A 144179-nucleotide genomic window follows, 5' to 3' on the forward strand; every position below is an offset into this window, starting at 1 on the left:
TTTCGGTTTTGTGAAGTACACAATTTTACATTTCTGAACAATTAAAACAAGCTGCCAATCTTTCCAGCACTTTGAAATCTTATCAAGGTCTGACTGAATATTTGAGCAACTTCGTTCAGACTGTACATCATTGTAATTAACTGCATTATCTGGAAAAATGTTTGTTTTACTATTAACAATGTCCGCAAGGTCACTAATGTATAATGTGAACAGCAAGGAACCTAAAGCACTGCCCAAGGGTGCGTCCGAAATTATTTCTACATGACTCTCCATCCAGGATAATATGCTGCGTCCTCCCTACCAAGGAATCCTCACTCCAATCACAGATTTCGCGTGATGCTCATACGATCGTACTTCTGATAATAAGGAACTACTGCTTCTACCTGACTCGCTCGATTCATAGTTACCAGGATCTGTGTGAAAAGTACGTAGTTACCAGGATGTCATGCGATAAAAGTGCGAGGTGGGTTTCCCATTATCTATGTTTTCGAAATCCATGATGGTTGGCACTGAGCAGGTCGTTCTGTTCAAGATAGTTCATTACGTTTGAGCTCAGAATGTGTTCTAAAATTATACAACAAGTGAATGTCAAGGATCCTCGGCGGTAGTTTTGTAGAACACTTCTAAAAATGGCTCTGAGCACTATCGGACTTAACTTCTGAGGTCATCAGTCCCCTACAACTTAGAACTACTTAAGCCTAACTAACCTAAGGACATCACACACATCTATGCTCGAGGCAAGATTCGAACCTGCGACCGTAGCGGTCGCGCGGTTGCAGACTGTAGCGCCTAGAACCGCTCGGCAGAACACTTCTGCTACCCCTCTTGTAGACATGTGTGACCTGAACTTTCTTTCAACTACTAGGCACGGTTTTTTCGGTTACCTTCGACAGACTATACATTTCCGAAAGACATTAGTAAACCTCGAAAGACGACCTTGATTTTGTTCCGATGACAACATATGCCACGTGGGGAATATTAGATGTACTGATAATGGTTTCAATGTCGTCCGCCAACAGATAGGGTAGTCACATAGCTACAAGAGCGCCATATTTATCTCAACATCGTCCGTCTAGTTGCATACTTACCAGAGCGCCATCTGTGTCTACCCCTTTAATACGGAATCCTCAGAGCCACAAGGCTCAGGGTGGTGCGAACGTGTGAAGTAAGCAGGAAAGCATGCCACAGAGACGCACTCGTGCTTCCTACAGCCAACTGTGCGAGTTTGTAAGTGGTCAAATTGTGGCCTACCGAGTGGCGGGATGGTCCTTCTGGAGAACTGCCACAAAAGTTGGACATGCTGCGTCAGTTGTGCAACGATGCAGATATTAGTGATCACGTGAACATTCTCATACCCGCAGACGCGGTTGTGGACGTGACACAGCACGGACGCACTTCAAGATCGTAGTATTGTAAGAGTGGCGGTGGCATATCGTAGAGATACCACTGCACAGATACAGGGCTTGTAAGCCCAGATGTGTAAACATGAACTGTTGCGAATCTGTTATTAACAATGGGACTAGGGGCACGCGCACCTCTAGCCCGTCTTCCACTTACGCCGCAGCATCGTCGTGCACGGCTCGACAGGTGTCATCGGAGGATCACCTATGAGGTGAAATGGTGTGCCGCGATCTTCGCAAGTGAAAGATTCCGCCTGCACGAGAATGATTGTCGTTTGGGCTACGACGTATACCTGGTGGGCGCTGTCTCCTAGAGTGCACACTGGCCCCATTTCAGGCCTTATCGTCTGCAAATCTAGTACACCTTTTGTATGTCTGATGGGGACCCTAAGCGGCGCTCGGTGCGTACAGAATGTTGTGAGACCCGTTCATTTGCTGTTCTTGCAACACGAAGGTGATGTATTGTTCCAATATGATAATGTTCGCCCAAATACTGACCGTGAAACTAAACATGCTCTGCAAGACGTCCAGCAACTTCCCTGGCCAACACGACCTTCGGACTTGTCTCCAATAGAGCACGTATGGGATATATAACAGGACGAGAGGTGACTCGTGTGACCCGCCTGCCATCGACTCGTACAGAACTTCGTGAATAGGTTGAGAACGCGTTGCATAACATATCCTAGAACAGCATTCGCAATCTGTATGATAGGTTCGATACCAGAGTCAGCGCCTGCATTGCCGCCTGTGGAGGCTACACCACGTACGTGTTGAAGCGTGGGTCGATATCTGGCACCTCAGAACCGCTTGTGCTATTGCTTTGTGACTGTAATCATGTTTTCCATATGGATTGTTGCAACAAGAAATCTTGAGTGAAATGGAAACTTCTACAGGGTGCACTAATTTTTTTCCGGCTATTGTTCAATTTTAACAATTTCAGCTATTTCTCAACGCGATTGATACTAATATCTATTTCACTCATTTGTTCAGTGGTGCGAGGATTAAGTTGCGACAATACTCCTGGGTTTTCCTTTGTAAAGGAATATCTGAAAACACAGGTAAGACCTTTGCTTGAAACTCTCAGTTTCAATTCCTGTTTGTCCGTAAGTGACTGGACACTAATTTTGGTGCCACTAACAAAAAGATATTTCGACGGTATTCTGCTACAGTAGTCACTGAAGATTTCACAAATTGCTCTCTTGACTGCCAAAAGTATTTCATTCAGCATCTCTCTATCGATAGACTATACATTGTTTTATGTGTATTATGCAGTAGTTTCTCTACAGTTACTCCACACCACAGAGGGTCCCTCTCCTTATGAATTGTTCTATTGGGAACATATCTACCCAGTGCATGGTAAACTATTCTTTTGAATTAGAGCCTTACTTCCTCTACATGCTTCCGTCCTGAGCTAAAATTTCAGGTTTCGCACTGAGATATGACACTACTGCTTCTTTGACTAGCCCGCTAAACACATTACGTTTGTACTTTGCTATTCCTTATTGCTGCAACTGCTCCATGGTCACTGACGTGAACATTGTCAAACGGGTCAGGTCTGCTTGTTGCCATTAGATCTAATATACTTCTATCATGAGTGCGGGTCAACTATCTGTTCTAGGTAGTTTTCAGAGAAGGCATTTAGCAATATTTCATCGGAAGTCTTCTCCCGCCCACCAATGACAAAACTGTAACTTTCCCAATTAAATGTAGGATGATTAAAGACGCCACCGATGATTACAGTATCATTGGACAACTTACGTACAAGTGAACTGAGGTTTTTCTAAAGTTTTCGGTTACATTCGGAGGTTCGGGAGATGCGTCTGATGGGTGATAGAAGGATCTAATTACCATTTTATGCCCACCTCTGGCACTGAGTCTTGCCCAGACATGCAGTTTCAATTTCTGTATCGTTGGATACGAGTTTCCCGTTGACAGATACACCACCCTAGTTTCCCTATCCTTTCGGTGCAAAGTTAAATTTTCCCCAAAGATATCTCTACAGTCCACTTCAAGTTTTAACCAGCTCTGTGTGTCTCGTATTATGTGAGCGTCAGTGATTTTTGAGACCGCTTCAAACTCTGGAATTTTATTGCGAATGTTCGCAAATTAATCACTAGGATTTTAATGCTCTCACTGTGGGAGGGGCCCACATTTTTTGGGTATTTTACTGATGCTTCTGACTTTCTTACAGCTGTCGTTATCTGGACTGGATAGAGAGTCGCCTAATCACTTAGAAAGTTTCACCATTTCTTGATTTCCGAAAAGTATTTGTCTCAGTATCGCGTCAACGCTCATTAAATGTGATACCAAACAACTTTCTCGGTAGGGACGACACGGCATGTTATCTTAGATGGTGCAGATGTAAATGTACACTCTAAGGCGAAAAAAAGTTATCCGAATAGGACGGAAATCGGTAGACGTGATGAACATGTACAGGCAAGCAAATGATTACAATTTCAGAAAGATGGGATTATTTATTCAAGAGAAAGAGCTTAACATACTGAGCAAGTAAAAAACACGTTGTCCCTGGCACTTATGCAGACGGTTTGAACGGTTATTCGACTCGACGCCGATTGAGAGTTTCAGACGTCAAAATCTCAAGCTGATTGGAGGGCCCAATCCATAATGCTCCGAACGTTCTCAACTGGTGACAGATCCTGGGACCCTACTTGCCAAGACGGGGTTTGACAAGCGCGAACACGAGCTGTAGAAACTCTCGTCGTGTACAGGCAGGTATTACTTTGCTGAAATGTTAGCCCAGGATGGTTTGCCAGGAAGAGTATCAAAACGGCGCCTAGATTATTGTCGACGTTTCGCTGCGCTGTAAGGGTCCCGCGAATGACAACCAAAGGGGTCCTGGTATGAAAGGAAATGGCACCCCAGATTGACTCCTGGTTGTCAGGCCGTATGGTGCGCGACAGTCAATTTGGTATCCCACCGCTGTCTGGGGCGTCTCCAGACGCGACTTCACTGGTAATCAGGACTCAAGTCTGAAGCGAGACTCATCACTGAAGACAATTCTATTCCAATTAATGAGATTCCACGTCGAAGTTACGTCTGGAGGCGCAAAGACCAAGACGGGATACCAACCTAAATGTCGCCCGCGCTACAGAATCGTTCTGCAATAACCTTAAAATGCCGGTTCTCTAAATTTCCCCAGTACTGTTCCTCGAAAAGACCATCGACTTCCCTCCAGTTATTTCTATCTGAGTTCCCAAAGTACCTTCGCAACACTTGCTTGTTGTTCGAACCTATCAGTAACAAATCTAGAAGCCCGCCTGTGAATTGCTTCGATGTCTTCCTATAATTTGACCTGGAACGGATCCCAAACACTCGAGCAGTACTCAAGAACAGGTCGCACTAGCGTCCTATATGCGGTCTCCTTCACAGATGAACCATACTTCCCGAAAATTCTCCCAATAAATCGAAGGCGACCCTTTGCCTTTCCTACCACAACTCTCATATGCTCCTTCCATTTCATGTCGCTTTGTGATGTTATGCACAGATATTTAAATAACATGACTGTGTCAAGCTAGACATTATGATGCTGCATCGGAATATTATTGCTTTGTTTTTCCTACGCATATACTTATGTTTTTCTACATTTAGAGCTAGCTGCCATCCAACACGTCAACTAGAAGTTTTGTCTAAGTCATCTTCTATACTCTACAGTCACTCTACTTCGACACCTTACCATATATCACAGCATCATCATCAAACAACCGCAGATTGCTGCCCACCCTGTACGTCAAATAATTTGTGTATATAGAGAATAATGGCGGTCCTATCACACTTCCCTGGGCACTCCTGATGATACCATGGTCTCTGATAACCTGGCCTTTGATTTACAGTAGCCGTCGAGGACAATATACGGGGTATAAATGAAGGAGTCTTCGAAACACTCACATATCTGTGAACCTATTGCATATGCTCATACCTTCTTTAACAATCTAACCGCGTCAAATGCTTTCGGGAAGGCTAGAAATATGGAATCTGCTAATCATGTGACAAAACGGCAAGCTGAGTTTAGCACGAGCTATGCTTTCTAAAACCGTGCTGATTTGTGGACATAAGCTTCTCTGTCTCGATAAAATTAATTACATTCGATCTGAGAATATGTTCAAGGATTCTGTAGCAAACTGATGTTAGGGATATTGGAGCATTATAGGCAGCGCCCTCCGACCATCTCGGGGTTTGACGATCTAATGCATCAGTTGGACCTAATTTATCACGATATCCCTCAGGAGGACACACAATAACTCTTCAATCTTTCTGTGCGAGCGCTAATTTCTGTTATTTTATTACGATAATCATTCCTCCCTATGTTGGTGGGAACCAACAAAATATTTTTCACTCTGGGGAGAAAGTTGGTGACTGAAATTTCATGAGAAGATCCTGCTGCAACCAAAAACGCCTTTCTTTTAATGACTGCCACCCCAGTTCACGTATCATATCCGTGGCGCTCTCTCTTCTGCTTCGCGATAATACAAAACGAGCTGCCTTTCTTTGAACTTTTTCGATGTCCTCCGTCGATCCTATCTGCTGTGGATCCCATACCGCACAGCAGTACTCCAGAAGAGGACGTACAAGCATAGTGTAGACCTATTGCATTTCCTTAGTGTTCTGCCAATAAATCGTAGCCTTTGGTTTTCTTCACCCATAATACTATCTATGTGGTCGTTGTGCCTTACGTTATTCATAATTGTAATCCCTAAGTATTTAGTTGGATTTACAGCCTTTATATTTGTGTGATTTATCGTTAATCGAAATTTAGCGTATTCCTTTTGGTACTCACAACGATAAATTCACATTTTTCATTATTTAGATTCAACTGCCACTTTTCGCACCAAACAGATATCTTGACTAAATCGTTTTTCAGATTGTTTTGATCAACTGATGACTTCAACAGACGGTAAATGACAGAATCATCTGCAAACAATCTAAAATTGCTACTCAGATTGACTCCTAGATCGTTTGTGTAGATCATGAACAGCAGAGGGCCTATAACACTTCCTTGGCCAACGCCAGATATTACTTCTGTTTTATTCGATGACCTTCCGTCAATTACTACGAACTGTGACCTTCCTCACAGCAATCACGAATCCAGTCTTACAATTGAGATGATAGTCCATGGGCACGCAATTTGATTAAAAGTCGCTTGTGGGATACAGTGTCAAAAGCCTTCCACAAATCTCAAAATATAGAATCAATTTTACATCCCTGTCAATAGCACTCATTACTTCGTGAGAATAAAGAACTAGTTGTGTTTCACAAGAACGATGTTTTCTGAATCCGTGTTGGATGTTTATCAATAAATCGTTTTCTTCGAGATAACTTTTAATGTTCGCACACAGTATACTTTCCAAAATTCCACTGCAAATCGACATTAGCGATACGAGTCTGTAATTCGGCGGATTACTCCTGTTCCAGGTGCTGAGTGTTGGTGTGACTTTTGCAACTTTGCAGTATTTAGATACGAACGTTTCAACGACAATCGGTTGTATATGATTGCTAAATAAGGAGCTATTGTAATATCAGGCCACACTGAAACGAACCTGACTGGTATACAATCAGGACCGGAGTTCCTGCCTTTATTAAATGATTTAAGCTTTTTGCTACGCCGCTGATATCTACTTCCAAGTTACTCATGTTGGCAGTTGTTCTTGGTTCGAATCCTGGAATCTTTACTTCGTCTTCTTTGATAAAGGAACTTCGCAAAACTGCATTTAGTAATTGTGCTTTAGTTGCACTGCCATCAGTAACATCACCACTGTTATCGCACTATAAAGGTACTGATTGTGTCTTTCCGCTAGTGTACTTTACATACGACCAGAATCTCTTTGGATTTTCTGCCAGATTTCGAAACTGTGTTTCGTTGTGGAAAGCATTAAAAGCATCTTGCATTGAAGTTTGCGCTACATTTGAAAGTCTTCCAAATTTCGCCAGTCTTGTGCGTTTTGCCTTCTTTTAAATTTGGAATGCTTTTTTCGTTGCTTCTGCAACAGCGTTCTGACCTATTTAGTGTACCAAAGCGGATCAATATAATCTCTTACTAATTTATTTGGTATGTCTCTCAATAGCCGGCGATAGAATTTCTTTGAATTTTACTACATCTAGTCTACACTTACATATTCAAATTGGAAGGAGTGGAGACTGTCTCTTAGGAAGGCATCAAGCGCATTTTTATCTGTGATGTATTCTGCGTTTATTTTTGGTGGGTTTGGATGTTATGGTATTCACTCTCGCTACAACAACCTTCTGGTCACGAATCCCTGAATACGTCATGATGTTCCTTATTTTTTCAGGATTATTTATTGCTGAGATGTCAAGTATATTTTCTCAACCATTTACACTTCGAGCGGGCTCCTGACCAATTATTCAACATAATTTTCGGGAAACGCATTCAGAACAACTTCGGACGACATTTTATGCTTACCTCCGACTTCAAATTTGTATTTTCGCCAACACAACGAGGGCAGATTGAAATCACAACCAACTATTACTGTGTGAGATAGGCGAAAACTATCCCGAGAAAGCCTATTTATAAAGTGCAAAAATTGGCTTTAAATGATGACTGTAGGAAGGTGTTATAGCCCCCTAAGTATCACTCACTTACGGATTGTGAGGAGAGATTAGATTAACTACATCACGCACAGATTCATTCAAAGTACCATTATTCTCGCATTCCAAACACTAATAACTGGCACAACGGGACGTACCCTCTGACATGCGCGTCACAGTGGTTTGCAGAATGTAGATGTTTGAAGAATCAAAGGAATAAACAGCAGGCGAGAAACCAAAACAATTTTAGTAAAGATGATGATTATTACGGCAACATAACGCTTGTATAAAATATGCGAATGTTGTCGTGAAAGACTGTACAACACTGGATGATTCAGATTTTGTAACTGCAACCTCATTTGAAATGCTATCACTAATTTAAAACAATATGCGCTGGTAAAATGTTCAGGGATTGAGTCAACGTAATTACAGAAAAAATGTATGATAGGTAAACAGTGTTCCCCAGCGAGTAATGAGCTTGGTGTTGAAGGGACAACAGGAAATCATTGTGGACAGCACAGGGTGTGAGGCACAGAAAATGGAATTTATAGGGAAGTGACCTGAAGAACTATGCTATTAGCAGGGATAATCGAAAAACAAATACACAGAGAAAATATGAAATGAACAGTTGTTAATTACAAGACTTGACGAAAAAAGTTCGTTAAAATTTTATTGGAGAGAGCGAATCGGTGATAGAAATCTTAAAGGTGCATAACACAGCGGAAGCATATAATGGAAGGAGAAGACAAAGAATGGAATATACAAGACTGATTACTCACGTTTGAAGTAAGTATACAGAACTGAAAATGCTAGTGCAAGGCAAGTCTGCGAGACGCTACAATGAAAGGAGGCTTTCCTTAACATGGAAGTTTTCTGCATATGGTACCTCGTGAGATTATAAAAAACTACCGAGTGGATCCAGAAGGCCACTGTAACCGTGGTTTCATCAGTGATAGAATTATTATAGTATGACGCGGCACAACTGATAATTTCCACAATGAGATATTCACTCTGCAGCGGAGTGTGCGCTGATATGAAACTTTCTGGCAGATTAAAACTGTGTGCCGGACCGAGACTCGAACCTTTTTTTGTAACAATTATATATATTTAAATATGTTAACAACGATACATTAAAAAGAAAAGACATTTTATTCTATTAATCTATTATATTCCTAGTGTTGGTTAATATTACTGTCATTTTATCGCATTTGCCCGCGAAAGGCAAAGGTCCCGAGTTCGAGTCTCTATCCGGCACACAGTTTTAATCTGCCAGGTAGTTTGATAATTTCAATGTTAACAGTTAACAGACTCTGGCCGCGGAAGTCTATGCAATTAAGGTTTCCCGTTCCGGTATTCAAGCAATTTTTCTTTCCTGTGGGGTATAGCAGAAAGCGTAGGAAAAGAATTCGTCTAGGCAACATAAGTTTGTAACATCCGTAAATGTGCCCTTTCCTTACGGTCTACTACCAAAACAAAACTGAGCAGTGTGTAGACATCGTACTAAGTTGAAACTGGTTATAGAATCAGGAGTTGCAAGCGGCATCTGCGACTGAGCTGGAATTGTTGTCACTGTGTACCTTACATTAAACTACCACCATGGAACTACTATATATGGTGCTTTGATTTTATTGAGAGTGATTGATTGCTTATAGATGGATAGTACTTGTGTCCAATATGGGATACACGGAATGACAGATTTACGAAATATTATTTGCGATTATTCAGTCGCTTTAGAAGTCCAGTGATTCGCGATTCGATTCCCAGTTATTCATAAGCTCTCTTCCTTGGTACTTCAAGCAATGCTTTGTGTATTCGAAAAACGTGGACACGTAGGATCCAACATTACACTTCTGGGCCATTTCTTATCTGACTACATGAGCTGATACACAGATCGTACGCCGGCCGGAGTGGCCGTGGGGTTCTAGGCGCTACAGTCTGGAGCCGAGCGACCGCTACGGTCGCAGGTTCGAAGCCTGCCTCGGGCATAGATGTATGTGATGTCCTTAGGTTAGTTAGGTTTAATTAGTTCTAAGTTCTAGGCGACTGATGACCTCAGAAGTTAAGTCGCATAGTGCTCAGAGCCATTTGAACAGATCGTACGAAAACAGGGGACATATAATCGCCTATTATGCATAAAGAACGTTTCGGTGTTCAACCTAATCTTCTGGGCGAAGACAGCTTCACTCACACAACAGGGCGCCTCTATAACTGTATCATACAACTTCGTAGGCTTCTGCGGCAAGTCATTTGACATAAAAGTTGTCGGAGTATGGTACCACGCCATAAATGCAAAAAGACTATACTGGAGAAACCGTGGCCAAAACGTTTGTTTCTCCAGAATAACTTTTTATATCATGACTCAGTAACATGCACAGAAAAAAAAATGTGGACTGACAATGACACGAATAATTGATGATGATGTTTCGTTTGTGGGGGAGCGAATTATTATCAAAGTGTTCTGTTTACTAACAAGGAGGTACCTAATGAAGCCTTAGCGAAACGTATTTGGCTTCTGATGCAAACAAGTAGTTAGAATAAATGAAAAAAATAAAACAGATTGAGTATATTCTTTATCAGGAAGAATGCATTCTTAAACGCGCCTGTATAGTAGTAGCATAATGGATTCACAAATGGGAGACTGTGTTTAGAAATCCATGCTACCAACTTTATTTAACTACCGCGTGATTTCTGTAAACTTTTCAATGAAAATGTAAGTTGTTTTTGTTCAAAGTCAATATAATGACTGCCCTGATTCTTATTAAACTGTCTTTGACAACACGTCTCCAAGATAAACGACCTACTTTAAGCTTATGAGCGCTTTGTAGCAGGCCTGTTGTTATGAGATACTGCCATTTAAACTACGTCCGTACCGTCGTTTTAGGAGCGCCTCCGTCGATGATTGCTATATTCACAATATTATTCGATAATCTACATTTACTGTTTTCTAGTAACTAAGTAAACTTGGTTGAAATGGTTCTGAGCACTATGCGACTTAACTTCTGAGGTCATCAGTCGCCTAGTACTAATTAAACCTAACTAACCTAAGGACATCACACACATCCATGCCCGAGGCAGGATTCGAATCTGCGACCGTTGCGGTCGCTCGGTTCCAGACTGTAGCGCCTAGAACCGCACGACCATCCGGCTGGCTTAAGTAAACTATCACGTTTGTTGATCACATGTGAAATATCTGCCAGTCCTCCCGAAGGATACGGATGACTAATTTTGGTTATAACATCGATCATACAAAAACGTGAATTTCATCGGCTTGTGCCATTTTCACAGGTATTCGGGGAGGGAGGGGGGGGGGGGGGGGGGGGAAGGAGGAGGTATGAATCGCAGCGCTTCCCCGAAAGTAACACAAATGTTTGTGTATACCATTTTTGTCCTATTCTGAAAAGAGCATAAGCAAATATGATAACATGCGGAAGGAGTGATATAGTGTCTTATTTATGAATCCAGTACATCAACGATTTTAAGGAACTAGAATGGATAGCAAGAGATTTCGGGATCGTATCTTTCTGAAACTGGAAGTGTTATTTCATGCCTGTACCACACAACTTGTACGATGAACAGCTTTTGGCTCCCCCTTTTTACAATAAATCAATGTGCAATATAACGCACTAACTATTCATTTCCTGAGCATGAAGTTTAAACAAAAGTACTGAATCAATGTTAATTTTTGTTGAATAGAACCAAAGGTATTTGACGTTTTGCGACGTTTCCCATACATTTTATGTACCAACTTTATCAATGATGACCTGGCAATCAGAAAGAGCAGTTTATTAATTACCATGAATGATTCTCGGATGAGTGCTGAACAGAAAGGAGCAAGAGTCGAGTAGTGCGCGAGACTATCAGCATGTAAGCGACATATGAAATAACTCCTATACACATACGGTTTACAATTTGAACCAGCTTTTGTATCCTTCTTTAAGTTCTATCGTATGGGGTTCTGAGTGATGAAGTTAAAGCACAACGTTGTCACATTTCTGGGGTAACTAATGTCATCCTCTTGTTCTCTGCGGATAGAACGACGCTAAAACCTCATTCCGCTTCTGATTGTAACTGTAACAAAGTATTCAGAACCGTTAGCAGATTTGCGTTACTTCGCTCTGTTTCTGATATTGTTACAGAAAATGTTCTCAACGTGTGCTTCCCCCGTCCCGCCTTCAGTAATACAAACGTAGATTGGTTGTTCGTAATTCAACGTCTTCCACTAAAAGCCTGAGTAGTGTTCCCTTCCGTTATGCGCTTCGCATATTTCAAACAACTGAATGTTATGTGTCCCAAACGTTTATGTAGCTTTCTATTACACCTTTACAAAACAATGAGGGTGAATTTTTTATGTAACACTTCCCACAAACTACAGTTGTGTCTGAAGGGATGGTGCAGTTTAATAATTGATGCTACATATTTAATACATCAAATAGTCGTAGTTCTTTGTAGTGTTACTTAAATTGTCCTGTTCCGCATACCTATTTTACAAAACTTTCAAGATGTTGCTGACTAAACACGTAAATATAACTTATCTACAGCAAACACGTATGACAGTATATGAAAAAAAAAAGTTATTTCCTTACAAATAATTGTTGTTACTCAGGCGAAACCACACGCGCACTGAATTCCTCTAGATCCTAAAGGGGCAAATCAGAATTCATTTCGACAGAAAATATTCATTAAACTACAATACTGCAATGCTGTGAGCAGGAATTATGTACGAACTATAAGGACCTGACGCGAAATATTACAGTTCCAGGTTTCCTTCTGCGCGTTTGTCTTCACTACACAATAGTAAGGACAATGGCGGTACCAGATTGGCTCTTACGTTGTCTGCAAAAGCACTTAAAATAACAAAACGAGTAGGTTCTGAAAATGAATAACAATACTTGTTTTTTTTTTTTCCTCTTACACAGTTAAAAATTTCGTGGGCAATGTGAACGCAGTCAACGATTCGTTACATATGTTGGTAAGTCTCGAGGGAAAAAAATTACTTCATTCATACCTTTTAACTACAATCTTCGCACATTAAATAATATACTGTTATTAATTCTCACATTACAGACAAGGTGTTCTCACACATTTACAAAACAGAAACACAAATGAAAACCTTGGATGCGCCTGTTGACAGGTTATGTTTTACGACACTAATGTAGGACTTAGTGGAGAAATGTGTAGCTTCGTATCTATATCAATATTGCTAGCAGTTAACTAACCATTCATTCTAAATGCTCGTGACACAACCACTAATATCGAAACGAAAAGTCTTTGAGAAATACACCGTACCATCATGGAAGGGATAGCTACGCTACTTGCCCAATCACGGGTTAGATTTAAATAGTTATGTTGGCGCTGTTGCCCCTATCGACGGAAATTATTCCGATTCACATTGCTGCCAAGTCTCTGCTATGGCAAAACAGAGATGCTCTGCGACACTTGGTGATTTGTATACAATTTTTCACTATAAGTCGTCCATTGTATTGTTTGAGATAAGCAATAGTTTTAAATTACAAAAAACTGGCACACCCTTTCCACATTACAACTGAATATAAACGTGAAATATAGGGTTAAAAGTTCCACGCATAGTTCCTGCATCCACCGTTCGAGCGCTGCAGATCAACGTCGTAGTGGGCAGAAGTGTTCGTGGTGGAGTGTTTTTGTTATGTTTACTCTGGCGTAGATTAAAATGTTTGTATGAGCTGATGGTGGGTTATTGAATGTGTATCGTACCGCTGTTTTAATCGTGAATTTGTGCTGTTTTGAAATTATTCAGTGGGAAACGTAAGTATTATGCTACAGGCTTAAAATTGTTGTTTCTACTAGAAGTAAGCTGATTTTGTCACTCGTTTCGATAAAGTAACGTCTCGCTATCATTTGTGGGTATACATTCTGCCAGATGAAGCTTCAGCTGTTAACATTACGTGCCAAAACATATGTTTCCTCGGTATTATTGAAGTCATCATATGTATTACTGCAAGATGCAACAGCATTTGCTATCGCCGTCATGGTAAAGAAAGTTTCTGTAAATGGCCTCATTTAAAGAGACAGAAAATCTGTTTGCGAAAATAATGTTTTTTTCCGGTGAGTAAACGTTTTTCATTTTCAAATCTGGAAGCCCGACAGACGGAATTAAATTGCGAGAATTTTCACGCGTATCGCGTATATGTCCCGCAACTGACGTGCCAGATTTAGTTTTTTTACACTGGCAAATAAACCAATTATGTTTGATTGCTTGATAGTATAGACTGCGTCTTATTTAGATATAAGATATTTAGGTGTGTAAAACGAGGTACAAGTAAAAACGACAAAATAGTTACGCCCTATATCCGCTCGCGTTCGTTACAGAAAATTTACTTAAAGTACATTTCCGTATCTGGCTTTTGTTGCACATGAATTGTCTGATTGTTCTAAGCTTACAGCTTCTTAGAGAGTGAGAAAATACTGTAGATGTTCTAATACCTACTGCAGGGAACAAAGTGGCTTGCCTCTAAAGTGGTCACTTCATAAGTTTGTGCCTAAGATGAAGCTTGTAATTCGAGAAGTTATTGTGATTCATTGTCAACAGCATTGTGCCACGGCATGGATGGGAGCGCAGTAGCAAATTGCAATCCAGCCGATCATCTTGACAGCCAAGAGAAAATAACCAGGCACAGATTAAAGTAATGTAAGTAGTCATTTCGAGCAGTCTCACATTTGCAAAGTATTTTGCATAGCCTACCTATATTAATGGAAATATTTAGCGGGAATGTATGCTACTGTGACGAAAAGTGCGAACACGTTCCATAGAGCGACTATAAATATCAGAAACTGCTCAGAAATTTACCACAATAAAAGTTAAACCGTTTTGAAGAGTAGTCAGACCAATTGCCGATGTTGAGTTATTAATAGCTGTTGCTTGTTAATTATTAATGCCAGTGTTGGGAAAAAATAGTAAGTCTTTAACATCCCCAATTTTGACTTAATTATCTGCTGTATGCTTATGAAGTGGGATACCATGGAAATAATTTCCAGTCAGTGTTTTAGTTGTATAAATGGGGAAGAGGGGTAATAATTAAGCTGCTTTCAAGTGATTTGATATGTCAAGTTTGCAAGATGTTGTACATCAGAATAGTTTTGCTGCAAAGATAAAGGAATATCCTGATTTCTGGCAGTAAAATTTATCATACTAGGTTCAATAAAAGTTGAATGTTTGTTTTATTACTTTGTGGACAGGGACAAAAACTGTGGTTCCTGATTACACCTGTGCAACCTTCTGTTCAAATCTGGTTGACAATGCCTATCATCACATGAATTTTAACTGATATTCTTCACACCTTAGTTAAATTTTCATACAGTTTGCCCAAAGAGATCATTTTGGATCATACTTCATATTATTACAACAATAGAAAACATGCCTTTAGTCATGGATGTAGATTACACTGTGATTACATTGTGAAAAATGTAGTTTTCTGAACATTATATTAACCTTGCTGCTAATCCTAATACTGTCTATTAAAAAACTATGCTTTATTTATTGGCATTTATGTTCTACATTTCTGCAAGAGATACACACAGCGAAACAAACTATTTTCTTATGTAAATTTTTTCCCTGCACAGAACATACAGCCTAACTTGTATTGTTCTTAATGTGGTCAACCCAATGCTGAGATAGGTGACTTGTAAGTCGTGGATTAAGGAAGATGAAAGTGAATGAAGTATTTAAAAGTTTAAGTAAACTATAATGTATAAAATTATTATAATATTTTTTTCTGTATTTCTCAGTTGATAGGGCCTATTTTAGTTTATATAATGGAGCAAGTTGTTCTGCCATATTTATGAATAAGAGAGAAAAATCGCTGTTTCTTATTAGACCTTTAAATTTAAACTCAGATTGTAGTTTATAAAGAGTGAAAGTGGGGTGGGGTTGGGACAGAAAGGTTAATAATTTATTTATTGAAAGCAGCTCCTTCAAAGATCCTAACTGCATGAAGATTGTTAAAATGATTCATACATTGTATTGACATTGAATTAATTATGGCTGTTTTTTCCTTTTTTAATTAAACTATATTGGTACATGAGCAAAAGCCATTAAGAATTGCTCCATACATTCTATGGTTAAACATTATTGAAATCACGAACTCTGGATATCATGTATTACATAGGGAACACTAAGAGGCCACCACTCCCTGCACTCGAAATGGAAAATGACTGTGACATACTTAAAATTTGATTTTCGTGTTGTACATTAAACGCTTTAAGGATCGCCATTATAAATTACCGATCCAACTTTAATATTATAATTGAAATTGCACTGCCAACTTAAAGATTGCCATTTATTGATTTCTGCTTTAACTTAACCCACCGAAGTGTGAAATTCTTCGGTTGGGGGGGGGGGGGGGGGGCGGATTAGATTCTTTAGCACACGCTTTTCCCACAATGAAGCAGGGAGAGATGGAGAGCGCAGAGAAGAATTGCAATAGCACCACATGAAAGCATTCGCCGTGATACTATTCCCTAATTTGTTGGGGCAATAATTGTAACATATTTGTAGAGAATTGCGACGGCTCCGCCATTAACCTATACGTACGTGGCATGTAGGACGACTTTATAGTTGAAATGCTGTCCTCGTAGGTTGCTACTAATGCACTTAAAGAGTTCAGCAGTTATAAAAATCAAACATCGCATTTAAATTAATTTCGGTGTTTAATTGTTAACGTTAAAATGTAAAATTTTTTCGCGGTCACAGTTGGTTACGTACTGTCAGCCATCTTGCCGTTCTCCTCTGCTTCACTGAGATGTTCGGAGAAATCCTTTAAAAGCGGGAATATAGTTAGAATACTGTCTAGAAGCCAAATAAGTAGAATTCACTACTGATGATGATTGAACAATGTTACTGATTACACCTATGAGAAGTTCTTGTGAATCACTTGCTACGCACTGTTTCGTCGACTTAAAGGTGCAACATGACCTGGAACGTTGTTCCTTCGCCGATAAAAATTACGTAGCACTAGTATCTCTAACGTTAGTACTGTTTACCAAAAAGCTGGTTACCAGCGTCAGTTCACCGTGATTTGCTATTAAATTCAATAACCGCTCTGCTTAACTAAACCCAACCTGGTGTAGCCAGTAAGATACGACGTAATTTAATACCGCTGCCCCAATTCCCGTCACCGTTCGAATAATTGCTGTTCACCATGATGCATGTTTACTGACCAACGACATAGGTTTATTGCCGGTGATTGTTAGACAAGAGAAAATAACGTATCAGACATCTTTTTGTCTTTAAAACAACAAAATTTGGAAAAAAAACCGAAGCTGTTACGCTTTGTGCACTTAAGCCTTCAACCGCATCTTGTCATGTGTACAGGGAGGGACTACTTTTTTCGCGTAATGTTGGAGGGAGAAAATATTTTTTGTGGAAAAACTAAATTTATAAACGATTATATCTATAACTATAACAACTGTTCCTAGTGACGATTGCGCGTAGAATACCGTGGAAGTAAAAAACAAAAAAAATCCTTTCCGGTCTCAATAAATTGCTGGTATAGAGTAATTCAGTAAAATGTAAATGTTTTCCCATATCTCTGCTTCTATCAAAACAAGAAATTGCAGATTTCATTGATACTGGAAATAAATTTAGTCTTGGACTTATACTCGAGCGGATTGATAAAAGATTAATATTCTAAACAAAGCGCTTTGCGGTTTTTTTTTTTTTTTTTTCAGCTGTACGAGGTTAAGACCCATACCAGACCCGTTGAGCTCATGATTGCATGTCAAACACCGTAAAGTGACATTTCAGTCAGAACAGTGTGCAGACTGAAGCGTCAAAATACTCTTGAAAGAAATATAATTCTCATTGAAATGTAGTAAAATTACGAAAATAAACAGTAAATCACCCGTTCAATTAGTAATGGGGTTTAGAAATGCATATGAAGTAATCACAAACCAGTTGAGCTGTAGTCTGGACATTTAAGAGTTTGAGGTCTCTGGGGACACAGTAGGTGTTGTATTTTCACTTACCTTTGGAACATTATTTCCATCTTATGTACAACAAAGGGTTAAACGGAAAACGCGGGAAACAAGAAATAATTTATATAAGATGCAAATAATATTGTACACAGATTTAATGAGAAATTTATGTAGGAAATTTAGCAAAATATTCATGCCCCCTGTTTTTGTATGAATTTTCAATGTAAGTCAAATAGAAGAACATGAAAGAGTTGTTTACAGTATGTTAGATTATTATTAGGGATGGTTACATTTAATTAGGCCGTCTCTAACATAGTTGGTTCCCTCCTCTCATCGTAGTGCACCCCTGTCCTAAGAATTTTTCAATGTGAGGTGTAGTAGAGATCCAAAAACACGTGTAATCTTCAACAATTGTTTGTATAGAAGTGAACAACCATCTGAAGATGAACCTCTTGGTCCCAGACTTGCAGTGTTGCTATTTGTGGAAATAAATAGCATTATCAATACTGGTTTCTTGCGGTTTTCTTCTTTGCAAGAAATTGACCTGTATTTTGCACACAGCAACAATTCTGATATATCAGTTTTTGACAAAATGGTATGAATATTTTTCTTGCATTTGCAGCCTATAAATTATGCAGTGGGATACTAGAGGCACCAATTATCTTCCCTATTGCGCATAATGTTCATGACTTTATCCAAATTCTCACTCTGAAACAATTTTCTTTATGCTCAACCTCTTTGCTCATTATGGATATGACTCGTTTTAGTTGTTGTATTTCCTGCCATGTTTCTTCTGTTCAAAACTCCTTCCATTATACATACTATATGAATAGTGTAGGCCTTTGTGTTAATCACTACCACTTTGTTTTCATTCTCATTCATTTGACATCCGTTGCAGGATAAAAAGCTTCTAGAACTTTCACGAGGCATTATGTTCAACAGCTATATTCAGCTATGTTTTTCCTGCATGTCTGCTAATGTCATCTACACATTTATTGTTGTCTTCCCATATGAAAGAATCAGGTAAAGAATTGTCTTTGTGTATCTACTCTCTGAACCCAGGTTACATGCCCCACGTATCTAAATTTGATTTTCAGTGTGGCCGTTATTACGTCCTCCATTCTATTCCCTGGTTCATTTATTTCCGAAATTCCTACCATAGATATCACTGTTGCTCCTAAACTACCCTTAGTTTTTGTATGGTTTTTACATTGAAAATAATTCTCACTTTTATGAATCCGACCCCTATCTCTGGACCTTTTTAGAAATGCCAGAAGCTTAGTTTTGAAAGCTCTATCTGATTTGTTCACGGCACTCATTTGTGTTTACCTTTCTGTTTCTTTCTCTTTCTATTCATCCAGTTGCGCTAAATATATGAAATACAAAAATAAGTGAACCTGTTTTTGTGAATTAATTGTTAATTTGTACTGTTTTCAGTGTTTTGATTATTTGTCATTTTTGGAATCTATTTTCATTCCTGTTTTCAAACTCCCCCCCCCCCCCCTCTCTCTCTCTCTCTCTCTCTCTCTCTCTCTCTCTCTCTCTCTCTCTCTCTCTCTCTCTCTCTCTCTCTCTCTCCCCCCATCCCTCTCCCCCCCCACCCCCTCCCCTCCATTCCCCTCAGATTATTCCCTTTTGCATTAGAACCTCATTCTGCAAAATGAGTGTTTAAGACGTGTTGTTCCAATACATAGCCTTCGTCTTTTCCCCAGTTCATGGATCTGGAAACTTCCTACCAGTTTTCTGAGAATACTTGTGATGTGTAAGTTCCATAATTCTTTGCTTTACTACTATTTAGGTTTTCAATTTCCCATTATCCTGATCAAGTCTGTTAGCTGTATCATTTATTTATATGTCTCCTTCAGTATACTGACATGAATTGAATCAGTGCGATGTTTTCAAGGCTGTGTAGATCTCGATGAAACCGGGTCAGAAGTTTCCAAAATCAGTGAGGCCCCAGACAAATTGTTTCTCGTACACAGTGCTCTATTCTGTAATTTTGTTTGCTTGTAATGGTAACTTGTTTCTTTATTTGTAAATTTCAGAAAAGTCACTGATTGGGCCACTTTTTTTTAAACTTCCTTGTCCCCGTTCTTGTGAAGTAGAATAATTCCAGCACTTTTCCAGTCAGTTAACTTACCTATATCAGACATTGGCTTTGACCCATGACATAATGATGAGCCATATCTTTTCATAAGATAGGGGGGAACAGAACTCAAACAGTATTTTGTATTTGTAGAATGAAGGTTGTGGTGTGACAGACTGATCTGTAGATTGCTTCAAAGTCTAGATTAGTTTTGGAGGTGGCAGGTTGTGAATAGTGCACCAGTGAATATGTCAGGAGGGTAACTATAATTTTTGTTACAGTGCATGTTTTACACGTGTTAGAATTTGATGGGTTGTGTAAGTTGTTTTTCTATCATTTTCCTCCAGCTTAAACTATTTGTGTTACATCACTATCTTCAGGCTTATTGTCATTTTTCTTTCCTCAAGTAGCTTTATACAGGTCATCTGATGTTAATTCTGGAATGTTATTTCCATAATTGTCTGCCAATTTTTGTGGTTCAAAGAAATGTTGTTAATTGCCTCGCCATCTTGAATGATGTAATATCTACTGAACAAGCTTTTTTCCATTCCATACTGAAACTTTTTTGTTTCTCTCAACAAATTCTCATTGTTTCCTTGCAGATGTTCTTGGTTTACAAATAGTTTTGATTTGGTATATTCTTTTGTGTTTCTAGTATGGTTCCCCCGAACCCTAAGCCTCCCTTTAATGAATGGTGTCTTCCATTTGATATTTACTTCTGATTTGCTTTCTTTGCATATGCATAACTGTTTGCAAGTTTACTTTGTAAGCTAAATGCCTCTTCATTCTGTACTTGAATAACCTTCATTTTCTAAGAGATTAACATAGTTGCTTCATGTATTGCTGCATACCTATCTATTTTTTATAAGATGTATTTCTGACCTACTGTCTGTTAAGCCTGAATCTGTCTAGTGTTTTGCATATTGTGCTCTGTGCATGTTGTGAAAATTCATTCATTCATTCATTGTGTTGCATATTCCCATCAAGAAAGTCAACCTCTGGGGATGTGGAATGAGTATAAGTATGCCATAATAAAGGAAAACAAAGTAAAGAATCTTAATCTGTACTTTTGTTTACAACTAATGAACCTATCAGTGTTTCACAATTGCTAAATGTGTATCGTAATTGGGTACATGTTGTAATCTCCTCCTGCTGCTGTTGCTGCTCACACTTGCTGTCCATCTCCTCCTCTTCCCTCCTCCTCTCTGTCCATCTTATCTTGTTCCCTCTGTGTCTGACCTTGAGGCTTGTTTATTGTTACTAGCAAAAAATGTTGTTTGGGAATTGAAATCACTTAAAGTAAATTGGTAAATCAGCTGGGATAAAGAGACATCCCCTGCAGCTGGATCTTTGAGGATAGTAGCTTGAATTACAGTATATCACATAGTTTTAATCTGTAAACAGGTAGGATTACCAAGTATAGGATGTAGTAGTGTTGTAATTGTAATCTGATAAGCCATAAATATAACTTCCCTGTTTTGTATGAAAACTGACTGAGGAAGAAACACCACTTAGTTGTGTGTACAGTATTTGTTTAAAACTATTTGTAACAAGAAAGAATGTATACCAGAAAAACAACTTAGCTTATTATTTCCAGTTCCCAGCTGGTGTAGTTAAAATTGACTGTGGGAAAGAAAATGAAACTGCGGCTCTGTCAAGAAGCACAGTGTTTGGCATGCAATGTTTAGTATTCCTTAGGTTGCTGTTAAATTCAACAGATGACACTCCAGTACGTGTATAAAAACACACAGATGTTTGAATGCAATGTTAACAAAAGTTCAAAGCAGTCATTGATTAACTTTAGGTGAGTTAAGATTTCGAGCAAGTGAAGGATTGCGTTTTTATTTATATAATCCATCTCTAAACTGCTTGGTGCTGTCCATGCTTATGCTGCTTTAATGTTCACTAAGTAAATTAAAGAACGCCGCTACACTGAGAAAACCTACTGCCTCCTCAGTTATCGTTAACTGCAGATGATGTGTTGGTTACAAGACAATTTTTCAGATACAGCATTTACCAATGTTTGTAAGTGTTGAGGCTTTTTTACAGTAGCTGCCTATTTAACATACAACTGTACACCTAAGTTCCACATAAGTAACAGAAATTTTCAGTTTTTGGATCTGGATACTCAGATAATTTGTAGGTAGAGTGGGTAGTGAAGTAGGTTTTCAATTTTCTTTTGAATTCCCAATTTATTGCTTTGTTAGATGGGGAGAGATGAAATGGAGGCAACAAAGAAAATAAGAGCTAATGAGTGGCTTCTGATTATAATGGATTTTCCGAGAGAAGTGTGGGTAGTCTTGTGAAATGGACGTACTAGATAAGGAAAGAAATAAATGACAAGAGGATGAAGGTTAAAGTATCAGTGGAAAGGAGTTTTGAGATACTGCAGCTCAACAAGTAGATTGCCGCCAACTGTAGAAAAAAAGAGGAATTTGAATTGGAACTGCAGTCACAGCTATATGGTCCACATCGGTACAGCAACAAGTGGATATGAAGAGATTATGAAAAGGCTAGGGACGTGGAAATGAAAGAAATTGATTGACTGGAAATATCTTGCACAACAAAGAAGAAAGAAGTAATGCAACATGGAATGACTGTAATTAGGAAAGGAAATCTGTTGTGTATTCTACTGTCTTTAACAGGGAACCAAATAATGACTCACTGATTTAAAGATAAGAATTCAGAATCTTAAGTGACCACTCACTGCTAGTAATGATTCTTAGAACCAGGGGAGAATGAAGGACCACATAAAGAGAGGAAAAACAAAGCAACTGGAAACAGAAAGAGGAAAAAAATTGAGCAAATTATCAAAAATTATAGGGAATGAGATACCTATTGGTGCATCCATAACAGTGGAAGAGTAATGGAAGTTAGACAACTATTGTTGAAGCTACAGTATCAGAGGTTAAAGAACCAGCGACATTTAAATATGAAAGCAGATACCTTGAGTCAGCAAAGGATGAGATGAGCAGAAGAGTGAAGGAAATGGGGTGGGGGGAGGAGGGAGGGAAGAAGTTGTGGAGGAAAAGAGAAAAAGGAATGAAAAAAAGTACTGTATAGCTTGTTGAAGGGAAAGAGGAAAGGTGTGAGTGAAAACCCTACTGTAGTGGATGTCAGTGGAACAGAATAAATAATAAGAAATTGAAAGTGATGTGTAAAGACCTTTTACCTTGAAATGGGATAGTTGATAGCTGAGGAAAAAGAGGTGTAATGAAAAGATGCATAACAACCAAAGAAAATAAACTGAAAAGGAACTGACATGGGTGGATTTGACTCAGCAGTGGGCAGTATCCAAGAAAGAAGTGTATTGGGTGTAGATCAGATGTCAGCAGTAGAAGTAATATAAAACAAAATGAATTTTAACCCTTAGTTTTCACAGTTGTCATGGATAACATAACCCACAAGCTGACAAAGTGTTGCAGATCAAAATAAGTTAATGATCTTTGATGACAACCTGATTATCTGGGGAACAGGGAATGATGACCCTGTTGTTGTGTTCCTTTATGTCCCAAACCAACCAATCTGGGGGAATAGAAAGATTAATTTCAGCCATACTTAAAGGCTTGGGCAGAGACGGTAGGACTATATGATGTGGAGCTTAGTATGAGGGAAAATGAGTTCATGCTTGTGATCAGTAAGATGATGAAGACTGTCCCGGTATTTGTGACAGAAAGAAAATGGCTGAACTCAGTAACTTCAGTTATTTTGGATGTGTACTGGAAAAAAGTGGAAGAGGAAATAATAAGTCATTGAAGAATAGTAGTGCGCAGTAGTAATAGTAGGGGGGGGGGAGGGGGAGAGGAAGGGGGGTTGTCAGGAGATGGTTGTAGAACCAAGGTGTTCCACAGAGGACCAAGTGAATAGTATACAAGCATAGTAGCTTCAACAATGTTTGAAAGAATAATAAATGAAGAAATCAAGGAGATAGTAAGGGATGTAACCTTGAAAGAGTGGGTAGGATCAACAAGGCTAATGTGGGAAGGACAGAAGAGAATCATGTAATAGAATATGAAGGAAGATGCATAACTCGCTGCTCCAAGGCAAAAGACCAAGGGACAGATGGTTGAAATGAGTGGAGGACAGTATTTGGAGTACTGGAACACTGTGGTAGCTGAGCAGTTGTAGGAGATAGGGGAAATGAAGCAGCTTGTGTGGACGTTGTACCTAACCAGTGGTTGTAAATTGTTGTGCTCCTGCTGCTGCTGATCGTGATTCAGCTGAAACAAATTCTTATTGCCAATAACATAAACCATTAAGGAGTAAATGTATTCGGAAATTTGTCAGAATTAAAAGATCTTTAAAAAGGATTCTCCAAGCTGTGCACTTACATGCTTTTTGTAGTGCTCTTACTGTTGACTTGAGTTAAACATTTCAAAAATGTCCTAAATAAACAAATACTCAAGGCATTTGTCAACATAATTTATACCAAAAAGTATAACAAAGTGGATTTCTACTGTCGAATTCAGCATAATTTGTTTATTGTGTGGTAAAAGGTAGTCAGTATATGTTTTAGTTCCATTCACCTCTTAAAATCCCACATTTTTTTAATGTGTTGCTGAAAGTCTGTGTTTGTTAAGAACAAAAATTTTCATTTTTGGTAAATTGTATTAAAATGGTATCATACCCAAAGTTTGTCCACTGAAGAATTGTTATTTATATTTTATCATGATATTACATTAAGTGATGATTGTCATCAGGTAGTGGGAGTTACTTTCATATATCAATTATTGTAATTTTTAACAGAGGCCTTCTGTGCCACTATCAGAATGTGAGCAGCTTGAACGTAGATCTGATTTGTCTCCCTTTTACTTTTAAAACTGATGTTGTTGATACCGAGATTTTTCAGTCTCTGTTAAATGTTTTTTTTATATTAATGTTTACAATAAATGCTATGCCTAAGTTTCCTCCAGGTTATGTTCCTTGGTGGCAATACCACCACTCCAGTGCAACAGAGTAATGAAATTTCGTTCATAATGGTTGAAATCGTATTTCACTGTGAAACTTGGGTTTGCCGTAACATCAGTGTTTTAGTATTTTGCACAAAAAACTAAATGTTGTTAAGTCAAAATAAAAGGGGGTGTTATGGGGAATGGATTGTGTAAAATGTACATTCTGAACAAAAAGAAAGGATTTTCGTTTTAAAAATGTAGAGAAATCATTTTGTCACTTATTCTCAGTATATGCTTCATGTTTAAAACAGTAAGGCCTGGCTGCTGCCCCTCCCCCTTCCCCCTCCTCCCATTTTAATACGAAAATATTTTTTTATGTAAGTTGTTAATTGATAATTCAAAAAGTATGTTAATCACAATTTTTTTATGTGATAAGTACTTTCATATTCCCATAATCCTGAAAGTTTATTTGTAACTTGAAACTTACATTAAACGTGCATCCATTTGAAATGGATTTTGTATGCATTATACGATTTTTAATTTTCTGATTTCTGTTCTTTCTGTGAATTAATGGTTTGTCTGTTTCCCACTGGTTTGCACTGCTAACTGTGTTATGGCATTTTCTGGACTTGTCTTATCAACAAAGTCTTTTCCTCTTCTTTTTTTCCCCTAGTGTATTGCATTGCTGATTTTGATCTCTGAACTGTTCTATTTTTAATCTTTCACTTCAAATTTCTTTCAAAGCAATTTGTTTCTGAATGTGTAGCAGTCACAGGTTTTTCTTATTAAGTATAATAAAATTAGTTCATGTCCTTACCTCTGTCATCCACAAACCATGTAAGGTACTTTCACTTACATGTAACTACAGTCATACTCTGCAAACCACCTTGAATTGTATATCAGAGGGTACTTACTGTTAAACCACACATTAGGTTCCTTCATTTTCCATTTGAGTATGGAGTGCAGAAAGAATGATGGCTTAATTGGTGGAATTACACTAATCTTGTCTTCACTGCCCCTTTGGGAGCAATTTAGAAGGGGCTAGTATATTCCTAAGTGCCCCATTTAAAGTTGGTTCTTGAAATTTTGTAGGTAGCCTTTGAGGAGAGTTGACACCTTATTTTCAATCATCTGCCAGTTGAGCTTTACAGCATTTGTGTAATGCTTTCTTGTGAGGAAGTGGAGCTTGTGACCATTCATTCTGCCCTTTGTATCTTTTCTGCTTTTCTGTATTCTCTGTTAGTTCCATTTGGCTGGAGTTTTATTTATGTCAGGAAGAATGAATGTCGTTTGCTTTTCAGGTTCTTAGTCTGCAGTTTGCTTTTATATTATTATTATTATTATTATTATTATTATTATTTTACACTCCCCTCCCTTACCCTCTGCCCTAAGTAGTTGTGATGATTTGCATGTACTGTTTTCTGTCAAATTCCTATTTCAGCAATGCGTAAGTCTCTGTAAGAGTCAATTGGCTAAATGTTGCAACCAAGTGGTGTATGAAAGTTCTAATAGAAATGTTTTGTTGCATTGTAACACACTGTAACATGCTCGAAAGTTAGATTGGAAGTTCTCGCTGCTACATGTGTTCATGGGAATTTAGATAATTGATTTATATATAGTAATTTGTTTCCAATTTTCTTGAGACCTACTGAGTAATTTCTATAACTTCCTTGAACTGACTAAAGCTCTGCCTATTTTTTCAATAAAATAGTTCAATAAAACAGGTTATGTTAGAACATCATTTGCTACTTTTGCTTTCCTTAGTCTGTGGAATTGTATGTTTTTCTCCAAGTGGAATCTGATCTGTTGCATTCACAAGTTGGGTATTAACCATTTGTTTCCCAGTAAATATTGTTGTATCCTTCATGACTCTGGAGCTGTTTCAGTTTCTTAAAATTTGATCCTCTAATAATTTTGCAGACTAGACTTGATGTAGGGTAATTACTGAGTTTTAAAAAATTGTTTAGGTGAAATATGTGAGATTTTAATGACGGTGTGCACTCTTAACATCATAGTGTCATATTAATCTTTCCTGCTGTTTTAGTTGTAACCTGATCTTGTTATAAAGCTTAATTATAATTGCATAGTAAGAGTACTTTTGTGTTTGTATGTGTTATACATAGGCTTGTCTTCCTCTATGCAGGATGTAAATCATAACAGTACTAAGTTCTCTTAATGGACTTGCTCTCAAAACCAGTGATGAAGTCAATGGAAACGGTGAGGGCGAACCCAACTGTGAGTACAATCTGTTTAAGCCATTACCAATGAAAATATTTTCTGTTGAATATTATCAAATAAAAAAAAGTAGTATTTTGTGAAGCACATTATAATTCAGAAGTGTAATCTTATAATTTTCTATAGTCTCAGACGACTGGCCAGCTCCGTACTATTACTTCAGCTGTTGGTCATGCCCAGACGAGGGTTCTGACTTCTGGAACCTCTATAGCACATTCAGCAAATTCATCACTAATTGGTCAGGCAACACAGGGGACCTTAAAACAAGGTGAAAATTTTTTGTATTTGCACTAAAATGTGATTGATTGTAATTTTTGCTAATTTAAGTATGTACCAAAATTAGCAAAATTCCTGAGTTTGTTCACAATTTGTTACAATAATAAAACATTGTGTATGCATCCTTTGTTCTATACCTTATTCTTTCTCTGATTCTCTGTAAACTGATTTCAGTGAGTGTACCTCGGACTAACGTGGTGACAACATGTTCGGCCAATAATACTATCACACTCACGCAAAGTGCATCCTCCATGATGAGTCCTCGTCCCCATGTAACAGTGGCTTCTGCTCTGGCTGTAAATGCTACAACAGCATCGTATCATGTCCCCCGAGGTAATACGTTATTTCTTGTTCAGGTATTTCTGAGTCAGTATCTTCGTGGGAAGTGTTTAAGATTGTCTGTTTAATTAGTGATCCATGCAAATACAGTGTACATATATGTTTAAAGAAGAATCATGGGTCGATGGCTGTTCAGGCATTGTTCAGTGTCTCTTCACAGTAGGACTAAAATCTTGAATACTGATCTCAGAATATTGTTCTGAAAGTACACTATGCTGAATCAGTGTAAAAGAAAATACTGTTTTGTTTTTAGGAGCTGCAGCTGTGGCTAACATTGCAGCACCTCGTTCTGCAGTTGCTACGCCAATAGTAAGAGCTACTACACTGCAGACAGCTGGTTCAACCCATTCAACAAGGTATATCCAAAGTATATAGCTTGGTAAAACTCTCAAGTTCTTTTATTTTCTACAGAGAATTTTTGTATAAAATACCGCGAAAATTAAAAAAAATCAGTTTTCTGAAAGCAGTGACATGGGGATTATATTGTTGCACTAGAGCTGAATAGGACAAGAAAACCTATTTTATTAGTATGCAACAGAATACCACAATGAAAAGGAGAAAAGGTGTGTGGGGGGCGTGTCACATGTGCAAAATTTTTGCTGCAGGTAGCTGCTGTGTGCAGTAAAAATATTGAAAAATGAATTTTTTCTGTTATGAATTGTTCAGAAGTAACAAATAATTGGTTTCGTGTTTTTGAAGCAGTACTGGCTCTAAGTACCATGACTGCATGTGAGTTGCGATTTTTCTCTGAAACATGATATAGGTATTTTTGCCATACAACTTCTCACACATTATTTGTTCATTTAGAACCCAGCATTTCAATAATTGTTATTCTCGTACCAGGACTTTTCTCCATTTTTCCTTTTTTAACTCAGAAATTGTCACAGTCAGTGACAGCAAGTATCTTCACTAGAAAAGTATCAGAATTTTCTTGTTATAACTATATGGCAGTTAGTAAAGATAGATATTTTGGTGATTTCAGAGTTCAAAAGATACAAGGTGCAAAGGAAAGCTACCACCAAATCCCAAAAGCTGATTGGTTTGAATCTGGTTGGTAACATGCAATTTTGTTTATGTTGGGTTTGTCTTGAAGGTGCTTGACTTGTTAAACGGTGGTCTCTCTATGTGGAATGTTCTATTTGCAGTTGTGTGAATTTCATATTTCTTCTTTCTCATTGCTGTGCTGTGATATTGGGTTGGATGGGTATATTGGTGAAATACCAGAAATTTATTAGAGCAGAGATTATGCTAGTTTATTATTTCATAACTTTCCTAATCACTTTGTAGATGAATTACAGTATGGTTTCTTCATCAAACAGCAGCTTGATTTCTTCTTCCATTTTGTTGTTGGTCCTGAAAAAATGCTCTTATGTTCGGAACACGCCTGTGAAAAGAGGCCGTTAATTCCTTTAACAGCAAGAAACAAATTAACTGTTTTGTGCGTTACTCGCTATTGTTAATATAAAGGACATAACACTTAACAGGGAACATCACGCAAGAATATATTGGCAATTACTACCATCACATTGTGGAATTTTCTGACACCATTTCTTTGCAGTTTTGTTTCAGGAATCAGAGCAATGAACCCTGGCTCATTAGTTACAAGAGCTTGTAGTCCTGCAGCTTCAGTGGTGACTGGTACAATGTGGCTTGGTGGCACTACTGTTCAGACAACTACCATAACAACGCCGAAATCAGTGTCACCTCGACCACTGCTAACAACCACGAGGGCATCTTCAATTACAACTATACCTACCTACACACAAGGTCGTCAGACATCTGTTACAGGTAACACAAACACACCAACTTGGAAACATTATTGTGTCTAATATCTACTTTTGAAACAACTTAAATTATTTTTGTTTACAGTTACTACCAGACCTGTTGCACCTCCAAGTAATAGGACACAGGCAGAATCACCACGCCCGCAGATCTTGCAGACAGCGGGTCAGAAACCATTAACTGTATCTCAGGCAGGAACCCAGGTAAGGTCTGGAAATGTTTGTTTGGTAGTCGTGATAGTACAAATGGGTTTATTCATTGTATAGCAGCATAAAAAGTGCATGTGGTTTTTTCTTTCAGCAAGTAAGTGCTACAAAACTTTCTTCTCAGAGTTGAAATGTGGGTAGATTTAGGCGTTACTGCAAGAATTAAAGCAGTTGTTTGGACAGTGATTTCCCATTCAAGTGGTGTTGGATTCAGATCCTGACATCACCATCTGGATATGTTTATCAAATCAGTTAAGACAAATGGCAGGATCCTTTCTTCAAAAAATGACAACTAATTTCCTCTTCTATCCATTTTGCATCAGACTTGAGCTCAGTCTCATACGATAAAATTTGCAGTGGGACACTGATTCCTAATCCTCTTTCCTTTTCTCAATTGACATTAACACATGCAATCAAAATAACATCTAGTTTACACTGTAAAAGTGTGACAATCTGACTGGAAAATCTAATTGTCTTAGAAAATACTATCAACCATGTCTTAATACTAAGTCTTACTTAAGGCTTTCATGACAGATTACATTGCTTGTCAGAAAAAGGGAAGCACCCAGAAGACTGGGTCAGATGTCAGTTTAGCTTCGTACATTTACGTACAGCGGGCAAGAATGTAGATGATTGGAATTGCGATTCTCTGTGACACGTAGAACAGCCGTCAGTGTGTATTAGTGATGTTTTTGTGTTTTCCCAAGCCTGGTAGGTTACCTAAGGGGCATAGTGTCAGTTGTATGATTTCTTTTAAGGACACAAAGGTGCCACATAGTTCTGAGAGGTAGCATTATGAGCACCTGACAGAGATTGAAAGGGATCTCACTGGGTCTGCGTTTGCCCAGCTGGTCGAATCGTGCACTATCCAGACATCAGATGTGACTGTGGTGTGATATTGGACTGCACAGGAACATGAGTGCAGGTGAACTCATCAGGGTTCTGGTTGGCCCTGTCTCACCACTAGAAGGGAGAATTGCAGTATTGTGCACTAAGCATATTCTAACCTCTTCACATTTGTGTCTGCCATCTGAGAACAAGTAATGGAGTCCCTGTAACAGTATGTCAACCTGCACCTGTGGAGAATAGTGTCAGCCAATCTAGGGAATAACTGAAACTTCCTGGCCGATTAAAACTGTGTTACCAACCGAGACCCGAACTCGGGACCTTTGCCTTCCACGGGCAAGTGCTCTACCATCTGAGCTACCAAAGCACGACTCACGCCCGGTACTCACAGCTTTACTTTTGCCAGTCTGTGAGAACCGGGCGTGAGTCGTGCTTCGGTAGCTCAGATGGTAGAGCTCTTGCCCGCAGAAGGCAAAGGTCCCGAGTTCGGGTCTCGGTTGGGAACACAGTTTTAATCTGCCAGGAAGTTTCATATCAGTGTACATTCCGCTGCAGAGTGAAAATCTCATTCTTAGGGAATAACTGTCCACTGTTTTGGGTGCCATTAATGCCACAACACAGAGTAATTCATTTGGACTGGTACCATGGCTGGGAAGCATGGGCTGCTGATGAATGGCATCTCTTTATGTTCAGTGACAAATCATACTTCTGGACTACTCTCGATGAGTGTGGAGGTGTCGTTTGGGGAGATCTCGTTCTTCCAGTATTGTGAAAAGGAACAGTGATATTACTTCTAAGGTTGCGGTATGGTGAACCATTAGATGTGCCTTCAGATAATACCTGGCAGTAGTTGAAGGAAATCCTGGCAGCACAGCAGTGCGTCATGGAGATTCTGTCTCTTCATGTATTCTCTCTCTTGTGACAGTGTTGTGGGGCCATTTTTAATAAGATGGTGCCTGTTCCCACAAGCACTTGCCTATGAACTCCCTTTGTGATGTTGTCACATGCTTGTGGCGAATGAGATCCCCAGATCTGTCCCCAAAAGAGCGTGAGAGACGAGCTCGGATGTCGACTCCGTCCCAGTGCAGGTCCAGGCTATCGAAGATCGGTTACAACAGTTATGAGCAAACAAGTTGTGGGCGAGCTTTCCTCAGAAGAGGATACAATGGCTTTTGATATCCATCTCAACTGAATCGGTGCGTGCATTAAATTTGACTCAGTTTTGTAATCACCGACATAGCATTACATACCCTCTCAATTTGCTGTGCCTTGCACCTAGTGCATGTCAGACAATGTGCTGGGTGCTACAGCAAAGTGAATAACAGAGAGGAGTGGGCGTCTTACTGTCATATGTCAGCAGTGCATCTTTGAAAATGTGGGGTGGGTGGGGGGGAGTACTGAAGAAATAAGACTTGAATGCATTTTCTATCTGCCAAAGAAACTTGGAGCTCTACTAGGCACTGCTAAAGATAATTTTGGTTTGAGAATTTCTGTGACTGATAAATTCCCTGTAGCTATAACAAGTCATACAACGGGCAGAATTGTTGTACTGTGGAAGACAGATGAGTTGAACATAGATGATGTATGCTGTGGCTGTGAATTGTCTCAGTACAGAGCACAGAGTGACCTACAAAGGTAATAACATTTTCTCGTTGATTTCTTCATACTGAAACAATGTAATAAAAGAAGCTGTTGAAATATGTGGCTCTGTAAATATCTTGAACAGATCTTCATTTTACCTACTTAGCACAGCGTGGACTCCAGCACTGTAAATGTTAGTCATGGTTACCACAGCAGTGGTGACTTACATATTCGAACAGCTGTGGTGAGGAGGTTGCCTCATCATCAATGACATGTATTCAGACCTGTAGTTTAGCAGAGGCAGCTGGGATGGATTGGCGGCAATGCATGACAGGAATGACAACCTTGTGTGCGTGCGTGCGTGCGTGCGTGCGTGTGTGTGCGTGCGTGCGCACACTCTCCAAAGCAGCGTCATCCAGCAGGTAGTGTGGTAGCTCAGTCCTTAACAAACCAGGAATATTTCAGTACTGGCCGCTGAATTTGGTGCCTTCTCACTTGGGCATTTCCCACTCAGACTGGTGTGCGTGTGTGTGTATATATAGGATGCTGTGTTGGTACCTTAGTTTTGTCTACATCACGTGATAATGTCAATTAATTGCACCAATGTAATATTTTGGAGATTACACAACAATATCAGAAGTTAACCCGAGAACCATTTCTATGTATCTTAATAGGCTTTAAGAGTAATAGTGATTGAAACATTTCCATATATGAAAACTATGGCTTAGTGGAAACATTCCTGAATATTTGGAAAGATTTGTGCTATGTAGCTATCAACTTTTTTATTAAGTTTTTGGGAAACGGGAGAATGTATTCTTGTTTGTAAGTGCAAAATTTATGCTATTTCCAGGCAAATTTTTAATAGCAGTTGCACAGTTTTGTGTAATATGCATGAGTTTTCTTACTGTCAGTAACAGGTAATGTAGCAGTGTGTTAATTTAATTTAATTTAATTTAATGTTTATATTGCAAGCTGAAAAAACAAACACAAGAAGTGCATATGGGAGAGGATTAACTGTGGTTGCCGCTGACCTCTATGTTGCTAGCAACGTGAAATCGTGTATTATTTTGTTAGAATGTCTTCAGTTGAGATGGTATATTATTACTATGTAGTTAGTAACATTGTGAATGACAGAATTACGTGTCACTAAGGTTAAGATCCTGGATTTGCATTAAGTGGGAGTCTAGTTTACACAGTTCCCTTCAGTCATGTCGCGATTGGTACTTTTGAAAGGTAACGGTCGTTTTCCTTCTCCATTCTCATCCTCCATCACTCATCTCAGTCTCAATGACCTTGTTGTTGATGGACATTAAACTCGTATTTGTCTCCCTTCCTTTTCATTTAAGAAATTGTGGTAGAGTGACTTAAATTGCAAATGTTATGTGATTGTATTTATCTTTGGTTCCAGAAACCACTCTACACATTGCGTGTAATTGTTAGAATTTTTGCAGAAATGGCCACTCCAGTAGTTATATTTGAGAAAAGAAAGATACTTTTTTTACGGAGACAGTGGTTGGTTTATTGTAAGGAACAATTTTTCATTTTTGACACAATCATCAGTTTCAGCCTTCAAAGGCCATCTCCAGATGCTACAATAGAGAACAGAAAAGATTAAATTAAAATCTGCAGCAAGTGCAATTATTTTCATTAGGTCTACTTGTGGGCTTAATAAAGTCTATTGACATGCATATGGTTCATATCTGTGGTACATTTGACGAACAAATGTTCCTGAATTGTCAACTAAACATAAAATCAGAAATTAGGAAATTACATATTTAAAAACAGATGTACCTTTCCTTCCCTACTCCAGATATGTTTAGAATCAGTGTGTTATGTTACAGCATAAAAAATAATTTGTTAATTCATTCCTCAGGGAAGAAAGAGATGTACGTTGGAGAAAGTTGGAAAGGAGGTGCAGGAGTTCTTCAGACTCCAGTTCAAGATTGACCCTCTTGCACCTGCTGCAAGGATGAGGAAAGACAACTATTGTGATTTTGAAATTAAAAAGCACATTCATTTAGGAACTTTCGTATTTGAATAATAGTTAAGTTTCAGTTTGCACTGTTGTACTCAGGAACACATTTTCTTGCAGTCTGTAACAGCAGTTTTATTGTCCAAATTCTAAGTAAAATTGTATCATGTAATCAAAAATGTAAGGAATCCACACACTATAACTTTTTCCCCATAATATTTTTGTAGATTTACCAATTACCTATGAATGTTGTAGCTTTTGGCCACTTTCCAAATCTTACCTTTACTTTCTATTTCATCATCTTAAAAATGACTTATTTGTGTTGACCAGTTTATTGCTTTGTTATATCATCATCATTTAAAAAAGTACAAATGTGAATTTTTGGCAAGTCTGGCTCACAACACAGCGTTTGTAATCATGACATTTCCATATAGCTATTGATAGCATCACACCATGCTGTTTGGGTGTGGTCTTGGAAGGTCAGTTAACTTAATCTAAAGATTATCAGCTATTCATGATACTCTGAGCAGTCTCTCCTATGATTGTTGGAAAGCGTGTTACTACTGGCTTAGTTAAACATTATTTCATGCAAAATAACACTGAAATATTTAGAAGAGTCTAGTATACTCCCACTTCTTTGTTTAATTAACTCTATTTTCGGTATGTCTAATACTTTAATGACTTTTCTTGTACCCCGCAGTTGATTGTATAAATCAGTGTCTGCTATTCAGTTCAAACCCCCCACCCTGCTCCCTCCCTTCCAAAAAACACTTCACCCTGTTCTTAACTGAGGCTGTTGTTTTCCAGTGTTGTCGTAAGCTAAGGGATTGTTGATTATTTAAATTTCTTTTATTCACTACATTTCATGAGATTGTCTAATGTGAAACTAATAATCTTGAATGCTTACCCTTCCCATCTGTCAGCTGTCTAGTTTTCTAATTTCTTTGCTGGGTCAGATTCAAGAGTGTAATGTAAATAGTGTTCAAATTATACAAAACAGCATTAAATGAAAACGATAATGGCTTTGATTGTACCTGAGAAGACATTTATTTTGTGAGTAACGCAGTTGATTAATATTAGTAATTTATTCATCTAGTGATCATTTTACAGTTATAAAGTATTTGTCAGCTTAAAACAAGGAAAGACATAAGTCATGTACTGGCATTGGAATATTCACACATTCTTGATGAGTAAGGTACAGTTGGTCTGCTGTGGTTTTGCCGAAGGAACTGCCCTGACATTTGCCTAAAGTGAAGTGGGAACACTATGTAAAACCTGAGTTAGGATGGCTGGACAGACTCTGCTGTCCTCTCAAGTCTGAGGCCAGTGTCTTAACAAATGCGCTTCATCATTTCGTTATGTCTCCATTACCATTCTTTTATTTTTGTATGTACTGGGACAAGCTAGCCATTTATTATGAAAAATAATTGGACACTGTGAATTTAATCTCCTGTGTATATACCTAATTTATGTGATGACTCTGCAGCTTTAAGGTATAAAAAGAGAGACTGCTGTCTAAGCTTGTAGCCATTCTGGTGCAGCCTACTATATCTGTTTCTTGTACTTGAAGAACTGAATAACCATACAGGGCAAGGTCTGCCAAAACCAGTAGCTTTTGCAGCTCCATGTAGCCTACTGTGGCTGATTAACTGCTATGAAATTAAAAGGCCTTTCACATAGCTCCAAAGTTGGATGTTCTGTGAATGTGAAAATCATTTTGTAAATTTGCACATGGTGCACTAAGTATAAAGCTGCTCGTCAGGAGAGAGGCTGCGCTTACTTTTTTGAAACCTTAAACTCCTAATTAATTTGTTTAGTTCAGTGATGTCTTCCATATCCAAATGACTTTGTTGCTAATGCCATATTAACTATTATTTATTTATTCATTATTAATTCCTTTAGCTCCTTATGTGAAGCAAAGGGCTGCAACAAAGGATCATCATCTTGTTCTATCTCTTACTAGTATTTTCACTTCTTCCCATCCTATTCCTTGCTGTTGACCTTCAGCTTCAACTGATCGTCTCCACATGATTTTGGGCCTGCCTTGTCTCCGTCGTCCCTGTGGGATCCAATAGTGTTTCCTATGCAATACGTTCATTTGGTCTGCTAAGTGTATGTTCTAACTATCTTCACTTCCTGCTTCTTATTTGCAGCTCAATTGGCTCCTGGCTGGTTCTTTGCCAGTGTGTTTCATTAGAGATGACATTTGGCCACCGTAACCCCAGGATATTCCTAAGACATTTGTTGTTGAATGTCTGCAGCCTATGGATTAGCTTCTGTCACTTTCCATGTTTCACATCCGTATAGAAGCACAGATTTTACATTACTTTCAAATATCTGCAGTTTGGTCCTCAGTGTTATTTCCTTCGCTCTCCAGATAGAACTGAGAGCTGTAAAAGTGGCTTTGTTTTTGTTGATGCAGCTGTTAATGTCCTCTGTTGCACCACCATGTAGTGTAATTATGCTTCCAAGGTAGAAAAACTTATGCACCTTTACTATTCCCTGGCTCCCAATCTTAAGCTCTGCAGTGTTGTTGTCATTTGCCTGCATGTCTTTAGTTTTTTGGGTATCAGTTTAAAGGTCATCTGCAGAGTCTAGGTCTTTTAGATGTGTTCCATTGATCTTTTTTATTCCTGACACTTTATCCATTGCTTGTGTCATTACAAGATTCTCTACTACGTTAAATACTATCGGTGAGAGCATGCAGCCTGCTTATCTCCTGTTTTCACTGATATTGGATCTGAAATCAGACCTTGGTGTTGAACATGGCATGTGTAGTTCTCATACATGTCCTTGACAATTATTTTCTGTGGAATTCCAAAAGTTTGCAGTGAGCTCCGTATTTTATACTGTCAAAAGGACTTTTCAGTCCACAAACAGCGTATAAAGCAGTGACTGGTATCCATATGAACGTTCAGCTATTATTCTCGAGGTTTTTTTCTAGTCAACACAAGAGCGACCTCCCCTGAATTTCACTTGTTCTCTTCTTATTTTCTTGTCTACAAATGCTTTTATCTTGTTTAGGATTATTCATGAGAGGATTTTGCTTGGTATTGACAGGAGGGCGATTTCTCTCGAATTATCACAAATTGATAGGTCACCTTTCTTGAGCTTGATGAGCAAACATTTGTTCTAATCATTCAGTACTTTTTCATTCAGCCATATTGTTGACAGGAGTATATGTAAAATTTCTGCTGTTAACAGAGCAGTCTACTTTAAGTTAGTATAGACCGATGTTGTCAAGGTACAGAGCTTCTTTTCCATTTTTTATTTATTGGACTGCTCTAGCGATTTATTCTTTTGATGGCGGTTCTACCTTAATTGGCATATCTTGCGGGAATCCCTCTCTGCCCACATTCATCGATTTACAGTGTCATCTGTAATGTCGCGGTTCTGCACTTTGTCTTCTCGATTTGCGATCCTTACTTGTTATTGATTGGCACTACACCCCCAAATTTCTTATTTGACAATTTCCTTGTTATTGCCTTTATTAGCCACTGCCTCTACATTAGCTGCAAGATTATTGATGAAGATTCTCGTATCTTTTCTGAAACTCCTCTTTACCATTCTATTTAATATGCAGAGACCCTATTGGATTTCTTCTTTCACTTCTTTTGTCTGTGCACAATGTAGTTAGTTTTTGGCTTCCTCCTCTGCTGTATTACATATTAACTAGCTTTAGTTTATTTCAGAAGATATTAAAAATTATTGAAACTGTAATGCTTAAATATAACACAACATTTTCAAGTGCAGGATAAATTTGTTCTGATTTTTTATTAATTTGTTTCAATTCACAGCTTCATATTGCTGATGGGAGCTATTTCAAGGCTGCTGCTGTCACAGTTCCATCTTCTGTGCCATCTTCAGTGCCAGGAACAACAAGTACAACACAAGTGCTAACTACACGGACACAAACACAGGCTGCTTATAGCAATAGTACTGTCGTGGCATCTGCAGTGCAGTTTTCCACATCTGCAGCTTCTCACGGAACAACAGTGTGTGGAACAACTGTTAGGGTACCAAATCAGGTTCCACATTCCTCACAGAGGGTAACATCCACTGTGCTTTCTCCTCCTTCACAGAGGACAAGTGGCCCTGTGACACCCAGTCAGGTTTCCAGTGGACAGCAGGCAACTTCACGTGTAAATAGTGTTGCAACACGACCGGTAACTCTACCACAACAAACTGTTTCACAGCCTGTGGTTGCCTCGTCACACTCCGGTACTGTAGGTAATCGATCGTCAGCAGGAGTAGGTGTTACCAGTCAGCAAATTGTCAGCACTCAGATCCAGCCACAGCAACAGTCGCAACAGTCATCACAACAGCTACAGTCTCAGCACTCACAGCTGCAGCAGCCGCAACAATCACAGCAGCAGGCCTCGCAACAGCAACAGTCACAGCAGGTGGGACGTACATCAGTAGCATCAGGTTCTGTCGGCACCCACACGAGACTTGCGGTTGCTCCGGCTCCATCGCCATCACGCACAGTAACTGCCCAGCCTTCACAGAGCAGGGCTGTAGCACCAGCTGCTGCAGTCATAGCAGCGTCTAGTGTGGCACGACTTGGGCAGGCAGTTGCACCATCTAGTGTGGTTTCGCTACATCCGGTGGTTGTCTCCGGTACAACGGGTGCTACAGGAACAGTACCACTAAAACCTGTTACACATGCACAGATCGCTGCAACAACGGGAAGAACGGGGACACCACATCAGAGTGTCAGTCATAAGGTGAGCTCTGATTGTATGATAGTTATTGTGTGTATATTTCTTACATGTATGACAAGGAGATTTATGGCCTGGACCCATTGATTTTCTTCACACTTAGAAGATTTGAAGGTGTGTGCCCGGACATCAGGTTTCTGAAGCAATATGATGTAATAAAAACAAATTCTTAAAGAGTTGCCTTGGAAGAACAGATTTCAGAGCACTGTGAAGTACAGAACATTATGTGCTTCAACGAGTTTGTTGGTAGCTTAGCACATAGAATAATTTGATTGTAATCATTAATTGCCAGCCCAGATTTTGGTAGTAGCTGTATTAATTAACAAATTGAAATGTTAATTAAGAAATATGGAATCATCATTTTTAAATAAAAATCTTTTTATATTTAATTACTTATTGCATGAAGATTAATTACAATTTGATACAGACGTGCAAAATGCTTTCGAAATCCAGCAACTTGAAAAAGTGCTGAGAAAACCAGGCATTTATACTGTTGACTTACTGGCGTGCGTGCGTGCGTGCGTGCGCGCGTGCGTGCGTGCGTGCGCGCGTGCGTGCGTGCGTGCGCGCGTGCGTGCGTGCGTGCGTGCGTGCGTGCGTGTGTGTGTGTGTGTGTGTGTGTGTACACGTACATACGTACACCACACACTAAAGAAGAATAAGCTTCAAGGTTTACTTTTTTATTTTAGTTCCTTGTAAGATTAGAAATTTTATAATGATGGTGAAGGAAAGTATAAGTATCCTACAAAATAGTGAGGGAGGGGTTCGTGAGCAATTTTACTCACTATTGGCTTGCATATAAAAAAAAGTATTGTGGCATACAGAGTGGTATGCTGCAAGCAGGAAAGTATCAATTTTTCTTTCGTGCCTGATTTTTCAGTAAATTGTCTTGTTTTCTCCAAAGAAATCGAAACTTGGGTTGGGTGCTGCTTTTTCATGAGATTCATCTGTGAAAAAGATGAGATACAGAGATATAAATCAGAACTAAATTGTTAATACAGAAAGAGTATTTGTAGCAACAATATTAATGACGAAAAATTGTAGTAGACTGCAGCTTACCTGAATATGAATCATCTTCAGAGTTTTCCCACCCAGATACTTTTTCTGATCCAGGCTCATTGAATTCTTTCTGACTCAAAAATTTCATGCTCATTCAACGTACATGACATATTTGTACCAGAATTAGAGCAAACTGCAAAACGTAATGAAAGCACACATGAAACTCAAGACAACTCAAGTGTAAAATGGCTTAGTCAGCTGAGGCAGCAACTATTACATTCACTACAGTTTTTTTTCAAACTATTTCTAGAAATTGACAAAAGAACACAGCACCTGTCAAGGGACAGGTAGCGAGACAATCGTACATTGTTCTCGTACTAAATAAGTACAGTTTTTGAGCATAAGCTGGCTTATACATTGAGAAAATCGTGGCCTGATATAAACACGGGTGTGATCTTTTGAACACTGAGTTATGGTGAGAGTTTTGCAAGGGTCAGTCAATGAAAAAAAATTGTATACATCGACACCGTCCAGTCTCTAGAAATAAAAAAAAAAAAATTGATTTTGTGTTTGATATTTTGCATTCCTGTACTTTATTGCTTTTTAAGGCGAGTAGTGATTATAAATAAAGACATTATTTCTATAAAAATCTCGATATTGTATTTGTTAATTAAAATTCCAGTTTATTAATAAACATGGAATTAAAAAAGTATAAAAAGAAGTATGCTACTTGTGAGATTCAAAGTAGGAATACAATCACATTGTGCAATGCACCAAGCTACTAACTAACTTGTTGCAGGTCATAATGTTCTGTGTTTAACAGCACTCTGAAATCTTGGGTCTTCCAAAGCTTTTTTTTTCAATTTGTTTTCAGAATTGTACCATACTACTTCAGAAAGTTGATGTCGGGACACTGCGCCTCGAGTCCTGTATGTGTGTGAGGAGAGCCACTCTCTAATATCCAGTTATAAGTAAAGACTGCCTACTGAAGGTGTTAATGCAGATTTGTCATTGCATCTTGAAATGGTTTGCTGCAGAACTGTGTTCAAATTTAGAGTTTTAGCATAGCATATAGAATGTAGAAAGTGTGACCACTAGTTTGTTGTACCCCTTTTGCTCTTAAGAACTACTCTCCCATGTAGTTGAATTATGCTTCCACATTCATACCTCTATTGTACATCTTATAAAGTCATGATTCTCATATATGCTGTGGGAACATAATTAAACTAGATTATTTAAGCCCAAACTCAATACTGATCCCTGATTTTTTGAATTGTTTGGGCATGGAAACAGAAGAAAAAGGCACTGCATAACCTGCACAACTTTCTGGATTGTCAATGATAAAAGTTGCAAGAAAAGGAAATAAAAGGAATCGTTGAGTAAATGTTATTCAGCAACACTGATATTTATTCTTATCATTTCACTTCGTATTTCTATTAGTAATGCCGTGAATAAACTAGTTATAATAATATGTCATTTGTTGTGAAAAGTTTTCAGTTCTGTAATATGTATTGCAGAACATTATTGATCTTTAATCCTCTCCTAATGTTGTGTTTTTGACTATTACTTTCTTGCCTTTTTTCCTTGGCCAATAGTCAACCAAAGAATGCATCAGCACCTATATTTCACAAGACACAACTACTGTAATCTTCAAATAAATGGTGCTTGCCCAAAAGTGACTGTAATGGAGCGTGTCTACAGCTGAAAAGAAGAAAATTCTCATAGGTCTAAAAGTCTCTAAAGCAAAACTAGACTATGAATAAAAATTACTGCACACTGAAATAAAAAATTAGAAATATTTTCTATGTATTTTCTCACCTTTTAACTGCTGGACACTGTGGAAAGTTTCCTCATTGATTTACTAATTTTTACGGACTTAAGTTCCTTCTTGAGTTCTTCATTTTGAAATAGAATTGATATTTCATGTAGTAAAGTATTATTTTGGGTGAAGTCTCCATGGTATGTCCTGCACTAAAAGTTAAACTGGATGTCTTCATTTATATATTTCCAGTCATAGAGCAAGTCATGCCAGAAAGCAGATGGAGAACAACAATTAGTACTTAAGATTTCTTTTGCCTATAGTAAGAGATTTCACCTTGCTTCTGAAGGGTAACATAAATAACTTTGTCCTTCACGAGAATATAATCCTTAAAGTTAGTGAAAAGTGAAAAAGGACAGTATTCTACTGACGAATTCTTTAGTGAGTCTAGTCACAACATTTAGTAATTTTTGAGGCCTAGTGTACAATATGAGCTACTTTGTTGTGATGTTGTGTACAATACTTTTTTTTGGGGGGGCGGGGGCGGCAGTATCAAGCACTCTTTTGTTAGGCTCGTTGGCTTTCCACTCAGGATGATTTTCACTGCCATTTGTGGCAATCAGTTTTTCTTCTATGGTCACTAGTTCAGATTTTTTGCCAAGATTCTTATCTGATTGACATAGGATGTAAGAGTGGGTTCCATCCCTGATTCACAATTCCCTCCCTTTGATAAACCATTTTTGACAGGCACATTTATCAACTGAAGCTTATGTAAATGTAGAAAGTCCACTGATGAAGGGTAGTCACCACAGGTCAATGATATAATACCAAAATGTAGCTCCTGTGGATCCTGATGGAATATGGAAGTAAGTACATATTTGAACACTTTATTCCACAAGTGTTCAGCTATTTCTGATGTGCTCTGTACTGTTACCCTGAGTGATTCCAATTTTCTGTTTGGAGCAAAGTACTGTCTGAAGTGGTCAGACTATGAGAAATATGCTGCAGAATTTTCTGGTGATCTGAATCCTTTCTCATACCACACAATGGTGTTTTTTAATTCAGAGCATCGAAAACATCATTTATATACAGAGTAAATTTTTCAGTTGGCTCACTATCTTGAAATCCCACGATGCTACTTTCTCTAAAACAATGTATAACTTTCGCCATGCTATTACTAAAGAACTGGAAAGCAAGGCGACCATTCATTCGCTGATGGGAAGTGGGGTGTAGGAGTGCATATGTCAACTTACTACATGCCTCTACTCAAGCAAACCCTAGTAAATTGTCAACTTCATAAACACGTTCATAAAGTCCTTAGCTCATGATATCAATACCAAACAGCAAAATACATTTATCATGAAAATGGTTGCTTATGCATTTCAATATACATACTGCAACTGATGAACCCCAAACTTTTCTATTCTCATTAACAGGATTTTGAAAATAGCATTTGGTATTTTGCTTCTTTCCTGATATTTGCAAAAGTTTCCAGGCTTGTTTGTTAAATTGGCTGTTACCACATGTAAACTCTACAATTTACAATCTGCGTGCTCCAGTTGTGTTATAGTCTGAATTAAAATTTTTGCTAACAGTTCTCCAGAAGTTGCATTTTTACTGGCATAAACTGCAAGTACTTGTACTCAACTGTGTAGCAGAGGTATGAACATGGAAACGAGAACATGATCAGCAGAGACTTTATTTTGGTCTGAAGGTGTCATACTGCCAAAGTCTACAAAATCCATCTATAAATAGGATGCATTGTACTGAATATTCTCTCAATTTAACCTCATCAAACATAATTACCCCAGTTCTTCTGTTTTCATCAGTCACTTCTCCAAAATTCTCTTTAATAGCATCTATGGCGACCTTGTTAATACCATATGTGCAATTAAAATCTTTCAAGAGCCACCTCAAATGCATATCTGAAAGAGTAAGTAACAGATTGTTTCAAGCACCATCTATAACTCTTAGGAGATTTAATATGCAATAAAATAATAGAAGCAGCTCACTATTGTATCTCATTCCTTTTGGATCCTTTTTATGGCACTCCTGTAACATAGTATCTGCAATTAACTTTTTGCTTACTGGATGAACTTCGTGCATTTACAAGTGAGTTTCTTTAGTCTACCTACTCCTGGCAGCAGTACAATTACTCTAGCCTTCTGACTTGAGTTTATTGCTTGTCCTGGCCAAGCTACTTCTTGAATTTTTTATTTGTATTTTAAATACAGTAACTTCATAAAGTGTCCAGAAATTATTGTAGACCTATCAAACAACTGAGTTCTGCTTAAATCAGAAGTCCTAAATATTTAGTGGGTATTTTATTCATAATTTTGCAAGCATGTTTCCTTTTTGTGGGAGGTTTTCTTTTCTTTAGTGGGGTTGACAAATACTTCGGCAAATTCAGGGAAATTGTGAGGAACTGAATTTGGTTTAAAGTGCCAATTTATTCTGAGCAATTCCACTTCCTTTCCATCAGTAATGAATTTGTCTGTTTTTAATAGTAAATTTTCAGCAAAGTGAGTATCACAGATGTAAGTGTTTGTTAGCTCCTTGTGTTCTCTGGGGGATAACTTTGTTCAGTTTGTTAAAAATGTCCTGTTTCATTTGGGGGCTTGAAAATCCATCTTAACTGTTTGCAACTTCTATAACCTGACTTGTAACCAGGCAGAAAAAAGAAAGATATTGTCATTTGAGTTTAGGAGAATGCAGAGTCAACTATTATTTTGAATCGAAATGTTCGCTTGGCAACCACATATTTTGGTTTAGTTTATAGTAGAGCATCACTAATAATCCGTAGTGCTGCAGAATCGCAATATATCACTCAAAATATCAGCAAATGTTGCACATGATATAGAGTTCATAAACATGGACAACACAGCCCGCAAAATGATGGCAGTGCCACACAGTGCGAGATTACCACACTAACCCTATTGAGCCCATGTTATTGGAGACAAAGAGATCACACTTTCTGCAGCTGTATAACATGGTTTTAATTGAAGCCCTAGGTGGGAATAGCTGTGAATATAATTTCTGGTGAAAAAAGAGGAGAAGAATAATTGCAGTATGTATCTGAACTTGTAGGATATAAGGAGAGACCAGTGAAGTGGAAATGGTTGAGAAAAAGAGCAGAAATGACTTGTATATTAGAGATTTTATTATAGCAAAAGTTGGAAGTTCAGGTTGGAATAACAATTATTTGAAAAGGGTGGTGTTGAATTACAGACAGGCACAATGAAGAAACTGTTACACATATAAGCACTTGGACAGAAAATTTCAGCTTCTGAAATAACACGCACGCACGCGCGCGCACACCTCTTGAATGTTGTCTCTGGCCTCTGGGGCCTGACTGCAGACTGTGCCTGTGTCTGACATGTGCTACAACCTGGGATGACCACCCACCCGAGATTGCTGCATATGTCAGGTGCAGGCACAGTCTGCAGTCGGGCCTCAGGCTCTGTAGACTGTGCGTGCATGTGTTTATTTTGGAAGGAGGACTTTCCTGTCCAAAAGCTTAAATGTTTAGCAGTCTTTTTCACTTTGCCTGTCTGCAACTCAGTACCTTCTCTATGTGAGTAACAATCTATCCATTTCAGATTTTAAGTTGTTTCTAACTCCTTCGTCTGTTATGAAGCGTAACTAGGGATGCTGTATAGGCCTAGCATTTAACCCACTTTACATCTTCTCTACTGCTCTTGACACCTGCAATCTTTTTTCCATTACAGGTGGTACAAACTAAGTGGGATAAGTATTGTGTTTATCCTAAATATGAGTACATGGTGTATATACTCATACACCCCATATGAGGATAAATATTTCTCTAACTAAACTAATATTTGTTTGTTGTAAATTTGATATTTCCGTTTGTCTGACTTTTATCTGCTCCTTTGTATTAAGTATTGTTCATAATTATATATATATATATATATATATATATTTTTTTTTTGCGGAGGTCAAGGTTTTGAATTTTTTTATTTATTTTTTATTATGGATGACAGCATCAATTTCATTACTGGAGAGCAGTTAACTTTAATGACTGAGCATGATAAATTGTAGTTGTGCCAATAATCTCAAATAGAGATTGTGCAAGGTGTAGCTAATGTAGAAGTCTAATTTAGAAACACAGTGGTGTATTTTGTTCAACCCATATGTGTCCATATGAATACATATATATTGCAAATATACTACTCGTGAATATAATTCTGAGGTGATGTGACCTGTCAGTAGATGTTTATCTTTTTGTTTCCAGATACCATTCTATTGCTTTCCAAATCTCTCATTCATTGATACGTCTACTTTGAGTACAAAATTACTTATGAAAAACACAATGCTCGGAACAACTACAGAGAACCTATTAAAATTGATTCCTTCTTTTTCTGAAGTGGAAAGAGTGAAAAGACTTTATTATATACATCTACTTCTTAATTTAGTTTGAAAGGTTTTGTTTAGTGTCTGAGATTGGATGTTAGTGTTGTATGTATTCTTCCAAACATCTGATATTAAATTGATACCATATGTAAAAAAGTGGCATTTCTCGGCATGTTTGCTGCTAAGAGCCTTTGCTCTAACTTTGACATAAGTGGCACTTTTGATCTGAGGTAATGTTGGTGGTGGAAAATTTTGAGGACTAAAGAATGTGAACAGATATTGTCAGTTTGGGTGTGCAAAGTAGCAGACGACATGCCAAGGCAAGCAGTAATGGATGGCCTGTTACTGGAATAGTTGAATTCAATACTAATTGTGCTAATTGTTTTGTATGCTTGTAGTGTGTGTAATGTTTTTAGATCATGTGATAAACTGCCTTTCATGATCTGGGCTTCATGGTAGATTCCTCAGTTATTGTGGAAATGAAAATGAGATGTCTGGAAGCGCACATGTGTTAGTTTCCTAACACATCATTAGCTAGTGGGCTACTGAGTATTGGCAAATACTTTTGCATACAACATACTTTGGTGTATGTGGTTGTATAGCTGTCATACTTGTTATTCTAATTTTGTTTGATAATACAATTTGTCATTTTAATTGTTGCAGTTAAAGAATAATCTGTATCCTAAATAATCCTTTAGTATTTATATGCAGATTTTTTGAAGGCCACACTTTGTTTCTAGGTCATCACACAGCCAGTTCATGGACAGTCAATTCAGATAACGCAGGTGCCTGTCAGTTCTGTTTCCGGGAAACTCCCTCAGACCCTGCACACTGTTACACCATTACAACAGGCAGCTTTGACCATTACAACTGGAACACCAAGAACAGGTTCATATTCTTTTGTGTGTTTAGACCATTTTATCTGTGTAGAATGTTGTAACTCTTTTTGTCTGATCGTTGTTGCAAACATAATGACCGTTGTTGTTAGATTGGTTTTCGATAGAAGTGAATTATGCAACTGCATTTTATGGAATTTTGCAGTAGCTCATTTGCAGAGACCATCAAATTTGTCATCAAATAAAAAAATTAAAAGAAAACTACATTTGATAGTGGGATGTACGTACTGAAACTTAAAAATGAGTCCAAGGTGTTACTTTAGTTTGTCATTTTGTATCGTATTCTTTTACGATGTATGTATTGCCTTGGTCAGTTATTGAAGTTTTAAATATTTTTGAAAGTATTGTGTAAACATCATTTACGTATGTGTGCGTCATATCTATTTAGCATTACGTTTTCTGCAGTATTGGAGTGATAGATTTTAATTCTGTGCAAAATAATTTTTCAGTTGAAAGTGTGCCTGTTTTTGTAGTTATCATGTAGGGTTTCTCAAAGATTGCTTAAGTTTGCAAGAAATACTTTTTAGTTTTTAAGTTCTTTCAACAAGCTAGTCCTCTGTATTCCTGCTGATACTAAACTGGAGGCAGTCAGAGCTAAAGGCATTGGTAAATAAAAGTAGTAAAAATTTAGTGCTAATCGACATGGACAACAATGTGAAATGCAAAGCTAACTTTTTAAACATGGGAAGTGAAAAATTTGACTCTGTAGGTGTGGACTGTGTGGTACTAGAATTTACGAACACTAGATAAACTGTAAGTGTTCTTACACATTGTTACGACTTCGATTTTTATGGTTCTGTGTGTCAGTTGATGAAAATGGAATGCTTATTGGATTATTTTGTTGACTGTCTGCCCCATTGTTAATAACCTTTTTCTGAGGAATGGGTTGACATATCCAGTTGAAATTTTCACCACATACTAAAGCATACATTCCCTTTGAGGTGTAAAAAATCTGAGCTTCAAAATCAACACAGTCAAAAGATATGGCCATTTGTCACATATTGTGATGCTTGCAAACTCTCATCAAAATCCGTACAGTACTTCCCTTTGACCTAGAACAATGAAATTGGCAAAAAGCAAGGACTCACAGTACAACCAAAGGAAAAAATAGAAAACTATAAATTTGTAATTATATCACATGAAAAAATATTTCTTTTGTCATTTGCCATCCAATGTCAAACTTGAAAATTACTGTCCATAGTTCTGTGTTCGAGTTGACTGGGTCGCAATGGTAAAAGTTAAGTCTGCAAATATTTGTTTTGCACATATCTTGAAATGCCATATCTAAATGCAGCAGTTGCTCCTGGATATCTGCTAATGGATAAATTCTGAAATGCATCGGATGAGCAATAATGTCATTCATTGTGTGATGATTGACTTCTACCATTGCAGTCCAGCCTGAGTGCAGAACTACTGATAATGATAATGCTTGCCTGCCTGCCTTTTTCTCATTTGTATTACTGAAGTTAAAACAGTCTCAAAACTTTTGGAATCTCCAAAACTGCTAGTGTAAATGTCAATAAGAGGCAAAAATTGTAGAGATTCCTGGATTGAATGAACTGTCCATATAAATAAAGAACTTTATATATAGAACCCTCAGTGTGTCCTCCACACACGTGGCCAATTTTATATTTTTATATTGTTACACTCAGCTGTGCAATTTTCAGTCTCGTTAAATTTTAGACACAGTTTTGTGACCATGTCCTTTGACTTTTATCTACTAAGAATTTTTTTTTCAGTTACATATGCAACAACAACAACACTGGCTGGAAGTGCTGTATCAACTCTGCGACCTGTTACGGTTTCGACAACCCCTGCAATACCTGTGGCGAAGGTCCTGCCACAGGCTGTTAGTGTTGGCCGTGCAGCAAATATTGAACTGGCTTCGACGCCTGTATCAGAAGTTGCTCTTCATCCAATGCCAGCACCAACAGCTCAACAACCAACTGTTGTGGCTGCACAGCAAACTATATCACAGGCAACCAGTGTCTATATTCAGACATCTCACAGAGCTTCTCCAGGTAAGTAAATTTGTAGTGTGTGTTTTTATTTTTGGAGGAGGAGGGGGGGGGGGGGTGGTTGGGGTGATCTCTCTCCTTTGTGATGAAGATTATATACCGTATTTCTTACTTTCACCTGCAGACACAAGTTATTGTGTATTTGTAGAGGAATATAGTTGTGCATGCAAGTCTTTTTTTTTTTTTTTTTTTTTTTTATTAAGACAATTCTTTACTTCCTTCATTAAATTTATCAACTGTTGTCAGATTTTCTTATGAACTTAGTGAACTGAGGCAGTTACGCAACTAAAGGGAACACAGCTTCTAGTGTTTCTCTACTACGGATCAAGGCAGCTCAGTGGTAAGGCTCAGTTTATTTTCAGGTTAATTCTCCTGTCCAGCCCTCCAGATCAAGGTTTCTTATGATTTCTTTAACTCATTCCAACTGTTGGGCAGTTCTTGAGAAAAGAAAATGGTTGTTTTCTTTCTTATACTTCCCAGTATGAATTTGTGAACAGTCTCTAACAACCCTGTCATTAAAAGGACACCAAACCCCAATCTCTCTTTATTGCCTCAGCTGTCACCATTGTGGGAATGTCACATCGCTGCTGTACCAGGGTTTACATGCCACAGGACAACCAGCAAAAATGTCTGATTTTGTCTGGGAAGAACACAGGAATTTGTCAGAATTCTGGGAATTTTTCATTGTTCTAGTTTTTAGTTACATTTTCATAATTTTGATGGGTAAGAACTGATACTCTGTCAATTTAATTTTACTTTAGCCCATTACTGCAGAATAATACTGCAGCCATGAAACATAAACAATAGAATATCGACTTTAGTCATAAAGAAAATGTGCCATTTACAATGTCAAAACACTGAGCACACAATTTTCCACCAACAGCAAAATGTGCCAACGTCAAGACTAAACAGTACAGTAGAGCCCTGGTAATTTGAGCCCTGGTATTTTTAGAGTTTCCATGTAATTCTAGGTGGTCCTAAAAAAATTAAAATTTTATGTAAAACTAGAGTAAAGACCTGTTTTCATACATTACCTGCACATATGTTTTACGCATTTTCAGATGTTTTACATTTTGAACTTTCTTTCAGTTTTCCATGTACAATACAGGCAAAACTGTTCCACTTAGAATTTTTGTTCATAATGCACAAAATAACCTTGGCCTCAGACTGCAAATGCATTTCTATTAAAGATGGACAGGTACCATTAAGTTTTGAGCAGTACACTTGCTCTTCCTTTGTCAACTGTTCATTAATTGGGATGGCCTAACAATCAGTTGTAGAGTGTATACCATCCTTACAGTTATCCTAATATTGTACCTACTTAGCATCAGTGATCATTAAAATACAGTATGCCTAAGTAACAATACAGTACACATTTTACAAAATTGGCTGATGATTATTGTGTGTAATGGAGTTGTTTGTGTAGTAACATGTACAGTGTACTGTACACAAGTAACTGTATGTTTCTTAATGTTGTAATAAACACATTACACATTACAATGAATGGTAGGAGTGATAGAAAATGTGTGCCATTGAATGTGATACAGGAGGCTTTGAAAGGACTAGGCAAAGGAGGGGGGGGGGGGGAGGAAGGAAAAAAACTCTTGCTGCAGAGTACGAATTAGCAGAAGTGACAGTTGGAGATTGGTGTAGAAACAGAGACAAAGTAGAGAAATTTACTTCAAACAAGTGTTTTATTTCATCAAACTTCAAGGCTAGTTTTTCATATTTATTTTAGGTGTTTCATAGGTTGAAAATTATGCAGTGATGATGACTAAAAGTATAATTATCCTTCAAGAAAAAGTGTGCGGTAAGTTCTTGAGCAATTTCTTATGTCATTGGTTTTTCTATGGAAAAGTCAAAGTGCTAGATGGAACTTGGATCAGCCAGGTAACCCACAAAAAGTCCAGTGCACAGCAGTGAAATTTATAATCAAGCTTCTCGGAAATATGCAGCTGCAGTTTAAGCTGTGCCCTTAGCATTGTGTCTAACCAACCCTTGGAAAAAACAGCAAAAATTATTTTGTGACCAGTATTATATGTGAAAGCTTAGCTTTTCTCATAGCTTTACTGTGTGTAACTTAAACCATTAATTTCTCCTGTTTGTGTGTTCACGCAACGTAAGTGGTGATGCTGTTGGCTGATAGCTACATTAGGTGTCCATTGCTCTGAATATCTGCTGTCATTGAGTGGTGAGATGATGTGACATGAACTATGTTCGGCTGACAAAAATGCATCATGAGGCGCAATCTTGATTTCAGAAACTACCATGTTGTATTTGGTGAAATTCGTAATTGTATTTTCGTAATACTAAACATGCAGCATACATGTTGCTGCACATTAAGTCTTCCCAAAATGAGGTGTTGTGTTTTTTTTCCCTTCCGAAAGTGTTGGGAAGCACTACGCTATTGAATAAAACCTTTACCGGTCAAAGGTTTTACAGTTGTAAGGGAAAGTATATTGTCACTGAATGTGGAGAAAGTACTTTTACCTGGTAAAAAGTATTTTAGCTGGGAAATCTGATATGTGTTTATTTATTTTTCTTGCGTATACTTTCTGTGTACATATGATTCTGCCAGTAAAAGGCTGAAGAGAAAGCTTCTACTATTACCATCCTCTTCGATGTGCAGATTTAGTCTTTAGTATTTGTAGCAAAGCTCCACTTAATAACTGCTAGGTAAAATTTCATTTTTAATTAATGTTGTAGGAGACTGCATTGACATTGCTGTGATTTTTTTTTTTCCTGTTATCAATTTGTTAGTAAGAAATGCCACTTACTTGTTGTAACACGAAAAGACTTAATTTGTGCAAAATGTTCTCACAAAAATACAGTAGACATTGGCAGAACTGTCATCATTCTGCAAATTGTTGTCCAGCCTTCTATTGTATTCCTATAGAATATAAAGTCATATGTTGCTTTGTCATCAATTGGTACAGTGTCTTTCAGTAACTTCTCATTCTGAAAAATCTGAAGACATCCCTTTAGCAATCTGAAGAGGTAAAATCTCTTGAGTCTGGACTTCTGGTGTGTATTTTAAAACCAGCTGACACAGTTTGTGTCATGTCACAGAGAAACTATATCCAATTTCATAATTACATTAATGTGGTTATTGTAGGTCATCTGAAAAACTCTTCAAAATTGAAAATTGTTACTCTGTTTATTTTGTTATGCAGAACTATCTGTCCAAGTACAGAAGAAAAGTGCTAAGATATTCCTCATAGTGACTTGTTTTACGGATATGTTCTTTGTGGATGGGTCTGACTGGCAGCTCTTCTACAGGTAGTCTGAAATTAAAAAGTTACACACCTGGTCTCATCATCTGTAAAACTTCTCCATCATGTAATTGTCACATCAGTAGCTGTTGTTCTGTGCCAAATTTTTGTAGAATTATGTTATCTTTCCAGATGAAAATTTGGTATCTTTGGTAAGTGTCTGCCAATAAAAAGTGTTTGGAAATAAGTTATAAGCTATCAACCTGATTTTTTTCTCTTTGTCACTCATTGGTTACTTAACCATTTCTTTGCATCCCACATAAACAGCTTCAAACATTGTATATTAATAAGAACACACAAATTTCTTGAGGAAAATGCTTAGGGTATGCAGAAATCGCCAACATTTTCTTACTGAAAACAGTGCATATAAACTTTCAGGTGAAGACTGTGATATTCATTTGTGTTACTTTGAAGGTATTGTTAGTCATTGTTCGGCACATACATGAAGTCATAAAGTTTGACATACACTGTCAAATTTACTGTAATGCGTCATCCAGTCTTACAAAGATTTAAAATTCAGCCAGCCTTATTGCCCGACAAAGAAATTGCTTGCAATGAAACTTAAAATTTGTGATACAATTTTGACATATTTTCAAGTAGGTGTTTGCTTAAAAAATATGACCAATGACTTTCATGCCTCTTGGAAATAACTGAGAATCCTTAATTGTATTACAGTAAAGTTCAATCTTTGTACTAGATTCCAGTGTTCCTGAATGACTGAAGTAGAACAGAAGGCTGAAATTTTTAATAATAGTGTTTGTGCATGCGTTTTATTTCTTTGACAATGTTTTTCTTTATTTTTGTTCTGTTAGTTTTCCATGGTTGTGGAAGACCTCGATAAAAGGAAAAATGCAGCCCAAATGAGTAGTTAGCGTTTTGGGTGAATTATATTGTATGCCTGTTATTGTTTCGTGGATAAATGTTACCAGTGAACCTGTGGATTATAATTACGCTTTTGGTGAAGGGGGAAAAAAAACTGGTGCTAAGCTTAAAAATTATTCTTTTTATTAGCATGTAAAATGTCATATACTGCTGAAGTAGTCTAGCGCGCGCGCTTGCGCGTTTGTGTGTGTGTGTGTGTGTGTGTGTGTGTGTGTGTGTGTGTGTTTGTTTTTATCTGCTTGCCCACAACTTGTGTAAAACTGTGATGTTATTCCTTGTCCTCCTGGTGTTAAGTTTTAGCTATTAAAGTGAAAGTATATGTTCGCCATCGATTGAGGAGACACTAGGTTAAGAGACATACAGATTATTCACATAATTATGTCACTGATGGATATGTACAGTATGAAAGTATATTAATCACTTTCTTACCATAGCTGTTATTCTTGAAAGTTCAGTTGGACAATTTGGGTGATTTTAGCAACAAAACTAAATAAGATAATCAAGAAGTGTTCAGGACTTAAATAGAATTTGGTAAACTTAATCGCCACAATGTAATTTGGTAAACTTAATCGCCACAATGTAATATTGTAGCCCCACATTGAATGGATAATTGCTTCTATAAGCAATACTGAATAGCATCAGTACGCATTGAGATAGTGTAAAACTTTCTGTTAAGGGGAAAAAAGAAAACTCCAAGTTTCTGATTGTAATATTTTTACAAATTGGTCATCAGGGCTGGAATTCAAAATGGTCTTCTGTTTAAGACCAAGTGCTGTATGTATAGGTCACATACAGAAAACCTACCTCTTGAACTCATTCACTAAAAACTTGGCAGCTAGTGTTGGAGCTAGCATGTGATGTCTGATGTTTGCAGCGTTACCCATTAGCAGTTTTAATACTTTTTAAAATTCTATATTTGAGTGTGACAAGGATTAAATAATGCTAGGCTTACTGTACATCTGGGATTAACCCGGACAGCCTTGTTTTTTTTTTTAGTGCTGTCTAGAGCAGTGTTGGGGACCTGAGAATTTTATGACTAGGGAGATTTTTAAAATTTTAGACGTATATGTTAAACATTTCTTTAAATATTCTCTTATGGCTGTGCCTCTCTATCGGCCTTGGAAGATGTGCTGACAGTGATGTGGAAGTGTGGCTAATGGTTTTACAGCAACTTTACACTGTAATTTTGTTTTCAACTATTTTAGTCACTTTGTGACACAAGTGTTTTGTGTTTTCGTGTGTGAAGTAAATCATCTACATATTTTTGACCAATTTATCTCTGTTCGTTTTTTGTCTGATCCTTAAGGAATGGAAAAAGTGTGTATTTACTGTTAACCAGCAACAGAAATACAAACTTTTGAAATGGTTTAATAACAGTAAAAATGAACATGTTGCACACTAAGTACTAGTGAATTCTTTATTGCACACAAAGGAAAGGGCGATATTAAAGACCATGCTTCACCGAACATAGGAGACTTTTTCAGAGTGAAAGATGGCAATAACAGTGATCTGCAGTTTGCTGCAGAAGAGGCTATGCGTTGATATCACACTGTTAGACACCGTCTCAGTTTCAGAACATCAGAGTACACATCTGAACTTGTTAAGAAGGTATATTCTACAAAGTTTTCTTCTGTTACAACCAAATCTGAGGCAGATCATCATCGTCGTCGTCTTCGTGTCCTCTCTATCCAACATCTGGTTGGGTTGGGGAATCAATGGTACTTCGCCACTTTACTGTCTTTCCACCATTCTTCTTCCACGTGCCCTCTAGCCCACAATCTTGAACTCCATCATTCTTCTTGGTATTCTTCCCTCTCCCATCTACATCACATGCTCAAACCATTTTAATTCTTTTCAATTTTCTCAGTCAACTACTCCACTCCAATCTCCTTCCTAACATCTTCATTTTTCACTCCTGCCTCTCCTCATCTTCCCTAGCATACTTCTCGGAAACTTCATTTTTCTGGATTGTATCCTACTCTCCTCTCTTCTAGTCATAGTCCAAGTCTCTGAACTGTTGTCACAAATTTTCCTGTCACCTTTCTTGAGAACTAGGATTATTATTCCCTTTCCCCATTTTTCAGGTACAAATTTTTGGGTCCAAATGCATTGTATTGGTCTATATACCCACTGTAGCCCAACTGGTCCAGCAGCCTTTATCATTTCCACAGTAATTTCATCTACCCCAGGTGCCTGTCCTGGTATCATTTTTCTCAGAGGCAGTTCCACTTCTAACATCGTTATATCCTCCTCCTTCTTCTCCTCTTCTTCTTCTTCTTCTTCTTCTTCTTCTTCTTCTTCCAGACCTGTCCCCTGTCATACTTCTATTCCCTCTCCATTGCCGTTCTTCTCATTTAGTAATTTATCAAAGTACTCTTGCCATCTGTTCCTTATCTCCTCTGGTTGCACTAATAGTTCTCCGGTTTCACCTTTTACTAGCTTTGTGTATGTTTTTTCTTTCCTCATACTCTTTGTAATTCCATATATCACCCACTTACCACTAGTAACATCTTTTTCCAATTCTTGGGTGAATTTCTCCCAGCATTTCCTCTTTTCTTTTGCTACCATTTTCTTGCACTTATTTTTACTATCCTGGTATTTCCTTTTACTTTCAGCTGTTCGGTCCCTGTTCCATTCATGCCAGACTTTCTTCTTTTCTTTTACTGCCTCCTTCACCCTCTCATTCCACCATGGTGTCTGCTTTTCCTTTACCCTTCCGGACACTCTGCCACAGGTCTTCTCAGCAGAGCTAACAAACGCTTCTTTGAACTTACCCCATTCCTCTTCCACATTGCCATACTCAGTGTTAGGGATTCTACGATTAAGTAACTCCTTAAACTTTTCTTGTACCATGCCATCCTTAGTTTCCACACTTTTATTTTTTTCCCCTTTCTTCCTTTGTCTTTCAATTCATCGAATCTCATCTTTGCCACCACTGCTCGATGGTCTCCATCAAAAGCCTCTTGTAGTAGTGCAGTTACATCTGTCAACTGTCTCCGATTTTTCTTTTCCACCAGAAAGTAATCAGTGACTGTCTTCATGCATCACCCCATCCATATCTCGTTATCTTTTGGCTATTCTTTTTAAAGAATCGTGTGTTGCCCAGAATCAGCCCAGTTTCTTTTGCAGAAATCAACAAGTTTCTCTCCTTCCTCATTTTTCCTCCCATATCGGTATGTGCCAATTATCTCCTCCTTCCCTAACCTTTCTTTGCCTACCTACGCATTTAGGTCACCCATTACTATTGCTTCCACATCTGTAATTATACTCTCTAATACCTTTAGAAAATCCTCCCATGTTCTCTTCTTTATTTCCTGTTTGTGATGCATATACTTGGATGAGGTCCTTCACTACATTCCCTGTATTCTACTACTTCCACATATTCCTCTAGGTTTGGTTTTACTATCATACCTACTCCATTTTTGGCTTCTTATATCCACCACTCCAGTAGTGTGTGTATCCTTTTCTCATTTTTCTCCTTCGTCTTCCCTTCCATCTAATTTCACTAAGTCCCATCAGTTTATGTTCTCCTTTTCCAAGAGGTCTATCAACTATTCAGCCTTCCCAGTAAGAGTCATCACATTAATGATACCCATCTTCATTGTATTGGTGCCTACTCACCCATTTTTCACAGTTCCCCCAGCACCCTAAGAACTGCGTGTCGCCTGCAGGGAATGCCCTAACCTTTTCTGAGGCTGGTTTTGAATTACCATTTCATATATAGGCTATTATTATGATGGGGTCGCCACTCCCAAAGACATTTTAGAGCTGCTGCCTGCATGTGTTTAGGCCATTCCTAACATGGAGAACAGCTGCCATTTGTAGTTGCCCCTCTGGAGTGCAGACACTACGGGAAGTAAGATACAAAGACAGTTCTTCTGCTTTTCCACTGTTGGGACTTGCAAAATACTCTTCAGATTTCCAACCATTGTCTGTCTTAATTTGTTACCCTGGTAAGGGGCCCTTACAGGGTACTACCATCCAGAGCCATATGGACTTCCCCCCCCCCCTCACCACTTGCAACGTGAGGCCCCGGACTTGGGACCGGCACTGGCGGAGTTAAGAGGTTGTTCTTGTTAACATTCTTTTGCCATTTATGTTCGTAATACATCTTGTTCTTTGGAAAACGCTAATAATGTAACAGTCTTGAAATAAAACTTTCTCACATTGTTGTAAAATATTTCAGTCTGAAGGAGGAAATTCAAGATAAACTTTTAAATTTTGATGAAGTTGCAAATGAAACTGCTCATTATCTTGTGCTGTGTGTGAAACAATACAGAATATAAGAAAAGTTGGTTTATTATACTGTTGATAACACTAACAGTAATTTTGGTGATGTGATGTGAAGAGAAAAGAAAAGGGAAAGAAAAAAAGGGCCAGGTGAAAAATATAACTGAATGAAGTAAATTTAATGTTTCAGTAAACTGTTGAAACTCAAGTAATTACAAAAGTGTGTCCTGAGTTGGACACAGAGAAATATGGTAAGCCTACCTGCTGCCCTTCTTTAATTCGGCACATTTTGACTGTTGGTATGTAGACCTCTGTCTCTGGTATAATGATAGTTGTATGAGAATTGAATAACAGCTATATTGTAATGATTATCTGCTGCTCTAAGTTTAACATTTCAAAAATTGGTGTAGGGTCTGTTAATGTCTAATGTAAAGATTAGACAACTTCCCTAACGAAAAGAACATTATTTAAGTATAAAAGTTCACAGTTGATATAAACAGTGTAAGGAAAGGATAGATTGCTGCTTCCCGTAAATATCACACATCAAGTTGCAGACAGGTACAGTTAGAAGACACTTGCACATTAGCATTTGGCCACGGCATTCATAAAAAAAAAAGAGATATACACGTGGTGGTCATACAAAAAAAAATTTACACACACCATTCATTTGCGCAAGCAAGCACATGTCACACACATGGCAGCCAATTCCAGCACCTCGGACCAGATTGCAACTCACAAGGAATGGAAGCAGTAGTCTGAAGGGGGTTGGAAAGGGAAAGGGGAAGGGATAGTAGTGCATAGGTGGGAGGAGAGAGAAATGCTGACTGGCAGAGTGTGCAGATAGTTAACTGCCAAGAGGCCCAGTGTCGGGGGGGCTGTGGGGTGGGGAGATGGGAAAAATCGAGCAAAAAAGGAGCAGGGAAATACAGGCAAGTATGTTGCAAAGGGAGGCACACACAGAGGGTGGGATGTGGAATAGGGGGGAGGTGACAGGACAGAGGGGGATGGGCACTGTTGGATGGAGGGTGTGGGCACATAAGCTACTATAGGTTGGGGCCCGGATAATTTCAGGAGTGGAGAGTGTGTTGTAAGGATAACTCCCATCTGTACAGTTCAGAAAAGCTGGTGGTGGAGGGGAGGACCCTGATGGCTTGGGTAGAGAAGCAGACGTTGAACTCGAGCATGTTGTGCCACAGGGTGATCTACTTTACTCTTAGACACATTAGGCAGTGGCCGTTTATCCTGGTGGACAGCCACCACCAGACTACGGCCAAGAGCAAACAAGATTACTCTGTGGCACAACATACAGCTGAAAAATAACAATATATTTCAATGGCTTCTTCACTGCCTGAGCCATCTATATCCTTCCTTCCACTGCCAGCTATACTGCTCAGATGGGAGTTATTCTTACAAAACATTCTGCACTCCTGTAATTATACTGGCCCCAACCTAAGGTTACATACTGCCCCCACACCCTCCAGCCAATAGTTCCCATCCCCTCTGTCCTGTCACCTCCTCCCTGTTCTGCCTCCCAACCTCTTTGTGGTGTCCTCTGGCAGTGCACCCACAGATCTTTCCCCTCTCCTTTTTTTTTGCTCCATCCCCCCCCCCCCCCCCCCACCTCTCTGTTCTATAGCCTCCTGATGCTGCTCCTGTTGGCAGTCTAGACTCTACATACTCTGCCAGACAGTGCCCCCCCCCTCCACCCTTACACTGCTGTCCCTTCCCCGTTCCCCACCCTCTAAAGACTGCTGCTTCCATTCCATGTGTATTATGGTCCGAGCTGCTGGAGTTGGCTATCGTGTGTGTGAGGTGTGCTTGCGTGTGTAAATGAACAGTATGTCTCTCTCTTTCTTGTTACGACGAAGGCTTTGTAAGTGTATTGTAATTGTGCCTGTCTGTAACTTGATGTGTTATCTTTAAGATAAGTGGCAATTTATCCTTTCCTTCCAATATTGGTGTTCCAACCTGGAGTTTACAATGAATATAAAGGTTTCTGAATTTTGATTCTGATTGAAAGAAAAAATATGACATTTTTGTCCCCTCCTCCTTAGTATGCAGCATTTGCAATGACTCAGCCCAGGTTTCTTAAGCTATACAGAGTACTGTGGAATTCTTTTGTTTTAGTGGTTTGAAATGCTCTCTCTTTTTTTGACTGAATTTATTAAATGGCTATTTGTGCATCTATATGCATTAGATTTCATGTTAAGCATGAATTACTGAAACTGAGTGAGAAAGATACAAAGAAACCCCACCTTCTTGTTTTTTAATACTTTATTTTGTCCCTAATAAGGTATTACCTATATCCATTTACTAATAAGTTCCACTCTGAAGAAGTGTTTTAACAGTTAGCAGTGTAAATGTTTCAACTCTGTTTTGTTGTTTCAGATAATGTGTGGAATAGGTGTGATCATTCTAATTTATTTAGGGTATCAGATGTTGACATTAAATTTGTCAATTTGTAATTACAGAGCAACTTCCAGCTTTTATCTTGGCTGCCGAGAGGAAATTGGTGAATCAGCAAATACTAGTTTTTGGAAATGTAACTGCAATTCATTACTTCCTATTGTAAGTGGCTGCAGTACCTTATTTTAAATGATGGGAGGAGTGCAGTCAGCATCCATGGAAGACATCAGGTTTTATCAGGTCTCAGTTTGCAGCAGGCAGAAAGCAGACATGTTGCTTGTCTATATAATTTTTGACGTAGTCTCAGTACAGTAATCTTATAAACACATTATTAGAGACATAGCTCTAAAATAGTCTCTATTTATGTAAAGTAAATTAGTGATCATCCAGCTGTTGTACAGTTTGCAGAGAAATAAGATTGAGGTACAGTGTTCTTCAGAACAGCGTCTGCTATTGTTGGTAATCAGTGTATGCAAGTATTTCCTTTATTGTTCTTTGGTATCCCTGTCTGTGTACATTCTTGCAGTAAATGCAGAAAATACCAATCTTTATTTCTTTCTTTCAAATTCTGATGCTTGGAAAGGCCCTAATGAAACTTCTTTGCTTCTTGCCCAAAATTTGTTAGACTGATACTGCCATCTCTAAGCACTTAATTACTGCAGCAGAATTTTTATCAGAACTCACTCAGTGCTGCTCTTAAAACTAGCTCATGATGTATTTACATTTTTAGGAAATGTAAATTCACTTTGATTGTATGCAGTGAAGTTATTCACAGCTGTTACTCATTTTATGACTTCCATTTCCTGACACAGTTTAAACTTTATCTTCTTTATTCTAGGGTTTGTAAACAGCATACGTTGCGTTATGTGACCTTCAAGCTGTGCTACAGTTGGGTGATTACATTCTGAGGAATATGTACTGCTTTCTTCACGTTCTTCTGATATGTGCATAATTAATGCAATTATAAATACTTTCAAGACTTAAGAGATACTTAAGCCACATTATGAAATTTAACGTATTTGCAGGAATACCTGAGTACTTAGTTATTTCAAAATATCTTTGTATTGATGCTGCACAGTCGTAGTCCAGTCCACAACAATATATGGTATTGATAGAATATAAAAATATAAAACCATTTGTTTCTTTCCAAAATTCATTGGAACATATTGGTTTGAGTTTACCTGCCAGTTTACATTTCATTAATAAATATATGCAAAAAGCATATAACATTGACCTGCAGTGGCTTGTGTTAATGATGCTGTGAATCTTATCACATTTTATTCGTTATTCCACACTTTGGTTACAAACAGTGTGTTGTTTTAGTGCTGTGCTTCTTAATACTTTCAAAAATTGAATATGGACATAAGTGCAATAGCCTTATTACACATGCCAATTTATAATGATGCTATGGGTGTAGGTGCCCCTAGTTGTGCATAGAAAATGCTGCAAGCAAATAAAGATCGATGCCTTTCATGACACTGGCTTAGCCCAATAGGTTTTGGAAGGAAACAACTACTATTGATGAAATTTGTTTGTTTGTTTGTTTATAACAATAGTTGTCAAACTTGACTGTCCTGTTATTAATTACAGTTGAAGCCAAATTTGATGCTTTGATCATAGTTCTGTTTTTTACTGTTTGAAAATGAGTTCCACAGTTTATCTTAACTAAAATAGCCAGTCTCCCATGTGCTCACAGATATCATGTTTTTCATGGAGTCTTTCACACTGCACACGCATTTTAAATTTTCAGGAAATAATTGTAACTCCTGGGGTGTTGTAGTGTATATGGTTAGTTCTGATGCAACCTCTTTGAACCTGCACATTCATATATTAAGCCATCAGCAAAAAGTAAGAAATGGCAAGATATCTAAATTGGTAATGGGCGGAGGTAATAGGTGCTATTTTTTCTTTTCTTGCATCTGAATTTTTCTTTCAATATGTAGAAAATTATACCCGATTGTAAATAAGGGGGTGTCACAGTATTGTTTTAAAGCCTGAATTTTATTTACAAACTTTCAAAATTTTATTATTAGCAGTTAATGCAATAGAGCACATTGCTTGGGTACAGCATTTCACTTGAGTTCCTATTATGAGCAAATTATCTTAAACTCTTACAGTTACAGTGACATGAATTTAGCATACATTAATAGAACCATGTTGCTGACAGGCATGTCTTTGTAGTTTCTGCAATCACTAATAGGAATTTTTGTTTGCAGTTCAAAGTGCCACATACATTGACCATTTTCATTAGTTCCACATACTTTGTCCACTTCGTTTTTGATCGTCTGCTTACCAGGTTTTAGATAATTCTAGTTAAATGATCTACCAACAGGTATGCCTATAACTAGAAGAGAACATTTCCATTTTGGACATCAGTTATTTTTTAAATTTTTGTGTTTATTCTAGTTATTCTCAGTTATACAGGGCATTTAGGATTTTTGAAATTGTAGAAGTTGTTGTTTTTGAAAAATTATGTCAGTTTTTTTAGAAATTTGTTTGTAGTAATAAACTAGAGATATGGGTTAGTCTGGAATTTACCTACAATTCATTTTTCGTGGAGGTATGCAATTTGGGTTGTAGCTTCCTTTCACAAACAGTAAATGAGATTCTCTGGAGTGGTTTCTGGATACTGGCATGAGATTTTACGTTTTCAACTACTCACATATGGCTGCAGTATTTGTTACTGGTAGATACAGTGATTTGCAATAGCGCTTTTTTTCACGTTTTCCTTTTCTCCCATTACTAAAAATGCAGCTACGATTATGCCCCGTCTTTCGACACTGAATGTTTGTTCATGAGCCTCATTGATTAAATCTAATTTAAAGATGCTGTTGACTTTTTTGAAAGGAAAAAAATATGGCATCTGTTGTATTCCAGTGATGTAATTTTTGTGGCTTAACTGTTAGTAGAACATCTTATTAGTTATATTTGCAGATTTTTGTAAGAAAAATATGTGGATTTGATATCTGCGGACTTCCAGCTTGGGAATGAAGAAAATAAGAGTTTCTGTGTGCTGTGTTGCTGAAAAGGATTTGAAAGAGCCCTTCAGAGGACTTGGCTACTGTTGGTTTACTAGATAGTCACCTTATTTAATACTTTGTGTCCATATTTGAGAGATATTCAGATTTTTGTGTGTAATGTATAAATGTATGAAGTCACATATCTGCGTTTGTCTTATGGTGTGTCTATTTACACAGACTGCCGAAATGGTTAGCCACCAATCTTCAGTTGAACCAGGGAAGCTAAATGCCGATTACTTCTCTTGGTGCATGGTGCCTGCAGATTGTACATGGTTCGTGGCTTTGTGAAACTGTCATTAATTAATGGCTCATTTGTTGCTTATTGATGATGGAATCTGTAAGAAAAACAAATTTCGCTGGTGATGGTTATTTGTGTGATTAAGCTGCACAACCCAAGATTTCGTGCAGCTGTTTAAACATTTCATTGTTGCTGACAATGAATGCTGCAGATGTCCTGAAATACATTGCCAGAATGAGTCACTTCTAGTATAAAACAGTTTATTTATCAATTTCCCAAAATAAAATCATATTCTTGTAGACTTGGTAGTAACAGTAATTACAGATTAATGTAATGTTGTGTAGTATTGTACGTTATACACAACATTATAAGGCTGAGATGCGTTGCAGCTTTGCTCGGTATACGTTACAATAACTAAAACTTTGGCTGACTGTTTTATAATGGTACTAGTTAAGTGTGACTAGCTTCAGGTAAGATATTTTGATGTAGCTAATTTCCAGGCACCCTTGAAGAGTATAAAATTTATTGTGACATACCATACATATTGTTGCATAGTTAAAGAAGATAATATATCAGTTCCTTAGTAAGCCAGGTAAACAATATCCTCAGATACGCTTTTTTATGCAGTTAACTGTTACCCGCATCTCAAAAAGTTGTTTAAAAACCTGGTAAGATATCTTTCTCTTAATAACTATTTGCACCTTGTTGCAGTCATCTTATTGGAATATTGCCTTTCAGCAGGTAAAATTACAGGGAAGGATAGGGCAAATCTTGCAGTGATGACAAGAGTATCATTACTTCCCTTTTGGTTTTTGAAAACTGTTTGGTTCAGTTATTAAAATGGCAGTGTTTCAAATGCCCATCTGAAAGCTGTTAGTGACCAGTTGAATGGTGTTAGAGTTAGGGTTGATTATTTATTTGTGACCACATGTTAATGGCTGAGGTACTAAATAACGGTATTGCAGTATGTTAAAAGCAATTGTGTGTGTGTGTGTGTGTGTGTGTGTGTGTGTGTGTGTGTGTGTGTGTGTGTGTGTGTGAGAGAGAGAGAGAGAGTGTGAGTGATGAAAAAACTGTCAGAGATCATTTACTGTGTGGATTATTGAAGCCAATATCTGTGGCATGTGAACAAATAGAGCTGTTTGATACTTTGGTAGGTGCGGCTGAGATTCTTTCTATATAAAAAAAAAGTCTTAAGTTCTGTAAGCACTGGATGTCAGATTTCATTAACCATTTAACTGATGGGGAATTGCTTGCCACAGACCTCGTCAAGGGCTGTGCCATTTTTGCCTAAGCTGACTACCTGCGCCATGATCCTTCCATACGGGACCGCTTCTTATAAGCTGAATCACCTGACACAAGAGTTCTTGTGCTATCCTGCATATTTTGAGTGTACCCTGCGATCTAAGCAGTAGTCTGTACATCCATACTTTTCAATTTGCCTGTGCTCTGGATGCATGATAGCACTAAATTCATTCACACACAATTCACAAGGGAAATGAAATCCGACTAGAACAATTTTGATGTATCTGAATACATTTCAAGTACTTAAATAAAATTAATTGTTCTCAGGGGAACTTAAAGGCCATAAATCAAATTTGACTGGTGTAAGGGATAAGTTTCCCAATACAAACATGAAATAATTTGATCATATTGTACAGAAATGAATCTATATAATTTTTTTATTACCTGACACTATATGTGCTGTACATTAACTTCATGGGCGATATGCGGAATAGATATTACTGCTTATGAAGAATTGGGTCTACCTGTTACCAGCATACTACTTCACCTGGTGAGACCCCTAAATTCAGAATTTTTAACCATTGGAATATAAGGTTATTATAAGTGATTGAAGTGATTCCACTGATTTGCTGCAGCTATGGTGGTTTGTCATATAATGTTGCTTCGCACACATATATTACCCTCAAAGGTTTTTTGACATATTACAAGTGCTCCATATGTACCCTCTTCTGATTCTGCAGATGTTAAATCAATAATAAAGATCTTCCCACATTTGGCGCAACATGTCCCTGTCAATCCATTTAAAGCCACTGTTGATGTGGGCTCAGAGGTGTAGTGGGTTTTCTGGTAGAGGAGGCATGAGCACTGAATCTTTCACACAATCCCACACAAAAAATCGCATGGGGCTATGCCAGGAGAGTGTGGAGGTCATGACGTGAATTGGCAATTCATGTCATGACCTCCACACTCCTGCAAAGGGACAGGAAAAAATTATTTTATTTTTACCGTATTTGGTACTATTTTTTATCATATTTGATATTTTTTGCCACATGTGGCATTATGTTTTTCACATTTGATTTTTTTTACTAATTTTGATGTTATCTTTATGGAAAATTCAATGTCATCTTTACATCAAATTCAGTGTTATCTTATGGTAAATTCAGTGTCATATTTGCACCAAATTCGGTGTAATTTTTTGCCATGTTCTGTAATTTTCGATCAGTTTCTGTGCTGCTGTTTGCTAAATCTGGTATGTGTTGCCATTTTTTTCCTTCCAAAATTGGTATTATATCTTCTCCTTTCTGGTGTTTGTTTTTTCCAGTTTTGGAGCTATTTATTATCAGTTTCCATGCTCTATTGGGTGTTACTTTTGCCCTATTGGGTGTTTTTTGACAGATTCACAATTACTATTTTGCCAGATTTGGTCTTTATTTTTTCAGGTTCAACATTTCTTCATTTCTTTTACCAAATTTGCTATAACTTTTTGCCCAATCCAGTCTTTTTTGCCACATTTAGTACAATTTGCTTGTTATTAGATTTTTGACAATTTTGGTGCTATTTTTGATGATATTCCACATTGGGTAACATGGGAAATGAATTGTAATTCTGAGATTGTACTAGTACCTGAAGCCTGATGGAATAATAAAAAAGAAAAGGAATTTAAACATTCATAACTATCAGTTACGAATATTGGTAAACTGTCAGTCAGCTTTATTACATTTTTTATGCAGGAAAAGACAAGTTTCATAGTGTTTAAAAAATTGCCAATTTCACTAAAACAAAAATTTTTGTGTTATCTTTCATGTTATTGTTTTTGTGAAATTTTCCTGTCCCTGTGAATTGCTGATCATCCACCCCACCACAGCTGATCCATTGGTTTCTAAATCTCCTGTTTAATCATCATAATGAAAGTGGAGTGGAACACTACCCTGTTGGTAGGTGAAGTCCACAATGTTGATCTCCAGCTGTACCATGAGTCAGTTTTCCACCATGTCCAGATACATATGTCCTGTAATAGTCTTTTCCCAGAAGGAAAAGAACTGAGAGACAGTGAAGAACACATTAACTTTTGTTGAATCTCAAATGTGCTGCTTGATAGTGAGGATTCTGTCTCCTGGATTCTCACATTGTGCGTGTCACCATGCCATTCAGAAAAAAAGTTGCTTCATCACTGTTGACGAGTTTCTCACAAAACCCATTTTCTTTCATAAGCTGTTGCAAATGTGCCAAAAATTCAAAGCGTCTGACTTTATCATGGGAGTCAGGGCTTGTAGCAGTTGCAAGCAGTAGAGGTTCAGCTTCAGTCATTTCCTTTATATCTTCCAAATGGTCAGTTGTGCTTTGTTCAACTCTGTGCTTGCTCTGTTCGTCGACTTCTGTGGGCTAGATGCGAAGCTCAGACGCAGACATTCAACTGTCTCTTCACTCACTGCAAGCCAACCCTTTGGTTTCTCCTTGTAGAGGCATGCTGAAACTTTAAATTGCACATACCATCACCAAATGGGTTGGCAGTTGGTTGATCTTCATTGAAATTCGTTCTGAATTGTCTTTGCACTGGTATGGCAGAGTGGTGTGAAAACTTTCGAGCACAACATATGCCTAGTTGGTGTTTGTCGCCATCTTGTCTAACTGCTCACTGCTGCACTTTTGTGATGGAAATCTGATGTGTGGCTGCAACAGTACAAAACTTTCTGAATTGGTCAATATGAGTGTTAAGTTTTGTGACAATATAATGTAGCTACAGTGAGTTTGTGAAATTGTGTCAATCATTTTTTTCTTCCACTCACATAATGTATGCTATGCAATTACATTATGTACAGAATGAATAATGTAGCATCTGAAATACCAAGTTCATTCATCTGCCAGCAACTACTTCATTTGTGAAGTCAGGAACAATTTAAATACTTTTTACACCCATTGCGTCTGTTTTTCATACTTTTTAATCTGGGCCTTCGACTGTCACTAGTGAACTTAAAAAGCAGTAACATTCTCTTTCTTACATTTTTATGGTTTTTGTTTGCTTTAAATTTATTTTGAAGTGTAAATTTCAGCTATCTGTTTTACTTCCCAATGATTGTTAATGCTTGTTTGTGTGGTAAGTCTGGGAACAGGGTAACAAACACAATGGTATGTTGCAAGTTTTGTATTGGTATGTTTTCTGTTGCATTGGTATCTGGTTTTCTATTTGTGTAAACCTAACTTCTTTGCATTTGACACTTTACTTCGAATGTTCACTCACAATAATATGGAAAATGCCTATCTGTAAATTTTAAAGGATTCTTGTCAATAGAGTGCCTTCTTCTGCCAGCTTTTCTCAGTTCTGTGGAATATTTTTCTACATTTTATGTTGCGAGAGAGATGTGAAACTTTGCGAGTACCATTTTTCGTCCTGTAACTGACCTGTGAAAATTATGAACATTTAAAGCGCGCTAATTCAGAATGTGAAAAGAAATTTCTAATGCGATTTCACAATCTTATGCAGTAATCCTACTGAAGTCAGTCACACGTCAAATCAGTGAACTGTACCCATACTCATGTTACAATCTACAATACATTAGGGTCTCTTGATTTTCTTCACCTGTATTTCTATCAGTCTTCTCTGTTTCAACCACAGAGAACATGTAGTCAACATCCACACTCCTTTTATCACTCTAATTGGTACAAGAATCTTGTCAGTTGACTTTAATTCAGATTTTCCTCATTTAGATTTCCTCTGCATGTGGTGCCGTTCATACAAACAGTGCCACATGTGATTTTTTTGTCGTTGCCAAGCCAGAAGAGTATGTCTGGCCTGGAATACCATTGTTGGCATACAGTGTCTGTCCCCGTTCAAAATACGTAACTTTTATGTTGCTACTTTCTCCTAAATTGTGGAACCCAATTTCTGTTGTTGCACCTATATATTCAGTGATATCCAAAATGTACCCAGTCTGCCAATCACTCGGCATGAATATTGTTATTGCAAATCTACTTCGCCTGAGAGGAGTAAATTACCTGAAAAATAACCAACATTTGAACAGTGAGAGACTTTTGTCAATGAAAAGCTTCTGATGTGGACTAAATGTACTGCAAAACATCAAACGAACTTTGACAGTATTCCCACTTTTAAACAGTCATCTTCGGTAAGCACGGAGTTGTCACTAAAGTGTAGCATTCTCAAAAAGTAACATTAAATTGTCTTGGAACATAATTTCATTGAAAACTCGAGTGTTTAAAAGTATATCTCTTTACCAATAACACTTTCCAACAAAAAGACAGTTTTTGAATGTTTCCTGCACTTCGAGTCAATTCTACTAATCTTGGGTCGAGGAAATTGAATATCACAGTGAAAAATTTTCCTTAGCTCTAGTTTCTGTGATATACACTAGGTGGAAGTATTTCATATCAATGGATTGAGAGAAAAAGATACATTTTAATTACATATGCTAACAATATTGAAAGTGTATTTGAATTGTAGAATGATATTTTTACTCTGCAGCAGTGTGTGCACTGATATGAAACTTCCTGGCAGATTTAAACTGTGTGCCAGCCGACACTCACTCGGGACCTCAAGTTCGAGCCCCGGTCCGGCACAAAGTTTTAATCTGCCATGAAGTTTTGTATTTGAATTTTTTAAAATGGTAGTTACATTTTAAGAGTTCTAAATTGCTGGAAGAATACCTTGCAGATGGTTGTGTTTGAAGAGAATCGTGTGGTGGCTGCTTGAGATTGTTTTTTAGCTTGCCTCTTCTAATGGGAGTTCCGGAGCATACCTGCGCAAAGACGAACAATAATCTGCAAGCATTACTCCATTCCAATGGTCCTTATGTCTTTGTTCCATAACATAAATGTGTTGATGGAATGTTTCTCCATGTTCATCACCAACAACTCCACAACTAGGATGGAAACAGTCTAAGTGGGAATGGAGAAAATGGATTTTAAGGGACATGTTGCATCCAAGGTTATGGTATTTTTGCAGGAGCACTGTCACCTTCTGAGCGTAATTTACGAACTCCTCCTTTGAAGGCTTCCCAAGCTTACTTTTCTTTCTCCTCCAAAACTTGTTCAAATGCAGGATCCTTCACAAGTTGTAGAATTTGTGGCTCTGTGAAAATGCCTTCCTTAACTCTTGTATCACTTAATTTTGGAAATTTCTCTTTTAGGTACTTAAAAGACACATCCTTCTTGGTACACAATTTTGTCACAATTTTTCATCAAACCCAGCTTGCTATGCAGGGCTGGAAGACATCATCTTTTGGGTCCAACAGAGGCTCGGCAATGACATTTTTCTCACTAGTGTTAAGATTTCTTGCAGGTCAGTCTGCTTCAGTCTAATGCGATTTCCTATCTCTACTGTCCCACATACATAAGAAGCAGCAATGTTTTGTGTACGATGACTTAGAGCACAACAGATTTTCCATTTGTGTTCATGGTATTTGATTGACTCCAAGAGGGCTGTCATATTTGCACATGTCTCCTTCATTTGAACTGCATGACCAACAGGAACAAAGGAAGATGGTTGCCAATGTTAAGTAATACAGCTGTCAAACTGAGCTTGGAGGGGTCGCTAGCCTCCATTCAGTTGGATCATGGTTCATATACAAAAATTTCATCAAGCCATTAATATCACAGCAAACAAGATTGTTGCTCTTCTCCAAAAAGGGCGGCACTTCCACGTGACAGTTTTCTGTACTGTGAGACTGTGACATCATTTTCGAGAAGATTCCATTGCTGTAGTTGAGACCCAAGAATTTCCACCTTCTCCTTTGAAAGGTCAAGGTCTCTAATGTGATCACTCAATTCCGCAAAACTCAGTCTGTGAGGATTATCATCTTTTTCTTCAAAATCGGGGTCATTGGATGTGGAAGGCTTCTTGGGTTCTTCTTCCTCTTCTTGTTTCACACTGTCTTCATTTTCTTTTTCAAACATACAATTTTCAAGCAGAGTAGGAACTGGTAAACTATCTGAATGCGGAATGGGTAGATTAGCTGATCGGAGATTTGAGTATGGAACTGTTCTTCATTTCTTCATAGACTATCTTGCCTTAATAGGTGGGTTCAAGCAGAAATAGCAGGCATCTTTGTGGTTTGTAGGCTCCCACCGAGCCATAGGCACAGCAAAAGCCATAGATCGTTTATTTTTCAGTTTTTCTCGCATTGTAACTGACCATTGTTGCAATGTATATGTGGAGCCCTAAACCTATATTGGTCCTCTACTTTAATACCCAGTAAGGCTGATAGGCAGTCTTCAAAAGAGGTGTCAGATTGTGTTTCTGTGAGGAAAATGTTATTTCACCACAAATGTAACAAAAATTTTTTAGTGTAAAATTTACATGTCTTCATGGCAGTTTTACAAATGTTGCACAACAAAAGGATTCTCATTCTGGAAATTTTGTTTTAATTGCAGCAGAAACTATATGAAACTGTCACAGCAACAGTATCTATGTTTATGACGTACAAACATTTGCGTTTGGTTATTTGACAGGTGTGCCAACTCTGAAAACAAAATTTCTCCCAAACTGAAAATGTTGGCAATAAAAATGAAATGTCACTGTATTTCCAAAGCTAGAGCTAATCTGTCATTTTTATGGTGATTTTTTTAGTTCAGTAGATGGAAATATGTAGGTATTAACTATTATATATAGGAATTAACTATTTTTAGCCCAAAGCTTTATCATTGTTGGCCAGTGTAAATAGTTATTTTCAGCTTTATAACTTCAGCCATTAGAAACCAAATAGCAGCAAAACAATGAAGTCCCTCAAATCTGGTATCTTTCCGCAATAGAGAATGCACAGACTCCGAAGTATTTTCCCAGGTGTATTCATAAAATGTATTTGTTTTATGTACTATAAACTGCAACAGGTATAATTGGAAAATGACAATGCTTGAGTCATTGACATTTGTGTCCTGAAGTGGAGTCGTGCATGTTTTAATAACTGGAAAATGGTTTGTTTACAATAAAAAGTGCCACGAAGGTGTGCTCTTTTCTATTTCTTTTTGGATTCTGAAAAACAGCTGACTGACCCTCTTGTAGAACCATCAAACCAATGTTCTATGGCACCTGTTTACAGGGTTGAGGACAACTACTTAGAGATTCCATTGAAGACTCATCACTGCTACTGAAATTTTGGAATTCATAATCACTGTTACCTCTAGTGAGTATCTCCAGGATCTCGGTATCTGGGTGACCACACTGATGTGACATTTTTCTTGTAGAACAGAACAGGAAGTTCTGATGAAAAGATGCAAAGGGAAGCTGAAATGTGCAACAAGTCACCACAGCAGCAAACTTAGATGCACACTCAAACTATGCAGCTGGAACTATGAACAACTAATGAAAGAACAGTGTGGAAATACAGCTCTGCATGTTCCTGCGTATAGGGGACCTGTGACTCCACACTTAAATAGTCTGCAGCATGAAAGGGCCAGCAGAACAGGGTGCATAATTAGCATTGGCCAAAAATGACAGCTGCGTGGTATGACATGTCCAGAGCAGCTGGAGAAGGTTACAGCACTGCTTATATACTTGTCCATAATATTCAAAGGGTTAAGATGAATTCGTTTTAGCATCCCTTACCAAAAAAAAGGGCAAACTGGCGTAGAGGTCACGGTCTCGTGCGATCCCACAATGTGATGTATGCTGAGATGGTGATATCTGCTGCATAGTCTCTGGGCAGTTCAGGCCAACTGATCTCTCTTGTGAAGGAAGAAAATTGTATTGTTGAATAGGAATCTTGACATTTTCAGCAAGATATTTTGTGTAAGGAGAGACAGTAGTGACTACCATTTTGTCATACTGCCCACATTATTGCAGCACGTGAAACTGGGGAAACTATTGTTTGGAGTTTTTATTGTGTTAGCATTCATCATCTAGATATACCAACACCCAAATATACCCAGAAGGTAACAAATGCTCTTGTGGGCAACCTCTCATCCGTACCTGCCATTTCCTTACTGAAATTAGGATTTTGTAGCATACAGAAAGCTGTATGTTTTGTCTGTCACGTGATTTGGTTAATTACATGTGTGACTGCTAGAAATTGTAGTGATGAGAACTTCGTCAATATCCAAACTTTCACAGTGGAAAATATATGTACGATGTTGTTTGCATCACTTGCTTGGAAAAATCTGAAAGGTGAGAGAACTGGTCTCCCTAATGTCACACAGACTGATTAAAATGTGGAAAATATTAATAGTTTTTTGCGGAATAACAGCAAAATCAGAGTATTTTGGAAAGGTGTGGCAGGCAAAAACCACAAAGATGTTATAAGATGGAAAAAATCTGCAAAAATTAACAACTGAAAATCAACTTTTTTCTATACAAAATTATTACAGATGATTTTTTTTAGCAATGTAATTTTGCAGTGGAGAGGAAATCCCTTAAATTGATGGGTTATTTGAAAGGCAAAATGATAGAATTTTTATTTTTGTTGAGTTTGGGTGACATGTATACAAAGGAAACATGCTGAAATCTTGAAAAATATCATAGGGAAATGTTATGATGATCGAAATAGTGCCATAGATGGGACCCCATATCTCAAATTCAAAGGGTAGAAAGACTAGAGCTGTATTACATAACAAACATTTTGTGGACTAATTTCTTTGCACTGTCAGACCTAAACAACTTGGAAAGCTAACTATAAATAACACAGCTGGCACTGTCAAAGAATCTATAACAAAGTGCTCCATTTCAAAAGGTTAAATGTCCCATGAAAACATGTGGCCTGAACAAATCACTGTTACACCCAAAATTTCTTAGGCGAAAGGTGGAAAGCAAAGGTGTCGCATGCTCCGTGTTACATACAGTTCTCAGTTCTTTCTTCCACCCCCCCTCCCCCCCTCCCTCCGCTCCCCCCCCCCCCCCCCCCCCCCCATCCTTGAACATTGCAGGGTTTTGTAGATAGACAAGAAGTTGGTTGTTGTTATTCAATGTCTGTTACACTCTTTGTTTGTTCTTATTTCTTTCAGATTTTATTAGTGGTGTTGTGTGGCTGTATCAAAGACACCATGAGTCTTTTCCTCCTTTAATCTGAGAGCATTTCTTCTCTTGACAAGAACATGTTTGTATCTTTCCTTCCTTCCTTCCTTGCTTGCTTGCTTGCTTGCTTGCATCTACTCGTGAGATTTCAGAATTTGTGTGGTTCTTATTTTTTACTTTTTTGTGTGGTGAATGGCAACACACACACACACACACACACACACACACACACACACACACACACACACACACACACACACACACACACACAGAGAGAGAGAGAGAGAGAGAGAGAGAGAGAGAGAGAGAGAGAGAGAGAGAGAGATATGCTCTTTGTTATCCAGGCCATTTCACAGTATTTCTCTGGGAAACTATCAAACATTGAAGCTGTGCACAATACTCATATTTTCATGCTTACAAGATTACCATTATGGCTGTTTGTTGATTCTTTGCCACTTTCTGCAAAATTACTGGTTCTATATTTCAGTTTAACCGTACATACTCACAGAAATCATCAGCACCAGCAACTTTCGAGGCTGTTTTTCATGTTACTTTGCTATACTTTGTATTTCAGATATTTTGATACTTTGAAGTGTAAGTGCCTCTATGAAGTAGTAAATTTAATTTTTGGACTACTTTAATTTGTTGTTTTTCTGTTTCAGCTCCAAGTTCGACACAAGTGACCGTGGAAAGGGCAGCTACTTCACTGCCAACATACAGCATACCAACTGCTACATATTATTACGAGCCATCTACTATTGGTTACCAAGTAGCTGGTGTAAGTGGGTCACTGGTTGCTCGCACATACAATGCTGGGACACCATATTCCGTGCAGGCGAACACGACACCAACAGTACGACCTGGGGTCACTACACAAGTTCACGGTAAGCATTGTGCCGTGTCAGGAGACTGCTTCAGCTGGGTATCCATGGTCCTTTCTTTTATTGCTGTGTTCTGATCTGTTCAGGCATTGTAACAAGTGGTCAGCCTGTGAGATTCAACCCAGTGGTGGTGGTCGATCCATCGAGGTCATCAGTGCCTGTACATTCCTCTTTTGTGACTGAAGGTATATGCGGGGCTCTTGTTTCTCTCTCATTTCAGATTTTAGAGCTATTCTGATGCCTTCATATGTTATGCATGGTGTTTTGTTTTTCATATTTTTGTTCCAGTACAGCTCTTTGTTACATAGTTTGTTGGTAGCTCTCCACATTTTGATGATCCACTTTCAGCATTTGCAGTACATTGCCTGAACATGGAACACAGTTGAATTCTTGTTCCGCTAATTGATGTAGTAATGGCTTACTTCTATTATGCACCATTTTATGACTACTATATAAAATAATGCTGCTGATAGATATCACTGAACGGTTGTGCATGTAATACTGCATGGTTAACTTGCTTCTTAAACATATTTTAACCTTATGCTTCTCACTTTTAGTAAAAGTTATGGCTAGAAAGACAGAAGGAATATTTTTCACTCTAAATGTGTATTTGTTTCAGGCGTTATTCTATAAAAGAAAATGAATTATTTCTGCAGATTTTGATTTAAATGGTTATTCACCAGTTAATACTGAGTTAGTCCTTTTCAGTAGAGTTACATAGAGCTGTCTAGCTGTGCTTCCATTATTTTCCTTGGTATTGTTGTTGTTATAGTATTGACATCAATTTAGAATTGACTAGAATGGGTGTTTTACAATATTAGTCATTAATACTCCAATCATTTTGTGTGTGTGTGTGTGTGTGTGTGTGTGTGTGTGTGTGTGTGTGTGTGTGTGTGTGTGTGTGGGGGTGGGGGGGGGTGGGGGGGGGGGGGTTGGGTCACCTGCTGTTTGGATACAAAATGGAATTCCTTTAATAATCAAAAGAAATAGCAAAAAAAAAAATTAAGATTGTTTTACAGTAGTACAATAATTTTAAAAATTGAAATGAACTGCTCGCATGGTAGTGGCTAGATCATAATCTCATCTATACATGGTGAGGACTTAACTTTTCATTTTAACACATTAAAAATAACTTCAAGACCCTTGTAATGTCAACAAGGTATATGGTGACTGGGGGCTTGTGATACGAGACTTAATATGTTTTTGCAACTAGACTAATCACCATGCAACCAAGTTTTAACCCTTTTTTAAAAATATGTGCAGCAATTTTTTCACACTAGAATAGGAGATGATTAAGAGAAAAATTCATCCACACTACCCAGAAGTTAATGCCTCTCCCCAGGGAAGCTTGTGCTGCTAGGTTTAGATGAAATGTCACACTTGCGTAGCGGACTTGAATGATTGTAATATTTTGGGCCAAAGAGAATGCTATAAAGCCATCCAGCAAACCTAAGAGTGGGGCTATTTACATCTTGGAACACTCAGATGAGAGTTTCACGCAGATATGTGATTCTCAGAGTGAAATATTTTAATGAGATAATTAGAATTTCCAGGTATGTTATTTTACTCTTAATATTTACAGTATGCTGTGTCACTTGCACACAGGCAAAAATTAGTGAGTGTTTTAAAGGATATGTTCGAAGAGAGAACCATTTGCAAAATGACGCTTTCATACTGGCTGAAACACAGCAGTCAACATATCTGGAGTAAACACTTTATAGACATAACACACTCCCATATCCTCTAGTATTTGGAACATCATTCTAGGAAAGCAGTCTAACATAAAGTCTGGCTTGAAACTGCCACCTCACACTCACTAATGTGGTGTAGCTCTTGCTACTGAAGAATTACAGGCAGGGTATGCATCATGTTGAATCCGTTACAGATATTACTGTCTCATTGTAGAACCAATAGACAGTACACAGTAAACAATGTTGAAAAGACTGCTGTGTTGCATTTGATGAAGAGAAATGGAGCATGTGATATTTATGCCTAGGAAGAATTAAGTGAATGCTTCTTTGGCAGAGCTCAATCTCTTTGCTTTGACGAGGAGTAGTGTGTGGATTTACATCAGCAGCTGCCAGAATTGGTGCTTCTTCTGTTTTGTGAGTAAGTTTTCCTTTGAATATATTTTCTTGAAGCAAAAATTCCAGTTTGTCAAAGTATTTTTATTGATGTAAAGTGAAGTGCATCAGAGGGCATCTAAAAGATATCCATTCTGCACTCTGTTCTGTTGTTCTTGAAGGATTTTTGGTGACCTCCTTCATAAATCAAGAACATAGTGACCAATTCTTCATTAATAAATAATTTGGTACTACTGAAATAGATTCACGTATTGCTAACAAGTAGCACACGTGGCCGTTACACAAGCAACATACTGCAAATGGATTAGAGCATTCCTTATAGCAGACCTGATCTACACTGGCAGAGGATCCAGTGCGCTACATTAAAATTCTCCAAATGGCAACATACAACTAAGGTATCGTTTATTTAGATGTGGATGTGTGTGTAGCATGATGTAAACATTGTATATAGCTTGTCTTGATTGCACTAGTTTCCATGGAGATAGGAGTCATCATCTGGGTAGTACACCATTCAAAACAGCTGCGACAACAGCATGAAAATCTTTGTATTCAGTTTATTTTTACTTGTTTATGTTTGTCTGCTCCCCCATTCTTGCCTGTCATGTTATCTGATACTATTTAGTCTCAAATTATAGCAACATTAGACTGAAAGCACAAAATATTTAATTTCATTGAAGGAAATAGGGGTGAAGAGGGTAACTGAAACACTAGTTTTGCTTTATAAATTTCAAGTAATTAACACTTTTTAACTGAAATATATGAGACTGTAGTATGCCTGACACCCAGTTCTAGAGAAATAAGACTCCAGAACTGATGTGACATCCATGCCTAACTAAATCTTTTTGTTTCTCTTGTATGTTAATACAAGGGGTGTTCAGTAATTAATGCAAAACACTTTTCTGAAAGCAAGTCGGTTTTATTCAGGATTCCAATACATCACATATATTATTTACCACTTTTCGGCTACAAAACCATATTTTTCAACATAAACTCACTTCAAACGGCAGGCTTATGCCACCTTACTGGGAGGGCCTGTATGCCCACATGGTACCACCCTACTGGTCAGTGTTGGTGCCAATGTCTTGATGCATCAGTAACTTCTGCGCCATCCACATACTGCTTCCAGCGGAATGCATCCTTCATTGGGCCAGAAGGTGAGAGATCCGGACTGTGAGGTGGATGAGGAAGAACAATCCAATGATGTTTTCTGAGCTCTCAGGCGCACAGACTTATTTGAGGCTCTGCGATGTCGTGGAGAAGGAGAAGTTCATTTACATTTTTGTGGCGACAAAAATGCTGAAGTTGTTTCGTCAATTTTCTGAGGAGTCAGTCACAGAAGACCATCCATCACCTTGACTTTACTGGATGAGGGTGTGGCTTTGAACTTCTTTTTCAGAGAAGTGGTGGTGTGGCACCACTTCGTGGATTGCCGTTTTATTTTCAGTCCAAAGTAATGAACCCATGTTATATCTACTGTGTTAATTTTGGGTAAAAATTTACCACATTCAGCCTATAATATGCAAGCAGTTCTACAAAGATGGTCCTTTGCTCTTCACGGTCTTCACTTGGGTGACGAGGAACCCTAAGGCCACATGCCTTTGAGTATCCCAACTGGTATTTGTGTTTGTGTGTGTCAGCACTACCAACAGAGGTGTCCAGTTAGCAGTGAGGTATTTGATTGTGCCATCGATCACCTCAAATGAGTGTCCGCACATTCAGACATTCCTGAAGTTGCAGCTGTTTGTTGCCAGCCGGCATGCTGCAGATCACAAAAGTTTGCATGACCTTGTTGCAAAGATGACTTACCATGCTTTTGTTGACTGCCAAGTCTCCTAGACATTTTGCAAATGCCTATGAATCTCTGCAATGCTCTGGTTTTCTCACTGAAGAAACTCTGTGACATATCTCTGCTTGGAATGCACTACCATTACAGACATCATTTTGAAGGCTATGAATACTGCCACCATCTATCAGAACTTCATGAAACTATAGGTGCTGAAGTGGAAATATTTCCCAGTGTCCCACAATAGATTCCGCATATTTTTGTCTGAAGTTGGCCAAGGAAAAAAAAATGCATTATTTATTGAACACCCCTCATACAGGCATGTCAGTTTACATATTATGTAAATCAGTTAGGCTAATTTCATTGATACGACACAAGCATATTATTTCCTGTTACTTCAGATTGGTTTTTGGTATTTAAGAGACAATTAAAATTTTATAAAATAGAAGTAAATATTTATATTGTATACTCATACAGGATGTTGCCATAATTACACTATTGATATTCATCTCAGAATTAAAATATTTATATGTATAGGTACACTTGTCCCAGCTGAAAATTCTGTAGTGGTTGGCCAAACTAGCCAGGTTCAGCCAGTAACAAAGCAAAACGCATCACCAAGACCAAGTATTTTACGCAAGAGGGATAATGAAGGGTGAGTAGTTGGGTGATTTAATGTGTTTGTTATTTACTCCTTTTTACTGTCAAACATGATGTAACTGTTTTGCAAATTTTCCATGGTAAGTGCCAGTTGTAATGTAATAACAAGTTTCTTTCCAACATTATCAAATAAAGACAGGTTTTAGAATCTCTGTCATAAATACAACAGAGTTCAAAGATCATTGTCAAATGCTCATATTTAAATGGTGATGCAAAGTAACAGCTATTACAAATTTCTTGCCTATTTGTAGCACTCTTGAGGATGAAATTTAATTTGTGCACATGTGCTTTGATGAACCCTCCCTAGCACAGGCAGGGGAAGTTGCTTGTAGAACATGAATTTGATATGGGTTGGCTAAGGGAGAAGATAGGGAGACTACAGAGGGAACAGTGTGGTTGGAAAGTTGTGGAGTGAAGCCTGAGGCATGAGGGCAAGGTGGAGGTGACTGTTGGGCAAGGGTTAGCAGAGATTGAGGCCAGGAGGATTCCAGAATTGAGAGATGTTCAGTTATATCTTTTTGTTTGTAAAGTGGTTTGTGGAGTAGGATCCAGTCAGTTTGAACTGCAGTGAAGCAGCCATTGAAGTCAGACATGTTATGCTCAGCAGCATTTGCTACTGCTGAGTGGTCAACTTTCTTGTGGCCACAGTTGACCATCATTCAGGAAGATCGATGGCAGGTGATTGTATCCACATAAAACATCAAAAATTACAACAAAGAGGTTGACTGTTTTCACAGGTGGACAGGTATATGATTGCTTATGTTGTGCTTGTGGTGGAAGAGGATAACCTGAGCGGGTGCATAGGACAGTTTTGTACCTGTATCTGCCACTGATATGACCCATGTGATAAGGATTGGGAGTAAACATGGCATAAGGATGACATCCCTTGCTAGTCCATTGTTTGTGTAATGTTATGTGTTACAAGAGATGTGTAAAAGTATGAAATATTTTGCACATTTAGACTTTCTTTAATTTTTACTTCGATTTTTTTTAACATCCAGCTTAGCAACAAACAGGTTTGTAGAACAGTCCAATTAGCTGCCGAGCTTTTGGGCAAATTCCTCTGTAATAGGACCAGGGCTGAACATTGTATGCTTTGAAATGACATGCCCTCCCCACTCCTAAGTGACATTTTGCCCCCATTCAATTTTGTTTGCTGCTCAGTCAATCTGGATACGTCCTCTGCTCCATGATCATATTTCTGTGGAAGAACCGGTGTGAAACCTGTCCCATACATGCTTACCAACTCTTCTTGCGGCCCTATCAGAGATGTTTCCTACCCATCGTTAATGAACTTTCTGAAACCTAGACTTCCTGTACCTGACTGTGCACCGGACATGAACTATAACCTGGAATGTGGCCTTTTGCAGACAGTGCTCTTACTGACCAAGCTATCCAGACATGGCTTTACATTCACCGCCACGTCTGTATTTTCATCAGTGACACACTCCCATTTTCCAAACACATAACATGTTGCACTAGTATTTGTGGAAGAAAGAATATTGTAGAGAAATGTCTTAGGCACAGCTTCTATGTAACTTGCTCAGTAGTCTGCATGAAACAATTACTCACCTTGACGAATGGCTGGACTAAATGTTTGCCAAGGATGGAAGGTGGTACTCAGCAGTAGTAAGGTTCTGAACCCCTGACCGACAAATACCAACTTTTTATGAGTTGAGAGCAGGTTGCAATTGTGCCTGATGCAGTCATGCTTCAATCATACATACTTTCTCAACTTCACTGGCCTTTCTGTTCCAGTCGATGTCAACCATTTGGATTTTGTCCCACTTGTCTTTGTCTCATATTCTACTGTGCAATCGACCCCTCCTCCCCCCCCCCCCCCCCCCCCAACTCGTGTCCCCTTTCTTACATCTTTCTTCTGATCTCAGTAGTTCACCCATGTCTTTTATTTCTTTCTTTCTCTTTTGTTTACCTGTATTCTCACTCTTGATCGCTAGACTTCATTCCAACCACTGTCACGATGGTGATTGGTGAGTAACAAAGTTATGAGTTAGGTTGTGGAGGTCAGCTCATTTAGATAGTGCATGAGAAGTTACTAAGCAAAGAAAAGATCAGGAGTTGGAGGAAGAAATCAGATAACAACTTCATGTTTAGATTGAGATTTAGATGTTAAGTACTGGTCTCAAAAACATAATGATGCACATATTTAATTTATAACCAAAGAGTGAACAGCGTGCTTAAATTTAAAGGAGTCAAGAAACATAGAGAACTTTAAAAAAAAAGCAGGCTACTGTTAAATTTAGATAAAACAGTAAAAACATAATATGTGAATGTAGGCTTTTCTGATATGTACTGCTGATGAAATCTACTTGGGCTTCTATCTGTGATATATTTTAACTAAAGTTAAGTGTTGATCACAGCACTTATGTCTCAATAACATAGGTGACTGGTTTCGGTTATATTTATATAACCATCTTCAGACCCATGGCTGGCTTGGAGGATGGTAGACAGAGCTCTCCTCAGCTGCTACGAAGTCAACTGATGCAGCTGAGGAGAGCTCTGCCTACCATCCTCCAAGGAAGCCATGGGTCTGAAGACTGTGTTATTGAGACATAAGTGTTGCGATAAAGACTGAACTTTAGTTAAAATATAATACTCTATTGATCACAGTTGCCAAAAATGTTTACCAAAATTTCCATCTGTGTGTTCAAATTCTGTGACATTTTGATGAGTGTCATTCTCATCATCTTATGGTGAAATGCAGATGGTATGCCCATGCATCATGAACACTTTGCTAGAAGATGATAGCACTCATTGAAACATTGCGGAATTTGAACGTGGCTACCTGGATGGAAGCCAGAGGAGATTTCATCTCTAAATACATTTATATGTATATGTATATGAAAGGATGAAGTAGGAAGACAACAGTTAATGTACAAATGAGCAAATCAAATCAGAGTGATAGAGTACGAATATGCAAAATGATGGACATAGCACAAGTGATTCAAAGATATGGTCAGTCTGGCAAATTATTGACAGGAATTTATGAAATAATGAACTTAATAACATCATTGGGACAAACTCTTCTGCATGACACATTTAATATTATATTCAAAATTATTGAAACAAGGAAATTACCATCAGCCAGAAAAATGTAATGGTACCATCACCAAAGGCACAAATTGATACTTGTGTGACAACAAAATTATTTTTCATATTCATAAACGGTTGACTAGAATTAAGCAGAGAGCAAGAGAAACCCATTAACAGAGACTAGACAGTGCTCTAGTTAGCATCAGAAAGTATAAACATATAAGTATTATTCCGATTTTTCACTAAAATAGAAGGGTGCAGGAAAAGAGGTACTGTCATGACATTTCTGGAACTAGGGAATGCCTACACCTACACGAGGTAGAATAATATGTTTTAAGAGGATGGACTTAAAATCAAATTCAGATGCACTCAAAAATAATCTGCAGTATCTATTCTAGAAGTAGATATTCAATCAAGAGGCAAAAACTGGTTTTAATAAGGGTACTACTTTCTATTGCGCATTTCAAATTGTAATACACGGTACGGTACCAGTACCTCACAGCTTATAGTAAGTCGTGGTTCTTTAAATAACCAGGTAATCTTCTCCCTTGTCTTTTCTGTCTCTCTATGGTGTCTGCATTGTTATAAGGGCTTTGGCAGTGTTGATGAGAGTTGGTGGCCTGATGTCCTGCCTGACACCTTAAATAATTACCTAATATTAGTGATTATTAGACCTGCTTGGGTAATCGCACACATTGAAGTGCTGTTTCTGGGATTCAAGATGATCAGTCTGTTTATGATCTAATCTGCCTTGCGGATTAATGACAAGGGCTACTGAGCGAACAGCCTGAATGTGTTTTTAGGTGGTTTCCCGCATACACATAGGTAAAACTAATCTGGTACCCGTATCCCACCTCAAATATGTTCTACACTAGGAGTCAGGAATCATTCTCACACTAGAACATGGAATTTACTCCAGACGCCTACAGATGGAGCACACAGATTCCATGCCCTGGCAGTGGTGGCTTCAGGAAGGGCTTACGGCCACATTCTGTTACCAACATTGCCAAACAATACCGATCTTGTAAAGACACAGTAAAAGGCAATGAAGGGGGGCAGGGGCAGGGGCAGGGGGGGGGGGGGGAGGAGGAGGATGAGGAGGAGGAGGAGGAGGAGAAGAGACTGGTGATCATTTGGCTTTACATTTTCCAGTTTGATAAACTCTCGTAACACAGGCTAGTTTTGGAAACTGCAACAGGATTGATTTTTCTGATAAGGGATCATAGTAGATTAAAACTTTTAAAAAGATGTTACTGTTGCTGAAGACTATTGAAAGTGTGGTTGTAAAGTTTTGATTACTGATACCTCAAAAAGTAAAGTTATATAATTGTTTTATTTGTTTGCTAGTAAAAGTTCCCAGTCCTGGTAGACACTAAAGTCTCCCCACTGAGGTGTGCTACTATGGAAGCCAGCATGAAGGCTCGCCTAACAGTAAGCGACAGTACTTTGGTGCGGGGATTTCAGAATGTACCAGGACTGCAGACTTTTATTTGGAAACAAACAAAAAAAGTACTATGAAATGCTTTTTGGTTTAAAACCAAATAACTACCCTCGTATTCATTTTTAAAATCTGCTATTGCAGTTTTGTCATCTAGCCATTTTCATGTGGAATGCAGTGAAATTGCGGAAACAAAGTTTACATAGTTTCACTGTGTTCTACTTGAAAACTGATAAAAATCAGATTTGCAGTTGTGGCTTTTAAGAATAAAAACTTTTTAACTGTCAGATGCTATCAAGATGTCTTTTAAAAATATTTAAAAAGTAAGTCTTCCTCCCAGATACTGTATCAAAAAACAAGTATTGGAAATTTTGAAGTCTTGCACTGTTAAGACATCACCTCGTGCAGCAGATGTGAAGTATAGGAAATTTCAGTGTTGGAAATTTCAAAATTTTGCCCTGTTGAGACATCACCTCATGCAGTAAATGTAAAGTACAGTTGAATAAGTGAATGTTTCACCAAGACTCTTTGTAGTCAAAATACTAACAACCACCTCAAAAAATGTCACTGATTGGTCTTCTTTTGGTGCCTGTCCAGTTACGATGTTGGCGATCATAATGGCTATTCTTCTCTTGGTGGGAGCAACACACACTATTTCTGTTGAAGGCATATTGAACCAGCATCTAAGGTTGTTAAATAAAGATATTCATCTTCTTCCAGGACCCCTCTTGCTGTTGATTTTCTCGTGAAGTATTTTTTGTGGCAAATCATACATATTTTTATTGAGCATGCAATGTCCTAGATATTGCAACTTTCAGCATTTCATTACTTTGATTAATTTAGGTGTTGTGTTCATTTTTCTCAAAACTTCCATGTTTGTCACTGGATCAAAGGTATTCTTAGGATCTGCCTATGAATTGACAGTTCAAAGGCCTCCAGCTTCTTCTTCCTCCTCTTCTTTTTATCAAGGTTCATGCCTCTACCCCATATAGGACACAATGTTTATAACAGTGCAAAAGTCTGAGTTTTGTTCTTAGAGCTAGGTTATGGCTGTTAAAGACAGCACTCATTTTCTGAAACACTTTTTTCTTTCCTGATGTGAATCTTGATTTCTTGCAAGTTACCCCAATTTTCATATAAAATGGTTCCAAGGTGTGTGTATTGTTACACCCTTTCTATAGACCTCTGGTTTATGACCAAGTTCACCACCCCCCCGCCCCCATTCTCTGTGGACCTGGGGGTTAGAATAGGCCCGAGGTATTCTTGCCTGTCGCAAGAGGCAACTAAAGGGAGACTCATACCTTTCAGCCTTTATGATGGCCCCTGTGGGGTTTGACCTCCATTTTTCAAAATTTTCCCGAATAGCAACCCAACTGTTCTCGTAGCAGTGGCATAAGAGGTGGTCATAGCCACAGGATGTAAGCGCTCAAATTTCCTCTTTGCCTCAGTGTAGGTCAGTCGGTCCTGGGTCTAGTATTCCATGATTTTCCTTTCTCACTGTAAAATCCTGCAGTCTGGTGAGCAAGGGGAATGATGCTCTCCACAGTTGACACAGATGGGAGGTGGGGCACATGGAGTATTGGGATGGGACGGACATCCACAATCCGGACATGTGATGATGTACAGTGGGAAGACATATGGCCGAACTTCCAGCACTTAAGCACCGTATTGGGGGAGGGATATATGGCTTGACATCACAGTGGTAGACAATCACCTTGACCTTCTCGGGTAATGTCACCCTCGAAGACCAAGACGAAGGTGCCAGTGGCAACCTGATTATCCTTCGTACCTAGATGGACACACCGAATGAAATGAACTTCTTGTAGCTCTAAGTTGGCACACAGCTCATCATCAGACTGCAAAAGAAGGTCCCTGTGGAATACAATACCATGGACCATATTTAAGCTCTTGTGAGGCATGATGATGATGGAAACATCCCCAGCTCATCACAAATGAGTAATGCCCGTGACTGGCCAGAGGATGCCGTTTTTATCATGACTGACCCTGACCACATTTGGACAAGCCCTCCACCTCCCGAAACTTATCCTCTAAATTTCCTACAAAGAACTGAGGCTTCGAGACAAAGGAGTCCCCACTAGTTCTCACACATACGAGCTACCAGGGCGAATAAGGTTTGCTGCCATCCTTAGCCTGGCTTTCCTCCTCATGCAGATTTAAGTTTCTGATGGTCACCTTAAATTGATTCAGGGTAATGCTGGAGGGCCAGTTTCCTTCACCATTGCTCTCCAACCCGCTTGTACCCTGTCTCTAACGACACTGACCATTAAACCCCAATATTCCCTCTTTTTCTTTGGCATTTGTTAAGCTAATGTTACTCAGTTTTGGGGGCAGTGGTATTGTCCTTATTTTCAGGAAGACTTCTCAGATTTAAGGTTTTTGGGATTTTTTAAATTTCTCTAAATCACTTTCGGTGAATCCTAGGATGGTTATTTTCAAAAGGTCATGGCAAAAGCCAATGCTCTGCTCCAGACTTATTCAAATGAAGCTTGCAATCAGTGTCTAATGATTCCATCAATTACACGACTTGAAACTCGAAATCTTCCTTTGTTGAGCTGATACCAAAGTGACATCTTGCATTTTAAAATGCAAATATGAATGTACATACTTTTCAAATACTTAAAACTTGTCTAACAAATTAAAGGTATTGTTCTCATTGTTACATTGTTGCATGTTTACATGCTGGAACACAAAGTACTTAGTATTTTATACTAGCAAATGCTCTTAAGTTGAATAATTACTTTGTGTTGGTAAGATCAAACTGTTCTCTTAATGAGAAATGTTAGAAAGTAGGCCCAACAATACTGTTTTTAAAACCATTAATTAAAAATTGTGCAGTTTCTCTATACCAGAATTGAAATATTGGGCTTCTTGCTGATGTCTTGTAGGTCACCATTGAAAGCACAAAAAAATCTGGCCCCAGTTCTGGCAGCATTAAGTACACCTCCATCACCTCCATCTCCGAGGAGACCAGATTCTAGAGGAAATGGAGGGATCTCTTCGGGGGGCTCAACAACAATCTCTGCTACCTCTTCACCAGGACTCGGAGAAGGTGGTGATGATTCACTACCTCCCATAAAGCAAGAGCCTCATGAAGATGGAGATAAACCACCTGTTGAGATGAGTCCACGGAAGAAGCCTCGGAAGCAACAGCTGTAAGTCCACCTTGCTTGACCCGTATTACTTTAATTATAATTATTTAATTTTAATGTGTGATACTTTTTGGATGGAAGAAATATCTCCTACAGAGAGGTTTATTTGTAAATATACTCTCTTCAGGTACCATTATCTTTGAGAACAGATGCAGTTCTTAGCAGAAGCAATGTGTAGTGTGTCTGAATGTTTCCAACAGAAAGTTCTCCCATTCTTGTACCAAAACATCCACAATTTCCTTAAATGATGTTGGAACTAACTGGAAATCTGCTACTCACTGTCTGCTCTTAACCTCACCACAATGGCTGAACAATGTTTAGGTCTGGCAGTTGTACTAGCCAGGGAAGATGTTTGATGATATTCTGATGCTCCGCAAACCACACCTGAACCTTTTGGGTGCAATATCATCTTGGAATATGGCAGTGTTAGGCAGCAGTATGCTAGTCATAGTAAGCACTTCATTGCTCAGATGTTGGGTCACAGTAATCTGGGCAGTGAGGGTCATTATAGGGACAGCTGAATACCATGACATAACCTCCCAAATCGTAACTGAATCTTCCCCATGCTTGACTCTAGGAAGCAAGCAGGTCACATTGTAGACTTCGTTTGGTGTTCTCTGTACATAAACCCAGCTATTTGTAGGAAACAGTGTAAATCGTAATTCATTGGACCGTACCACATTCTTTCTGTTATAAACTGTTAAGGTTTTATGATCATGGTACCACTTCTTTTGCAACTTTGTGTTGGCTTCTGTAATTAAAGTTTTCACAATTGCTCCCCTCCATTGAATGTTAGCCTTCTAAAGCACCCGTCAGTGCTTTTATCAACACAGTATTACTATAATGAATGTTGAATTCTGCAGTCACTGGTACTATGGTAGTTTTGTTGTCTGGCCACAGTCGTTTTTAATGCTCATTCTACTCTGTTAGCTAACTTCCTCTTTTACCCAATATTCCTCTTCGCTGATAGTGTTTTACCGTGTTACGTGTATGCCTTCATTACCATGAATACTGTCGCTTGTGAAACATTAAACAGTTCAGCTGTTATTATCACAGACGCTCCCACTAACCATAAACCAAGAAGTTGCATTCTTTTTAAGTCTGAGAGATCATACATTTCATTGAGCGCTTGTGTTAACCGTTGCAGAACAAAGCATTCAATACGCTGACTGACAACCTCCAAGACTTGGCACATCAGCTGTGCACAGCAGCTACGTCTCAGTAGTTGCAGTGTGCCATGGTGCTAGCTTTCTACAAGACATAGTATACTGTGTGGTTTACATGTTGTTTTGTCCACCCCCAGTGATTAATATATTTTGTGCATCAGAAGATCCTGTAGCTTATTTTCTTATAATAAAATTAAAATTCACTACAAAGAATTTTGTTTTCCATTGTACTCAGCACTTTTTAACAAATGGTGATAATCTTATGATTTAGGATGTTGCATCATAAACAGTGTCATAATAGTCTTGTTTCAAGCATAGACATTAAAACATACGAGTGAGACATTTGTGGCCCAGCGTCATTACTGTATTTTGCTCCTTTCATACTGTTAAGAATTTAATCAAACATTCGTTCTAAGTAGTTAAATTTCGGCTATATATATTAAATGGAGTTGTCCGTATTTTTGTTGTTGTTAATACCCAGTTTTCTGAGTTCATTCAGTAATTATTAGTGGTGCAATAGACTAATGAATGTATTAGTGAAATGCTTCTGATGATCAACTATGGTATCTTACACCCCTCTTTCCCCCTCTTGTTTTAATTGTGTTGTGTAAAAAGTAAGCCACATTTCTTAATGGAATTAGCATTGAATATGAAAATTGAATGGTGTATGTGTCACTCTAGTTTTGTCATAATAATTCATGTATTTTAATATTATGTATTTATATTTATTATGTATTTATATTTATTGTAGACAGTATTATTCTGTTTGATTCTGAGTCGTCCACACTCAGTATCATTTTAGGCCAAGAGTTTATTGCATTGTACCAAGCATGTAATACATATTGTAGGTAATTTGAAATTTTTTTTACAGGAATAATGAAACTGTTTTCTGTCACTTTTCAGAACTAGAAATGAGCTGCATGAACCAAAATTTAGTGAAGATGAAATGGAATTTATTTCTGAGGAAAAAGTTAAGAAAGAAGTGAAAGAAGGTAAGTCCTGTGCACTATGAGAATAGACAAAACTGTCAGCAGGAATTAACATAAAGTTGTCTCTCTCTCTCTCTCTCTCTCTCTCTCTCTCTCTCTCTCTCTCTCTCTCTCTGTGTGTGTGTGTGTGTGTGTGTGTGTGTGTGTGTGTGTGTGTGTGTGTGTGTGTGTGTTCATTCCAACAAAATGTCAAAATGTTGTATATGGGAAAGCACAGTGCAACAATTTAAAGTGAACAGTACATTTGAGTTATAAATAAAAGAAAGTACTGATGATACTCCTGTTGGATACAGTAGTGAAATGTAGACATAGAAATCATAAAGGACTGTTATATTCCATATTAAATAGTGAAAACATTTTTACTTACTTTTGAAACGCCACAGAAATTTCAGTGAAACCAGTATTTGATAAATCCTTTATCCAAAGCATATCATATAACTGAACACTATGTAGATGACTTTTTGGAGACTATTGCTTTGAATGATTTTTAAGTGTTTCTACATTCATCCAAGTCAAAAACTGACATTGGCTTTGTGTGACAATTTGAAAGGGGCAACTACACACTATGTATGATGTCGTGATAGAATGTACATTCTAGCACCTATATTTGTTTTGTAGAACATTATTTTTCTAGTGTTAGAAATGGTAGTATCTGGCATTTTGTTTTGTTACTACTACTACTACTACTACTACTATTGCTATTGTTATTATTACTATTTCGAGAAACATCCGGGACTAAGTGTTTGATTGTAATTTTGTGACAGTTAAAACTTCTTGGCTCAGTTAAAGATAATTTGGGCTTGAGGAGGCCCGGGGTTTATGAAATTCTGTGTCACTGTGGAAAGAAGTAGATTGGTCAGACTATTCGAACTATTCAGGACCGGTGTGTGGAACATCATCGGCACACTCGGTTGTTCCAGCCTGAGAAGTCGGCAGTGACGGAACATTGCCGTAATGAAGGACACAGGATGATGTATGATGACACAATTGATCTCTCCTGGTTCTCGCTATTGGGAATGTGTTCTTAAAGCATCCATTGAAATTATATTATCCAGTAATATTATTAACAGGGTAAAGGTTTTCCTTTAAGTAAGATATGGAATCCGATTTTGTCCAACATTAAACAACAACGGTCTTCTTTGCGATCACTGGATTCTTCCACATAGTGCTCTTGCGATATATCATTTCTGCAGTCTTCTCCCACGAGCACGCTGCTTGTCTACTTGCCGCCAGGAGGCACTGCCCATAATCTCACGCATGTGCGGTGCGGTGTTCATGGTGTATAAAGGTTTACGTTGTTGTAGCTGGAATTCAGTTCCGGCGACTCAGTCCACTAGCATTAACTCACCTGTAGATGGTGGCCAGCTGGCCCGCCGAAATATTGTCTGGACTACGACATGATCCGGCTGCAAACCTGTGAAGAATATCAGAAGTTATTACGCTGGGAAAGTCTACGAAATCAGATAAAACTTAATATTGTGTTAAGAATGACCCGTGTTTGTACCCAAATCTAGCAAAATATAAAGTGCCCTTAAAAGTTTTCTGACACAATTGAATGCTACTTCACAGAGAATTGGAGAAACCACTGTTCCTTTTAACTGAAATGACAGCGTGTTCCTCTGTTCCTCCGTATGGATCTTTGAACAGATAATATTGTAGTTGTTGACAAAATTGCCACGCAGTGACAGTCAGTCATTACTGACAGTGCCTGCAAATATATTTAGGAGTTAATGTGACTCCATTATATTATGTAAATTTTGCTGAAGATCTTGCTGAATGTTTGTGTTTAAAACTATTTGTAAAACATTTGATTCCATGAAGTATGTCAAATTTTGCAAATTTTTTTGTTCGTGTAATAACTGTGTGTAGAACCTGGTACAAACTGGTATGTAAAATTTGGTCTTCATAAAAACACTATTATTGACTAAACATAGAAGTATAATTGTGAATTTCTATGTTAAATTTGTTTGCTTAGTGAACAATGACTTGCAAGACTGATATTTGGCACAGTTTGCCAATGCAATCAGATTCTTCCCGTTTCATGTGTAAGGATGAAATTAGGAACATCATATTTATCCGACATAAGCTTTAATGCAGTTTTCTATACATTATAAGATTTGTTCATCTACGATGTCGTTTCAAATTGTTTGTGTGCTTCTAAAAAGCAAAAAATCAAGGGAATGGTTGGCACTCAGTTCGAATTGTTATGCTGCATAATCCTTACAATTGAACTTTTGTTCATCAGACGAGCATTGAGAACTGTATTGATTCATTATAATGTATAAAACACGAGTTAAGAACAGAAAGCCAATTGCATTACATGTGGTAGAAGTAGGGAGTGGGAACAAATAGAAAACCCAGGAAGTAAGTTACAGAAAACTGAAAGAGAATGAAGAAAGGAATAGTTACTGAGAAGAAATGCTGGGACCAAGGAAATTACAGAAAACGATTAACGCTTATTAAGACTAAGTGGTTGGCGAGAACCAAGGACATGTTGTAATGCCAATTCCCACATGTGGAATTCTGTGAAAGTAGTAGTAGGTGGGAGGGGGGAGGGAATCCAGGTGATGTGTGTGGTGAAACAGGCACCAAAGATTTTGACTGCCATGTTGTAGACAATGCTCTACAGTGTGACACTTCTGACCTCAATGCCTGTTTCACAATACATACCATCTTTATGGACTTTCTTGGAACTCCACAGATGGGGACTGGTGTTACATGCCCTTGGTGTTCACCACTCAGCTTGATTAAATTATCATTCATTATTTTCTCTAATTTCTTTGGCATCAGCAGTTTGTTTCAGAAACTACTCCTTTCTTCATTCCATTTTAGTTTTCTGTATCTCCTTTTCCCCACTCTTCCTCTACCACATATAATGCCTCTAGCTCTCTGCTCTTATTAACTCTTGCACATTTTTTTTCCGGTAATCTGTTTTGCTTATTACCATACCTTGCACCTTTAAGCTTTCAGATTTTTAAATGTCTTCTGGTGCAGTCCCCAACTATCTATCTTTCCTTCTCATTCCATCTTGTAAGTCCCCCCTGACCCAGGATCTTAGGTGACTTTTCCTTGACTCTCCCATTTTGTAAACCTTGCCAGCCCTTTTCTTTCATCCTCCTTTGCTTTCCCTTCAACACTTCTGCTAGAAGAAGAAGAAGAAGAAGAAGAAGAAGCCACTGACTCTGAAAGCCTGAACATTTCTTTAATCTTTGTGTGTTTTCTTGTACTCTGCTAGATGAACAGATCTTTTTTATGCATCCAATTATGGTATCAAGCACTGAACAATGGAAAGTCTAGAATGGATTAATAATAATAATAATAATAATAATAATAATAATAATAATAATAATATCATGAAAAGGGTAGATTGCTGATTGCTACTCACCATGTAGAGGAGATGTCGAGTAGCAGACAGGCACAACAAGAAGGAGGCTATAGTCTATAGTTTTTGCCCACAGGCAACCTTCTGAAGTGGAAAGTACACGCGCATTCACTCACAAACTGTCTGGCTGCAGCAGCCAGAGAAAGCGGTCTCTCTCTCTCTCTCTCTCTCTCTCTCTCTCTCTCTCTCTCTCTCTCTCGTGTGTGTGTGTGTGTGTGTGTGTGTGTGTGTGTGTGTGTGTGTGTGTGTGTGTGTCGGGGGGGGGGGGGGGGGGTGCAAGCTTTATGCTTCAGAAGAAGACAATTTGGCCAAAAGCTCTAACATATGATAGTCTTTTTGTTGTGCCTGTCTGCGACTCAATGTCTCCTCGATATGGTGGGTAACAGTTAACCTTTTCATATTATTATTGCTGTTGTTTTCAAAAATTGATCATTTTTATTCAACCGAAAACTTAGGAATTAAAATTTGTTCAGCTGCCATTGGAATGCTCACAAAAATAATGTTGTGGGAAAGGAAAACCAAACACTGCATTTTATTGGCAGAACACTTAGAATATGCAACAGGTCTAGTAAAGAAACTGTCTTCTGCTAGAGTACTGCTGTCCCATAGGATTTATGGAGGACATTGAAAAAGTTGAGGAGGAGGCAAGCCGTTTTGTATTTATTGTGAAAAAGGGGGGGAGAGAGTAACAGATATGATACGCAAGCTAGAGGCAGTATTAAAACAAAGGCAGTTTTAGTTGCAGTGATATCTTTTCACAATAATTCGATCACCGACTTCCTCCTCTGAATGTGAAAGCATTTCATTACCACCAACTAACATAGGGCACTTAAGTGTGAATTGCAAGTAATTGTGTAAATGTAGAAAATGGCATAAACTGTGGTGCACACTTCTTATTTCATTGGCAGCATGGAAGCAGTTCTGTGCTGACATTGTAGGATGTGTGGTGTGTCACTGTTTTCTTCGATTAAGTAGTAATTCGAAACACAAGAAACCAACCAACTTATTAAAATTAGAAAACAACGGGAATAGTCAGCGTACAGCAAGAAATGTAAAATTGTATGTTCAACATTGCAATTTTAGCAGGTGTAAAAATGAAAAAGAAAGTACTGTATGTAATTTAATGAAGTTTTTTTAATGAAAAATGTACTTTATGCAAGAAGCTTAAAAGATTGAAAAAGTGATAATATTAATGTAATACCATTATGCTTTGCAGCCTTGTTAGTCTAGCAGTCATCTGGAATTGAATGTTGTATGCCAATAAAATATTGATGAAAACTGCTCTAAGCCTGAAGTTGTTACATAATCCAGATGTTATGATCATTTAATTGTCCCTATGTATTACGTAGAAAATGAGTCAAAATATTTGTGTGTGTGTGTGTGTGTGTGTGTGTGTGTGTGTGTGTGTGTGTATATATATATATATATATATATATATATGATATATGCATTTTTTTCAGTGGCAGAAGAAACAGAGGAGAGAATATATATTCCAAAACGTCCTCCAATTTCACTTATCAGCAGTTACAGGCAGACTTGGAAATCACGACATAATCATTTTCTACGGTATAGTGATGTGAAGCCAAAGGATGAAAGGAGGCCTACTGTCAGTGATTTGGCCAATCAGAAACATGTCCTGCAGAAACTGAATGGTTGGAAGGTTTATCACCTCAGTACACAAATGGAGGACATGGTGGGTCTCTCTCTCTCTCTCTCTCTCTCTCTCTCTCTCTCTCTCTCTAAGTAAGCAAAGATTTTCCTTTGTCTTTTTCACAGTTGTTGTCTGTTTTTATTTAAATTGTGTTACAGAATACGGATATCTAATTAGGTCTCTCATAGTAACAATTCCTCATTCTAATGACCCATGCCTGCAAGAAGTCTGGCCTACTAGAGATGTTGCTATCCTGAGAACATTTGTATTTTGTAATACAATAGAGCCAGGTCTGGCTACCTATTTATCGTCACTTTGCATGCCATTTTATCTGCTTGTTGGTTGTTGGAGTATGGCTGAGGTTAACAAACTAATAGTAAAGTTGTATCTGCTGGTGCTCACGGTAACTTATAGGTAACCTTTCCGAAATTTACTTAACATATCTCAAAATTAAGTTTGTCATTAATAGTGGTCATCTCTAAACAGACATGAACAGTTGTAATGTCTAAATTGCTGAAATTGGAGTGCTGTGATTTGGCATGATGTTTCCAGCTGTACTTAAGATTTCATCATACAGAAAGCTGTAATGAGGCATATTTGCTATAGGAAACAAACATCTAATTTAGTTTGTTCCAGAGAGATGCAGTGTTCAAACATTAGGTCAGGTGAATATTGATAACTTTTACATTTCAAAAATATGACTCAATTTAGCAATAAATGACAGTCAAAATCTTACCATCTCAACATATAGGAACAGAAAAGGCTTAGAGTAATTAAAAATCCATTATACGTAGATAGTCAGAAATTCCACCTTCACATTTGGTGCCATGTTAGAGGATATGTGGTCTCAGTTGTATTAATATTGGGGGGGGGGGGGGGGTGTCACTGTTTCTTTTATTGACAGTTAGTGGTTTTTATCTTCCTTGCAGATGATCTTCTGGTGCCAGAGCTGAAATCTCAGTAGTAATCAATAAAAGAAATTCTGATCCAGATAGTGTCTTTTTATTTATTAATAATTCAACTGTATTTCTCATTTTCACTTAAATTGATGTGTTTTGGATTCACAAAGTCAGTAAGTGGTCATAGTATCAATAAAACATGACTGATGTGTTACCAAGTGGAGCTGCTGTACATGTTATAGCCCAACCTTATAAACTCAGCCTCTCTTAATCATTTATGACCTTTTTTTATAGGAAACAACAGATACTGTTTTCTAAGAGGATTATCAGTGCCCCATCCTGATAAATTTAAATTTAACATTTTGTATCTCGTTTTCTCTGTAACTATCCAAGGTAATAAATCTTTGTTAGGATATAGTCATATCTTACACATTCACTACTGTACTATCAAGTTCTAAGTTTGTTAGGAATCAAGATATAATTGATGTATAATCAAACTAAAAGTTCTGTCTCTACCATTGTAGATCCACATAAACATAATATCATTCTCAATAAGAGGTAAAAATTTCAGAGCTTTCATTTAAGTAGTTTCTGGGATAGTGAGAAACATTTGCAAAAACTGTAGTTTTTTTAGAAATTGCATTTTCTGTTGTATTTTTGACCACAATTTCTGCCTTGGAGACGCACTGTCTATCCAGTTCCTGTAGGATTACTTCTGTAATATGGCCAGACTTATTCCAAATCACTTCAGAAGCTTTATTCAGACTGCATTTCCATCACTGAAAGTGATAACAGCATCATTGACGCCAAACTTCAGTGATTTGGTTGAAAGGCTCATTTACATTTTGAGTTTCTCCTGCAGAAATTTCTTCAGATGATGTGGATGAGCTAGATCTGTGTGTACTGTCTTTCTTACAGCTCCAACAGCCTCAGGGATGATGATTCTGTAGATGTATGTTGCCTCAGCCTCAGCTTTAAATCAGTCAGTAGAACATAAGCTATGTAGTAGATTTTCATCATTTGATGTCTTGTAGAACAACATTACTCATACTGCTTCCAGGTTGTTAGTATTTTTCCAACGGGTTGGCCATAGTATTCAGTTAGATGATTGACTGTTTTGTCAGTCAAACATCCTCTAATAGTTTTGCCACCTTTGAGCTTTTTGTTGGGATAGTTGTGACTCATTTTATGCAGTCAGGTACTCATTTTTTTCTGCATGTGACACACATTCTAATGTTTGCAGTGCTAGATTGCCATAGGGTCTGCTGTCAGTTATTAATGTTAATGAACTGGAATCACCATGACCAATGAATTTATAATAGTGAACCCTACATTGTTCTTGAGAGTGCTGGAGCCTTCATATTTACTCACAGTTGTGTTTGTGTAGTTGTTTTTCATTTTTGGTATCCAATTTTGTGTGTCTGTGCAAGATTTTGACAATACTTCAACATAAAGCACCCTTCTGGTAGTAATACTTATGGCAGCTGCACATGAGTTTTAAATTGATAATCCCTTTTCTGCCATGACCTGTCAAATGCTATGCAGATCTCACTATTACCATAATTTTCTTCAACTGCTTGTACTGTCACAGATTTCAGTTCTTCTTTTGCAGTTATTCTTAAGCTTTCTGCTAAAGCATCTGTGTATATTGAAACGTTGGTGGGGGGTTGTGAGGGCATCATAAGAGCACACAGTTTTCCCAGCCCTAGGACCTTTAACGATGCATCTCAATCTGTCTCGCGTGTGTAATGTTCATCTCAAAAAGGTTATTGTTTCTATATTTTTCAGATGTCCAGAGTTGTTTCCTACTCTCACAACTCGAACAAGAGACTTCCAAATTAAGAACTAAACCATTTCTTTTGAAGACATTTTCAGAAATTTCTCTCTCTCCACCACACAGATTACAGCATGCAGTTTGATCAAGCATTGTTTTTATTACACTTAAACATAATACTAAACTGATATCCCTGGCACTGGTTTCACTGTACACTTAATTACTATTCACATGCTGCTTCTTGGGAACCACTTGGTGTGAAGAACTTGTTTCAGCATTACTTGCCCTACTCTCATTCGCTGAATTTTTAACTTCCAGCTGGACATATTTGGTAGAATCTGTTTCTCTTATTTCTTCTCATCTTAAATATTTCCTTTGGTAGAGTCAGTATTAAAGAGAGAAACACAACTCAATGAGCAACAAGTCCAAATGTGCACAACGAAAAATGTATTACACCTTACAAAACGTGGATGATACCATGCATTATACCACAAACAGGAATTGATGTCACAACAACCAATGTAGCCAACCTATGCAGCTGGATGCCCACTATAACTCAAAATAAATCATTGTCTTCTTTAGCAAACTGTTCCCAGGTTATCTTGTCATAACTGGAACCTGCAGAAATTACTTGTGCAGTAAATTATTTCAAAATAAATAAAAAATACTTAGTCCTCCAAAATCAACAAAACATACATCAGTTTAAAGAACTCCAAACAACAGTATTCCTTAAAAATAAAAATAAAAATAAAAACTGACATTTTGTACATACACCTCCTTTTATACACCACTTAATGTAGCCTCTTGCCCTTACCAGTTACCTTAATGTAAACATTCTGGAGGTTGGCATAATACTTGTCTTCTGCAGCGATTGCTCGACTGTTTTTACTTGGATGCGGTGTTTGATTTCAGTGAAAATACAGTTATATTATGACCACTTATCTTTGATATTTGTTCAGTTTCCTGTGCAAATACTTCATTTCTTAAACTAAAAAATTCCACTTTTTTCCTACTTTCGATGTTACTCCTTTGTATTTTGAATAATGTCTTACCTTCCATTGTTTGCTTTTCTACCAACCTGCATTACTTTCATTTTCCCCTCTTCCTTTTCTTCTTACTCCAAAAGATTTTTTGTCATTTTACATAGTTTATAGCTTATAGCATAAATGAACAACTATATTATTTTTGAAACATAAGACAGTTAAAATTATCTATACTTCTGTGCTTAACAGTGTTATGTTTGTTGTACTGTTGGTTATGCATGTAGTTTTTAATATTGCTGTAGTAATGTCAGTGAATGGATGTGATGTAGATCAGATACTGAGAAGCAATGATTGTATAAACATACTGCGTCATTGTGCTCCAGAGAGGGAGAATACAGTTTGGTATTCACTGGTAGACTTGCATCACAATTTGGAGCACAAGTATAATGCAAGAACATGGCTTTGGCTGCACAACATCCACCAGTAAGATTGCTTATGGTCTACATTACGGTCCTTCCTTTTGCATCACTCATCAGGGTCTTGGATTCTGTATGGTCTGAGAGATGGGTACTGTGGGGGATGTCACAAAGTACAATTGAGTTGTTATACCTTCATGAACCATTACAGTAATGGAGATAGTTTTTGAGGGGGAGATGAAACAGCAGTCAACTGCTAGCCAGACTGTAATCACCCAGTATTGCCGCCGTAGAAGAAATTAGACCCAGGCTGCAATGGACTAGGTGCTGATAACTTCACTTTAGTACACAAAAGTACCTAGACCAGAAAATTAGATGAAATCTAGGTGTATGATGAACAGTACATGACACAAAGATCTATCAGGCAAGGTGCTGATGCCAGGAATTCACATCAAACATGAAAGCCAATTCTCACAGAAACAGTTGTTATTAAGCAGTAATCCACACCTACATTTGGCTCAGCCCATCATTGAGACTATGAGCATTCAGGGAACTTGTGCTTATACAACCAGTTCAGTCCAGATCTGTTCATAAACTTTTCAGGTCACCAAAAGTTTAAATAAATGCTTCACGGAGTTCTGCCCCATCAGATTTTATGTTTCCAGCCGTTTACAACTTTCTCCTTCCTCTCAGTCAGGAAGATTTCAGTAGGCCATTGGGTACTTACATAGGCTAAATTATGTCACTGAGGCATCAGGGAGTCGTAGCACTTCCATATACTATCGGAGATTACGTTGATGTGTATGACTGATGGACATTGGTAGGGATGCTGATTTCGTTTGGTGATGGATAGCTCACTTATTTCTGTGTTGCCTTTCAAGCATCAGACGTCCATTCTTGTGCACCTCTAAGGGTGTAGCTGCTGTCGCACATGCCAAATTTACATGTAACTACTACTTTAAGCAGAACAGTGGCTACACACTTAATGGTGCGTAGAAAGTCAACAGAGAACAAAGTGAGTCATTCACCATGTAATGTAACTGGCATCACTACCAAATTGCCTAAGTCACGTACACAAATGCAATCTCTAGTAGCATATTTAACTACCATGACTTGTGATGTCTCCATGGCACAATTTGGCCAACATAAATATCTATCAGCCTACTGAAATATATCCTGAAGATAATGTTTGATGAAATCATTAAAAGATAGAGACTGATCAATCTGATGTGGAAAGAATGCCATAAATCATTTATTTAAGAACATTGCTACGAAGAACTACATTCACACTCTGCAAGATCATTTCTGAGGCAACTGGATTGTCATTCAAGATTGAGGTCAAGTAAACAGTGCATTTATGGTTGTGTTATCAACTCAAAATCTTCATCGTGGAGATAAAAGTATATTTAACATTGGAGTATGATAACTGAAAGGGGCTCCTATGTCCAAAAAAAAAAAAAAAAGTTATTAGAGGTATGCATCATTAAACTACAATGATGAAGAGCAGATAATTTTTGACTTGTCACATATGTTACTGTGTCTGAAGTTTTACTAATCTTGGATGTATGTATGTTGCAGTCTGAGTTGGAAACTCAGGTTTTTGAGAGGCTAACCAATATGCTGAAATACATGGAGAGGAGAACAGGGAAGGATACTGAGAAGGATGTAAATCGTGTTGTGGAACTCATCAAGGTACAGTATACCATATTAAACAAGATAGCAAGTCTCTCTCTCTCTCTCTCTCTCTCTCTCTCTCTCTCTCTCTCTCTCTCTCTCTCTCTCTCTCTCTTTCTCTCGCACGTGCACACAATATTTTTGTAACACATGCTGAATCTTTCTGAATAAGCTGAGATGTGAATAGTAGCTACAAAAATGAACAGCGTATTTGAGTAATGTGTCAGTAGTTTTGATCCCCTATATAGGTGTCTTGTTTGTCTGTAAGCAAAGATCATTGGGTGTTTGGTGATTGTTGGTTGGAGGAATGATCAAGTGTAATAATGTGTAAAAATTCCTGTTGCTATTTCTAAAATTCCAAAAGTAATAAGTCCATCTCTGATTTCTGTATAAATTAAGTAATTTATGTATTAATTAAGCTTTTGACAGGACAGATGATAGATGCAACTCTGCCTCAAAACGTTGAAAGATAATGTGCGTAAGAATGCGTTTGCAAAATCAAAAGTGCATGAATGTAATGATGTATCAGTGCGCTCAATTCTCTCCTGCTGCGCTAGTCATGGGCTGTTGAATGGTACTCATCATGTAATGAAATGTAAGACCCATCCATGGGACGCAGCATCTGTAGAAAAAAGAAATTTGTGTATTTTTCTGCTAGTGTCAATTCAAAAATTGGTATAATGCAGGAAGTTTTAATGTGTCAATTTTAGCAGATGGGTGTTTTGAATCGTGAATGCACCAAGTATTAATAGAGATTGGGAGTGAAATACCTTGTTTATAGACACTGCTAACCTACATCAGAAATAATTATACAGTAGCCAGTACCAAATATTTTGTGTTGAATATTGCTCGTTATTTCCTTTCCTTGTTTATAAATGAGTGAAGAAAGTAATCTTGGCTCTTCATGATGTTTCATTATGACCCTCTCAACACCAGAAGGGGTTGGTGATCCCTATGACTATTGGTCAGCTCTGTCTTCATGGAAAAACAGGACAAGGGTGTAGGCTGTCTGCTGTAAGAGAGGGAGGTGGGGATTATTTTCCTCTCACAGCTAATCATCATAATTCTAGTTTGTTTACACTCCCAACAACCAGTAAACAAAACCTGTCGGCATATTTCGATCAAACCAAAATTCTTCCCCTAAAATGCCAATAGTTGTTTTCAGTTCTACTTCTATGATAAGTACCTTGGCAGTTCTTATCTGTACCATCGTCAAGCATGACCTATATGCCTGTGAATTCCCACAAAATGTTAAAAACATTTCTGCGCATTTTTTAATTATAAAATTGGGCTGAGAAAGAAAAACAATGTCGAGAAACACCTTAAATCAATGAAGCATTCTGTTCCTGGTGGGAAAATGCTGCCTCTCAACAGAAACAGTCATTTGTTGAAAGCTTAGATAGAGCCAGAAGAAGACAACAAGCAAAGACCATTAAAAACTGTTAGTTTTTGCAAAAAGAAACATTCCAGTCAGAAACCTCCCCAATCACCACTTCTTTAACAACAAATTTTGAAGCATGAACGTTACTTCTTCAGACATGTAATTGACAAACTTTTAAATTTGTAGTTGTAATTTAAAAAAAATACATGTAAATTTGGCAAAAATAGATACGAATCTTGTCAAAAAATAGATGCTATGTTTTCACATACCTAAATTTCTGAACGCGATGCATGTCACACGTAATAACAAATGTGTGCCCAAACTATGTTCGTAGTCTGCTGTGTGACTACATTGTTAACCGGAAATTATAATTGCAGTAGCATGTATTTTGTTGTTGTTATTTTTGTTGTGTAGTCTTCACTTGGGGTGCGCAGATCAAAATTAAAGTTACATCAAAACATGAAACTTTCTGAATTTAATGCTTAGTCTGCTAGAGTATTATACTGCAACTGTCAAATCTCCATGGGGCCACCTCTTGCTTCGAGGGAGGTGGTGTTGCATTTAAATCTTTCTCCTTAACTGTCTTTGGGGAGGTGCACAACATTGTTGTCCTGATACTTACTTAGTGTACATCGGCCATTTTTTTTTTTTTTTTTTTTTTAAGCAAAGATCCCCCCCCCAATCTTCAAATGACCACTACATTTTGATCAAAATAAGTCAGTTTCCATTTATTGTAACAGAACTATGCATGTGATGAGATGTATAAAGAAATGCTTAAAAATATAAGGAAGTAAAACAAAACACACATGCTTTGTACTTTTGTCGGTGACTTTAATATTGTGGAAGTACAACATATACTGTTGCAAATAACCTGAGCCATTAAATCCCTTAAAGAAATATCAACTGTCTCGTCTAAGCATTAGACACATTTGCTTGAAACATTGTCCCTTATAAGCCTCCATTTGGAATTTGTTCCAAGAAACAGCTCACCCATATTATTTCTTCCGTCATGATATCTTGATGTCAGCTAACAGGGAATACAGAACAACTAATAGGAGTAGGAGCCACTCTTGGCTACAAATTACATATAGGTATGTCTGCACAAGATCAGAAGCACATTGTGAACTGACATCTAGACCCTCACTTTACAAAACTATTTTGGTAATGCCCTTATGACAACATTCTATGCTAATTGGAATTAAAAGAAATACATTATTGGTTGAAAACTCTGTGTGTGTGTGTGTGTGTGTGTGTGTGTGTGTGTGTGTGTGTGTGCGTGCGTTTTTTTTTTTTTGGGGGGGGGGGGGGGGGAGTGGGGTATTCTTGTCAGTAAACTTAGGCTGATAGTAAATTTCATTTGTATAAACTGTAGCCTTCCTGTTGTGTCTATTTCAGAATTATTTACTGGTGTAAAATGGGGAAACAAGGTTATTGAACAAAGAGAAACAAAACTTACAGTATATGATGTAAAGTTCAGGAGCATTAAAATAAGGGTGATGGGGAACTGAATAGTTGAATATAATGATGCAGAAATTGAGTAAACTGCCACAACTACTGAAGACGAAGAACAACTATAATGGATATTAGTGATCAGGGGAAAAAGTATGGAAAAAAATAGAAAATTGGTTATTTCAAATTACAACCTCAATTGTGTTAAGATTGTTGCAAATAATTTTCCTGAAATGCTTCACATCCATTTATGACTACACTTGAGACAAATACCTTCAGAAAAGACTTAGATCTATATTCGACGTTAACAAATTTATCTTCTTCAGAAACACTTTTCCTACCATCGCCAGTATAGTGTGTATGAGGGGCATTCAGTAAGTAATGCAATGCCATCCCCCCCTCAGGTCAGTCCCACTCTTCTGGGTACAAAACCCCATTTTTCAGCATGATCTCCATTCAATGCAGTGGCCTTACACCTGCTTACTGGGAGGACCTGTATGACTGCATTGCACCACTCTACTGGTCAAAGCTGGACCCAAAGTCCAGTAGCGTCAATAATGTTCACATCATCCATGTATTGCTTCCCAGAGAGTGCTTCTTTCATTGGGCGAAACAGATGGAAATTGGAAGGTGAGAGATCTGGGCGCGCACACCTTTGAGTACCCCAACTGGTGGACAAGTGTGTCAGACCAACTAACAGAGACATCCAGTTGTGCAGTGACGTGTTGATTGTCATTTGTTGATGATCTCAAATGAGTGTGTCTGCACATTCCAACATTGAAGGAATGACAGCTCCCAGGAGATAGGACAGGTTTGCACAACCTCATTGTATTGGTGACTAACACCTTGCCCAGCGACTCACCATGCTTTTATTCATTCCGCGCCTTTATTCATTCCGCGCTTTCATTCATTTTCAGTTCTCCATAGACATTCTACAAGCCTCTACAAATATCTGCAGTTCTCTGGTTTCCCGGCAAAAGAAACTCTGACAGCTCTCAGCTTGGAATGCACCTCATTACAGATGCCATATTGAAAGCTACGTATAGTGCCCTTACCTATCAGAACTTCATGAAAGTATAGCAGCTGATGTGGGAATATTTCACGATGACAGACCAAAAAGAGTTTTGCATTACTTACCGAACACCCCGTGTATATCCTCTCTACTTCAGTCCTCATCAGTTATTTTGCTACCCAAACAGTGAAACTCATCTACTAGTTTTAGTACCTTGTTTCCTAATTTTATTTCGTCAGGATCACCTGATTTAATTTGACTACATTCCATTAGCCCTGTTTTGCTTTTGCTCATAATCATCATCATCTTATGTCTTCCTTTAAAGATACTGTCCATTCTGTTAAACTGCTCCTCCAAGTCCTATGGTATGTTTGACGACATTACAATGTCATCAGCAAGCCTCAAAAATCTATATTTTATTTTTCCCTGAATTTTATTTCCTACTCCACATTTTTTCTTTGGTTCACTTTACAGTTTGCTCAATGTACACACTGAAGAACATCGGCGATGGCCTACAACCCTGTCTTTCCTCAACCACTGCTTTCCATTCATGCTCTCTTATAACTGCTGTGTGGTTGTTGTAAAAGTTGTAAATAACATTTTGCTCTCTATATTTTACCCCTGCTACCTTCAGAAGTCCAATGTGCCTATTCCAGTCATCATTGTCAAAAGTGTTCTCTAAGTCAAAAAATGCTGTAAGTGTAGGTTTACCTTTCCTTAACCTACCCTCTACAAAAAATTGTAGGATCAGTTTTACCTCACACGCTCCTAAATTTCTCCAAACTGATCGCGCCCAAGGCTGGCTTCCACCAGTTTTTCCAGTCGTGTGGGAAAAATTTGTGTTAATATTTTGCAACCATGATGTTTTAAACTGATAGTTTATAACATTCAAGCCTGTAAGTAGTTGCTTTCTTTGGAATAGGAATTATTACATTTATCTTGAAGTGTGAGGATATTATGCCTGTCTCAAAAATTTTGCACACGAGATGGAATAGTTTTGTCATGTCTGGTTCTCCCAAGGCTCTCAGATTTTGTTTTATTATTATTACTACTATTGTTATTCATTTTTCTATTTTATTTTTGGGTACTTCAGTCAGTTATAGTGAAAGGTGTTCTGCCCAATACATCACATTCTTTCAGATATTCTTTTTCCCTCCTTTCTTTGTTTGAGATAATCATTCCTGCAGCCCTTTCATTGATCTTTGTTCGTAGTGTGGTTTGCGTCTCTTACAGTCTTTTACTTTGACTGTTTTTTTTTTTAGTTTATTTACTGTAATTTGGAGCTCTCTTATATCTTGTTTAATTTCTGTGATCCATTAGTGTTGGTCATGCTGTTTCACAGTTATTCTGTTACTGATTCTTTTTTCTGGTGTTATCATCCTGTGTACAAAGAAAGATGTGGTTCTTCATGATTGTGTTCATTACTGGTTCTGTTTCCTTCTATTCTGTTTTATTTGTAGCTATTCTCCATTGCAAATTTACTTGATGTTGATTGTTTATGCAAGTTCCAATTATTCTTCTGTCTATACTGAGTATTCTGTCAGTTTCTGCTATATTAGTTTGGAAGATGGCTACAGCTGCATATGTTGTTTATAGTTGTGTAGTTGGTTTATAATATTTTAATTTTGCAACTGTCAATAGTCTTTCTTGTTGTATGTATTTTTGGTAATGTAATTTATTTTCCCCAGTTTTTAAATTATATTTTGACCTGTCTGTTCCTTGTTAGGTTGTATGTTATGATTTCGCATAAATATTGTTAACCATTTTTATTTCCTGTTCTTCTATTGTAATTTTGTTTGCAAGTGTTGGATTGGTTAGTATAATTTCTGCTTTTTCAAATGGTATTCTAAGGCCAGTTTTGTTTTTCTTGTCAGTTTACCTTGTTGTCCGATTTCTTGAACATTGTTGGCTAAGAGAGAAAGATCAGCTGCAAATCCAGGACAATTTTAATGTATATGATATTTATTCTTATGTTTTTTGGGTTACCCTTGTACAATTGTCTCATTATATATTCCAGAGCACACTTCAATATAACACTTAACAATAATTGAAAGTTGTTGTACTAAACATGAAGCATTGCATGATACATAAATCTGTGAAAGGCTATTTCTTTTTAAGCCATTGACAGGTTCAAGCTTAAGTTGGCTCATGATGCATTCGTGAATGACTGAATTGGAACAGCTCTCAATGTAATGAAAGTTGTATGTATTGATTTGGAATCCTGGTTGAGTACACCTTTAAAATTTGTTATATATATCCAGCAGATAACAGTTGATCTTTATCAGCTCTTTTTAGGAAATTAGAAAAGCTTCCCCTCCCACTGCCTTCTCCCTGTCTTATTACCAGCTTTGTGATAACTTGTTTGCTATTTGTGTCTTTGTTGGAAATTTACTCTTCACAATACAGAAAAAGAGGAGGCATATTTGACAAAGCTACTTGACATTTGAAGAGGATTGTGATGTTGACACTAATTTAATTATTTATTGTTGTGCATGCTGGATGATACTGGGCAAAAAGCTTTTTGTAAATTCATTTCAAAGTGAAAATAAGCATTATCAAAGATTTAATTGTCTTTTTTTTTCTATTAGGGCAACATACAACGAAGCAAAGTGATAAGTGACCAAATGCAAGAAGCCAAACTGCAAGTGATGAAGGTTTTTGACCACAAGTCTCACGTGGCGGAAATAATTACGAGGTGTGCTAACAAGCGTTCTCTCAAGAAACGTGATAAGTCATAAGTTGTGTACCACATCTCAATGCATTTTAACGTGTAGCAAGTGCAGTGTAATAACAAATGGATTGGTCTGAGATGACAACAGCTGTAGGGAACAGTTAGTTACATTTTTTACTATGTGCAATGCACACTATGCTTTTGTTGTGGTGGAAAGATCATAGTCTGTTCAATTTTTTATGAACTTTAAGTAAGATTTTGCTATCAGGCTATGATACAGGCAATCACAGTGACTTTTAAGGCTGCAAAAAGTGGCAGTATCAGAATTGTAAATAAAAACATTCCTTTATGCCATAAATGTAAAGATTTTATGTTAAATCATGTTTAGTACAATTGAATGAAGTTTTAATTGTAATGTTTAAAACATGTAAGAGTTTATTGTGCAGGATGTTCTAACTTGCTGCACCTGTCAGTCATTACTAGTGAGTATACATATTTTAAAATGTGTTATGTAAAGTTTTAAGCAAACATGATAGCTTTATCAAAATTCTGAAAGATAATTGCTTATATACAGAAAAAGCCATATTTTAAAAAAGTAATTTACAGTTTATTAGATAATTTTGATAGTGTTTCACTATCTCACCACTTTATAGCATGACACAGAACAAAAACGTTTTTTGTAGAGTATAATCTAATTTAAATGATATTTCATGTGAAATGTTAAACAAATTTTATTTAATAACACACTCGTGAAATATTTATTTGGAAATCTCTGTAAAAATTAGTGATCTATTTTTAATGTGCCCAATCATCTAGTCATTGTACTTTGTCTCTTATTACTTGCAGTCATCTGTGTAAATGTGCGTATTTGTTGTTTTTTGATTGTGGCCTTGGAAACATAATTCTAAAGATATGTTTCTCAGCTGTTACTCCCAGTGATGTCTTTGTTTAATGATGTTGTTGTAATAAGTTTGTACATGTATTTTTCCTTGTGAGAGGGAGCATTGTCATCTTGGCAGGGGACTCAGAAGCACTATAAAATCTGAAACATAAATTATTAATATGCCAAGTTGGTTGTTTAACAAACACAGTTACAATATTTGTTATTGTTTGAAAGCAGTTGACCAATTAATTAATGAATATTTCATTACACTTTGCATAACACTTAATTGTTTTCAGTGAACTGCTCATAACCTCCATCCATCTGTGATCCATGCTCCACAAGGCTGGAGTAGTAGCGAACAATCATATTACGGAAAGACAAGAAACAGTGATATTTTTCTGTTACATATGCTGGTGCCCTTCATTGTACACTAGTTTTCTCCTATTTATTATAATACCAAATTCATTACCATAACAAAAGAACTGTTTGTATGTCATCAACTATGCAGTGTCTGTTCATATTATCTTCATTATCAGGAGATATTTGTAGTTCTATTTTTCCTTTGTATTTAGTTGCAGAAAACACTCAGTCTGTGTTTATTAAGAATCTTTTTCTGAAGCCTGTGTGTGTTAATGTCAGATAGCTGTATCATTCATTGTTGAGAGTAAATAATACTGAGGAAATATAACTATGAAACTATTTCTTGATTTCATTTTAACAAAGTGTAGTTCAACAAATGTTCGGAATGGCATTGTTATGTCAGTGTGTGTAGTTAACTACTAGGGGAGTGTAATATTCTTATGGTGACTTTGAGATAAGATTTTTTTTTTACCCAGAGTAAGTAACAGGATATTCTCTCTCTCTCTCTCTCTCTCTCTCTCTCTCTCTCTCTCTCTCTCTCTCTCTCTCTCTCTCTCTCTCTCTCTCTGTGTGTGTGTGTGTGTGTGTGTGTGTGTGTGTGTGTGTGTGTGTGTGTGTGTGTGTGTGTGTGTGTGTGGAGGGATATTTTGTAATATACCATGTGTGTGGACCAAATTCATTCTTCAGTATAGGTTTGAATACTCTTTGCATTTTAATTACAAAATAGTACTAAAATTTTACAGTATCTACAGCTAAGGGGTTCATACCTACAGTTTATTCATCGCTCTTCTGTGACCACTTTAAACTATTTTAATTACATGTATTTGACCAAGGAAAACAATCTACTCACTGAGCAATAGGAGATTATTACACACACACACAAAAGTTAAACAGAAAAAGAGATGGGGGAGTGCAGAGTAGTTGGGCAATATGTGCATATTTGGCCATATCATTCTTATTGAGTTTGGGACTTCAGGTACTATGCCATTGAGTTTTATCCTGAAGAATGCAAGTCTCACTCCAAGCCTCAATTACACTGAATTAATACTATTTGTTTTTGTAAGGTGCTATGATGGAGATGTGTGTTTTAAAATTGAAGAAATGTGGTTCACAAGATGATATCTGTAAAACACAAGCCTACAGGATAGTCATACATGTAAACTTGTATAAGACAATAGTTTTTGGGTAGTGTAAATCAGAATAGTATGTAATTACAGCAGGGACTGTACTAAGAGTGAGACACATTTTTCTGTGAGTGCATATTCTTATAACTTATCAAATAAATAACTTTTGATAACTATGGAGAGAAAATTTGCATGGGACAAAACTTTTAGAGCTTTCAAAATGTTAAGTTGGTAACACAATCCACTGCTGATAATCATAATAATTGAGACAGTAGCCTTGGGTGAATAGTTAAAAAAAAAAAAACACACACATCAGATCAACATTTATTGAGAACTGGACATGTAGTGAAAAGAATGCAAAGAGGAAACTGAAAGAAGAGTAGCATTAAACAGGGATGTAATAGGAAATGCTGTGTACATGAATTACGATGAGAGAAAGCCAGGGTTAAAGGATGAGTAATTCAGATGCCACCTTGGACAAAATGTTGTACTGAGCTATTCTGCATTCTCCTACTCTCAGCTGTGAGTCTTAATAGTTAACCACATTTCAGAAGTCTATAGCTTCAGTTGTTAACATGAACTGAATAATGGAGGTATCACAATTAAAAATCATTTTATTCAAGGGCCAGCAGAATTGCTAACCACAAGACAAATCAGTGATGAGTACTGCCACTGCCATCATGTACAATTTCATTCATCCGTACCATTTGAAGGAGCAATGTGTTCTAAAGTTACATTAAAGAAGTCAGTTTTCTTTAAAAATGTGTTATTTTTAATTGAATCAATTTCCCCAGATTCCTTCCCCTCTTTACAGGAAAACATTTTATTGAGGGGTTTTGTGACAGATTATGCATTGGAAACACTTTTGCAGATATATTTTTAATCATGTAAAACCCATGTAGATTTATTACCAAGTTGAAAATTTTACTAAGAATTTTAAATAACAGTAAATAAGAGAGTACTAATGTTTTGACTTACTTTTCCTTGTTTATCTCATGGCACTGTGTTGCACAGTTTCTGTATTTTTAAGATATAACAGTTACACTTGAAAAGCTTTATTTCCTTCTGCTGCGACACTGCAGCCACTCCCCCCACCCCACCCCAATATGAAATCTTTTGTTTCCATGACACGAGAGTATGCATCCTTAAGCTGTTTAAACTGCTAAGAAAGTTTCATTTTGGCATCATCTGTAGATGACCTTTTTACAGATTGTTTCACCTTACCTATTACACATTTCACCAGGGGGAAGTTATTCTGTTCATATGGTTTCTTTTTTTAATGCATACCGAAGTGTTTTTGTTTTTGATAAGGCATGTGATCCAAGTAATATTATTATTGAGTCTGAAAGGAATATTACTATCAAGTGAATATAAAATTAAAATATAAAAAATAGCTAAAAGGGAACCACCTTCTGCTGTGGATTCTATGTGTACTAAATTGGAATATATATTTTGTGGTATAGTAATGTACAACTAGCTATGGTAGATATGATGATTTCTAATCATAGTAATTTCAGAAGAAACCAAAATTCAGCTGTCACATAAATTAGAAATTAATAAGATATCAAATATCAATGTCAAAATTGTTTCACATCTGTCATTAAATATTCAGATTTTATATATTTTTCAACACTCAGGGTGCTGAAAACAGTTATTAAATTTGAAGTGGCATATTTTCTCATCTGTTGACTTGGGATTTTTCCCTCAAAAGGTGTTATTTAGTTTCCTCTATAGATGTGTCACTTGTCATGATGTTAGACAGCATCATAGCCTTTATTTGTACATTTTCTGTCAGTTGTTTTTGTAATTTATTTTAATGAATCAGCCATCTCTCGTGTGTGTGTGTGTGTGTGTGTGTGTGTGTGTGTGTGTGTGTGTGTTTTGCAGTTGCTGTTTATTAGAAAGCTATTGTTTTATTTTGTAGAAATATGTATCCTGTAAAATTGTTTGTCAGATAAGTGGCAGAGAGAGAGAGTGAAAGATGTATATAGTGGAAATATGCTGATTCCACTATTGTGCTCAGCTCAGTGTTCAGTAGTTACATATAAGGAACTGAATTCCTGCAAATCTGTTTGTTTGGAATTGATTCTCTTTCTTGTTTGGGCTTTACATTAATTTCAAATGCTGTGCCCACTGTCTCGCAGTCAGGGTGAAGAGTCAGGACTATGATGTATCATAAATAGTTGTAATTTTCCAGGATAAATCTTTCACTCAGCTCTAATGTCTGATGTCAGATTAAAATTTATGTTAGCCCAGTATTTAATTGTAGACTGTTGCAAAGGTTCTGGTTCAAGTATTGCCCTAGTTTGATTTTTTTGTTCTTTTGTTTTTGTTTGTTTTTGGTTTTGTGGAGGAGGAAGAGGGTAGGAGGGGGTCCTGGAATTTTAATTACTCTTACTTTCACCTGTTCGAATTTTACATCGAAATTGTTTCATAAAACAGTGATCAATTGAAAGTTGTTAATAAGTTGAAGAATTATTTGAGAGGAAAGAGTGTGGATAGAGGAAATCAGTGGCCTGTTTATCGAATTGAGTAGCAATGGCCATTTTTTTCAAGTTCATGACCAAATAAGGATATGTGTGACATCAGAATGTTAGATATATACAAAAGGTTGTTAGATATATGCAAAAGGTGATAGAATTTTGTTTTCCAATCTGTGAGTTTCCTTCACATTCCAAAAAGAGAGGAAAAGGATTGAGGACAAGGATTATTTGAGGACTATACACAGTTAGGTGAGACTCATTGACTTTGAGGGGAGACAGGGCAGTACAGTGCAATATAATACCATAGAGTACAGTAGAAGAGAAATGTCGCTCATTTCCTTAAAATAATTGGTCTTGAAATGTGCCTCTGAAGGTATTCGGAGTTTTTCCTTGTGCATATATTTTATTGACTTAAGGAATGAACACTTTCAACAATATTCACATTTAGAGTTCATGTCTACAGTTGCATATAGTAGCTGTGAGATTGTATGACGTCATGTCATAGGCTTTATTCCTTGCTGTGTAAGAACCAGGACTGATGATCAAACTCTGATTCACTGGAAAAAACATTGCACTGTGAAATGTGCCCAGAAGTTTGTTTACAATAAGTTAGCAGAGGCTTATGTAATAGTGGAAAATTGGTTCTTGTATTTCATACAGTGGCAGTTTGAAGTGGTTTGCAGTGAGTTGACTAATCTCTCGGAACTTGACTCTGAATTTCCATTCTTATGAAATGATCTAGCAGTTTAGTCTTGAAGGACGTAGCACTTTTTCAAAGAAAGAAGTAAGTAAGTAAGTAAGTAGGTAGGTTGTTTTTATTATAGTTCCTGCTACAGCTGCAGTGAGTAGTCATTGAAGTTTTATTAGTTATTTTCTGAATCAGTGCTGGGTATTAAAACAAATTTTGAATGAAATTTTTTTAATATTACTCATTTATGGTGGTTAGTGACATACAGATTTTCTGCATGTACCTAATTATTCTTGTATTAGTCCGTAATGGATAGTGCCCTGAATAAACGGGAATTAGAGCTTCATGAGAATAAATGTTACGCATATGGTGGTGGTAATGGTTTACTTGTTCCATACATTTAATTTTCCTTCCATAGAAGTGCACTGTTGACAACAGAAAGCAAAGCATAACCTAGCACGTTTTTGATGGTATACGTTCATGCATCTGTAGCTGCTCTTTTAGCAATATGTTGAGCAGAAGTCATGTGTCAAAACAAAAACAGAAGCAACACTGGTGTAAAAATACACTTGAATATTTGAACTTTAAGTATGTTCAAAAATTTCCTGATGGTTTTTGTGTATTGACGTCTCCAGTTCATGTTTTTACTTCTTTGAAGTACACATTCCTCTCCCATTGTGAGTAGTGTTAACTTTTATTTTTTTTAGTTTAAATTTCAGTAGGTACTATTTGGTATCTTATTAAATTTTTTGTGGGAGGTTTTGGTGCTAGAAAATAGAAAATAGAAAATAGAAGTTATTAAAATACAGATTGAAAAGGGCTGTACTTAACCAGAATGATTTCAAAATTGTGTGTGTCGTCCCCCCCCCCCCCTTTCCCCTCCCCCCGCCCTGCTATGTTTTCAGTGAACATCACTGTTAAATGTTTCTTTTCCTAATTCATATGTTTGAATCACAGAATAGAGGCAAGTGGAGGTGCTTAGATGTTTTTCTTTTTTCCTTCATAATAGATCCATAGGTATCACACTTACTTAGCCAATCATTATTGGACCGTTTATTTTCAGCATCACCATATGACAAAACCAGGACAAAAGAATTCTTTTTGCTCTCAAACTGGGGTGCCACAACAAATACTAACTGTATCATGACTTGTCATTTCCTAACTCTAGTTATGCTTATGTAGTGCACAAACACTCGCTATTTCTTCCTGTCATTGCATAATTTTACATACATGACATCATCTCAGATATTGCTGTGTCAGTTCACAATTTCCTAGGCCTCCCTCCCCCCACTCCACCCTTTTCCCCCCATGTTCTTTACCTTGATAGTTCTGCAGTGAGTTTTCTTTGTGTTTTACTTTTGTCCATCCTCAATGAGGAGACCATACCACTATAGCATCTGCGTCCCTGTAACATTAGCGATGTGAATTTAGATGTCAATTTGTTCTTGTTCATTTAATTTTTGACTTGTTCTTTCCTACTTATGTTTAAACTGAATTTCATTTCTAACAATGCAAACTCCAAGTTGGAATATTAACAATAAAAGGAAAAGATAGATTGCTACTCACCATAAAGATGGCACAATGATCTGTAGAGAGGTGCAACAAGAAGATGCCCAAAAGTTACATAAATGTGTAAGTCTTTTTTGTTGTACCTATCTGCTACTGAACTTGTCATCTTTAAGGTGAGTAGCATGCTATCTTCTTCCTTAAATAGTTGGCTTTCATGACTTCAACTTATGAACGTGTTTATTACTTTGGAAGGTATGTTACCATCACATTGTTTCTTTATGATATAAAAAGTGTAGTGTCACAGGTATTTATAGTAACGTTTTCATGCTGTAGTGTATTTTCTGAGAAAAATAGATGAAACACTTGTCATGAATGTTTGGGTCTCATTTTGACATTGCGTATTGAGTGTCCCAATGGAATGGCTACAATAGCTTAAATAGCTTGTCAGAGAGTGGTGTGTGTATTCTTAGCCAAAATTTATTGCAATTTTTTTTGTTTGGATGTATTCTTGTGTCGAGGAGGATGACATTTTCTTGACTGGTGTGTTATGTACTCATCTCTGTGTCTTATTTTTTACATGAAAGTTAATTCACTTAAATCAAACATTTTCATATTGGAATAGTGATGAATGCAAAATTTGAATATTTGTGCAATGGAAATGACTGTTAGTGCATGGATGGGTCAAATTACAAATTTGTAGATAAAAATTATATTTTAAGAATCCCTGTGAAAACTGTAATTTGTAATACTCAGTATTAAATACGTTCTGTACAACTTTAGTTCTTTTTCCTGTAAACTCCAAAGAAACAAGATCATAATAAGGTATGAAATTTCTTGTTAAGCTGCTGTTATGTAAAATTGGTTTTCGTCATTTAGCTGTAGTTAACAAAAACTGAAAGTGCGTAGGCTAATTCCATGAACCCTTCAAACAATTTGTCTTGAACTATAGGTAAACTGTTAACACTCTAACTTTCTGATTCATTCCTTCACTTATGTATTATTCGGGTATCATTATTATCTTCCCTCCCATGTATCTAGTGTTGGGTGGTGGTTGTTCTTATTTTTGAACCTTTTACTAGAAAAAAAAATACGGACTTAAGTTCATGAAACTGAAAATACAGAATGAAAGTTCTGTTGATGAATTTCAAAATTTATTTTACTTATTGTAAAAGTCTTCTAAACACATCAAATTGTGAGGCAAAGCAGAGGTAATAAACTGTTATTAAACATATAATTGTGAGACAATTGTGGTGACCGAATCCTATATCTTACATTGTTTGTTCAAAGCATAAATAACTCCATCCTGATGAAGTACAACAAAGTATTGAAAGTAATTCAGAAAAGTGTGTCAGTTGGCACATCTTATTATTAAGTTTCTGCCTTGTTTTAATATCGTGAAAACATTTGAAATTGTGATCAAACAAATGTGGAGTTCGATTTTTGCATGTTCGTCACAATTTTATGATTGCAATGCTTGTTTTTGAACATTCATTAGAATATATGATTGAATTATTATTATTATTATTATTATTATTATTTGTGTGTGTGTGTGTGGGGGGGGGGGGGGGGGGGGGTGAATACAGTCAAACCTAAAATCAAAAATATATTGCAATATATCTCTTTTTCAATAAAAAAAATTGCTAATTTGAATGTCTGAACGTTTGTCAAATTATTTTTACTGAATAGCAAAATAGTCCTCATGCGTACGGTTTGGTGACGTTGGAATCATTGTGTGTAGTTCTACGATATGAAAACAGAATGTGTCTTCTGGTGTAGAAATTCAGTGTACTACTAATTGTAGTGCCAAAGTGGTGACTGCATGATGATATGTCAAAATAAATTATTATTTAATATTTGTGCAGTTGTATGTATAATGCAGATGACAGTACATAGTTATGTTATTTCATCCACCGTTTTATTTTCTGTTCTGCTAACATGCCTTCCAAATATTTAAGATGTGTTTATTTAGTTTAAAACCCACAAAATTATTTTATTGATATCAAGGAAGAAATTGGGGAGGAACAAATGCCTTTTAAATAGAGAAAATAGATAATCCATGTCTATGTGATAACTGTTCAAAAGTATTTTGTTCTCATTTTTAAGTTGTGTGATGTTGGGCATTGGTTTCATGGAAGGTAAATCTCTGTGCTTGGCTAAAAGAACTAAATTATAATATTATTGGTAAGAGTAGTAAGACAACAAATAAATTTACCTTGAAAAAGTATTTATGACATACATTTTCTTCTTTATTTCAGCATTTCATAATCTGTTTTCATTCATGTGTGGTATTTCACTGTGCCTTTTTTCCCCAGTTAGTTTTAAGTGCTTAACTTAGGACTTGTGGAATGGTCATAACTTTTAATATACTGTTTTATTCAGTTGTTCCCTACTAAGTTTCTTCATTTATGCAAGAGATATAATTTTATTGCCATATTCACCATCTTCATTTCCCAGTAAAAATGTATTGCTTCGTTTTGCTGTGAATTTCACTCTCGTTAGCTTTTACCTGCAATTATACTTCACGTATTTCTCATTTACTTCAATTTGCTGCTGCAGATGTAACAATGCTTCATATCTCCGTTTTTTTTTTTTCTCTGTTCTGAGTGTTTCAGATTTTATAGTTACAGTGTATTAAAAGTGCTTCTGAGTCGCAAGAAGAGACTGTACTGGAACAGCTTTTTTGTTCATAATACTCTTGGAAAACTTATCTGAAGTTTTCAGAGTCATAGGCTGAAATGTGGCCAAATTACATTATTTTGTATAGCCAGACTTTTAATAATGAAGTATACTTTGTCAGTGAATGTTTATTGTAAAAAACACTTAATTTTATTAAAGAGGATTTACATCTCAGAAAAACTACAGTAGTTGTAAGCATTTTGTGACTGCAAGTTGGAACTGCAATTTATGCTGTGATATATGTTACTTAATTTCACTGACTGTTGGTAGATTTATATGTTTGCAAGTGCGTGTGCGTGTGCGAGAGAGAGAGAGAGAGATGAGAGAGAGAGAGAGAGAGAGAGAGAGATATGATTTTATGTTTTACTTAAGACATTGCTTTAAATATATTTGTTTGTAATGTAATTTACTGTATTATAATTCTGAGGTTATGAAATCTTTTGAAGTACAACCGGTGACTACAGTTTTGCCCTAGCAAGCTAGGAAGTGAAACTTTTAATATCTTACATGTTATAATTTTACATGTGCAAATACCTTGATAAAAACTGTAATTTTATACCTGATGAATTTTTATTTGACTATTAAATACCTGAGAATACTATTCAGATAATAAAATTATGCATATCAAATTTTAAAAAAATTCCATTGTCTCAATTTCATTTTTATATTATATTGTTCATAGGGAATGTGTACAGTTTTCTGTTGAAGCAGTTTACTCCCTAAACTGAAAATACTGTCTTTCCAAAATAAGTTTTGTTCAGCTAAAACAATCCTTGGTTGTCAATTTCAAAAACCAGAAACAATGATATAAAGAGCAATTGTAACATGTAATACACAAGCCAAGAAGTGTGTTATAGCAGCCAAGAAGTGTCTTATAGCAGGTGGTTTGTAGCAAAGTGAACTTTGTAGATATGTTCCTAAACCAAAACTCGGTATTCCCATTTTGCTTGATTGTAGCAAGAGGACATCAAGAAGTCAGTGACAGCAGTTACAAGAAATTATGTTTGTGTTGTTACAGTCTCTGTCTTCACTAAATAACAGTAGGTTTTAATGTTACAGTGTTTTTGTCCACAGAAAATGACATTTGTACATCATTATGTACAACATGTTTAAATGATCATGGGAAAAAATTTCATTCAGGAATGATGGAGGAGCAAGAATATCGCAAAATACTGAAACTTTATTCATAATCCCTCCAGACATATGGATGTAGACAGGAATGGGTGGTGGTAGCCTTTTCACAGAATACTAGCAGGATTTTGATTTTACAAATATGCTAATTGCCTCTTCCCCCACCAGATTCCTTTTAACTGTGGCGGAAGCAAATGGCATTCAATAGTTTTTGCTGTGTATATTGTAAAGTCTGTGGTGTTATCTGAAAACTCTTTCAGGTTGCAATTATTCAGCAATGCATATTATCATGAGTTATTCACATTCTGTAGATGTTTCAAAATACTGACTGTATCACCCTATGACAAGAATAATCAAGTGGAATCAGACCAGATGTACATGCTGGAGTAATAGTATATATTCTTCCACACCCACTATGCAATTAAGTCCGATTTACATACCCATAAGCACCATATTAAAAAAAGTCCCTTGTTTTTATGGTAGATTTTTCTTTGGTTGCTCTTAAAACAAAATTGGCGTATGGTTAAAAGTTAACTTGCAGTGATAAAATCTGCAATTTTCTCCAGATTTCTATAATTGCAGGGGAGCAGCCTGTATTCATGGATTACTTTCCAAACATTACTGCTCATCATATCTATTTAACATGCAGTTGATTGAGTACTTACTGTTTGACTAGGTAGAATAGGGCACTGTATCTTCAAAGTAAGAATTTCATGTTACTTGTCTGCTTTAAATGTCTTCTATGTTTCAGAATAAATATTTCACTCTGCTGTGGAACCTTTTTTGGGAATCTTACTGGATGATTAAAATTGGATGCTGGACTGGGACTCAAACTTAACTTTACTATTTTAACACTCCTTCGATACATTATTTTGCCTTTCATATTGATTTCATTAGCTTTGTCTGCTTATAGTATCCTGTATCAAATGTACTGTAGTGCTGTTTTATCAGTGTGTGAGAAATAAATACACTGAACCACATTCTGGTATTCACAATGAAGTACTCACTGTGAACAAACTGTACAAAATGCTGTTAAATCCACCTAATGGTGTTTGTCAGTCTTAGGCCCCTACATTTTAGCAGGATTGGCTCATTTCGTATTGGTTGCCACAGGGTTGTTCTTATGAAGTACATCTAAAATGTTTTCTGAAACAACACAAAATACCTACAATGCACCTTTACCTATGTTAATAAATGTGCTAAAGAACATCAGCAGTGGCTCCATTTGGAGCAGATTTAAGTACTGATGTCACACTTCCCTAGTTTCCATTGAACCGTGATGAAGATACCTGTTCAATATGACTGACAGTTGCTTGCCCAATTCCATATCAGCCTGGGAGCATCGTGTCTTGTCCCCTTTGTGGAAAGGTTGGCTCCATAATGTATCAATGAAGCCTCCGCCTTGATTTCCATTCAAAATGCTTTCTGCTCAGCAGTTGATTTGTGCATTACATGGTGGGGTAAGATATTCCGCTTATCCAAATCTTTGTGAATGATGCCATTAAGATGATAATGTGATAGGAAATGTGGAGAGGGCATGGAGGAAATGGGCTCCGTGAGTAGGAGGTTAGTCTGTGGGCACTGGGTTGGAGCTGTTGGTTGACTAGGATGGAAACCCCTTCACTGTGGCTACAGTAACCACCTCACCTTGGTTGGTTGAGTCATGGATTTTATGAAGCATAACAAATTTATTTATAAGCCACAATAACACATTTGTTACAACAGTTTATGACTGGAATGTCGTGTTCAGATCATCTACTTAACTAATTCAACATAAATCTGTCAAAGATATCACACAAGGTCTTAAGTTGTGAAAGAGCTCTGTTAGTTGCTGGCTGTAATCTGTCATTGCATAGCAGCCACAAATGCAGCAACATAGAAGATGGATGTGCATGGGATGGTGAAGGTGAGGAAAGTGATTGAATATCTTAGCAAGGTGGAGATCAAAGCATTGGAATATGAAATTTGATTCTCAGAGTTCTGTTTGAAAACTTTTAAATAACAATGTTCCTTGTTACAGTATCAGTTCTATTTTAGCAAAAGTAGTAAAACCAGTGATGAACAAAGTTTTGAAGTCCCTTTAGTGGATATCTTCCCCTAAGTATTGTTCCAGGAGAACCTTCTGAAAGAAGCAGCTGTAGAGCCTTTGTAAGAGGGTTTTAAATATATAGAAATGTACACAGCTGAAAGAAGAGCACATTTGAGCAGTTACTTGTGTAAATCAATATCACTTTAAACAGGAAGCCATGGTTGGATGGAAATTGCCACATTATTTTGGTCCATAGCTGAGATTAAAAAAAAAAAAAAATTATTCATAGTTGATAATTTGTCAGCATATGGCGAGTAACTGTGTTCACTGCCCACCAAAGTAATATGACCATCCTGTCAAATAACTACTTCAGACATTGCTTCCAGCCCATCATCTGTTTCTAATATTTGTAACAGCATGTGCCTATGCAAAGAGCTCGATGATGTAAAGAGGAACAGTTGCAGTAATACCCTGACACAGCATGCGCCACATCACCCATTGGGCTCCAATGCCCACCTATCAGTCAGTGCCCAGCTAGTTACTGAAACCATGGACACTTCAGCATGTGGTGTACATCATTTTGGCAGCGGCAACACCACAACGAACCCGCTTTGACTTGTATAAATCCGACTATCCATCCAGGCTGGTCATCGATCAAATCAGCAAGTCATTTAGTCAGTGTGTGTCCCAGTGTTGGCTTCCACTGTGATGCCACTCTGCTACACTGTCGTCTTGACAGGACCGCCTATCGGTATCCAGCCATTGCCTGGTGGACTCAGTGTCAAACTGAAGCCCTCCGAGCCACTGGGATGCCTGCCAATTCCAGTCACTGGTAGCCAGCTGTCTCATATTCTGCTGGCAGTGTCAGCTTGCTGCATCATCCCTGATGAGCCTCAGCCCCAGCCAGGGATGTTGGCTATACAAGATCATGCCACATCTGGGCCAGTGGCGTACTAAAACACTTCATTTCCAGATCCGTTGGTCAATAACCACCTTCAGGTAGTGCCAGATGTGTGATTGAGCTTGTCACTGGAGTAAGAAAGGGACTGTATTGCTTTCAGATGACTTCTGGATCATTGCAACCCACCATCCCTCACCAGAGCATGCCCACACTCTCTACATGTCAAAACCAGAGAAGTGACTGAAGGATTCAATCTAAGTTTTTTGAGATAGGAAACCAATGCTTGGAAACTTCTGACTAGATCACAATCACCAACAAAGAACAACCACCAGGAATACTTCCTAATCTTTAAATACAAATATTAACAGAGGTTCTGAGAACAAAATCATTTGTGCGAGTACACTAAAAGGAAAAGTGGCTTTTAATGTCCTGTCAATATTGATATAATTAAAGGAAAAAAGTAACAACTCATCTGTGTAAAAAGGGAAGAGGGTTTTGGTGGTGGACGTGTTGAAGAAACTATTCTGACATTCATTTGAAATGATTTAAGATGAACAGCTGCAAAACACCAGAATCGAGGTGTTTGTGTGCAGTTTCACACTCCAACCCAACAGAAACTGCTGGATATTAGGGACGCTTGGTGCCTGGTCATTACAGGAGGAGTGTTAGATGCTATACGCACTGGCTGCCATGTGTGTTACGCTTGCTACAGCAGGATATAGCGTGTGGGAAATCAAACAATTTTTTAGACACAGATTTCCAAAAATTACTTGCAGTGGAAGAAATTTTTTGCTTCCACTGCAGATGTGCAACATTTGGTCATTAAAGTTAATGAAAGATAGCAAAGGCTGTGTTTCCACAACAGAATTAGAGGATGTAGTCTTCTAGACTGTGGGAGATCTACTGACAACAAACACTTGTCACTTTGCTCGTTCCATGTGCAATTTAGAATAGTGAGTGATACTAACTAAGCAAATGTTCACTTCTCAGTTACTATTGGTGTGAGCTTGGCCTAAATGGTTTCACAATCAACAATGCAAAAATGTACTGCTATAAGAACTTTTCTCTAGTTTGTTTTATTTGTACATTTATCTAGTTCTGTCTGTGTTAGTAAACTTACTGAAAAATCCTGATATTCCCTGCAAAAATGGCTTGCCTTCACCAGAAACGATATACTTTGAATCTTCTTTTGAGTCAACTTGTTAGTGAGTACTTCTATAGCTGCAGTTGTGACCAATGAACAGCATTCCTTATGGCCATGGCCATGAGGGAACTATTGACCCAGATGAATGGCCACTACCACCAAACTGAGCTCAGAGGCCAACTAGAGAACAAAGTTGCTGAACATGATATGTAACTTTATGTGGTTATCATTGGTCATTATCATAAGCCCTGCCTTCTGGATTCTCCAGCCTAACACCAGTGTTTGTGAACTATGTGGCTGGGATCTCTCTCTAAAACACTCATTTCATTCCCACAACCCCACTGGACCCCAATCTTTGCTAATACCTAGTGTCCCCCTACCTCATCCCCCCCTTCCTCCACAACAGAAGTGACCATTGTGGTGCAGTGGCAAGACAATGGACCCATATTCAGGAGGATGCTGGTTCAAATCCTCATCTGGTCACACAGATTTACATTTATCATGAGTTCCCTCAATTACTTAGGGCAAATTCTGGGTAGTTCTTTTGAAAAGGGCATGGCCGATTTTCTTGTACATCCCTCTCCAATCCCAGCAAGTGCACTGCTTAATTCTGGGCTGATAAGTGAGAGTGCAGCTTTGATAATGGAGCCACCTACACCTCCACTGTCGGGTGCTGTGTTTCAGCAACACTTCTAATGCCAAATACCGTGCACAGTATAGGACACAATGCAATGTGGTATGTCGAGGTCAGTAGGTCGATGGAACACCTCCCAGGAATGTGGGTACACCAACTTGGAAGGTAGATGCCTGTCTGTAGGTGTTATTAAAACAGGATTACAATATTAAAAATTTACTGTCCACAAAATACAACACTTGAAATATCAACATTCAGGCAGCCAGTGCTTGCAGGAGTGCAGGCCATAACTGCCTGCACAATATGTGCTGACCAGGATGTGGCTCGCAGCCATGGTGGTGGCAGCTGAATAGGTGGTGTTAGCACCAATGTTGTCACAATGCCATTTCCCCACAGATTCATCAAGCAGTGTCCTCTGCACTGCGCACAGTGGCTAATAGCTTCCTGGAGAATGTGACCTGGGCACCCATTATCCCATGGTAGACTACTACTGCTGTTTCTGCTCGACATATGTGAAGTCGTGCAGAGAAGTGGCTGTGGCCTCCCATCAGCAGAGAGACTGGCAGCATTGAAGTTTGGCACAGGAACAGAAGCATGTGGCACAGTGGCATACCTTCATGTTTCATGGATGATATCTGTTCCCAGGTCCTGCTAGTTGGACCTTCAGAAGGTCTGCCGGAGGGTGGCAGTCACAGTTCCTCATCAGTCTTGACTTGGTAGCTAGCATTCCAGTTAACAGCATTTACATCCCTCCAGATAGGACTTGCTGCCCCATAGAAGATTAAAGGTGACCAGATGAGCAGAAGTTTGACCAACATACCCTTCCCTCCTTGTTGGATGGCTGAAAACTGAACAGATCTCCACCAAAACAGAAGTAGTACTCATAGGGCTTGTGTACTCTGATACAATAACATCATTTGTCCTGCTTTTCTTGTCTGCCAGCTCTTCTTGAGGATTTCACAACTTTTCCTTTGAGACATTCTTTGTTTGTGTCAATATACTGCATAGTTATAGTTCAGTCCAACTTAAGTTGTGTTTTTTTGACACTGCACAGTCACCGTTATGATGATATCTCTCTCTCTCTCTCTCTCTCTCTCTCTCTCTCTCTCTCTCTCTCACCATGATGTTCTGCTTATTGCTTGCTATGGCACCCAGTTCATTCCAGGTGTCACAGTAGCTTCTGTGTTCTGCACCATCAGTGATCCCTTTCTCACTGGAATTCTGCCTGGCTATTGACTTCTTCGGCTCTGCGTCTTGCATTGCCAGGGAAGGTCTTTGAGATTTTTCTGGTTGCACCAAGTGTAATATTGTGCTGTGCAACAATTCATGGGTGGTTCATTGTGTCCAGGATATTTTTAACACTTCGTACAGCCATATTTTGGAGGCCTCATTCTTATTCATTCTGGCCCTATTAATTGTCCGTGCATTCATTCCAGTACTTGGGCCATGTAACATTTTTGATTCTTCAGTTTCTCGTGGTGTTGTTGTTGACTGAACAGTGCATGTGTACTACCAGTCTGTAGTGTCCAATGAGCACAATATTTCAGTGATCAAACGTGTTACCATTGTCAGATGTGCTGACAATGGCAACATGACTGATCACTGACATATTGTGCTCATTGGACTCTATGGACCGGCAGTACATTCGTGGACTGTTCAATCTACATGCATTTACTCATTCAGTGTCTTAGTTGCAGGTTTAAATGATGGTTGGTAAAATAGATCTCATCTTTAAAAAGGGGCAGCTCTGGCTTCTTGAATTCTGCTATAGATTTCCTGGATCTTATCAAGTTTATCATTGAGCCATGTACTGAGATATTTATATTTTGATACTCTTTCAATGGGTACCGTGTTGATAGTAGTACCTGATGAAATCTTTGGAGTTTTATTAGTATTAATTTATTCTGATAAAATTTAGATCGAGGCCAAAATTGCCGCAGGCTCTATTAATTTCTTCAAATAGTGTCTGTAACTATATTACATTTTTTGGTGGTATGTGTCATCAGCACATACTATTAATCAGTTTTCCATTGACTTTTATACCTATTTTTATGCTTAATATAGCTTGCCTTCAAACAGTAGTTTTTTCAAAATTGAAGAGCGAAAGTCATTGATCTGTAATACATTCTTAAAATGCAGGATAGAAGGGCTTGTCTGAGTGAAAGTAAGGGTTGACTGCAAGGTTAGGTGGTTAACTAAAATAAAGGAACAGAAAGCATGAGAGGAAATGCTTCGTATTTTTGTGGTAGGTCATGAAGCACAGAGCCAGAGGTATATGGTGGAAATGTCTCCATAGCTCTCTAATTGCGTATGAAGAATTGTATAAAACCTTTGAGACACAGTTGTGTCCCATAACCATCCTTAACTTGTCAGTAAGGGAGGTAAGATTGTGCAAACTCATGTGCCCATTAATCCCATGTAAGTTAATATATCCATTTCTATTACTGTAATACTCTCAAAACTTGGCTTGCGGACTGAATGAACTTATTGTAATGAAAAGTGACAGTTCCACGTATCATAATGTAAGGTTGTGACAAAAAATGGGCCCTCCCCATCTATTATGTTTTTCTACCCCCTTAAGTAAGCAAATTTTTTACTAGTTTTTGTCTTATTTGCAATACAGTCAGAGATATAATTTCACTTAAATTTATTATTCAGGTTGTTGATTCAATTAACTCCATGTGTTTAATTAGTTTATATTGGGGTGCTTTTAATTAAAAGTTACAGTTGATTAAAGTTTGCACTATGCTTTGCCATACGAAAGAAACCTTTGAGCTAATATTTCGATTTGAGAAACGTGATCTATACCATTTAACAGTGAAGCTTTCCAACCTTACTGTATGGTACTTTAAATTACCAAAAACTACTTACTTGTGCAGTAATTAGCATCAAAGTTTTTGACTATTGCCAATTTCCATTGCAAATTTTATCACAACAATTGTTATACACCAGACTTTGAATGCTTACTTAATTTTTCTGTAGCATCTGACATACAGCATTGATTAATTAACTTCTTAGTGCAATTGACTTTGATTCACAGTGTGATACTCATTCATATAAGCAAGGGAGGTCACACTGCAGAAGAAAAGCAGTGTCAATGTATTTATCAAAATTTCTAACAAGTAACATTTTCTGTACATTAAAATTGTATTAATTCTTATAGTTCATAAAAAATGTTAAGGGCAATTGAAAAGTTTCTGTTTGAAGGCTGTACAGTCCAGGATTGGTATGCCAATCAGGCAAAATTGCCATAAGTATTGAGACAAACGTCTGACCAACACACCATGTTGAACGTACCTTTTTGGTTAAACACATGACCAGCTGTGTGAAGAATTAGTCATAATAGTAATAGCATTTATCATTGGAATATCTGTCTGCCCATAAATCCCCATCTTGGGAAAATGCATTTCATCTCATTCCAGTTAAAAGCAACTACAGCCTTGACAGTCCAGTTCATTCCCAGTGTTAAACTTTCATTCAAATCCTCAATCTTTATAATGCCCTGCACAAAAGAAACATCATTTATTTTGAAAACCAATTAAACTTGTCTTGTGATCAGTTTCTACTTTTTCCTGTGGCACCTTTAAATTTGATTATAGTTACAGGAAACTCAGCAAAATTCTCCCCATCTTTTATTCTGTCTCTCCAACTTTATTGATATTCCACAGCTAGGACTTCCAGTGTTGACCAGGCAGTTTCCCCTCCTATTATCAGTTTGAACACAAATGTGTGAACTACCCTGTATATCACAGTCATCAATGTTTTCATCTTTGTTCAACAAATTCTCTTCTATTTATCTGAAACTCATACCTTTTTTTCTCTCTATAGACCCTCCATTTTTCACAGGTTGGAAGCTTTCCAAAACTACTTTGTTATCTACTGGCTGTTGATTAGGTTAAAAATTCACTCCCACTTTAAATGTACAAGTGGACAATATTTCACTGATACTAAGTGGTACAAGCAGATCATCATGTACTTTTCTATTCTTTACAAAAACAATATCAAGACATACAGTTGGGCTTTTATCACCTTTCATCAATCTTTCCTCTCAACCTAAATCATCCCACCTTATTTTTCACAAAGCATAATATCATCATCACTTTTAACAACAGAAACATCATTAATAGTATCATTACCTAAATTATCATCAATAACATCATTATTCATAGTGCAACAACATAACATCATAATAACTACTATCTGTCTTATCCCCCCCCCCCCCCCCCCCAAAGTACAAGATTACATGATTCTCAGTCTCCACACATTTAACAGATAAGTTCCTCAATCTTTCTGGTATTTTCATTTTCATTATTTATTAATCTGAAAAAACCAAACTTATCACAATCATCAATATCTTTAATCAAAGTTCTGTTACAGCTACAAGATTCATCAAATAAATTTGTCAAGACATCATCATCATCATCATCATCATCATCATCATGATCAACGTCAGCCCTGTGCTTCCAGTTTTTATTCCTCTTCCATTTCCCTTAATATATCTTCTCAAAATCCCGTGCTAAACTCTATCTTGTTTATTTGGTGTGAACTACTGTAATCTCTAATGTGGCACTTCCTCTGAAAGTTATCTATTCCTCTCCTAAAATTATTAGTCTGATTTTGGTATCTGTTTCTTCATGCACCAAACTGACAGGCTTCCTATGAGGTGTGGTATAGTTTTCTGATCTGTTCCTTCTGTTATCAAAATTCCTATCATAAAACCTTCTGTCATTACTTTCCCATTGGCTGTTTCTTTGCTTTTGACTCCTTTCATCATCTCTGCATCTGTTATTCCAATTAATATATCTCCTGTCATAATATGTGTGTCCATCATTTGAGTCATTATCTCTCCTGTTACAGTTATAATGGTAATTGCTCCTGTTATCCCTTCTCCTGTCTCTGTATCCCAGATGATCATTGGGCCATCCCACTTTCTGATAAAATCCATGTTCTCTTTGCCTATCCCTCTGTCTTTCATATGCTTCCTGTGTCATACCTAGTGTATCAATATATTTTAAAATTTGTTCAGTAGAGTCATCTCGTTCATATACTAAACCCAACTTTACTTCTTGTGGTAATTGTCTTTTTAAAGCATCTATTTGTATTATTTCATCAGGTGGTTTAACTAAATACGCAAGTGTCTTAAGTTGCTGTTCACAGAAGTCTTCCATGTGAAAGTTGCCTTCTCTGAAACATGATCCTTTCAAAAATTCTGATTTTATCCTAGCTTGCTTGGTTTCAGACCACAATTTACTCAACAGACATTTTTCAAATTCTGCAAAAGTATATCTGTACACATAGTCTAATTAATTCACAGCAGTGCCTCCATATCTAAAAATTTCTTTGCAAATTTAATTTACAAGTTGTCTGACATACTGTTAGTAAAATTATCCTTATACTGGCAAATGAGTTCCACTGGGTGGGTTTTGTTTTCCCAAGGAAAATTCTTTAAGTTTATACAATTTCAGTTACTACTAGTTGCAACATCTTCCTCGATTTCATTTACTTTTGCCATAACACTTCAAATATTAGTACCACATACACCAACATCACCTTTTACATCTGACAGTTCTTTGTTAAATATTCTATTTGTTTCACTCAGTTTCAAATTAATACTGTCACTTTCATTTTTAATCATACAATTTAAGATTGTTAGGCTCATGTCATTGCTCTCTAGCTCATTGATCAGTTTGTTTCCAACTTTCTCAGTTTTGTTTCCAACTTTCTCAGTTTTGTTTTCTGCAAAAGTATTACAAATTTCAAATTTACTATTGCCACTAATACCAGCTATTTTTTCATGGTTAAAACCTTGCACCAGTTGACAAATACTGTATGAATCTCCAGCTACTTCTTCCCCTTCTAATTCTATGTCACCAACATTAACATTATTTTCAACTGCCTCCTCATTATCTTGTATGAGATTTTCTGCCTCCTCCACCTCTTGCTTGCCAACCCTATTATCACACACCATGAAAATATTTTACAAAAAACACTCCCTGAACAAAGAATTTTTCACATTGCCTATGAATTGACAGCACTGAAAAAAAGATGAAATGATTGTAGATGATATACCTCCATTGTTGTGATGTGAAGTTGATTTTAGCCACTGGTTCTCACAGTTCCACAGTCCAATTTCCTCATCTTTGATTTTTTGGTTCCAGAATGTTCTAGCATCCAGTCCAAAATTTTGCTTTCCAAATGAAATTGTCTTTCAGTCTCAATTTTAAAAATGATACACCTCAAACTCACAAGTTGACTTTAGCACCTTGATCCAAATTGAATAACCGCCCTGGCTCATTCCACCATATTGCAGAGTAACCACCTAACTGAAGATAAATGTTGTCAAAAGAAAATAATTCGAAGCAAACATCTTTACTAAATATTAATTTTGTTAATAGTTCCTAAAATAAATGTTCTTAAAGTTGTGTGGGTATGACTTGGTTACTTCAGAATAATAAATGTTGAACAGAACTTATCTTTATTTTGATGCTCCGCTGCAGATGATTCCTCCTGTAAGTTTCTTAAGTGAAGATGGTCCAGAGAACACCATGATTCCCAAAAGAAATGAAAATTCAGCTATAGTTTCAATTCTACGATTTATTACATCACACAGTGCTGCTCAAGATTTTACACCACACTGAGACTCCCATGTGATTTCCTGTGGGCATTATATACTATTACTAACAATTGATGTCTTGTTGCATATAGTAAATTTGCTTACTACAATTACAGAAGTTGTTGACTTATCACCTGGTGTTTAGAAATGAAACATATGGAATAAAATACAAATACAATCTCAGATCTCTTGTTCTCATGGAAAAATAAGTACATGATATGAATAAACAATGCTGATTCCATTTTTGTTAATTACACTGAAACTACATTATCCCGGATATCCCTAATACGTTTCTTCTTTCAAATATGAGTACATTACTTTTTAGTGTGAACAAAATTTCAGTTTATAATACAGCAACCAAAATAAACACTTTGTTTACATTGTTAATCTGATTTTGTTTTATGAAGTACAAACAATGTGAGGCTAATTAGAGTTATTATATTAGCCAATAGCATAGTAAGCTGATAATATGACAAAAAGGATTGTTACAAGACCCAAGCATTATAATTACAGTATATTTGGTATGGTGTCTCTTTTGTTATTCAATTGTTTTTAAACGAAAAGCCCTAATTGCAATTAAATAATTGATAATACATATTCCTGCCAATAGATGGAAGTTGTATTAGTGAGCACTTTGATATGAAGTTGTTGAAATTTATGTTACAGAGCTCAAAAGACAAAATTATGTATGTGGATCCTACCTAATCACTTAACTGTAGTGTTATAAGTTATCAATACAGCAAGAGCTGGTGCCTTGAAGGTTCCTCAAGGCACCATGAGCGGTGCTTTGAACACCACCACCAATAAAAAACTTCTGGGCTGCTGACATTCCACCCATTTATCTTTAGGAACAAAATCATAATGGTTCCTGACATACAGTACGAGAATAACAGATAATCATGCAATCTAAATTAGCTTCAAAATAGTAACACAAATGAGCTGTTACATTTCAGGGTGGTTGAGAAAAAAATCTTGTCATTGAAAGAAACACCACGCTTGTGCTAGATACAATTACGCTAACATATACGGTGGTTTAAGAAGAGACAAATCTGCAGTAGGAGAGAACACTAATACAAGTCAATACTTGCACAAACATGGCCAAAAGGACACCAATGACAAGGACAATACCATAAAAGATGCCAAGACAACTTAAAAACAATGTTCTTGTGCACCAGAAAACCACAATACCCCCAAACCAATGTCACTCAAAACTGAGCAACACAATGACTGACACACAATGTCACTTAAACACTATTGACCAACATTCTAGATATGCATCACACTGTGTTACCAGCACACAGCAGTAAAGCAGAAAACAAGCAAATAGCCTTTACCAGAAGAGATGCTTGGTGAACCACAACAAACAGATGATGACTTCATTCCAGTGATCACTGGCATGGCTGCTATTTGTGCTCTTGCAACCACATCAGCAAACCATGCTAATATGTCCCCATCACTTGTGGCATCCATCCAAATGCGTCAAGTTTAGCATGAACCAGCGTGCTGTACTTTGAACAGAACAGTGATAAGCTGAAAAGCAGAGAGCATGCAATTATTGCTGTAATTCCACAGCACCTGTCTGTGCATCATATTCCAAACAAGGTCAGTTCAAAATATTCTGGCACTTTGTCCACAACATTTTTATGTGCTTACATTTTGATTTTTGTACATGATCCCCTTGAAAATACTCTCGCCACAATTGATACACTGCTCCCAGTGCCGTTTCCATTTCCAGATGCAGCCTTGGTATGCCTCTTGCTGGATTGTGTGAAACATCATCAGTGAATTTTCTTTTATCTTTTCTATCATTGCAAATCTTCATCCTATCAATGAGGTTCTCAATTTTGGAAATTATAAGAAGTCCACAGGGACCAGGTCTGGAGAGTATGGAGGATAAAGCAGTACAGTTATTTCAGTTTTTGTGCAACAGTCACATACCAACAGGGATGACTGTTCGGGTGCGTTATTGTGGTGCAAGATCTATAAATTGTCTTGCCACATTTCATGCTGTTTCCTTCTCTCATATTCTCAAATACATCACAACATGTCCTGATAGTACCATCAATTAACAGTTAGACCCTGGGCATGAATTCATGATGAACTAATCCTTCAAAGTCAAAGAAAACTATCAGCAATGCTTTGACATTTGACCTGACCTAAAGAGCTCTCTTTGGTCTTGGGGAACCTTTCCGGACCCATGTGAAGACCGAACCTTGATCTCAACATCGTAACTGTAGACCCACATCTAATCACCAGTTATAATTCTCTTAAGGAACATCTCATTCTCATATGAACGAGCCAAAAGCTCTTCACAGATTGCAAGGCAATGTCATGATGCATTCCAAGATGCTGTGTCAGGATTTGATGACATGATCCAACTGAAAGGTCATGTTCTTCTGCAATCTCTTGAATTGGCATGCACAATTTCATTGACATTTATTACATAGTGTCGTCGGTAGATGTCGAAGGGCATCCTGAACGAGGGTCATCTTTAACTACTGTCCGACCATTTTTAAACCATGTGAACCATTCAGAACACTGAGTATGACTTAAGCACTCATCACTGTAGGTATCCTGCATCATTGGTGTGTCTCTGTAAAGGTTTTTTTTTTAGTTTCACTCAAAATTTAATGCAGACCCATTGCTCCTGTAATTCTGCCATCTTGAAATTCGCAAACTGTGTGTGACAATGTTCTCCTCAATACAACACTGAACAATAATTAACAGACATACAACAATGAAACTTTTGACAGTTACGCATTAAACACAGGCAGGTGTAGGGATGCCAACAGCATTTCACTTTAACACACCATTGGTGTAAAATTACAAATGTTCCAGAAGTTTTTGAACAAACATCTTAAACAGTAACTACAAAGCACAGGCACCCAGATGACATTTGTTACTGGTATCTGGGCATTATCCATCCAGATTCCATAATGTAAATATAGCAGCGAGAAAATAATAGACAGACACCCTGTACCCATTGCCCAGGCTAAGTGGTTACACCTCATTGACTCCATACATAGTCGGTTGCTCTCCAGTGCACTCCAGCTGACAGAGTGTTGTCTTCCTCATCTGGAGGCAGATTCTGACTAAGACTCTATGGTAGATGACACTGCTCCACTTCTGCCTCAGCCACAGATAATACTTGGCACATAGCAGTTGTGGCAAGCTCCTCTGATATCGATACAGAGATATTTTTGGCATGGCTCAATGAGAATAATTTTGTCACAACACTAATAAATGTCAAAAGTCAATGTACATGTGAAACAGGACCTATAACAGAATAAAAAATGTGGAAGTATCTGAAAATCATATTTAAAATCTGAAGTATTGAGCTAATATGTGAAATCAGTAGTAATTTGTGCAGTAGAAGAAGTATAGAAAGAGAGAACGTCTGGAAAATACATGGTTTAGTAGTATTTGCAGTAACATGTGAAAGTTTAGTCCTCAGTGTAATTATTTGTAGAAGTCTTGTCTCTGGTGAAATGTGTCGTTCTATAGATGTTCAGGCAACAGTAGGAAGGTATAAAGTTAAAATACAGTTATCAGCAGTAATGTGTGTGGTGGACTCGCATTCGGGAGGACGACGGTTCAATCCCGCATCCGGCCATCCTGATTTAGGTTTTCCATGATTTCCCTAAATCGCTCCAGGAAAATGCCAGGATGGTTCCTTTGAAAGGGCATGGCCGAATTCCTTCCTCATCCTCCCCCAATCCGATGAGACTGCTGACCTTGCAGTTTGGTCTCTTCCCCCAAACAAGTAATGTGTGTGGAAAGAAATAAGGTTAGTATCTGTGTTGCTCTTGAGGCTAGAGTTTAAAATAATATAATCATATACAATAAAGCAGTGAAGTCAGTAAGTGATATTTTGTCTGTTGTGTAATGATAGTAAAGTTTGCACATAATTAGTATTTGTTACTGTGGAACTGTTATTAGTGTAATTTTTTGTATATGAGTATCAATGCAGGTGTTTATTTATTGGCTATTGGAGTAATGAAACAAGGATACAAGTAGTAATGATGAAGCGACAAAATAATAAGTAATGGGAAATGTGTTGGATGGGGTTCTACCAATGATTAGGGAGCCTGATTTTTGCATTAGGCTAATTTTCTTTTGTTGAGAATGCACTCCTCTAGATAACATATGTTCATTTATTAGCCATTCAGTGTGCTTACCATGCAATTGGCTTCATCAAAATACAAATTACATGTTCATAAAGGTAGTGTTTTATTAATTTTATATATATCAAACCAACACTTTTTCGACTTTTTTCACACCTTTATCTCTCCCTATATAAATCTCTATTTACTTTCACTTTAACCTATTACCCTTTCCACCTACTAATACCATGTCAACCTCACAACATCCCTACAACGACCCCATTAAATTTTATTTACATTCCCTCCGCAAACATGCCTTCACCCTAGCCAGATTACGCTCCCATATTTTATTTACTCAGGCTTGTCTGACATTTGGCATTACTCCCAAAGGCCTCACACTTAAAGTTCCCATCTCTGGCTGCAATCCTTCTTTCCATCAGTCCTTATACCAGTTCCAAACAGCACAATCCATAGCCCTCACCCACCTAATCCTTCACCTATACATTGACTCGGCCAATGAACACACCCGTCAACTCCTATCCCAAGTCAAAGTCCTCAATATTTCCTCTCCCACATCCACACCGGCTGTACATAGCATCCTCCTACAGGCCAACCGCAAATTAGAACAACATGCCACCCTACACCTCAAAAAACTATCCAATCTCCTGGTTTCCCACCTCCGGAAAGGCAACTCACTCACCCTCCACAACCTTTCCAACAAACCTCAACCTCCTCTCATTGCACACAGACCCAGTCTCTCCCATCTACTCAATCTCCCACTTCCAGCTCCACTCCCCCCAACACCTCAAAATTCTATTCAACTCAATCTGGAACCACAACACCCCAATTCAGTAGTTAACCTTTCCTCCAAACCCCTCTCCCAATCCGAAACCTCTGTCCTATCCAAAGGCCTCACCTTCAGCCCCACTCCCAGGTTCAACCAAACTGCCCTTGTCAAAGATTTACTGTCCTACACTCGTAGTCTCTGCTGGAAATATCACTTTGCCACGAAGAAAAACAATCCTGATCCCACTCCTAATGATCCAACTCCCCAAGACACTATCCAAATTGAACCCTGCCTGGAACAGTTCCGTCCTCCATCACAGCGGGACCCACCTCCTCTTCCTCAAAATCACCCTCTCCAAACCTTCCAGGAATTTCTCACTTCCAGCCTTGCCTCTCAATCATTCTTGAAAAACCTTAATCCTACTCCCAACATCACCACAGCCGAAGCCCAGGCTATCCGTGATCTGAAAGCTGACCGATCCATCATCATTCTTCCGGCTGACAAGGGTTCCACGACCGTGGTACTTGATCGTCGGGAGTATGTGGCTGAGGGACTGCGTCAGCTTTCAGACAACTCTACATTCAAAGTTTGCCAAGGTAATCCCATTCCTGATGTCCAGGCGGAGCTTCAAGGAATCCTCAGAACCTTAGGCCCCCTACAAAACCTTTCACCTGACTCCATCAAACTCCTCACCCCACCGACACCTCGCACTCCTACCTTCTACCTACTTCCTAAAATTCACAAGCCCAAACATCCTGGCCGCCCCATTGTAGCTGGTTACCAAGCCCCCACAGAACGTATCTCTGCCTACGTAGATCAACACCTTCAACCCATTACAAGCAGTCTCCCATCCTTCATCAAAGACACCAACCACTTTCTCGAACGCCTGGAATCCGTACCCAGTCTGTTACCCCCAGAAACCATCCTTGTAACCATTGATGCCACTTCCCTATACACGAATATCCTGCACGTCCAGGGCCTCGCTGCAATGGAGCACTTCCTTTCACGCCGATCACCTGCCACCCTACCTAAAACCTCTTTCCTCGTCACCTTAGCCAGCTTCATCCTGACCCACAACTTCTTCACTTTTGAAGGCCAGACATACCAACAATTAAAGGGAACAGCCATGGGTACCAGGATGGCCCCCTCGTATGCCAACCTATTTATGGGTCACTTAGAGGAAGCCTTCTTGGTTACCCAAGCCTGCCAACCCAAAGTTTGGTACAGATTTATTGATGACATCTTCATGATCTGGACTCACAGTGAAGAACAACTCCAGAATTTCCTCTCCAACCTCAACTCCTTTGGTTCCATCAGATTCACCTGGTCCAACTCCAAATCCCATGCCACTTTCCTAGACGTTGACCTCCATCTGTCCAATGGCCAGCTGCACACATCCGTCCACATCAAACCCACCAACAAGCAACAGTACCTCCATTATGACAGCTGCCACCCATTCCATCAAACGGTCCCTTCCCTACAGCCTAGGCCTTTGTGGCAAACGAATCTGCTCCAGTCCTGAATCCCTCGACCATTACACCAACAACCTGAAAACAGCTTTCGCATCCCGCAACTACCCTCCCAACCTGGTACAGAAGCAGATAACCAGAGCCACTTCCTCATCCCCTCAAACCCAGAACCTCTCACAGAAGAACCCCAAAAGTGCCCCACTTGTGACAGAATACTTCCCGGGACTTGATCAGACCTTGAATGTGGCTCTCCAGCAGGGATACGACTTCCTAAAATCCTGCCCCGAAATGAGATCAATCCTTCATGAAATCCTCCCCACTCCACCAAGAGTGTCTTTCCGCCGTCCACCTAACCTTCGTAACCTCTTGGTTCATCCCTATGAAATCCCCAAACCACCTTCCCTACCCTCTGGCTCCTACCCTTGCAACCGCCCCCGGTGCAAAACCTGTCCTATGCACCCTCCCACCACCACCTACTCCAGTCCTGTAACCCGGAAGGTGTACACGATCAAAGGGAGAGCCACGTGTGAAAGCACCCACGTGATTTACCAACTGACCTGCCTACACTGTGACGCTTTCTATGTGGGAATGACCAGCAACAAACTGTCCATTCGCATGAATGGACACAGGCAGACAGTGTTTGTTGGTAATGAGGATCACCCTGTGGCTAAACATGCCTTGATGCATGGCCAGCACATCTTGGCACAGTGTTACACCATCCGAGTTATCCCACCAACACCAACACCAACCTATCTGAACTCCGGAGATGGGAACTCGCCCTTCAGTATATCCTCTCTTCTCGATATCCGCCAGGCCTCAACCTCCACTAATTTCAAGTTGCCGCCGCTCATACCTCACCTGTCTTTCAACAACTTCTTTGCCTCTGTACTTCCACCTCGACTGACATCTCTGCCCTTACTCTTTGCCTTTAAATATGTCTGCTTGTGTCTGTGTATGTGCGGATGGATATGTGTGTGTGTGTGCGAGTGTACATCTGTCCTTTTTTTCCCCCAAGGGAAGTCTTTCCGCTCCCGGGATTGGAATGACTCCTTACCCTCTCCCTTAAAACCCACATCCTTTCGTCTTTCCCTCTCCTTCCTGAAGAAGCAACCATCGGTTGCGAAAGCTAGCAATTCTGTGTGTGTGTTTGTGTGTTTTGTTCATGTGCCTGTCTGCCGGCGCTTTCCCGCTTGGTAAGTCTTGGAATCTTTGTTTTTAATATATTTTTCCCATGTGGAAGTTTCTTTCTATTATATATATATATATATATTAAAAACAAAGATTCCAAGACTTACCAAGCGGGAAAGCGCCGGCAGACAGGCACATGAACAAAACACACAAACACACACACAGAATTCGAGCTTTCGCAACTGGCAGTTGCTTCATCAGGAAGGAAGGAAGGAGAGGGAAAAATGAAAGGGTGTGGGTTTTAAGGGAGAGGGTAAGGAGTCATTCCAATCCCGGGAGCGGAAAGACTTCCCTTAGGGGAAAAAAAGGACAGGTGTACACTCGCACACACACACACACACACACATATCCATCCGCACATACACAGACACAAGCAGACATATATATATATATATATATATATATATATATATATATATTAAGTAGTTAGTAATTTTTACATTTTACACACATCATTATTTTACATGTAGATAAATACATATAAATACATAAACTTCTTATGAATCAGATTTCAATAATAATCATTATACAGTTTACATTCAAGAATTAATTATACAGTTTTACACATTTAGTTAATGATAGTTACACTATTTTATTTTTATTTCATTCAATAATTAATTGTACACTTTAAACATTTAGTTAATCCCAGTTACATTATTTCATTGCTTATACATTCCTTCCAAATTACTTCCAAGATATCAAGATATTCTTCAATTGAGTAGTATGCTTTATTTTTAAACCAAGTGTCTAATACCTCCTTAAATTTAAAGAGGGTGAGGGTTTTGACTGTGACAGTTTGTTATATAACTTGAGACTTAGGTGTTTGTGACAGTTGTGTGTGAACGACAGCCAAGAATAAGGTATATCAAGCATGCAGTTGTTTCTAGTGCTGTGCAAATGTAAACTCAGTCTCTGTAAATTGTTGATATAGCTGTGACTGAAAGATTGCATAGTAGCAAAGCATCAATAAACTTCTTTTACTGACAGAATATCTTAGTTTATAAAGCAGGAGGGGTAGAACTGAAAGATTATGATGGAACTCACAGACATGAATGAATAAGGTAATGTTAACTGTGCACAGATGCATGTGGTTTTTGTGTAATAGAACATCTTTGTGACTTAGACAATATGTTAGTATTTGGTATGTGAAAATGACAATGAGAATGGAAAGCTGACCAAAAGAGTAATATTTTGGTAAAGTATTAATTATTAGTATATCCTGCTGTATATTTGATTTTACATGCTAATTAAATTTGCTAGTTATATTTTTTGATGCTGGTGCTTTTGCATGAAAAAAACTCTAAAAGAAAAATGCTTTTGATAATTAACTGATTACAGGAACTCAAAATTAATATGGATATTGTGAAGAGAGTGAATGATAAGTGACATTTTGGAAATTTCATGAGAATTTAATTTTTGGTTTAGTGAAGATCTGATTTTAATGGAATGTGAAGTGTTTTGAATCAGCTTCCTTTGCTTTAACTGAGCATGACTAGTAACAATGTAGTCATGTTATGATAATAATTCTATATCTGTGTATTCTGTAAAAAATATAGGCCATATAAAGTGTTTTCTTATATGTTTAGTTATGATGATTACTAGAATGTTAAAATAGGCTGTTTTTCACATACAATGATGGAGGCTGGCCACCACCAACGACACTACTGTGAGACAACTAGTTGGTCCTGTGAAAGGCATGAACCAAGTAATTTAACTACCAACTATATCAATGAAAAAAAAATGTTAAACTTAAAAGTGAAATAAAATTTTTGGGTGTCACTATTACTGATATGCTCACATGGAAAAGGCACGTTGATGTTACCAGCACAAAACTTAGTAGAGTATGCTTCATGATTAGATCAATAAGGAACGTCACTAACACAAGTACCCTAACCACAGTGCACTATGCACTCTTTCACTCTGTAGTTAACTATGGAATCATCTTCTGGGGCCAAAATTCTGAATCAATTAAGATATTCAAACTGCAAAAGGAGATAGTCAGAACAATTATGTTCAAAAAACAAAGACACACTTGTAAACCATTATTTAAGAAACTAAATATTTTGCCCCTCCCATGCCAATACATACTAGAATTATTATTCTTTACCAAAAAAAGTATCAACAAAATTAGCAAAAATATGGATTACCACGATTATGACACGAGATCAAAAACCTCTCTAAGAATACTTCCCCACTCAAGAAAACTGTACAGTGATGGCGTCAAGTGCATGGGAATAAAATTATATAACCATCTTTCAACTTTTATACAAGAAATCCAAGAAATAAATAAATTCAAACAAATGGTGAAATCTCTTTTAATAAAAGACTGCTTTTATACCAAACAAGAATATTTGGAATCAAAATTGTCTTAGTGCATGATAATGTATCAAAGCTGAATGTTATTAAGTCAATTTTGTCACATCATGTAACAATTCTCTGTAAAGCTGTAACTTTAAGTAACATAATTTGTAAGTAATGTAAAATTATCATTCTTCTGTGTTCTTGTTTACTGTTTTAGACTCCTGTAAACTGTATATTTGTATTGACTTATCCCATATCAGTTGTACAAGCCATTGTACTAATTTGATCTATGGGACAAATAAATAATAAATAAATAAAAGAATGAGTTTGTGATAAGCAAGTAGTGAAGTAACTGGAACATGTGAAATTCCTTCCTTTGGTGTTTGCTTACAATGATGAATAAAAGTGTTGTCTTTCCATGTTTTTAACTGCCTTCAGAAACAGCAAAGACTGTTCCTTACTTTTAACAACAAAATACGTTTCTCTTATTTGACATATGGTTCTGTACTCGAATATATTTTGAACAATTTGTCCTTCTGTATTTTGTTGTATGGTGTGAATGTTTTTGCAGCTTTTACCATTAGCCAATTTTAGCATGTATCTCATTTAAATATATAATAATTTGAACTCATGTTTTATAAAAATTGTACTTTTTCCTTTAACCGATGATCCATGTTGAATGTTAAATAGATAATAATTAACTAGACAGTGGATTTTGCACTGAGGTGACAAAAGCCATAGGATACCTCTAAATATCATTTCGAACCTCCCTTCACTCACTGTAGAACAGAATGTAAACACAGCCCACACCATTATGTAGCTACCACCAGCCTGCACAGTACCTTGCCATGCCATGGCATGGACTCAGCTAATCAGTGGAAGTCCCCTGCAGAAAAGCCGTTCTGCCTCCATAGGCATCCATAGTTGCGAAAGTGTTGCCAGTGCAGAATTTTGTTCATGAACTGACTTCTCAATTATGTCCCATAAATGTTCGTTGGGATTCATGTTGTGTGACCTGAGTGATCAAATCATTTGCTCAAATAGTCCAGAATGTTCTTCAAACCAGTTGCCACAATTGTGGCCTAGTGACTGGTATGGTGTCATCCATGAAAATTCCATTGTTCGCTGGAACATGAAGTTCATGAATGGCTGCAAATGGTCTCCTAGGAGCTGAACGGAGCAAATTCCAGTCAATGAAGTCAATGACCAGTCAGTTGGACCAGAGGACCCTGCTATTCCATGTAAACACAGCCCACACAATTGAGTAGTTAACACTAATTTGCACAGTGCCTTGCTGACAACTTGGGTCCATGGCTATGTAGCATGTGTGCCAGACTCAAAGCCTACCATCAGCTCTTACCAACTGAAATTGGGACTCATCTGAGCAGGCCACAGTTTTTTAGTTATCTAGGGTCCAACCAATATCGTCATGAGCCCAGGAGAGGTGTTGCAGGCAATGTCATGCTGTTAGCAAAGGTACTTGCATCCGTCATCTGCTGCCATAGTCCATTAATGCCAAATTTTTCTGCACTGTCCTAACAGGTACGTTTGTCGTGTATCCCACATAGATTTCTGTGGTTATCTCATGCTCTGTTGCTGGTCTGTTAGCACTGACATCACTACACAAATGCCGCTGTTCTCGCTCGTTACGTGAAGGCCGTCAGCCTTATCAGCACACTATTGATACTGTAAATCTCAGAACATTGAATTCCCTAACAACTTCTGAAATGGAATGTCCCATGTGTCATTCACATTCAAAGTCTGTTAATCCCCTTTGTGCCACCATAATCACGTTAGTAACATTTTCACATGAATCACCTGAGCACAAGCAACAGCTATCCCAATCCACTGCTACTTTATACCTTGTGTACATGATATTACCTCCATCTGTACATGTGCTTATCGCTATCCCATGACTTTTGTCACTTTAGTGTATTGTCAGCTATTTGGTAATATCTGTTTATATAACTCAATGTGAGGGCTATGTTACAAAGCAGGCGGGTTTCTTATATTTTTCTGTTCCCAAGAACAATCAATTATTTCGTTAATTTTCATCTTATTTCCAATAAAGTTTCAAGGGTTCTGACTTCATTTGTGTAATTAGTTTTTACTGTGGCCTGTTAATTAAGAGCTACATTTGATTAAAGTTAACACTATAGTTTACCATGCAAAGAAAACTTGTGAACTAGTACTTCAATTTGAGAAAAGTGATCTACACCATTTAAAAGTTAAGCATTCTGACTTTCCAGTAAAGTGTCTTAAATTAACAAAAACTAATTATTTGTGCATTCTGTAGGGCATGCTGAACATACTTCATCACTCAGAGTCTCAATGTAGAACCTAACAGGGAGGGGTGCTGGGAAGGAGGGATTGGCATGAAAATTTGTCTTTGGAGTCTGTGTTCTGGCTTTCTCTGGTCCTAACAGTACTACTCTCCTGTTCCTTTCTTTCTTATCCAGCAGGAGTAGCGCTTCTGTCTTCCCTCTTCTTACAAGCAATATTTTCTATTGCAGAAACCCTTCTCAAATCCATATCAAATATTGATAGTTACAACCTATTTCCACAAGAAAGCTGAGGAGTAACATACACACAAAGACAGGATAAAAATTAGTACATAATGACAGCGTTTTTAAGTTGAAAAGAAATCACCACAATTATTAATCTTAAGGTATGCAACATGTTATCAATCCCACATGAAGAGGGGGAGGAGGAAGAGAAAAGAAAACTTTCCATAAGTGGAACATGATGTGCTAAAATTGAAGTGAAAAAACAGTAGTTTGTGAGTCAATTGATTAACTGCATGTAATCAAAGTGATTGACAACATCAAAATCACCATGAACATACGCGAAGCAACCATTTTAGCACTACTTTATTTCAGCAAGACTTTGATACTATTGCTGTTGATATATTACTAATTAAAATGAAACAAGTGAATTTCTTGAACAGTGCAGTACTGATGTCAACAAGTCATCTGTTGGTCAGAGAAGTCATCATGGAGCTGTACGCTCCCCAGAGCCTCCGACATTCAGTCCTTGGCTTATTGCTTTTTTCTGTAGTGTATCTACAATATTTCACCTGTACTTCATTCTATATGCTGATGACATCCAGTCGCACAGGAACATTACTACTCTCTTTCAGGTATGAATGACAACTTTCAGTTAGTTCAATATCATTCTGTAACTGTGTATTAGCCACTGTCGGGAAATTTTCAACTATTGCTGGAAAACGTGGATTCCTCTGTCTGTCAGGTGGAGGGAAGCAAATTCTTATTTGTGAGGATTTCACTGTAGACTTTCTGAAAAAGTCTAATAGGAAGAATGTTCTTGAAGTATTACTCAGTTCTTTCAGTTTGACATCAGTTATTGATTTTCCATCTCTGGTAGTGGAGGAAAGCAGCATATTGATAGATAATGTTTTCATAGACCAGGATAAATTTAATCAAATATGCATTTATCCTGTTAAGAATGGTCTTTCTGATCATGAAGCACTGCTAGTTACAGTACATGACATAGCTCCATATAGAAATGCAAAACAGTCCTCCAAAATGTGGCATTCAGTTAATGAGTTAATGATTGCAAATTTTAGAACATGCTTGCAGCATTTAGGCTGGAATGAGGTACACCAGGAACCTGCTGCTAATTTAAAATTTAACTTGTCTCATGATACATTTTTCCACATTTTTGAAAGCAGTTTCCTAAGAAAACAGTGAAATATAATTATAAAAAACCATGGCTTACTAAAAGGATAAAAATATCTTGTAACTGGAAAAGCAAAATGTATCTAATAGCAAGAAAGGGCAATAACTCAGAACAATCAAATATTATAAAAACTACTGTAGTTATCAAAAAGGCCAGAAGCATGTGTGTTATGTCTGATATCAGCAACTCTGGTAATAAAATTAAAAGAATTTGGAATATTGTTGAAAGGGAAACAGGGGAATCCAGAGGACAGAAGACTATATTACCATCAAATTGAAAGAAAAGTTTATTAACCAAAACATCAGAGATTGAAAATATTTTTAATAATCATTTTTAAATGTAGTGGAGAAAGTAGGATACAGATGTTCATTAGAAAAGGCAAAGCTATATCTGGAAGAGGCAATACCTAAGCAATTTGATAAAATTGAAATTCTACCCACCCCTACTTCTGAAGTTAGGGAAACAATAATCTTACTGAAAAGCAAAGGCTTGTGTTGAATTGACTGCATCTCCAACAAAATACTAACGGCTTGTTCCCAACAGATAAGTAGGATTCTCAACCACTTATGTAATAGCTCACAAAAACATGGCATTTTCCTGATATATTGAAATATGCTACTGTTACACCATTGCATAAAAAAGGGGGATGGGTCTGATGCCAACAACTACCACCCAATCTCACTTCTGACAGCTCTGTTCAAAATTCTTGAAAAAGTAATGTATTTTGCATATCTGTAAAAATAAAGTTCTAACAAAATTACAGTTTGATTTTGAGAAAGGTTTTTCAACAGAGAATTCTATATAAGTTGTCACTGCCCAAATGTTAAATGCTCTGAATAATTTAACATCACCAATTTGAATTTTCTGTGATCTCTCAAAGGATTTTGAAGGTTTAAATCGTGGAACTCTTCTAGATAAGCTTAAATATTGTGGTATGAGTGGAACAGTGCACAGGTGTTTTGATTCATATTTAACTGAAAGAGTCGAGACAGTTGAAATAAACAGTTCCCGTAACACAAAAATCAGCAGGTTCCTCAAACTGGGGATGTATAGGGTCCCACAAGGTTCAGTCTTGGGTTCCTTATTGTTCTTAATTACACTATATTAATGACTTGCCTTATATATTCACAAAGATGTAAAGCTATTTCCTTTTGCTGATGATACAAGTAATCACACGCAACAAACAAGAATTAGTGTAGGAAATTGTAAATAATGACTTTCAAAAAATTATTAAGTGGTTCTCTCCAATTCATAAGACACAGTACATTCAGTTCCGTTCAGTAAATGGCACCACACCATTAATAAATATAGAGATTGAACAGAAGTCTGTAGCAAAGTCAGAATATTCCAAATTTTTGTGTGCGTGCATTGATGAGAGATTGAACAGAGTGATGATCTGCTGAAATGTTTGATTTCAGTTACTTATGCTCTTGGGATTATTGAACATTTTGTCAATAAACATACAAGTAAATTAGCTTAATATGCTTATTTTTATTCACTGTTTTTGTATGGCATCATATTTTGGGGGAATAATTATGAAGGAAAAAAGTATTTGTTGCACAAAAGCATATTACCAGAATAATAACTAGAGCCCAGCCAAGATCACCTTGCAGACATTTGTTTAAGGAACTAGGGACATTTACAGTAGCTTCATAGTTATGAAATTTATTGCTAATAACCAATCCCAATTCAAAAGCAATAGCAGTGTGCATAGTTCTAACACTAGGAGAAAGGATGGTCTTCACTACTTTGTGTTAAATCTAATTTTGGCATGGAAACGGGTGAATTATGCTGCCACAAAAATCATTGGTCACTTACCAAATAGCATCAAATGTTTGACAGATAGCCAACCAACATTTAAAACCAAATCAAAAGAATAACTACTATGTTCAACATCATCATGAAGTGTTGTATTCATGATCTATGGAACAAGTATTAATCTATTTAATCTGATGGGTACAAAACGACAGTCTTAAACTATATTCTATGAAGTCACAGGTCATTCTTATATCATACTGGATGTTGATCAGCAGACATTGCAGTGAAGCAATTCCTCTATTACTTCTGAATGCTATTTGTTTATTTATGTATCTGTTCCTAGATAATATGACTTGTATGAATGTAGTCAACACTTATACGCACACAGTGCAGACACATAAATACATAAATGTATATGATTACAGATAAAATACATACATACATTATTTGATTTTCTGTGTTACAAGTTTGTACTTCATATTTCACTATTCCATTGAACATATTGTAAAATTCCTCTTGATAATATTAGTTAATCATCAGCATAATTGTCAACATAATTTACACATAATTTATGGCAATTCATGACAATATAAAAACACTTTTTCAGAGATAATTTTTAGGGTGTTCCTGGAGGCATATACTGCACTTTTGTGGTTGACAACTGTGGAACTTTGTTGTATAATTTACTTCCATCATATACCACACTGTTTTTCCTACTGACTTGGAGGTGGTGGCTGGATCTGGTTCCATTTTCATGTAGCGACCTGTTTGTTGGCTACTGATGAATGTCTTTCTTTATGTGGATCACTGCAAAATGTATTCACATGGAACAGTCGAGATTCCTGTAGGTTTAAGCAACTTAGTGCAATGAGTTCTCTTACCCCCTGTCAGTATAACTCATACAGCCCTTTCTTCTAACTTAATGATCTGAGAAGCACCTTTTCAAAAATTTATATATGCAAAAAATTTCAAAATTGAGTTAGGTGTCGTAATGGCAGTATATTGACCTTCACATTGACCCTTGAACCAAATTTTAGCAAAAGTC

At 37.6% G+C, this 144179-nt stretch overlaps 1 protein-coding gene across 5 annotated transcripts; it reads left to right on the top strand.

Moving 5' to 3' along the window:
* Positions 1-13561: 13561 nt before the first annotated feature.
* LOC126336819 (mucin-5AC) lies at positions 13562-107236 on the top strand. 5 transcript variants are annotated; one of them, XM_050000877.1, is made up of 19 exons: positions 13591-13742; positions 14527-14625; positions 27031-27122; positions 27249-27390; positions 27573-27731; positions 27991-28093; positions 29296-29525; positions 29607-29722; positions 37922-38851; positions 46715-46862; positions 48610-48891; positions 73800-74021; positions 74105-74203; positions 78423-78540; positions 85944-86210; positions 88277-88365; positions 93205-93437; positions 99046-99159; positions 105572-107236. In XM_050000877.1, the coding sequence occupies exons 3-19, from the start codon at positions 27063-27065 to the stop codon at positions 105719-105721; spliced, it is 3462 nt and encodes a 1153-aa protein (XP_049856834.1). In that variant the 5' UTR covers positions 13591-13742; positions 14527-14625; positions 27031-27062; the 3' UTR covers positions 105722-107236. The 5 variants fall into 5 exon arrangements, with proteins under 5 accessions (XP_049856835.1, XP_049856838.1, XP_049856834.1 ...); XM_050000878.1 differs by lacking the exon at positions 14527-14625 and having other exon boundaries at positions 13562-13742; XM_050000881.1 differs by lacking the exon at positions 74105-74203 and having other exon boundaries at positions 13575-13742.
* Positions 107237-144179: the final 36943 nt, after the last annotated feature.

The sequence above is a fragment of the Schistocerca gregaria genome, chromosome 2, assembly GCF_023897955.1.
Source record: "Schistocerca gregaria isolate iqSchGreg1 chromosome 2, iqSchGreg1.2, whole genome shotgun sequence".
NCBI classification, from domain to species: domain Eukaryota; kingdom Metazoa; phylum Arthropoda; class Insecta; order Orthoptera; family Acrididae; genus Schistocerca; species Schistocerca gregaria.

Coding starts and splice junctions, on each gene's coding strand:
- LOC126336819 (XM_050000878.1), top strand. CDS start 27,063: ATGGACTTGCTCTCAAAACCAGTGATGAAGTCAATGGAAACGGTGAGG. Junction 46,863..48,609: donor AACTGGAACACCAAGAACAG/GTTCATATTCTT, acceptor TTTTTTTTTCAG/TTACATATGCAACAACAACA. Junction 88,366..93,204: donor TAAGAAAGAAGTGAAAGAAG/GTAAGTCCTGTG, acceptor CATTTTTTTCAG/TGGCAGAAGAAACAGAGGAG.